A 144,179-nucleotide genomic window follows, 5' to 3' on the forward strand; every position below is an offset into this window, starting at 1 on the left:
AGTTCGTTTTTTAGCATTAAAAAGAACTTGAAAGAAGGTAAGCGATCTTGACATGTCTTTTAATTGAAAACCGCTTTTTAAAAACCAGTAACTATTACTTTTGAAAGCAGAAGAATATAAACCATCGTATTAGATTCATATTTGTTACATATTTGCCGTAACTTGTTTATAAAATGTGTTTTTCAATTAAAAGACACATCATGATTGTTTACCTTATTTCTAATGCTATAAAAACGGTACTTAAATAAAAGTAAGCAAATAATTTGTATATTTTAGGGTAGTTCTAACATTTATTGAGTAACCAACTAAATACAAAACCACCTTGATCTGTCACTGAACGACCTGACTTTAACCTACATTATTTGATGATGTAATTTTTTCATCTACCCCTAAACTGGCTTAAGAAGCCATTTGAGGGTAAATTTTGTTTACTCGTTTTTAAATACCTCAAGATACAGAGGACGGTATCGCATTCCTTGATCATACACAGGTATATTATCATGTTTACGTTGAAACACAAAATAATAAATATCTCAAACTAATAAGAAGTAAATATTTATGTACAGCTTGGCAAAAAAGAGTAGAAATTAAAAAGTGACAACACTGTAGTGTCGTCCCGTTTTCTTATATACATTGGTTTGAAAGGGACGACACTACAGTGTTGCCACTTTTTGATTTCTACTCTTTTTTGCCAAGCTGTACTTTAAAGCAACCTATAATATTATTTAAATATTTATCGTCTTGTTTCAGACCACGTTAGGAGCTTACTTTTACCTAGAAATGATCAAGTATTCCGCGATAGACTCCATTCGATGGCTGCCTCTGTTCGCTCTCATGGCGTATATATTTAGCTTCAGTTTTGGTAAGCTTTATCATCTACCTTGCGTTATCCCGGCTTTTTGCCACGGCTTATAGGAGCCTGGGGTCCGATTGGCAATTAATCCCGAAAATTGGCGTAGACACTAAGTTTTACAAAAGCGACTGCCATCTGACCTTGCGACCCAGAGGGAAAACTACACCTTGTTGGGATTAGTCCGGTTCCCTCACGATGCTTTCCTTCACCGAAAAGCGACTGGTAAATAATAAAATGATATTTCGGACATAAGGTCGGAAAAACTGGGTACAAACCAGGGTTTGAACCCGTGACCTCCAGATTGAAAGTCGCATGCTCTTACCGCTAGGCCACCAGCGCTTCTTTACGACTTCTCTGACAACATTAGGGTAACATTTGATTTCTGATCGCAGCTGCACAGCTAGTACGAATGCGTCGGTGTTATTGTCAATTTCCATAATAGCGGATGGTATGAATAAATGAATGGTAGTGTCGTTGGAAATGGACTGTCACGTTTAGACTAAGAAAAATGCACCACATTTATAGCTCATTTTGTATTTCTCAGGTATAAATTGCATACCATTCGTCGTCCTTGGCGAAACCTTCCGCCCGAACATGCGCAGTCTCGGAGCCTCTACCGCCACGACCATCGGTTGCATCGCAGGCTTCATCAGCTTGGCCAGCTTCAGCCCCATCATCAGCGCCTTCGGCAGCCATGCTGTCTTCTGGATATACGCTGGACTCTGCTGCTTTGGGTTCCTGTTCACGTTCTTCGTTGTCCCGGAGACGAGAGGCCGGAGCTTGATGGAGATCGAACGGATGCTGGGATGAATGCAGCTAAATTGAATAGGAGAAATTTTAAGGAATTTATTGAAATAAAGGTATAAGTTGAATCTAAGAACTTGTGGTCAGACGTTGTTTATTTTGCTCAAGGCAGGATAAACAGTATGAGGATTTCCTAGAAAGGTTTCTCATCTTACCCTATCTAACCATAAATACTTCATTTAGTCTAGTAATATGATTCATGTTTCTAAAGATCCTAGTAGCTCTGCGAGCTGTAGGCCTCGCGAGCATAGCTTAAAACTGAATAAATATACTTATGGGTCAAGTTAAAATGTAAATAACTTTATAAGGTTGTCACTGATATAATTTTTTTTTTACTTTATAGTCCAGCTTTACGATTATAATTTATCGATTGTAGTTACTTATTTAGATACTTAGATAATACGGTATTATCTAAGTTTCTAATTAAGTAACTACAATCGATAAATTAGGTATTATTAATACCTACTATTATTTCAGCTCAGTTCCTAGAAATGTTATAAGCACTCGACTAAAACACAGTCAAATTTTTCTCCATTTCGTTACAAATTATGAATTCTGAAGATGAGTTAAATAGAAAGAATCCTTCGCGAGTAATTATTTCAGCTCAGTCCCTAGAAATGTTACACCCTGTATTGAAGCACTGGACTAAAACACAGTCAAGTATTCCTCCACCTCATTTCAAATTATGAATTCTAAAGATGATTTAAATTAAAAAGAACCTACGAGTAATTTGCGAATGCATTAACATTTATAACACTCATGCACTCTTTGATATTAAGCCTCGCATTTTGCTAATGAAATGCATTTTGCTAATGTATTCAGTTTTTAAATAGAGGAGAGTTGTGACATCGATGATTTTTTGGAATTTATTAACTAAAAACAAGGTCGCAATAGCGCGCGTTTGTTAGTTCAAGTTAAGAGCTAACAAACGCACACTGTTGCGAGCTCGCAAACAGTCATTAGATTCCAAAAAATCGACAATGTCACAACTCTCATGTGTCAAAACTCACCTCGGTCTCCCCAAGGTACCTACTGTTAAACCTTTTTATTACCTTTTTTGTAATAAGAACATCCATGGTTTTTTGATTTGTATTTTTATATTCATATGTTTTTTATAAGTGTCATTCTTTCCAATATTCTCTTTGTGTGAACGTGTTTTCTATTTATTAAATTATTTCAATAAGTATATTCCACGGATTTTACTCCTATATTAATAGGTTATGAGTGCCCGTACTACGCTGCGAAATAAGTTTAATAAGTACGAGAAATATGGATTCTCCATCGACGTCTACACATACTCATCATATAACGTTCTCGAAGCTACACGGAAGCAAGAACTTCAATAACTGGTTATTCAGTATTCAGTGTTTGCTCACCGATCAAGGACTCTGGGAGGTCTGTACAAAAAAAGACGAATTGACAGACCCCGCAGAAAAGCAAAAAGACGCTCGTGCTCGAGCAAAGATATGCCTGTCCTGCAACGAAAACGTGTATCCGGTAATAAGGTCAGCTAAAACTGCGTATGAAACACTGCAATGCCTAAAAAAGGCTTATGCAGATAGCGGCCTGACAAGAAGACTGGCTTTGATGAGGAAGTTACTATCCAATAAATATGATGGTAACATGGAAGAATATGTGAACAAATCGTTGGCTACGCAACAGGAACTCCAAAGCATTGGCGCGTCAGTCGAGGACGAGTTTCTGGCTATCGTGATGCTCGCCGGCCTGCCAGAAGAGTTTAAGCCATTAGTGATGACCCTGGAACACGCTAACATCGCTAAGATAACATCGGAACACGTCGTGACGGCTCTACTAAAGGAAGATTCTCGTGCCGTCAGCGCTGCATCCGGCAGTACCCAGCCTGCACCTGTCAAACAAGGACCAGCAAACGTGCTGCAAGCCCGCTCGTCGAAGACGAAATCTAAATTATTTTGTAAATATTGCAAAAAGTTAGGGCATGTAGTTTCTGAGTGTAGGAAGAATAAGAACAAGAATGATTCGACGACCAAATCATTTAATACATCTGAATTCACGCTTTCATCTTGTTTCCCTCTCATTCCCCCTACAGCCACAGGTTCTCAGGACTGGTATATTGATTCTGGAGCGACTTCCCACATGAGCAACCGGAGAGATTGGTTCTCCGCCATGTCACCCCACATGATGCCCATCACCGTCGCAAACAATGACCAGATTTCAAGCCATGGAAAAGGTACTGTAAATATGTATATATCTGACAATGTAAATAGTATTAGTGACGTGTTGTACATCCCTGGCCTAGCCACTAATCTTCTATCGGTTTACAAATTAACCGATAAAGGTTACGAAGTTTTGTTTACATCAAAAGGCGCGAGTATCATTCCCGAGAATGGCTGTCAAGTGACGAAACCTGTCATTGCCACAGGCTCTATACATAAAGGTATGTTTAGACTTGATGTCAGTTCAAATAATACTCCTCACGCACTTTGCACTGGCACCAAGGAGTCCGCAATGCTTTGGCATAGACGCCTTTCTCATATAAATGCCAAAACTTTAAACATTCTCAAAAATAAGCACGTTGGCGTTGACTTTCAAAAAGGTTTTCATGAACCATGTGTTCCGTGCCTACAAGGCAAACTTTCTAAGAAACCTTTTTACAAGTCTACGAGTAGGTCAAATTGCGTATTGGAACTCATTCATTCCGACCTATGCGGTCCAATGAGTACGCAATCATTTGGCGGAGCTCTATACTTACTAACCTTTACGGATGACTTTAGTCGAAAAACCTTCGGCTATCTTTTGAAAAGAAAAGATGAGGTCTTCGGTAAGTTCGTAGAGTTTAAGCATCTAGTAGAGAACCAAACGGGGCAGAAGATCAAGGTCCTGAGATCAGACAATGGAGGCGAGTATGTCAACCATGATCTGTCTACGTTCCTGAAGGAGAACGGGATTGTCCATCAGACCACAGTTCCGTACAACCCTGAGATGAACGGGATCTCGGAACGCGCAAATCGCACGATCATTGAAAAGGCGAGATGCATGCTCCAGGACTCGCAGCTGCCGAAAGCATATTGGGGAGAAGCGGTAAACACGGCGATTTACATCAAAAATCACGTGCCAACGCAAGCCCTGAAGAACCGTATTCCGGAGGAGATTTGGTCCGGTAAAAAGGTAAACCTGTCACACCTCAAAGTCTTTGGCTGTGAAGCTCATGTTCTTGTACCAAAAGAAAAACGTACAAAGCTTGACGCCAAGACTCAGAAATGCATCTTCGTAGGCTACGCGACGGAAAGCAAAGCTTACCGTCTCGTCAATCCCCAAAACCCCCGAACGATTATAACGACCAAATCATTTAATACATCTGAATTCACGCTTTCATCTTGTTTCCCTCTCATTCCCCCTACAGCCACAGGTTCTCAGGACTGGTATATTGATTCTGGAGCGACTTCCCACATGAGCAACCGGAGAGATTGGTTCTCCGCCATGTCACCCCACATGATGCCCATCACCGTCGCAAACAATGACCAGATTTCAAGCCATGGAAAAGGTACTGTAAATATGTATATATCTGACAATGTAAATAGTATTAGTGACGTGTTGTACATCCCTGGCCTAGCCACTAATCTTCTATCGGTTTACAAATTAACCGATAAAGGTTACGAAGTTTTGTTTACATCAAAAGGCGCGAGTATCATTCCCGAGAATGGCTGTCAAGTGACGAAACCTGTCATTGCCACAGGCTCTATACATAAAGGTATGTTTAGACTTGATGTCAGTTCAAATAATACTCCTCACGCACTTTGCACTGGCACCAAGGAGTCCGCAATGCTTTGGCATAGACGCCTTTCTCATATAAATGCCAAAACTTTAAACATTCTCAAAAATAAGCACGTTGGCGTTGACTTTCAAAAAGGTTTTCATGAACCATGTGTTCCGTGCCTACAAGGCAAACTTTCTAAGAAACCTTTTTACAAGTCTACGAGTAGGTCAAATTGCGTATTGGAACTCATTCATTCCGACCTATGCGGTCCAATGAGTACGCAATCATTTGGCGGAGCTCTATACTTACTAACCTTTACGGATGACTTTAGTCGAAAAACCTTCGGCTATCTTTTGAAAAGAAAAGATGAGGTCTTCGGTAAGTTCGTAGAGTTTAAGCATCTAGTAGAGAACCAAACGGGGCAGAAGATCAAGGTCCTGAGATCAGACAATGGAGGCGAGTATGTCAACCATGATCTGTCTACGTTCCTGAAGGAGAACGGGATTGTCCATCAGACCACAGTTCCGTACAACCCTGAGATGAACGGGATCTCGGAACGCGCAAATCGCACGATCATTGAAAAGGCGAGATGCATGCTCCAGGACTCGCAGCTGCCGAAAGCATATTGGGGAGAAGCGGTAAACACGGCGATTTACATCAAAAATCACGTGCCAACGCAAGCCCTGAAGAACCGTATTCCGGAGGAGATTTGGTCCGGTAAAAAGGTAAACCTGTCACACCTCAAAGTCTTTGGCTGTGAAGCTCATGTTCTTGTACCAAAAGAAAAACGTACAAAGCTTGACGCCAAGACTCAGAAATGCATCTTCGTAGGCTACGCGACGGAAAGCAAAGCTTACCGTCTCGTCAATCCCCAAAACCCCCGAACGATTATTATCGCTAGAGACGTAGTCTTCATAGAAGACAAGCTCAAGGCAGATCCCACCCCAAATCCCATCACCACCGAGTTGGAACCTCCGTCTCAACCAACACAACAAGTCCTAGTCCCAATTTCTGATTCTGATCCAACATCACAGTACCCTATACAGCTTGATGTCCAGCCTGAATCTTTAGTTTCAGACCAACTTGAACCTGCGCTCGCCGAACCTGAGATGGAATGTCGTGAGAACCCTGAACCAGCAGAAGCAGTACCCGTTCCCGAAGAAGAACCGGAGCGCAGATACCCTGCTAGGGACAGACGACCTCCTGAGCGATACATACAGGTTTGCGCAGTCAACATGACGTCTGATCTGGAACCTGAGACATTTAAGGAAGTTTCAGACCATCCGCAAAAGCAAGAATGGCTTGAAGCGATGAAAGCTGAGTATGAGTCTCTCCAAAAACATAGAACTTGGATTATTGTTGATAGACCCAAGGATCGAAAGACGACAAAGTGCAAGTGGGTCTTTAAACTAAAAAAGGACACAAGTGGACAGGTTGTAAAGTATAAAGCCAGACTTGTAGCCAAAGGGTTTACCCAGGTTGCAGGAGTAGACTACGGAGAAACTTTTTCGCCCGTAGCAAGGTTATCATCTGTACGGCTACTAATGGCATATGCGGCGGAACTTAACTGTCAAGTTGACCACCTCGACGTAGAAACTGCTTTTTTGAATGGTGATTTGGAAGAGGAAATTTATATGGAACAGCCTGAAGGTTTCTCTTTCGATTCGAAGAATAAAGTCTGTTTATTGAAGAAGTCTCTTTATGGCTTGAAGCAAGCTCCACGTCAGTGGAATAAGAAAGTGTGCGAAGCTATGGCCACCTTATCGCTTACACAAGCATCAACGGAACACTGCATGTACTACACGAGACATGACAACGATTTTCTAGTTGTAGCAGTATTCGTCGACGACTTTTTCATTCTGTCAAACAGCGAAACATTGAAAACCAACTTTAAAAACGACCTCAAGAAATTGTTTACGGTCAAGGATCTGGGACCTGTCAAAGACTGCCTCGGAATGAGGGTTTCCCAGAACAAAGGTCGTATAACCCTTGATCAGTCACACTATATTGACAAACTTTTAGAAAAATATAATATGACGGATGCCATCACCGTCACTACACCGATGGAACCTGGCATAAAGCTAACCCTTCCCACGCAGGAAGAAGAAATTGACGTTCCCTACAGGGAACTTATCGGCTCGCTAATGTATATAGCAATTGGAACTCGGCCCGATATTGCACATACAGTCTCGTACCTATCCCAATTCAATACACATTACGGGGGGGTACACTGGAAAGCCGCAAAAAGGGTTCTCAGATACCTCAAAGGTACAAAGGACATGAGGTTAACTTACACGCGAAATGGTCATAACAACGTCGTGGGATATTCGGATGCCGACTTTGGAAACAGCATCATTGACCGAAGGTCCTATACTGGATATGTCTTTCTGGTGAGTGGAGGGCCAATCTCTTGGGAAGCTCGCAAGCAACGTACAGTCGCCCTTTCAACAACAGAGGCTGAGTATATGGCGTTAGCTGAAGCCTGCAAGGAGGCCATTTACCTAAAAACGCTCATCCAGGAAGTATTTAATATCGCTCATCCCATGATCATTCATTCAGACAATCAGAGTTCCATCAAACTTGCACATAATAGCACTTATCACGCCCGCACCAAGCACATCGACATCAAACATCACTTCATTCGTGACGCACTATCACACCATAATCTACATCTAAGGTTCATTCCCACTAATGATATGGTCGCCGACATTTTAACCAAACCTTTGGCTAAAATAAAACATTTTAAGTGTACAAATGCTTTAGGTTTAGGTTAGGTTTAGGTGTACATAGTAGGTATTAGTGTGTGTATAGTCAGTGATAGTTAGATTGTATATACAGGGTGATTTTTTTGTGCTCTATTTTATTATGTGTACAGTTTACTTTGATATGTCTATATACACTTATGTTCAATATGAATATATACAGGGTGTTCATATTACGGGGGGGTGTTAAACCTTTTTATTACCTTTTTTGTAATAAGAACATCCATGGTTTTTTGATTTGTATTTTTATATTCATATGTTTTTTATAAGTGTCATTCTTTCCAATATTCTCTTTGTGTGAACGTGTTTTCTATTTATTAAATTATTTCAATAAGTATATTCCACGGATTTTACTCCTATATTAATACCTACGAAATAGAGTGAAGTCATAGGAAATTCAAATTATCAGGCCTATTTGATTTGCAATGTTTCTATTGGAAATGGATTTGACAACAGCTTTCATTTCCTGTGCCTTAGTCGATATTTCTCTATGGTCGGCGTTCTACTTCTAATCTCAACAACATAAGACTTTCCGGTCGGTGCCACATCTATTGTCACTTGACAGTACTACTGCTACTAAGCAGTGCTGATAATTCCGCTACTCGATGCTATAGTTCGTTTTTTTTAGTATTAGAAATTAAAACAATCTTGATGTGTCTTTTAAATGAAAAACACATTTTAAACATAAGTTACCGCAAATATGTAACAATTATCAATCTAATACAATCATTTATATTCTTCTGCTTTCATAAGTAATAGTTATCGATTCACTAAAAGCGTTTTTTAATTAAGACATGTTAAGATCGCTTACCTTATTTCAAGTTCTTTCTAATGAATGAATGAAAACAATGAAAACATTTATTTTCAGGCAACTATTGGCCCATAGAAAAACTAAGAAAAACGATCTATAGATGTCGACTATGAAAATACTAATATTTTTAGTATCAAAAGTGATCTATGGAGTGAGCACTCTTGTCTTACGTATATTTCTCTTTGACGATATGAAATACGGCGTTTCGTGAACCAAACACTTTCTGTGACAGGATTGGTCTTAAGTACCAAGGATTGGTTTAAGGAGCCACCAAGATTTTAGATGTAATTTTTTGAGGGGCTCTCAATTTCATCTTGATGTCTACAGTCACTGCAATAATATGTGACACGCTCTTATGGTTCCACAAGTGTGTAACATATTATTGCAGGTGACTGTACCATAAAATAACCCGGAATTATAGTTCAGTTCCTACTGCAAATATAGTCCACAACTTAAACTAATAACACATAGACTGATAGTCTCCATACGGCTAACCTGCCAAAAGTGAAGCCGAAACACGATCGATGTGTGCGTGGAACGCTCGTGTTTTACGCTCAGCAAACACACACATACCTATATACAAAATATGTTGCCAGTATTCATTTACTTCTCTCAAAGTAGGGGAATTTTAACAACATCACACTTGGTTATTAATAATTTGGAAGTGTGTAGATTAGATTTTGTAGCAAAAGCTTTTTGTTTATTTTGGGATTTTTTGCATTTCTGTACTTTGTGAAATAAGGATTAAATAAATAGCTGATAAGTTTTTACTATTTTTATTTATTTAACAAATGTGTATAAAATAATAAGAATTAATTTAAATAGGACAGAGCATATTCGACTGTGTTTAGTCCGTTTCCAATGTTTCCATATTGCGTCATTCCGATTTAGTCTATTTTTTTCCTTCCATCTCGCAGACAGAAGTAGATCAGTCAGAAAACTGAAACGAACATGACACAAAATAAAACTAAGAAAAAAGTAAATACTTACATAAATAATTAACTTAATTATGATTTTCTATAATTATACAATGAAATTTAATTGAGCGTATTTATTTTAGAATGTAGACGTCATGTCCCATTTGGGGAAAAAATATTCACTACACTGGCAACATTTAGAAGAAATGGCGGCTGACGAAAATTTGGATTTTTGTATTTACGATTATGTAAAAATATCACATTAAACTCGATACTTACGCGTGAAATGTAATATCAAGCGGTTTGTTTTTATTATATGATGTGTTGTGACATCCATTCACTGTACAAACAACCATCTTTCCTGTAGTTTTTGATTTTTAAACGGGAGGTGTACACAAACCGATTTGACTTTGAATAATGCGAGGGCCGTTCGAATACGATGATGCGAGTGTGACGTGACGTCGCACTTGAAATGGCTTCACTGGGGGTGTACGAACTAGGAATCTATGCTTTATAAATCTATGGTCCACAAGTCCAGTACCTGAGCTGAGTACCTGTTCATTATAAGTACCTGATTCAAATGTCCAAGCAGTTACCTATTGATGATTTTGTTATGAAATAACACCTTGCAAAGGTCGAGGTACGAGTATAAATATTAGAGACTAGCTGTGCCCGCGGCTCCGCTCGCGTGGAATTCGGTCTGTGTCAGTAAGCGGCTAATTTCTAATCCTAATTTCTCTCCCTCTCCCCTGGAGGCAGAACTTGAAGTAAAGTTGACAGATGGATATGCTAGAGGACTGTAGTCCAGATAAAATATTTTACAGTTAGGTACTACTAAATAAAACTACACTCCAAAATCAATAATTTTTTTTCGCCCTTATTAAAATTTTACACGTGATTTTAACGACAGAGTGTATATCGGACGATTCAGTAAGGTATACGCGCGCGAGCGAAAGCGAAGCGGCCTGCCGCTCACCGTGGTCTTCTTCAGACTCCTGAGGAAGACCGCGTGCCGTTTGTAACCTAAATGCGTTGCGAGACTTTTGCGAATGATTCGATTTTTTTCGGGAAGGCATGGAAATGCGTATAAAATGCGAGTCCCAAATCGTTTGACTCCGCAAACTACCAGTGCCGGATCAAGATATTTTGATGCCCTAAGCATTTCTAGACCATGGTGCCCCCTCTCCCTAGGGTCATCAAGATTACATTGAATTTTTTTGGTAAATTGAGTGACGTTCATTGCCGCATTACAGCTGGAAATAGAAATCATTTTATCACGAAAATTGACAGTGCCGCAGCAGTAAAGTAACGTTGCAACAGAGTACCTAATGCTGCTGCAGTCGCCATATCTTAGAATGGTATGTAATTGAAAACGCGAGCGAAGCGAGCGCGAAAATTTTTCGATAAAAAAAAACGCAATTTGATAGGCAGTTGTACACTTTTACTTTTAGTATGGAATTCAGTCACATAATTTTATCACAAAAATTGACAGTGCTGCAGCAGTAACGTAGCAACAGAGTAAAGCTGCTGCAGTCGCAACCCGAATGTCACCTTTGTCATATCTTAGAAAGTAATTGAAAACGCGAGCGAAGCGAGCGCGAAAATGTATAGATGTAAAAAACGCAATTTGATAGACAGTTTTACATTTTTACTTTTAGTATGGAAATCAAACACATCATTCGAAAATTGACAGTGCTGCAGTAGTAACGTTGCAACAGAATAATGCTGCTGCAGTCGCCACCCGAATGTCACCTTTGTCATATCTTAGAAAAAAATTGTAAACGCGAGCGAAGCGAGCGCGAAAATTTTTCGATAAAAAAACGCAATTTGATAGACAGTTGTACATTTTTAGTATGGAAATCAGTTACTTACATCATTTTTAGTGTTCCGTACAAAACTTTGTTTACGGAACACTTATGGGATCACTTCGGTCTTGCAAATCAGTTAAATACGTTTTTCTCAGAGACCGTTTGACATAGATACCTAAAATTTGGAACAGTTATAGCAATTACCACCACTCATATTGTAAATAAGTCAAAACTGCTTATTTCTTATTAAAGGGGGAAATTTAGGGGGTTGAGAGGGGTAGGCTGAAACTTTTTTCATTTGTAAGAATCGTGTGGGGTACCATTAGAAAGCTTGCAAAAAATTGAGTCGATGGACTGATTTTGACTTCATTTTAGACTGCAATAGTTTCGTCAAAAAATGCATTTAAAGTTGCAAGTTTTCATACAAAAATTTTCACCTCTGTCCTGGCGATTTTCGCGAAAACTATAGCTAACAGGCAGCTGACCAGTCAATACCCAACTTAAAGAAGCATGGAGACGGCGGGAAAATTATCAGCTTAACTTTATCTTTATTAGTTTTTCAACTGCAGCTTGACCTTTGGTTGCTTAGGGCTAGCTAACTGATGCTTACACTGGTCAATTCATATTTAGCGAGAAACATCCTTAGTTAAAACTTTGGCATTGAAATTTATGACTTATGTCTTTGACACAAAGTTTAATTCTGCTTGCTTATTTTTGTGGGATATTTAATTTTATCTCAATAGCCTACTATACGTATGAGAGGGATCTACAAAATACGACCTTATTATATTGCAAATAAGTTTAAATTTCGAACGAGCTTTCCAACCAATGGACTAGGCATCTCAAAAATCTGAAAAATTCAAATTAAGAATTCCGTTCTTGACTGTCGTTGTGTTTTTTTTTCCACAATAGGACACATCGAGTTAGTAAGGCATATAGAGATGATAAAGTCATTTAATATTTATGAACAGCTTTGGCCTCATGTATAGATTTTATTGAGAGTATCTGATTCGTCGAAACAATATACACAATATTCCTTTTCATTAAGTACCATTACATTTCTGTATTAATTGTATAATTATAATATCTATTAATTATATTCAGTACTTATGTATAGTCTGTACGGAAAGAGAAGAGTCGTCAATGTATGGGGCGCAATACATTCCACGACTCTTCTCTTTCCGAACAAACTCTATATTTTTGAACGGATCGGTGAGCAACAAGATTCAGGGCTATAACCGCGAAAATAGAAGTTCGCAAATTGCGAGCAATTTTCTCTGTCACTCTAATTACGCCTTCATTGGAGTAAAAGAGAAAGATCCCCGCAAATTGCAAATTTCAGTTTTCGCGGTAGCCGGGCCTCAGTCCTGTTACGAGAAAATAATTTTGGAAGACATTAATAGTATATGACAGTAAAATATCACAGTTTTTAGAAACAAAGGTAAAATTGACGAAATATTTAAAGTAAGCCGATCTTGTTTTTTAGCAGTTCTAAATAATATTAAAGTCTATATATATGGCATAGAACTAGAAACAAAAACAAATAAAAACAAATAATGAGTTCTAAATTCAAATTGAAGGAGTATACATTTAAGGTATTATAGGCCAAACGCGCACCACGATTTTAATTTTTGCGACATTTAGAATGAATCGCGCTGTAATATATCGCAGAAAATTCACTGCGCGCACTGCGATGAAAAAGTCGACGATTTGTTCATTCTCAACATGAATTTCGTACCAGTCGCTTGTCATGAAACGTGTCTTTAATATGCGATTGCTGTATGACTTTGAGCATTTATAACATAAAGGTGATCCCCGTCTATTTCCATGTCGAAACAGGAGCTGAGCGAAATGCCGACTGAGGTCCGGCCGGGGTGCGATTTTATTATCATAGTGCGCGCGGGGCCATACAACTCCGCATGCTGCAATTCACTTTGCGACAATCGCGTCGCGAACAATCGCGGAAAAATGTGACAAATCACAATTTTAAAATCGCTGCGATTTTTTTGTCGCATATGCGCGCACTAACATATAAACACATACGTTGCATTTCTGCGACAAAATTATCGCAGGACAAAAAATCGTGGTGCGCGCTTGGCCTTACTCTAAATTATTATAATACATCAAGCTATCATCAAGCATTCGCGAGATGCTCGACTTCGGTATTCAAACAAACACAAAGCAATAGTACAAGAATCTAACTAAATGCAAAGGCCGAAGGAGCGATTCGAAGATCCGAAGCGTCCGACAGACGCGCGCCTCCCGTAACTTTTCCAAGTATTTTTAAGTACAAGTGTCTAAGTCGCAAGATCGAAAGGCTGAAGTCGCATTGGGCAGAAAGCCCGAAGCATCCAGGAGGTCAGTTCTAAACACAGGTAATTAATACAAGTGTCTAAATGCGAAGGCCGGAGGCCGAGCTCCGCGTAGGGCCGAAGGCCCGAAGCCTGCAAGATGTCAGTGGTTAAACACAGAACTGACAGCCTGGACGCTTCGGGCCTTCGGCCCTACGCGGAGCTCGGCCTTGGGCCTTCGCATTTAGATACTTATACTTATACGTTACTAACATCCTGGACGCTTCGGGCCTTCGGCCCTACCGGAGCTCGGCCTTCGGCTTTCGCGTTTAGACACTTGTACTATTGTTCTGTGTTAAAGCACTGACATCCTGGACGCTTCGGGCCTTCGGGCTACGCGGAGGTCGGCCTTTGGCCTTCACATTTAGACACTACTACTACTACTACTACTGCTTTGTACTATTGCTTTGTGCTAAAGCGATGACATTTTGCTAAAGCTCGGCATTCGGCCTTCGCACTTAGACACTTTGTACTATTGTTCTGTGTGTGTAGTTGAATACGGTATCCTATTAAAAACAGGCAAATAACCTCTGTAAAATGTAACGATGCGAGCGGTACGGCTACCATCAGTTTGGCATTGACATAAACGCTACCGTGGGCGTGAACGTAATTTACTTTCTATGCATCTCGCTCGTACTGACATATTAGTGCGAAAGAGATATACCTATAGGAAGTAAATTACGTTCTCGATATCGTTTATGTCAATGCCAAACTGATGGTAGCCGTACGGTACGGAACACTAAATGCCTCGAGCTATCTCGGGCTTGGCCAAATTATTTTTTTAGTATGGAAATCAGTTACATCATTTTATCACGAAAATTGACAGTGCTGCAGCAGTAACGTTGCAACAGAGTAATGCTGCTGCAGTCGCCACCCGAATGTCACCTTTGTCATATCTTAGAAAATAATTGAAAACGCGAGCGAAGTGAGCGCGAAAATTTTTCGATAAAAAAAAACGCAATTTGATAGACAGTTGTACATTTTTAGTATGGAAATCAGTTACATCATTTTTTTAGTATGGATATCAGTTACATCATTTTATCACGAAAATTAACAGTGCTGCAGCAGTAACGTTGCAACAGAGTAATGCTGCTGCAGTCCCCACTTGAATGTCACCTTTATCATATCTTAGAAAGTGATTGAAAACGCGAGCGAAGAGAGCGCGAAAATTTTTCGATAAAAGAAAAGCAATTTGATAGACAGTTGTACATTTTTACTTTTAGTATGTAAATCAGTTACATAATTTTATCACGAAAATTGACAGTGCTGCAGCAGTAACGTTGCAACAGAGTAATGCTACTGCAGTCGCCACCCGAATGTTACCTTTATAAGACCTTATAAAGTTATTAAAACGCGAGCGAAGCGAGCGCGAAAATTTTTCGATATACAAAACACAATTTGATAGACAGTTGTACATTTTTACTTTTAGTCTCAACCAGGCGCGAATCCAGGATTTCATACAGAGAAGGGATGGGACAGTTTTTTATAAGCCTTGCTTCGCATAGGGCTCGATATTTAAGGGTCTCAGGGAGGTTGTTTGATGCAAGAGAGGTGAAAAGATGCAAGAAAGCAGAGCTTGGAATTGACCAAGTGAATTGAATTGGCGAAGTGTGTGCAAGGCAGAAGGCCCAGCTGCGAAAGAGGAAAGCTTGGATTTGGATCCACGCCCAAGTGTAATTAAAGTAGAAGATCAACTTTGCCGTAAGGTAGAAGGCCTCGCATAAGACCTAACGCCGAACTGCAAAAGAGTGGCTTGAAATCGAATCTGTGCATGTAATCACATCTCTTCTACTGCTCGCTCTTTGGCTTCACTCGAAAGCGCTACTTGATAGGATGCTTTTAGTTTTCGGCTTTCATGGGGTCCCTTATAATACTTTGACAGTTAGGTCTCAGGATCGCGGCTAAGGAGCAACTCGGCTTGGCCGACAAATCTGGCATGCAAGAGAGCAAAATTTGCTATAAAATCGGTACCCTATGTCGAAAAAATCGGCTAGCCGCAAGCCCGAAAGCAAGATTTTGTTCCATGACTTTGAGGGCCTCCGCGTAAGGTCAAATCGAAAGTCTACGTTGGAGATGTTCTTACGTACCCTCACTCTCTTACTTGATCCCTACGACCCTTCGTTATTAGATGGGTAGGTAGAAGGGTAGGTACACGTATAAAATTTTCATGTAGGTACCAACTCCACGACGACTGCAATGCTGATGGAACCTGCGCGTTTTTTTGCCTACGGTTTTGGTGCTCCTAGACGTGGTGCAAGTGCTTATTTTGCTTAAAATGCAAATGACAGAGGTCAATGCTTTTTTTTTAAAGTACCCACCTTCGTGGCCATTATCAAAAAGAATAGATAGTATAGAGGGGTCCTGTCATTGTCAATTTTGTAGTCACGGTACATTTACTGCCATCTATCGACACACGATTAAAACTTAAAATAAAATTTAAAATGTATAAAATATTCAAAATATGTTTACGGATAAATGATTCTTAATTTTTATTGTTCCATACTGACCCATGTTCTTTCACTGATATGTGTTAAAATTGATAATACCAAACGGTGTCGTTACCGCCATCTAGCCGAGAATAGGCCAAAGGTAGTGGCGCCATCTATTCGAGAATGACTTTTCCTTGGCCGTCCGAGGCACGTTTTTTTCTTAGACTTTATTTATCTTATACGAATTTATATATATCTCTGCCATTATTGAGTGCGAGGCGATACCTCCGTATGAATATGGATTTGATATGGGTGCGATATAATTAAGATTAGGTATATTTCATGATGGAGAAAATTTATAATTTTAAATAATTATGCAATTATACGCGTGTATATATGTGTGTTTATTTTACCACTACGTAACTATGTACTTAAACTCATTTTTAGTTTTCTTGATTACTTAATGTTTACGCTGTTCCCCAAAAGATGGCACTGTGCAATGAGGGGCAATTAATTTACTGTCTTTTAATTTTGTTGTATTATTAATTTATTAAATCAACATAATTATTATTCAATTATTTTTGTTGGTATCCTTAACCCCTCTTCTAAACTTAGAGTTAATTTGGCAAAATCTTTCCTTGGTGGCTTATTCATGTCACAACGTATTAAATTCAGCGCCATCTGTTAGTTTACCAGGGTACTCAATAGTGGTAGCACATATTTGAAAAAAGTTTGCCCCTCCTTCCTAAGTAGCGCCATAAGATTCAGGGGCAAACTTAAGTCAATCGAGTGTTGTGGCTACCCCCCCTTTTAGGGGTTGAATTTTTATAGCCTAAAACCTGGCCGGGGATTTTCTCGACAGATTGGTAAAGTTTTCATCAAAATCTGTTCAGCCGTTTTCACGTGATGCGCGTTCAAATAAACAGACAAACAGATAAACAGACAAAAATTCTAAAAACTTTTGGAACGTGTTCTGTTATCGATTCTAAGTATCTCCTGCCAACTTTTTTTCAAATACCTTCCATGTACAGACTTTCGACCGTCTTCAGCTTTATTATATGTATAGATAGATAGATAGATAGATAGATGTATAGATGCACCGGATATTCGGATACTATCCGGTATCCGGCATATCCGGCCACTATTTGAATATTCGGCCGGATACCGGATAACGATCTACTATCCGGCCGGATACCGGATAGTAACATTGCTTGATTACAGAGTTAAGGCGTGCTTTTTCCGTAGGAGCTAAGCGAACCAGTTTTTTGAATCCATTGGAAATATAAGAAACAATGTTTTAAAATTGTGAAAAAAATATATCTTATACTTAAGGTTCTGGCAGATACGTTTTGGATCTCAAAAACATGATTAGATAAACTTTGCCCGATAGAAAAAAAATCCAAAGTTACGCTTTTTTTTAACAATAAATCAAAACCAGAGCTACAATACAAACTTTTTTGACTTGTTTTTTACATAAATGTATAGGTAATAAGATAATCTAGATGTTTTGGATCACTTTGTCTCGGTAACATCATTAAAATAATTTCTATGTTTCAATACCTACTAAATCCGCAAGCGCCATCACTCGCGAACGCACTTACGCCCTCTTCAGTCGCGCGGCAGCGCTTGTAGAGGACGGACCTGCATCAGTGTGTTCCGCGCGGTCACGTGATTTTACCATTTACAAACAATGGGAAACAAAGCATATGAAACGTAAGAAAAAGTCACTAAGTGCTATAAAAACACACTTTCTGATAACAGAAGCATCTAATACTTTACGAGGTGCTTGAAAGCGCCTAGCTTTACTACATCAACAGTTAAAATATTTCAGTATTTTCACTAGGTCAGCAACCAATTTCAATGTAGGTAAATAATATTATATTCCTAGATAATATAATTGTGAGTATGTAAGTATGATATATTTACAGTATTTCACCTTTACTGATATACCTACGTCAGATCTGCAAAATGATTATATTCCTTCGTGCTCTTTGACTCCTTTGAAAATCAGAAATTATTTATTTGGATTGACACAGTATGGGGATGTATAGTGTTACGCTTTTAGTATGAGGGTGCCGAAGGCGCCCGGCTTTGGATCGCATGCAACGTGCCAGGCCCGTCAAGCGTGCAAATTCATCATCATAATCATAAATTTATATAAATATAAAATGTCAAATTGAAATAATTGAAAAAATTACCATAATAGGCATATCGCAATACAATTATTTAAGAACTAAATACATATCACTAATTTTAATATTTGACCACGGTCGACATGAATTAAATATAATATAATTGAGAGTTCAAGGTGCCTACAGGCAGTTCATCTTGCGCTTGGTTGTATTAGTCTTGTTCGAGAAACTGAACACGGTGAAAAATAGAGATTAGAGAAAGATAGAAAAAAATTCCAAAGTTACGCCTTTTTTTAACAATAAATCAAAACCAGAGCTACAATACAAACTTAAAGTGATTGTTAAATAATTAGACTGTTTCTGTACTTTGTGTTTTCTTTTGTAGGTTTCTATACCCACGGGTGCCAAACGTTACAAATATGTTATAAATACTAAGCCTATAGAGTTAGACCAAATCAAAATCGTTGCAGACTTATCTTTGTCTAGCGCTGCCAATCAATTAAATTCCATCATCCGCTCCTCCATCTGACCTTTAACTGAGTTTTCCCTAAACCCGATAAAAAAAAATTTTAATATTTTTTTCGTGAGTACCTCTTATAATGAAGGATATTTTTGCTGAGTATCAACATCCTACTAGTAACAGTTTTTGACTTATGATTTTAATATTATTTTTCTTTAATGTATTGTTTTTCGGGATGTATTCAAGCGATTTGCTGAAATTTATTGAATAGTGTTCTTTATTTAGGTATGCCTCGATACTCAAAAACCGAATACCATTTGTCATATAAAAAAAATTACTCTCTACTCAACCGGTGTTTTACAATGTAGTATACAAACTCTTCGATTATGTTTGCGTTTTCTTATCAGGTTGTCGTATTTAAGAGTAAAATGCTTATCTCTCACCCCGATTGATTAAGGTTCTACCTACCTACCTACCTACCTTACCTACCTACCTACCTACCTACCTTACCTACCTTACCTACCTACCTACCCTACCTACCTACCTTACCTACCTACCTACCTACCTACCTTACCTACCTACCTACCTACCTACCTTACCTACCTACCTACCTATACCTTACCTTACCTACCTACCTTACCTACCTACCTACCTACCTACCTTACCTACCTACCTACCTACCTTACCTACCTACCTACCTACCTTACCTACCTACCTACCTACCTTACCTACCTTACCTACCTACCTACCTACCTACCTTACCTACCTACCTACCTACCTACCTACCTTACCTACCTACCTACCTACCTACCTTACCTACCTACCTACCTTACCTACCTACCTACCTTACCTACCTACCTACCTACCTATACCTTACCTTTATATGAACAATACCTTACCTTAATTGACCGTCACCTTAAAAATGTTTATTTCCTTTCGGTACTTTAATTCTACAACGCTGCCATTAAATTAAAACGTTGTTACCGATCACTAAATAATAAGTGCACATGGCTCTGTAAAAATAATAATTCTAAATATAATGAGTTTCTTGGAGCCGCCATTAACAGGCATTCCCCTCTGTCGAAAATAGGCGGCCAATGGTCAACCATATGTATGGACTGACGTTTATCTGACATGACGTACCTATACATTTGATGTGCCCCTCCCCCGCAAAAAACGGCAGACTATTTTGTACCGAAAATTTTTGACATGGCGTCTCCGTTGTTAATTACTCCGAGTCAGAAACACGTAATGAAAAAAATACATACATATACAATAAAAACTATAAAAACGTGACCCTTGCACGGTATGGTTAAAATACTGCCATCATAAGATCCTTATACTGTGACCCGTTTGCTATCGCCGCCGCGCACAGCGCGCGCTCACGAGTTCGTCGAGCGGGTCGGGACGCGCGGGCGGGGCTTCACGGTTTGCCGCGCACCTCACCCCCTCAGATTCGTTGATGAGTCGAATCATATCGCCTTAAACGAATTGGATCTAAGAAGAAACGGTCACGGTCACGATCGTACCCGCTTAATATTTTAAAACAATTTAAACATTCCACTCACTTGCACGCGCACTCATTTCGAACACAGAAATGAGTCCGCGCGAACGTTAACTATGAAACAGATCAAAACCTGCACAATACGCACCTCTCTCTCTTTTCCGAGCTATGTATCCCACATGGTGATGGGGTCAGCTTTCCGTGTTAGTTGCTTCCACTTCGCCCGATCCTCGACGTCGTTTTCGGACACTGCACTCAGTCATATCTTTTAGCACTACGTCCTTCCATCTTGTTTTCGGTTTACCTCTGCCTCTTTTACCGGGATGGAAAGTCGTAGTGCTAAATTTCCGACGTAGTCTGGTGGTCTCCTTCTAACGTGGCCATACCATCGCAGCCTACTCTCCTGCATTTTGTCGGCGATGTCACGCACGCCCAGGCTGCCTCGCACGTACTCGTTGCGGATTTTGTCAAGCCTGGTAACGCCGCACATCCACCTCAGCATCTTCATTTCGGCAACTTGAATGGTGCGCACGTTCTTTTGCACAATACGCACCTGAAGAACCGAAATGTAGGTATAGTATCCCGGCCGAATATTCGGCGGCTGGATACCGAATATTCGGCCGATGGTCAGACCGAATAATATATCCGGTATCCGGTATCCGGCCAAACAACTATCCGTTGCATCTCTAATAAAATATTAAAATCATTTTTACGGCGGTCGAAGCATATCGATGACTTTAATTAAAAATTTTACGGTTCACCGAAGTAAAATTGAGGTTCGAAATATATTTCGCAACTCGCATATTTTATATTTCGATTGAAAATATGAAGTTTTTATGGGCCGTCATAAAATGTTAGCAGACAAACGATTAGAAAATATTAGTTTGAAAAATATCAGACAAAAAGTTTCTGTATTGGCAATTTATAACCATAAAACGATAAATTTTACTGTAAAAATTTGTACATTAATGGGATGACATTTTCAAACTATTTGACAACACAACTATGGGAGCAAATCAAATTATTTTTTATCAAATATTTTGATTTGTGTTTTGAAGTAGTCACACGACTATATATAAATTATTAACTGAAATAGATGTCATATATTGAAGAAAAATTGGTAGCAGGCAAGTACGTAGTTTAACACTAGGAAATAATGTAAACCGGTTTTTTAATTATGGAAAAACCGGTTAATAGTTATTAACCGTAATTTCATAGGTACAAATAAACACAGGTCTACATTCGCTATGTAACACTCAATAATATTGGGAATTACATTACACATAAGACCTAGAATCGCATAATATTCTCTAGCCACGACTTCGGTTACTACGGCCCTGGAATATTTTTGTATTAGGTCAAACTTAAGAAATATACGAGCGATTCAAATATCTTTTTTCTTCCTATTATTTATAAAGGACTAACCCTCATTTTCGTTTATTTGAATTTGAACCTTGATAGAAAAATCCTAAGGTTGAATTTGGCTTTAGCTGTCACAAAATATATTTCGAAGATTCTTAGATTCTTCGCGGAAACTCAAAGATCCGTGTCGCTTCTTTTGTGACAAATCCTTTGTACTTCGGCAAACCCGATAAAGTGTTGCTGAAATCCGTGGCTCAAAAGGTTCTTTGTGATACCTACCTGAGGTTTACGCTATATGAGTATGAGTATTATCAACGGACACAGAAGTTCTTGTGGCATAAACCAGTGTTTGAGAAAATGAAACATCGATAAATCTCAGTGGCGGCGCGTCAGACATATCCATAGGCAAGCCGTAATTTGGCTTAGGTACATATTTCCTATACAACTCTGCTCAAACGTCCAAAAACAGGCAAGCCGGTGGGAATCGGCTTTTATGGACGCGCCGCCACTGATAAATCTGTTATCTATATTATATAATTTTTATCTGAAATTACGAGTATTATGCAGGAAAATAAATGTTATAATTTTTTTTATAAAAAAATACAGCGTAATATATTTAATAATTTACTATTTTTTATATATTTAGCCGCTTTAACTGACACACAGACCGATTACCACGCGGGCGGAGCTACGGGCACAGCTAGTAGATTAATATTTTAAAAATGTGACTTCTACTTACTGTAGGTGAGTTACCGAGAAATTTCAATAATGCAAATCAGTTACAAAGCGCTACATAATTTTCTTCATTGCATATTTAGTAGCTTAAACATTGAAACGTAAAGTGTAGGATACAGTGCGAAAAGAAAGCTACCAATATATCAAAAAGAGAAAAAGATATCGAACGTGTTGTGTATTTTGTAACGGTGCGTGTAACGAAGCGTTACACTATCGACCTTCATACTATTTCTGGCACCATACAAATTCCAAATTCCTTTTTGAAATTCAAATCCTATTCCAAATTCCATTCAATGATTTTTATTTTCAGTTCGATCACATACTTTGATCGATAAACATCATTTTATCTAACAGACTGTACTTCCCAAGTTTCTAAACACGACCGTTTAAGTGTGATTTTTATTAGTAAACGTAATAATTCATAAGTGCGTGCAGTTCAGTATAGTGCTCGTTTTGTGGCCCTGCACTCCTTCCAGATATATATCTACATCATCACCAAGGCACATATTGTAAGTTATTTGATTTCTAACCTTCTGAATTACGAAAGTATTTTTATACATACCTATCTGTTAACACGTAACCTGTATTGTTACAGGTGCCTTTTTATTTAAATAATAAATACCCCTCATCGCTCTGGATCCTGCCTTTTCATTCCCATCATCCCTGTGAGGCTCCTCTACCTGCCCCCTCACACTGGCGCCATCAACGTGCTCAAACCCGGACCTGACAAGACACCCACCCGCCCTACGACGCTGAGCAGCCCGTTCCAGTACCTCCGTGCCAGCACCTGCTCCTACCCAACAACCGCAACCAGCTGTTCCAGTCCTACATTTTTCCTTTTCCTAACAATTTTTTTTTTATATTGTTTGTAATTGCTAGCTTTAAGATCTTTTCAAAATTCTAAAAGGTTATAGTCGACCCAACTCAAATTTTCGCAATATCTCTCGGCCTAACATCATTTTATTTAATTTTCTATTTTACAACCAACCTTTTATCTAATCCTCAACCGTTTAACCAAAATTCCCCCCTTAAATAACCAATTACATATACATCTATCATCATTCATCATCTTATACCAATTTATCTATATCTATTTTCTAATCCCTATTATGCCAGCGTCCTACGCTTTTTGTCGCGCCACGTAACAAAACTCTTAACATAGTGATTACACAAAACATCTATCACATACAATTACACAATCCAAGATTTCCACTGAAATCTCACAAATTGGTTTCAATCCTAAGTGTTTTTAAAACTCCTTGGAGTCACTGAAGTGCGAACCAATCCTGACTTACGGCAGTACTGTTGGAGATAATCCGATAGCTTATCCTTCACCCGATTAAATAAATATACACAACTAAGCCTAATATCACAATAAACTTCTCCTTTCGATTCAATAAAAAATAAAATTTAATAACTACATATTTTATTTATATTGATAACATCAATTATTCTCTTCGTGATAGGTATCCACTTTAATAAACAATGAATCCAGCACTATTAAATAAACCTGAACTCATCTATGAGCTCAAACTCAGGAACATTCAGTTCCCAGCCACCGCGCAGGCTGATGATTTAAGACAGCTCCTCACTCCAAATTTATTCGCGGACCCGTGTTCGAATCTCTCCAGCCCATATGATCTTGAACAGGATATCACCGAAATTAGCAGATGCCTCACAATAGTTTCTTCTCAGCTACAGCTTGCGACCACCAACCAAGCGAAGCACGATAGAATAGCGGTTTTCTTATTTCATTTATATAACAGAATAGAACGTCTCCATATTACCACTGAATTATCTCCAGAAATTATTGACAACTATTCGAAAATATGCGAATTTTTGTCAAAATGTCAAACAAAATTTAACATGTCACAACCGTCAACAACAACGTCAACTTACGCGTCAGCAACCTCTTTGATAGATGATTCCACAAATTTAGACCTACTTGCTCGAAAATTAACCAACCTCTCTGAAGCAAAACCAAGCGATTTTAAAAAATTCAACTATAAAGGCGATAGTTGCCCTTATGATTTTATTCGAAACATCGAAGAGTTTGCAATTGCGCGTAACATTGACGACAAACGCTTACACAAATATATATACGATTTTTTATCAGGCACTCCTTTAGATTGGTATAGGTCAAAGAAAACAACCCTTACAGATTGGAAATCATTTAAAACCCACTTCTTAAAAGATTTCGAATTGCATGACCATGACCACAACTTACTACAAAATATACATTCCCGTAAACAAAAACAACATGAACGAATAATAATGTATTTTTCAGCCATGGAAGCCCTCTTTTCCAAATTACATGAACCCCTTTCTGAAAAACAAAAAATAGATATCCTCCGTAGAAACATGAGCCCTTATTACAGTTCCAGATTAGTTCCTACAGATGTTACGTCTATAGACACATTATTCCAATCGTGCAAATGGTACGAAAGCTGTAATACTACCTCTACTTATAGCTCTAGCAACTATACCAACATTCAACAAGATTCTAACCATACCCCCCCTTCCCAACCGTACATACCACCATTCCCATTTAATAAACCGGTCCATACTGTAACAGCACCACCTTCTACGTTACGTTACTCCTGTCCGCGTTGCAGAACAAACGATCATTCTTTAGATATTTGTACAAGTAAAAATATAGTATGCTTCCGCTGTGGCAAACAAAATGTCACTTTTGCAAAATGTACAGTTTGCCATAAATTTCCAAAAAACGCATAAAGGAGAAAAGTAACTTAAATAAAACTACTGCTACAGAATGGAACCAATGGTTAGATACCATTAAATTATTTATGTCATCATACAATACTACATCAGCACTTTTCACTCAAGATCCATACGATGAACGACCTTATGTCAACATCCAGACAAATAATTTAACTTTATGTGGCCTCTTAGACAGTGGCAGTGCTTTAACTATTTTCGGAAATAATTCCCATAAAATTCTCTTATCCCACAATTTTACCATAAATTACGACCATAAAGTCGTAGGCTCTGTAGCCGACGGCTACCCTATATACTCTATTGGTACAATTCAACTACCAATTTCGTACAAAAATATTGTGGCTATTATTACCGCTCATGTTATCCCTACTGTAAAGCAACCCTTGATTCTAGGCACAAATTTTTGGAGAAAATTCAATATAGCTCCCCACATATTACCTGACATAACGTCATATTCTGATAAACATATAGATACCCTAGTTATTTCCACCTGCGACCAACACATCACTAATTATGACAACCTTTCTGAAACTCAACAGTTAATTTCAGATACTATTATTGAAAAATTTAAAAATATTTCAACAGAAACCAAACCCTTAGGACGAACCCACCTCATTGAACATCACATAGATACCGGTGACCATCCACCAATCAAACAGCGATGCTATAGGCTTTCTCCAGAGAAACAAAAAGCTTTATGCAAAGAAGTTGATGAAATGCTAAAGCTTAATGTTATCGAACCCTGCGAAAGCCCATGGCTAAACCCTGTCATAATAACTCCTAAAAAAGATGGAACGTGGCGTTTTTGCATCGACAGCCGTAAACTAAATTCGATTACGCGCAAAGATGCCTACAAACTCCCACTCATTTCTGACATTCTAGATAATCTAAAAAATGCTAAATATCTATCATCGATAGACATAGCAAAAGCATTTTGGGAAATACCCCTACGCCCTTCTGATAGACCTAAAACTAGTTTCCATGTACCCTCAAAAGGCATGTACATGTTTCGCGTAATGCCTTTTGGATTGACTAATGCCCCTGCTACCCAACAACGCTTTATGGATGCGTTATTCCCTTCTGAAAACCTTGATAACTCAGTATTTACCTACTTAGATGATATTATCATCATAAGTAATACTTTCGATGAACACATCACTTTACTTAATAAAGTTTACCAAAGGCTAGTACAAGCCAACATTACTATAAACTTCCCCAAGTGTTCATTTTTCAAAAAAGAACTTAAATATCTTGGTTACATAGTTAATGAACACGGCTTTCAAACAGATCCTGACAAGGTTAAGGCAATACTTAACATCCCACCTCCCACAACTCCTCGAGAAGTTAAAAAGTTCCTAGGTACAGCAAGTTGGTATAGACGCTTTATCCCCGATTTCAGCACAAAGGTTGCACCACTAACTAAACTTACCTCCACTTCCAAAAAAGCACCACCATTTAAATGGACATCACTAGAAGACAATGCCTTTAAATCCATTAAAGAAGCTCTAGTCTCTACCCCTGTTCTTGCTTGCCCAGACTTCTCAAAACCCTTCGCAGTCCACTGTGATGCATCCAGCTTCGGCATCGGTGCCATGCTGACCCAAGAATTTGATGGCGTTGAGAAACCCATTGCTTATATGAGCAAATCCCTAACTGGTCCCCAAAGAAATTACTCAATTACAGAAAGAGAACTCTTAAGTGTCTTACTAGCCCTAGAACATTGGCGTTGCTATCTTGACAACGGCTTAAAGTTCACAATCTACACAGACCATTCCGCATTACAATGGTTTCTCCATCTAGATAATCCAACCGGACGTCTAGCCCGCTGGAGTATTCGTCTATCTACATTTAACTTCGAAATTAAACATAAACGTGGTAAAGATCATCTAATCCCTGACGCTTTATCACGCTTACCTTCAGTAGACGTTATTAACTACAATAGTTCTAATACCAATGACGACTGGTATAATAATATCTACGCTAAATGCAGTTCTAACCCCAACACCACTCCAGATTACATAATACATAATAATAAATTATACCGATACTCAAAAACCCCTTCGTTACTCCAATCTGAGTATAATTGGAAAGAAGTTATCCCACTAGAGTACAGAATACCCATTATCACAGAAAATCATTCCACCCCAACTTGCGCTCATTTCGGAACATTTAAAACATACAATAAAGTTAAATTGAAATATTTTTGGCCAGGAATGTACAAAGATATTTCAAATTTTATTGCCAAATGCGAGACTTGCTTAGCTTGCAAACACCAAACCCAACTAAAACTTGGCCTAATGGGTAAACCTAAGCAATGCTCTCGACCCTTTCAATGCATTTCAATAGATTTGATCGGCCCCTTGCCTACTACACTAAAACACAACAGATTCATCTTTGTCGTTACTTGCTGTTTTTCAAAATACTGCCTCCTCTTTGCGATTAAACGTGCTACGTCATCAGTAATCGTTCATATTCTAGAAAACCTAGTTTTCCTAGTGTACGGAATCCCACAGACCATAATTCTTGACCATGGTCCTCAATTCGTTAGTCAAGAGACAACGGATTTATTCCACTCCTATCAGATCCCAAAAATACACTATTGCGCAATTAAATGCGCCCAACCAAATCCCGTGGAGAGATATAATAAAGTTGTTACCACAGCAATATCCTCATTCATACAGGATGACCACAGGAATTGGGATATCAACCTACATAAGATACAATTTGCTATTAATACTTCCATAAATGAAACAACAAATTATACTCCTTCTTTCCTTGTATTTGGTCGCGAATTAGTCACATGTGGATCAGCATACGATAAATCTGATCTCACAGATGATATTATATTCGCGCCCAGAGACGAATACGCTGATAATCTTGGTCTTCTCCAGCCTGTCTTCTCCGAAGTACAAGCCCGTCTTTGGAGAGCGCACCAAACCAATTCTTCATCGTATAATAAACATCACCAACATTTCGAATTCAACGAAAATGACATCGTCTGGAAACGAAATTACGCAATTAGTAATTCTCCTAAACACTATTCTGCTAAACTTGCACCCAAGTTTATTAAATGTTCTATCCTAAAAAAAATATCACCCTTAGTATATGTCCTACAAGACATGTCCGGCAAAATGCTCGGACGATGGCATATTAGAGACCTTAAACCTCTCCCCAAAATTCTAAAATAAATAATATACTGTTTTTCCTTAATTAGATTCTTATTTGGCTCAAACTTAGCTACTTTTCTCCTAAGCTCCTAACTTGTAAAATATTGTATATAATGTTATACATTTATAATTATATCTCATCCCCATTATACATTTCGGACTCATTACATTTCGTACATACCTACTTAGTACGAATTTATACGTTCATTTATACTATTTAATTTATATAACGTTATATTACATTCATATAACGTTATTCAAAGCTAACTCTACCAGAGTTAGAACAATACTTATTTATATATTTCTTCCCTTGACATAACGTTCATATTTACGTACTTAGGTACATACGTACCGTACAGTACATTTATTAATTCCATTAAGGAATTATCTTATGATATTTTGTAGTAATCCTACATTCCATACGGCATTATTTTGTTGAATAAATTTCAACAATCGTACTCTTTGTAGGTACACATTATTGTAGATATTATATTTAGATTCATTAATATTCAGCGGGTGGTTACTGATTAATAAGCCTTAATACTAATGGAGAGCGATTTAATGAGTACGTTCTCTACTTAAAGGAGTACTCTATTGAAACTTATTTTGGTTAAACAATTAACCAAAATTTTATAAGATGATGTATGAATGACCTTTGGTATGCATGTTAAATCGCCTCTCTTGTATGATAAACATTGTATATAACATCCCCACCTTCTAAATTTATCACTCATACCCATATTCATTACATTATATTTACATTACGGAAAAATCCTTTGGCCATAAGCCCCAGGATTTTCCCTTCCAGGGCGACCCCGGTAGTGTAACGGTGCGTGTAACGAAGCGTTACACTATCGACCTTCATACTATTTCTGGCACCATACAAATTCCAAATTCCTTTTTGAAATTCAAATCCTATTCCAAATTCCATTCAATGATTTTTATTTTCAGTTCGATCACATACTTTGATCGATAAACATCATTTTATCTAACAGACTGTACTTCCCAAGTTTCTAAACACGACCGTTTAAGTGTGATTTTTATTAGTAAACGTAATAATTCATAAGTGCGTGCAGTTCAGTATAGTGCTCGTTTTGTGGCCCTGCACTCCTTCCAGATATATATCTACATCATCACCAAGGCACATATTGTAAGTTATTTGATTTCTAACCTTCTGAATTACGAAAGTATTTTTATACATACCTATCTGTTAACACGTAACCTGTATTGTTACAGGTGCCTTTTTATTTAAATAATAAATACCCCTCATCGCTCTGGATCCTGCCTTTTCATTCCCATCATCCCTGTGAGGCTCCACTACCTGCCCCCTCACATATTTCGCGGTAGCTATCTTCGTATAAAATGTAATAAATATCTAAGTAGGTATGTTAAGGTAACATCGATAACAGACATGTCGACGTCGGCGGCCGATCGTAAGATTAGGCAGATCGTAATGTTCCTGTGTAATGTTTTGACGATAGTCACATTAAACCAATATATAGGTAGGATAGGTTCGTTAGGTTGCTTCATATGCCCGAAGGGCAAGCTGCCCAGAAATAGGAGCCCCGCGTAGCGGGGCTCCGTCGACTCAGAGAATGAGTCAAAGATTTTCACGTTTTAAGATATGCCTAAGAATTTCACGATCTTACGATCGGCCGCCGACATCGATATTTCATTTTGCCAATCACTTTATTTTGCCACAAAAACTTCTGTGTTTGATACTCGTAATCAGGTAGGTACATACACAGAAGGAGATGAAATTATTAATGTCTAGGACTTAAGTCGATGTCTTGTCTAGGTAACACTTAAATAAACTTTGTTTAGACATACACGTGTAAAGAAAAATTTCGAAATTTTGCAAAAAAACCGGTTACGATCTGGGGGCCGATTTTTGAAATTCGACCGCTCGATTTCGTCACTCGATAATTACCGCACGAGAGTAAAGGGGCCCACTGATAAACAGTCCGCCGTCCGCCAGAGGGTACTTATCGGCCTGTCAGTTATTCGGAACTGTCAAAATTTTGTTTTAACTGATAGGCCGATACCGTCCGGCGGACTGTTAATCAGTGAGCCCCTTAAAGTAACACCACATGTACTGTAAAAAAATAAAGGCAGTTTTTCTGACAACGGAACTTTGAGAAAGTTTGCATCGAATCTCGCCCTACTTTGCCTTAAACGAGCTATAAATATTCCTACAATTACTGTTGTGAAGTAAAAGTCACGTAATATGCTTCCTGTTTATAACCAACTTTTCGTTTTCCGGAAATTGCGGACGCTCGTTATTTTCCCTAACTTTCTGAATTGAATGCAGTGTTTATACAGGCTGTTACTGACCATCGGGATTTAAATCCAGGGCTCGATTCTACTCGCTAAACTGAGCTACTTTTATTATGGCACCAACCCCGAAATCCCGAAATTTTTTTTTACTTTTTCATACATTTTGTCTGATCACATGACGACGTTTTCTATGGAAAAACCAAAAATTTTTCCCCGATTTTAGGGTTGGTCCCATAGTAAAAGTAGCTCAGTTTAGCTAGTAAAATCAGGCCCTGGAATTAAAGCCCCATGGTCGGACACATACTGTATTTTTTCATCAACTGGTAAAGGCTCTCTTGATTGTTCAACTGATAGCAAAGTTGCATTTTATTCACAGTGTATGTGAGGCAAAGTAATCCAATGCAAATTTTGAGTTAAATGATGGTTTTGAATGATAAATATTTAATTAAATAATTTAGATTTTATTTGGTTTGTTTCTGCTTGACACAGTATCTGATACCTATCGTTTCTAGGTCTATTAATTGACGTATCTTAAAGTTCGAAGCGGGCAGCCATACTCCGTATCTTTAGGTATTTAAATAAAAGTAAACAAATAATTTGCACATTACTAGTTTTACCCAAATATTTTTTTGCACAAGTAGTTAAAACTAGTTTAGGTGCGAAAACTAGTTTTGACTGAAAATTTCCACTTGAAACTAGTTTTCACCGAGAAGAAAAAATACCGTAAATATTTATAATATTATATTTTTATTTGTTTATCACAAAATTCGCAGTCCTAATTGACTACAATAATTAGTATACGTACATTTCATATCCTTATTTAAGTTTTAATACAAAACAATTTCGAATTTTCTTATATTTTTAGTAATTATTTATACGTAATATACTTACTTATTCTTATATGTGACGTCCCACAGAAAAAGGTACCTTATGGCGGTTGGCGCTTACGCAATTAATAACGCCGCTCCAATATTATTGCGGCGTTATGTGACGTAAGCGCCGGCCGCCATAAGGTACCTTTTTCCGTCGAACGTCACATATTATTAAGTACAACATATTTTATCGGCTTTAAAAACTAGGATTTAATAGATGTATAAAAAAGATTATGTTTACATTCTAAACTGATTTTATCGATAAATTAGTTTTATAATATGTAATTATGTACCTATTGATATAGGTATTTATTAAAGAAAAACATGAGCAATTGTTAAATAAGTCTTAGAATTCGTTCAATGTAATGAAAATATTTTTTTTCTACAAAATAATACAATTAAGTTCTAACAATTAAAAATCTATTAATCTTGGTGGCAATGAAATAGACAACGATAAATAAAAATACACACACCAATTCAATTCGTAACGCTTTTAACAAAAACAATTAACGGCCGTATTCGAACATGCGTATAAGATGTCACAGTGATGCGATACCGATCTATTAATATTAGCGTTGAAAATTTCCGGAAAAAATCCCGTTTCTTTCCAAACGGCTCGTTTTTTTCGGATTTTTACGGAATAAAACCATGAGATTTACCGCTTCAATTTTTCCGAAAAAAACGATTTAAACAGGTGTCAGTCGGTTATTTTTCTTTATACTGGTGACATTTGACATCGGATCGGTGTCAGTGTCAGTTCAGTTCAGTTGTCACAGTTGTGTCATTACGCTTATCAGTCGGTTGCTTTTTTCTTTAAAATCCGAAAGAAACTGAAAAAAAAAACGAAAATATCATAAATTTCCGAAAAAATCATTTGATTTTTTCCAAAATTTTCAACGCTAATTAGTATCAAAAGACAAGTTTTTGGTTGAAGTAATGTCACTTTTGACACTGGGAGATTGGTAATTATTAATATGGTAAGTATAATATTGCTGTAACATCTTAAACTCATTGTTCGAAAAAGGCTGTACAGTCAACTTTAAAAATATGGGTGCACCAATCATCTCAAAAATATGTCCCATAGCTCTTATGTCTAGAGAAAAAAAAAGCTCTTATATCAGCGAATTAAGAACTATGGATAATGAACATATTTTTGAATAAGTTGGCTACACAGATATTTTTACGGTTGACTGTACCTATAACGGATTATAGATATTCATTTAGTTCGTCGAAACTGAATGGAATAAGTACAGAATACCTATCTTTAGGGCCGATTTTTATTATATTGTAAAATTTTTGTTTTTTGGTAGATTTTAATAAACTTTTGGCTGTTTTTTTAGAATTCATTATTATTTATTTATTTATATAAACTAGGTAGGTATATTGCACAAATTTACACAATAAGAATACAAATGGAGGACTTAACGTCTTGATGCATTCTCTACCAGTCAACTATTGGGCTAAACAGAAAGAAAAAAAATATTTGTAATTTTCCGTGGAGTGACGAGAAAATCATACATTTTGGTGATTCGGTGAAGATTGTTTAGGACATTCGGTAAAATAGCACTTATATTGAACACAATAGGGAACTCTGTCTATCTACCTAATTTTTTCCAAAATGTGACGTAAAAAAAATCGACAAGAAAATAAAACTCCGGCCATAAAACTTTTGTAAGGGTTAGTGTAAGCAATCTCATTTAGGCAAAGATTTAAAGATTCTGTCTAAAGTCTGAGACATTTTAAATGGATCTGTCAGCGTGATAAATTGATAATTTAGTGGACCGCGAGCCACGAACAGATTTCCATGACAAATCGCCTCCCGGGCGATAACTCTTATATTGGTTAACAGCTATGTATGATGATCCCTCATGGACGTCAGCTGCCACTCCGTTGGTGGGTTGAGGAATGGCAGCCATTGAAGCATCTAAAAACTATCATCTGGCAAACTAATTATCAATCGGTCGGCGATGACTGAAAAAAATTTTTTTTTACATGTTCATGTGATCAACTGACGGTCTTTCCACCGCGATACAACTGGCAGACTTTTTTTTTAGTTCACGATAGCATCTAAGCTATCATCTGACAAAGTACCAAGCGGGAGGCGATGACTGACGATACCTATTTGCTCCTGGCCAGCGGTGTTTCCACTATAATTTATTATGTTCAAACTTGGATGTACTAAATAAAGTAATTTGGGTAATATGTTATCGGTGCGCACTGAATGTTATTATTCAAGTAGATAACTTTGCAAAGATGTGATTGCTTAATCCTTTCACAGAAACTTATTAAGGTAAATACAATCGTACTGGTGCTCAACGCAGTCCCAGTACATGTCATCTTGAAACTTAAGGTGGTTCGCCTAGGTTACTCAAAACTTAACTCTCGCTAGATGGCACCACTTTTGCAAAATTTCAGATTTTATTTTTTTGTGAAATGGTCTTGGTATTTGTATACTTAAAAGTATGTTTCGCGCACTCTTTAAGTAAATATTGAACTATTAAAATAAACATTGAATACTTCATTTTGCAAAAACCACCTTTTTAATTCGACGGAGTGTTGCTGTCACGCTTTTTCCTACTATTACTCACACATGCAAACAGTGTTTCCGTGATCCTTGTAGTAGACAATTTCACACAACGTAAGTATGTTGCAATAGCGTAACGGTATGTTCGTGGAAATACGTGCAAGAGGATTGGTGTTCAAGACTGGTGCGAGTAGGTAATTTCTTTTTGTTTCTCCTTTGTGTTATCTTACCTTTAAACGAGCAATTATTAGATATATAATTATTTATTTATATATTTGGATGGTATCAGAAACGGCTCTAACGATTTCGATGAAATTTGCTATAAGGGGTTTGATCTCTTAGCTAGGTCTATGAGAAAACGCGCATTTTTGAGTTTTGTAAGCTTTGGTCGGTCTCCCAGATATTCAATCTCCGCTTGGCAACTAATCCCAGAATTGGCATGCGCACTAGTTTTTACGAAAGCGACTGCCCTGACCTTCCAACCCAGAGAGTAAACTTATTTGGATTAGTCCGGTTTCCTCACATTGTTTTCTTTCACCGAAAAATAGGTATCGGTGTATAAATAGGTAGGTATCAAATGCTATTTCGTACAAAAGTTGGAAAAATCATTGGTACGAGCCGGGGTTAGAACCCGCGACCTCCGAATTGCTTTCCGCTAGGCCAGCAGCGCTTCCCCCACATACTCAGTGTTATCAGGTTTTTTAAAAATCAAAAACGATTACTTATGAAAGCAGAAGAATATAAATGATCGTATTAGATTTATAATTGTTACATATTTGCCGTAACTTATTTTTAAAATGTGTTTTTCAATTAAAAGACACGTCAAGATTGTTTACCTTATTTCTAATGCTAAAAAAAACAAACTATAGTAATAATTGTGTTTTTCATTCATAGACAAAATCCATTATTTTTAACCACAGGAAATTTTATACACTTCTTTTTAGGGTTCCGTACCCAAAGGGTAAAACGGGACCCTATTACTAAGACTTCGCTGTCCGTCCGTCCGTCCGTCCGTCCGTCCGTCCGTCCGTCCGTCTGTCACCAGGTTGTATCTCACGAACCGATGATATATTTCTGTTGCCGCTATAACAACAAATACTAAAAACAGAATAAAATAAAGATTTGAATGGGGCTCCCATACAACAAGCGTGATTTTTGACCAAAGTTAAGCAACGTCGGGAGTGGTCAGTACTTGGATGGGTGACCGTTTTTTTGCTTTTTTTTGTTTTTTTTTTTGCATTATGGCACGGAACCCTTCGTGCGCGAGTCCGACTCGCACTTGCCCAGTTTTTATTGCAGTGAGGATGTCCTGATTGTAAAAATCAGAGAGATTAGGTAGAGTATAATTTCTAATTATCTTTGTAAAAATAAAAGAATACGTGTAGCCCATACTTAATAATCGATTTATGATAATAAGAAAAACTAAATAAAAATAATAAAACAATACGAAATTTAGGTGTAACAAAAATACAAAAAGTTATGTTCCAGCATACAATGACTGGGGATCGAACCGGGAATCTTCCGTTTGCAAGCAAAAAAGCGACTGTATGCATAACACGCCATGATAGTTCTTAGCTAAGCTGACGAACTTCTCGCTTAGGTCAATTAACTACCTGTCAAATATCACTGTCAACAAAATTGCACTAAACATGACGGCACTCCAAATTCGAGCCGTGGTCAGCCCGGCAACGTCGGAAATGGTATGGCAACGTCGCAAATGTATCTGTACACGACATTTGTGACACACACATACGTAAAATTGATGAAAAGTTAACTATGATTTTTGCATGATTTCTGTATGAAACATTGTTTTCCTGTTAATTTCGCGCAAACGAATATTCGAAAGAAGATAAATGCGGAAATATTTGTGTACTAATAGTGTGTAGTTACTTAATGAGCTTTGATTGAATTTTGTATGAAAAGCGAACCACCTTAAGTCATTGTCAATAGAGGTGACAGCAAGGTGTCATCATCTATTGGGCATTATCATGTCGAGCACTAGTACGTTTACCTTATAACGAAAGCTTTAAATGTACATTATGGCACTCTTTTCTTAAATTTAAATAATTTTAATAAGGAAAATGTTTATTCTTCTACAGTTATCAAAGATTTATATCTTATGCCTATCTATAGATTTATAACTTAGACATCGTTGTACTAAAAACAGATAAAAGTCTTTGTACACATATTACATAGAAATTTTTCTGTTCTCCGTGCTGAAAGCGTCAACTTTCGACACGTTGCGCTTTAAAGTAAGTTGCCGCTTCCCGGCTCCGACGAGGAGAAAATATTAGGTATACAGTATACACACCTCGGCCAGTAAATAAGAAAGTCTCAGACCACATGTATTTAATTGTCGGCCGAGACGAAGCTGAGAATTTCTTACTTTACGGCCTAGGTATGTAATATATGTACCTCATTTCTTCACATTTAAAATCCAAAGTCTGGCTTTGCCATACTGAACAAATTAGCGTTTATTCCTCGTACATTTTCTGATGGTCAGCCGCCAGAAAGCTAACCTAAAATCGGGGGAATAGAACGCGTAAATAAATGGGTTGATGGCGGAATTAAACCATCCAAGCCACGTCAAAATGTACATTAACACTGGATTAACATAATTGGAAGGGATAAATGGTGTCAGCAGATAGTAGAGGAAAAATGGCAGCCAGCAAGCGACGAAACCACCAACGACTAGACTTAATGTTTGAGCAGTTTTCGTTTCTCTCCTCAAAGACGATACGCGGTTATTTTCCGAATGTTCTCGAATGGAATGCGTTCGATGTCGGGTCGTATTCTTATATTTGAAGTTCGCTTTGAACGTGACCTCGTTATAGAATTTTGACTCTTTCTCCTTCCTGACTTTAGGTCGTTTTTTGTCTGCGTGGAAGCAGCAGGGGCACTTGTCGGTTTGCGATGAGCAGTCGCTTTGTTGGGTGGACTTTGATGTTTGTTTTGAGGCACTCTGCCGTAGGGAGAGCTTATCCGATCCGGAATCGGATTCGGTTCGGATGCAGGAGAGCTTGCCTTTCTGGAACAAACAAACATACTTGGATAAGCGGGTTTAAACACACACATACACACACACATGAGGGTCTTTACGAGATTAGATTAGGCATAGGCATCCTAAAGGCTGATGTAGACGGCGCGCGAACTCGCATGCGATTTTAGTTACATAGCGGACTGTTGGTTACGTCCAATTCAACCGACCGATCAAAAACTGCAATGTAATGAAACTTGTATGAGAGTTATTGCATCGTCTAAATGAGCCCTAACTCTGGTAAAGTATGATGACTTAGGGCCCGATTCGGATTTTGAAATAGACATCTATTAGACATCTTTTAGACATTACCAAGATACGATAACGACATGTTTAAGATCTAACCTGTCAAATTTGACATTTGCGCGATTCTAGGGATTCTCTTGAACGATTTCCACAGGATATGACTTAGAGATCCAATTCACATCTAATAGATATCTTATTCTATCTAACGTAAACGTGACATTGGTTGCCCGAATTGCGCTGCAAAAGAGAACTAGTTGATATCTAAACTATAACGTATCTAGAATGGATCTAGTACGTGTCGTCTCTTGTAAATATCTTGAAGTTCGAATACGGCAAATAGTATTTTGGTTTGAACTGTTTCTGGTCATTTAAATAATTAAAATTTATTACAGTACGAAACTGATGGGAAAGTCGTATCATCATCATCTTCCTGCGTTGTCCCGGCATTTTGCCACGGCTCATGGGAGCCTGGGGTCCGCTTGGCAACTAATCCTAAGAATTGTCGTAAGCACAAGTTTTTACGAAAGCAATTGCCATCTGACCTTCCAACCCAGAGGGAAAACTAGGCCTTATTGGGATTAGTCCGGTTTCTTCACGATGTTTTCCTTCACCGTAAAGCGACTGGTAAATACATATCAAATGATATTTCGTACATAAGTACTAAAAAACTCATTGGTATGAGCCGGGGTTTGAACCCGCGACCTCTGGATTGCAAGTCGCACGTTACCGCTAAGCCAGATACGCCCTTTTGCTTGTCTGGCAACTTTTATCATATAAAGGTACGAAACCCTCCATCGTCCTTGACGGATAATGTTGGAAAATATTTTCACACCATTTAATTTACGTTTACACTATCTATACCGGGTGTGGCCTCTAACATGGGCAAATAATGAAAAGATAGATTGGACTCCTCAAACGGTGACACTTTTGTTCAACAACTTTAAAAAATTATGAAGTATTTGGACTCCCTATTTTTCATACAAAATAAATATTATTTTCAATGGACGCCATCGCCACGACATATCATTTTGATTGACGTTGCTTGTCACGCCTTAAACATAACAAAATTCGCAATACATTGCGTCTTGGAATGGGATACACTTTAAAGTGTATAAAAAAATCAAACCACAAGTTATTTTTAAAAGTCGCTGTACGTACGTACGTACGCAAGTACAGCCTACAGACGACTCATATTACAGGCCACACCCGGTATATACGTATTTCTTTGATTTCTGTTCATATTCTAATTATTATGATAATTAAGAGGAGCCAAGTCTGAGGAAATTATCTAATTAAAGTGTCAAGTTCAGAGGCATTCAATTAAATTTGGAAAATTCCAAAACACAAGGAAATTCGTTTGTTCGAAGTTCTTTTGAAATTATTTGTTAATAAATTATGTGGGGACTCTAAACGCTGCTAAGCGCAACTTGCACCATCCCATTAACTCGGGGTTAACCCGTTAAACCATTAACCCAGTGTCAAATTGTGGTAGCCATGGTAACTCCAGGTTTAACGGGTTAACCCCGTATTAGTGGAATGGTGCTTAGAAAGGGACTCGGAAACGCTGCTTTGGACGGTATTTAGGTTTAACAGTTTGAGGTTTTAAATCTGGAACACGATGCAGATGTTAACAACAGGAACTTTTTGAACTTTAAAATCGGAATATGGCTGCTAAAAACTATCCGACCGACAATTGAACCTTTTGCGATTTATCTGACCACTTAGCATGACTTGCGTGTAATTAACACTACACTACACTACACTTTGATTGACTCTAACTACATACATTTATTCTGTTCAACATAAAAATATAACTTAGCAAACATTGGTGCTTTGTTGGTTTACATAATAATTTTCATAGAACAGTTTTCATAATAATTGTGACTCAAAATGTTCGCATGTCATGCCGAATATTCGGTCGCCGAATATTCGGTATTCGGCTGAGAGAGGGGCCAAAATCATTCGGCCAAATTCACTATTCGGGGCATCTCTAGTGTTAACGCGCGACATATAATGGTGACGATAACCACGCGGCAACCCAAGTTATGCTAAGCGATCCGGTTTAAGGATGACTCAAGCTACAGCGGTCCGGGCCCGGGCCGGGGCGCTTTATAAAGTTAGGACTTGCAGAGTAAAAGTCTTGGTACCTACTACGGGATCTGACAACTTTTTAGTGTAAAAGCTTTATGTGCCTAGTCTTGCCAACACTTAAAATGAAATGTTTTTGGTAGGTTGAAATATATATTAGCAATTTTGATAGTCCACGCAGTGCAAGTGTTATTTATACGTCATAGTTTCATAGATGTTTGACGTTTAAAATAACACTTGCACTGCGTGGGTCTGAGCTATCAAAATCGCTGCAGACTTTTCTTGGTCTAACTGTAGAAACGAAGCTCTCAAGTACAAAAATTTATTAATTCCAAAATTTGAATATTACCCGATACCTACACAATTTCCCGCTAATAAAAAACTGAAATTGGATAATAAAAGTTTTGATTGCCTAAAATACGGATAAAATTCTATGTTAAATCCCTTGCGGCATTACAATATTTTTTGACGTTTTCAACATGCGCGCTGTACAAACACAGAATAAATAATACATAGTACTAGGTATAGTTCGTAGTTTTGTAACAGAGCCCGGCGGCTAATCCTATTGTTTATTGTTAAGTAAAACCGCACGTGCTACTTACCTGCAAAAAATGGTCATACTTATTCTATTTGACACCTGAACGCGGGCTAGTCCAACGCTCAAAAAACCAGTGTAGGTGCGCTCTCCGATAACGCGCCTTTGTTACGCATCTCGATGACACATTTTAGACTGGTTCTTTAGTGTTCGACTCGCCAGCACTCAGTAACCGAAGTACGCAGGTTTTTATGCAGGTGGTTGTGGCACGTGGCACGAGCGGTTTTACTTAACAATAGACAATAGGATTAGCTCGGGCTGTGTTACAAAACTACGAACTATACAGAAGACTCGCTCTTTAACAAAACGCGTCTGTTACGATCAGGAGAGATATGGCCGCTAGGTGGCGACAGCGCCATGCGCGGCTTATAGCTAGCCACTAGAATTGGTGTGGAACGGAGGTATATTCAGCTACCTGTAGCAAAGCGACGAAATCGCGGAGTGACGCTACGTCTTACGTAGGCGAACAACGCGCGAACGCGGCGCGGCGCGGCGCGGCGAAAGCGGCCGCCGCCGCGCCGCGCCGCGCCGCGCCGCCTGACATTCGCGTGCAAATCGCGCCGCACCGCGTTCGCAACGAGATCGCTTACGTAGGACACTTCTATGGGCATCAAAGGATTGATTTCGCCGCGCCGCGCCGCGCCGCGTTCGCGCGTTGTTCGCCTACGTAAGACGTAGCGTGAGCCACGCCTGGTACAAATTGTACAATTTACTGCCGTATTCGAACTTCAAGATATTCACAAGAGACGACACGTACTAGATCCATTCTAGATACGTTATAGATTAGATTTCAACTAGTTCTGTTTTGCAGCTCAATTCGGGCAACCAGTGTCACTTTTACGTCAGATAGTGTTAGATATCTGTGAATTGGATCTCTAAGTCATATCTTGTGGAAATCGTTCAAGAGTATTCCCAGAATCCCGCAAATGTCAAATTTGACAGGTTAGATCTTAAACATATCGTTATCGTATCTTGGTGACGTCTAAAAGATATCTAGTAGATGTCTGTTTCAAAATCCGAATCGGGTCCAGAGCCCCAATGTACAAGTATCATAACGCTTTTGTCCTTTAGATTATTTGACAGACGAGTGTAGTTTCTCTACTGTTTTGACATTTTTAGGGTTCCGTACCCAAAGGGTATTACTAAGACTTCGCTGTCCGTCCGTTCGTCCGTCCGTCCGTCCGTCCGTTCGTCCGTCCGTCCGTCCATCCGTTCGTCCGTCCGTCCGTCCGTTCGTCCGTCTGTCACCAGGCTGTATCTCACGAACCGTGATAGCTAGACAGTTGAAATTTTCACAGATGGTGTATTTCTGTTGCCGCTATAACAACAAATACTAAAAACAGAATAAAATAAAGATTTAAATGGGGCTCCCATACAACGAAAAGACAATAAAATGTTCTTAATCAACATTTCTTTCATTGTACGAACGAATTGAAAGTCACCAAACTCATTCTTTATATAAAGTGTCATTACGAGTAGGTACTTGTGATACTTTTTATACGATTTTCTTATTTTCAAGCGAAAAGTTAATCTTTGGTTCAGCAGTCGGATCATTAAGGTGCCGTTTGGATTCAGACTACAACAACATTATAGTTCGTTTTTCTAGCATTAGAATGAAGGTAAGCGATCTTGACATATATTTTAATTGAAAAAACGCTTTTTAAAAATAAGTACCTAACTATTATTATGAAAGCAGAAGAATATACATGATCGTATTAGATCCATAATTGTTTCATATTTGCTGTGACTTATTTTTAAAACGTGTTTTCTACTTAAAAGACAACATCAAGATTGTTTACTTTTTTTATAATGCTAAAAAAAAGAACTATAGGTGCTGCTGCAGTAAGTATTGGAGCTTGACATTGCTGCCGTCTGCACTTTGACATTTGCGGCAGCAATAAATACCTAAATAAATAAAGAAATAATAATAATATCGCATTGCAATACTTGTAGATACTACAAATATTCGGCAACTATTCGGTATTCAACAATTTTGCCGAATATTCGGTATTCAGCCTAAAGTTGCCTACTTAGGCCGAATACCGAATATCTGTTACACCAACCTAACAAGAAAAATTACTCAATAGAAATAAACGAAAACCACTATATTTAATTTGAACATGTTTTTTTTTCGAAAGTTGTTAAAATAAATACTAAGACCGTATTTTTGAGTATTTTTTTAGGGTTCCGTACCTCAAAAGGAGAAAACGGAACCCTTATAGGATCACTCGTGCGTCTGTCTGTCTGTCTGTCTGTCCGTCTGTCACAGCCGATTTTCTCCGGAACTACTGGACCAATCAAGTTGAAATTTGGTACACATATGTAAGTTTGTGACCCAAATACGGACATGTAACGTAAACAAATGAATTTTAAACATGGGGGCCACTTTTAGGGATAAATGAAAAAATTTAAAAATGAAATTTTTCAAATTATATCATGTTACATATCAAACGAAAGAACTAATTGTAAGGATCTCAAATATATTTTTTTATAATTTTCTAATAAACAGTTTAGAAGTTATTTAACAAAATAGGCAAAAAATTACCATTCCCCCCTTTATCTCCGAAACTGTTGTGTTGTTGTTGTTGTTGTCTGTCCTAGGGCACCCCGGAGGTGCATAGGGCCTCCACAAGATCCTTCCACGCCTTCCTGTCTTGAGCAACCGTCTTGGCCTCGTTCCAGCTCAGTCCTACGGCTGTCAGCTCGTTCTCTACGCTGCGCCTCCAGGTGTGCACAGGGCGTTTGCGGGCTCGCTTCCCGCCCTGAGGCCGCCACTCGAACGCGATACTGGCGTTGTTCGTATCTCCTCTTCGCAGGGTATGACCGATCCATCTCCACTTCCGCAGCGCTACTTCTTGGGCGATCGGAGGTTGTCGGCACATACTCCACAAATCCTCATTTCTTATAGTCTTCGGCCAGAATATGCGGAGGATCGACCGGAGGGACTTATTGACAAACACCTGTAGCTTGTGTGTCAGCCCTTTTGTCACTCTCCACGTCTCACAGCCGAAGAGCAGCACGGACTTGACGATGGATTCGAAGAGGGAAATTTTTACGCGGCGAGTGAGAACGTTTGAGTCCCAGACAGGCTTGAGTTGAGCAAATGCAGCTTTTGCCTTCTTGATTCTGCTCTCGACGTCTTCGTCAGCACCTCCCCGACATGTTAGTGTACTGCCGAGATATACAAACTTGGAGACTGATTCAAGGCGATCGTTTTTGAGCAATAAAGGATCCGTACAATCTGATTTTACTCGCATGTTGACAGTCTTCCGTCGGTTGATTCGCAGGCCCATGGCTTCAGCTTCCTCTTGAAGGCTCTCAAGTTTCGCTTTAAGATGGGCTAACGATGGCGAAATCAGCACGATGTCATCGGCGTAATCAAGATCATCCAGTTCCTTAGTACCCCAGTTAATGCCTCTTGGTGTTTCGATCACTTTCCTCATCACGTCGTCGAGAAGAATTATGAATAAAAGCGGTGACAGGAGGCATCCTTGCTTCACACCGGCAGTTACACTTATAGGCGCTCCCATTTCCTTTTCATGTATCACCCTGCATGAGCTCCCTACGTACAAGGAGCGGATTATGCGGATGATACACTCGGGTATACCCCTGCGACGAAGGCTGGACCACAGCGCGCTCCACTTCACGGTGTCGAAGGCTTTCTCAAAGTCCACAAAGGCTAGGAACAGCTCCGACTGCCATTCGACACATTGTTCAATAAGGATGCGTAGGGTATTGGTGTGGTCTGTGCAGGAGCGACCAGGGCGGAAACCTGCTTGCTCGTCTCTCAGCGTCTCTGCCACTCTTGGAGCAATGCGATTTAGCAGAATCTTAGCTAGTACTTTAGTATCTCCGAAACTACTGGGTCAAAAATTTTGAAAAAAATACATAAAATAGGTCTATACCTATAGATGACAGGAAAACCTATTAGAAATGTACAGTCAAGCGTGAGTCGGACTTAATTACAGTTTTTGATCCGACCCCTACGGATTTTTTAAAAAGATTTCACTCACGTTTCACATAAAAAATACATTGTTAAAAATTGTGTAATATACGGAACCCTTGGAATGCGAGTCCGACTCGCACTTGGCCGGTTTTGATTACAAATAATTTTATTTTTATCATGGGTCTGATTTAATAGACTCTAACTACATTCACTCGTTCTGAGCAACAAAAGTTAAACTTTAGCAAACGACTACGAAATAACGCGCGTTTTGGCAGCCGTGGCTCACTCCGCGATTTCGTCGCTTTGCTACAGGTAGCTAAAAGTACATCCGTTCCGCCCCAATTTTGGGGAAAGCCATAAGCCGCGCGTGGCGCTGTCGCCACCTAGCGGCCATATCTGTGCTGATCGTAACAGACGCGTTTTGTTAGAGAGTGAGTCTTCTGTACTTAGTAAGTACTATTATTTATTCTGTGGTTTTGGTAAGAAAACTGACATATGGAGTTACCACTAATTCTTCACTTATATTACTTACTCTATGGCAGTGGTCGGCAACCTTTTAGCAGCCAAGGGCACATAGCAGGTAACGAAGTGGACGCGGGCCGCACTTTGTGGAGACTGGTCTGTTTAAGCTAACACGAGCTATTATACTTAGTAACTTAATTTTTATTAATTAATTACAGTGAGACGCCTCATTCTGTTCTCGTATGTTTCCTTTCTCATAATGAATGTATTAATTATACAGGATATTGACTCTTGGAGACCCTATACATCTCTAAGGATAACTTGATAAACTATATAATCTTATAGTTCTGACACCTAGAGACATTTACACCTCTAAATATTATAGATTTTTTTTCGTGTGTTTTTTTATCTGTATTTTGTATGTAATTCGACATTAAGACACCATATACATCTCTTAGTAATTGTAATACGTTAGATTGAATTGTTAGTTTTATTTTATAAAATTGTTGATGTTATTATTTTTGCTTTTATGTAAATTCAATGTTGACGTGTAAAAGTGCCCTTGTGGCCTATTTGCTGAATAAATGTTGATGTTTGATGTTTGATGTTAATATTTATGACTTTATCAGACATTGTCATTTGTTAATATTACATACAAAATAGCCGAGGTCGCTGGTTGCCGACCGCTGCTGGCAATAATGTCGCAGCAGTATTGCAGCTGCAGTCGCCTTTTGAATGACACCTTTATTAAATCCCCGGCATATTCTGAGTTACGACACGAAGTGTTGAAACTTTGATTGTGCCGGCCCACTTTGCAAAGAAAATATAATTTAAGGAACGCAATACTTAAAAACCGGCCAAGTGTGAGTCGGATTACGCAAAACCGACAAATAAATCACGTTTGTTTTTTTAGAGTTCCGTACCCAAAGGGCACGGAACCCTAAAAAACGGGACCCTATTACTAAGACTTCGCTGTCCGTCCGTCCGTCCGTCCGTCCGTCCGTCCGTCACCAGGCTGTATCTCACGAACCGTGATAGCTAGACAGTTGAAATTTTCACAGATGATGTATTTCTGTTGCCGCTATAACAACAAATACTAAAAACAGAATAAAATAAAGATTTAAATGGGGCTCCCATACAACAAACGTGATTTTTGACCAAAGTTAAGCAACGTCGGGAGTGGTCAGTACTTGGATGGGTGACCGTTTTTTTTTTTGCTTTTTTTTGTTTTTTTTTGCATTATGGTACGGAACCCTTCGTGCGCGAGTCCGACTCGCACTTGGCCGGTTTTTTGTACTGGTTGTTATATCGGCAACAGAAATATGTCTATTTCAAAATACGAATCGGGCCCCCAATCTCGCAAAAGGGGCGCGGGGGGTTAATTCAGTTTTATTTCCTGAAGAAAAGCTGTATTTATTTTATAACAATATCAAAATTAAAGTTAAAACTAGAAATAAAATAAACATACAAACTATAAAATATACTTACCGACAGAAGCAAAACCAGTTAATTCAAAATGTACTCGTATGTCCCATTTATAAGTCCTCGTAAGTGCAAGGTCATGCACTTTCTATCTCTAATGTATGAACTCGTATTCGACATTAAGCAAATGTAAATTCTCTCCTACTACCTCAGACTGCATTATAATAAAACCTTTTATTACAGTGCCATCTTGAACTTAAACTCGGATGTTAGATCCATAGACTAGGAATCCTCTAGACCGAGTTTAGAGCAATTATTTTATGCAACCGATGATGCCAAAAATGCGGGGGTGCGCGGGACGAGGTGAGCGAAGTCCCGTGCCGTGATTAGTCCGTTCAAAGACACGGACGTCACACAAAGACACTTTCGACTCGAACATGGAGTAAAATTACCGTGGCAGAGGGGGTAGCGCGACTATGCTCAGCCTGGAGGATGTTTTGTCTGTGGTTAGATCCAACATTTTGAAATTACACGTCTACATAAAATGACATGTCATTTGTGGTGTGGCTGCGAACTTATTATTACAGTCAAAAAAGCCAGCTTTTACTAAATTTTCCTTGTCTACTTCTCTTGTTGAACGGCAAAGCTAACTTTGTAAATTACGCTCAGAGGTTACAAAGCTAAAATTGCCTACTAAACGTGGTTTTGATATCACTGGTAGCAGTTTTCGTGTGTGTTTGGTCACAGCGTGGTATTAACGCTTATTATGGCAGCGAAATTAGGATTATGTCAACGCAATATTAGTTTTCGGGGCAATCTCAGGGCTTAAACGACATAGGTTCACGTTAAGGACACTAGTTGCTTGTTATTATTTCGGTTGCTAGCTTAATATTGTTTGTGAACTAGGGGCCCGATTCGGATTTTGAAATAGACGTCTATTAGACATCTTTTAGACATCACCAAGATACGATAACGATATGTTTAAGTTATTCTAACCTATCAAATTTGACATTCTGGAACGATTTCCACAGGATATGACTTAGAGTTCCAATTCACATCTAATAGATATCTTACTCTATCTAACGTAAAAGTGACATTGGTTGCCCGAATTGCGCTGCCAAAGAGAACTATAGTTGATATCTAAACTATAACGTAGAACGGATCTAGTACACGTGTCGTCTCTTGTGTATATCTTGAAGTTCGAATACGGCAGTAGATTATAGTAGTTTGTTTCGTTCAGGCTATTATAGAGTCTTAGGGGTCATCCATTAATTACGTCACTCGAATTTCTAGGTTTTTTGACCCCATCCCCCCTCCTTGTCACAATTGGTCACATTTGGCAAACCCCTCCCCCCTAGTGTGATGTCACATTGTTTCTACGAAATCGCCAAATCGAATTAAGTGTGACGTTCCACGGGAAAAGGTACCTTATGAGGGTTTCTAGTTTCGGAAATATGAAATGTTTTGTAAAGAGGTGAAAAAATGCTCAATTTTTTTTTATTGTGTGATCTGAAACCTTAATGCATAACGTTTGTTTACCTGTTTTTATTTTTGTTATAAGTTAGTTATAAGCCTAGTAATGTCGTCTCAGAGTTTAGTCGAAAAGGTACCTTATGGAAAAAAGATTGAAAATTCCCAAAAAAACTAGTCAATACGGGAAAAGAAGTTTGGTAGAGAACTGTATTATCATTCTGCAAAACTAATTTGATAATTTCAGTTCTGGTTGGGGCGCCTAGCAAATATTATAACCGTACATCGACCGACATTACAAATCCAAGTAGCCTGCTATTATACCAAAGTTACTCTCGTCAAGTCTTTCTTAACTAGTATAATCTTCATTTGCTTTGGTCGCATGCAATAATTCAGCCATTGGTTTGCTGAAAAATGCCAATACCCGACGCATTACCTTATGGAATATCTGAGGTCATTGAACCTCAATGCCGCTTGTCTTCAATGGCAACCAAAATATATTATTGATAAAAAATAGACTATTTATACCATCTTTACCCCAAAATATTATTAGTTTATCCTAACTGTTCCATCATCATCATGCCTCATCATGTAACTTAACCACAAGGTACCTTTTCATTACATACAAATTATTGGTCTTTTTTAAGATTATTATGACGAAGAACTAATTAAATTTGTGGCAGTTTAATGTAAATTAATATTTTCTATTCATAAAAGATAAACTTCAATGTGATTGATGTTTTGTAGTGATGTATTATTAGATTTATTTCCATAAGGTACCTTTTCGTAAATGTATGGAGCAAATACTGTAATTGTTATGTAAGTTTAAAGTGGCATAAGGGGTTAAATATAGTATTTAGTTGGGGTTTTAGGATTTATTTCATTTGAATGACAGAATTTCTTTCATATGTGCTCAGAAAAATTGATTGTGTGTTACATTAAAAGTAAATATATTCAATTTTCTGATTTTATACGAAAAAGTCAGAAAATACATTTTCACCTCTAAATCGGTATTGTTTTTTGCTTAAACTGTCTCTCAGTGTCGTTTTCTAATAGATACAATTTAAATCTTGAGAGCTCATTGCAATCAATCGTGAAAATGAAATAAAACTTTATTTTCAAGAGATTGGTTAGTATACACATAAATCAGTCGATATCAAAGGTTTCTATTTGCATTACAGAACAAGTCGCAACATTTTTTAAATCTCAGATATATAAGGTATTATTATTTGTAGTCAACTATGTAACTTACTTCAGGAACATAGTTTTTTAGGCGGCTAAACTTAAAACTTCTCTATCGTAAAGTTGCTCATTTCACAACATTATTTTCAAAAAATCATATCTCTGTAACTACGCAACTTAGAAGGTTGATCTTTTGTGTTATCGATAGCTTATTTATTGTAGATTACTGGGGTATGCATAACTCCATACCCGCCATAAGGTACCTTTGCCCGTGGGACGTCACAAGTAAGTAAGTACCTAAGTATTATTAATATTTTATCAAAATATTTTTGACGATATAAAAATTAGTAATTTTATAACCCGAAACTGCTTAGGAAAGAAAATTAAACGAATAAAAACGATTATCGTTTTAAAAACCTGTTATTTAAATGTACAGCGAATAAAATAATTTAACCTGTAAGTAATTATAATTAATTAATTAATTATTATTTTTAATTAATTATTATAATTTAATCTGTAGCTACATGTGTGATCCTGTAATTGGCTTTCCTTCTCTTATTAATGTGGCATACTCTGTATAGATAGCTGTTGGATCTCCATAACATAAATAAATAAATTTCCGATTACTGATGAAGTTAAAGTGACGTAACAAAGTTCCCCCCTCCCCCATGTCACAATATGTCACATTTTCTTGACCCCCTCCCTCCCCCTAAACGTGTGATGTAATTAATGGATGACCCCTTAACAGAAACCAATTTAGAGAGTATTATGCGTTATTAATTTCAGAAAGTCGTAATATAAAGGACAATATCTGGGAGACCGAGCATTGCTCATAAATGATCGTTTTCCCAGAGTTAAGATCTAGCTAGATCAATTTTTCGACCCCGAAAATCCCTGTATAGCAAATTTCATTGAAATGGTTAGAGCAGTTTCCGATATTCCCGAAATATATTTATATACCGGGTGTGGCCAGTAACACGAGCAAATAATTAAAACATAGATTGTACTCCTCAAACGGTTGTCACCGTTTGAGGAGTACAATCTATGTTTGCTTAAAGCAAACATCATTAACAGTGGCACAACTCAAAATGAAATGCTATTGCATTTAATATTCTATCTTTTACTGGTAAGATTTAAAATCGAATGGTATTTCATTTTGTTTTGTGTCACTATTCATGATAAGCAAAGTTTTGTTCAACAACTTTTAAAAATTATGAAGTATTTAGACTCCTTATTTTTCATACTAAATAAATATTATCCTCAATGGACGCCATCGCCACGCTATATCATTGTGATTGAGGTTGCTTTTCACGCCTTAAACATAACAAAATTCGCAATACATTGCGTCTTAGAAGAAACTTTAAAGTGTATTAAAAATCAAACCACAAGTTATTTTTAAAAGTCGCTGAACAAATGTTGGTCAGTATGAGAAATACAGCTGTAAGTATATTTTAATTTAATACTTTACAATATCATTAAAACTAACTATAAATTAAAGATTTAAAAACTAAACTAAAATTAAAATATAACTACTTAAAAATTAAACTAATACTTATAATATTATATAAAAACTAAAATATAATAATAAAATATATGAAAATAAAAAGAAGTTATAAAGAGAATACACCTTCTAAAATCTCTGCCTGCGGCCTGTAAGTTAAATTTTTTGCTCATATTACAGGCCACACCCGGTATATTATTATGTATACAAGAATTGCTCGTTTAAAGGTACATATTAGATAAGATAGACATTTTCCAAGATGGTTCCTCGAGGTCCTCAAATGTCAAATAAACAAGAAGAGGGACTTGTAAATTAATATATGTACATACCAAATTTCAAGACTGTTCCAGAGATTTCGAGGTTGGTCCTACTAAATGTAAATAACCATAATTATGTAAATAAATAGACTCAGCGAAGTAGGGATTACACTACACTGACAGAATTAACAGCCAACAGGAGTGGTCATTTCTCCATACAAACGTACTCGACTGTTTCCTCCGTGGGTTTTGATGCTATAGTCCGTTTTTTTTAGCATTAGAAAGAACTTCGCAGAAGTAAGCTTGTGGTTCCAAATCCGGCACTTTTAGCGGTAATAATTTGAAGTAAATTATGTGTATTGACCATGCTACATTAGATAATTCAATAATTATTAACAATTAAAGAGCCTGATAAAAACTGCACGCTTGCTTCTCTGGAGTTCTTTCTAATGCTAAAAAAAACGAACTATAGAGCAATGATTTTTTCAACACAGATTAATATTGTCAATATCTGTGTCGGACCGTTTTGCTTTTTTTGATATTTTTGTTTGTTAAAGCGGTAGAGCCCTTCAAAAATGGCCAAAATGGCCTCATTGACTATGCCGCAATGAGAGGCGTAGTATTCAAAACTGATATCAATTAGCCAAAAAAGCAAAACGGTCCGACACGGATAATTTCATAATCATTTAGATTTCCAAATTTGGTTAAGTTTTGGAGGAGGAAACAGTCGAGTACGAAACCTCGATTTTTGAGATTTTTACGCAGGATTTTTCGCCTTGTCCTTATCGCACTAGTTTTATGAGCCGCTTCCGTTAGCGAGACGGGTATATTTACCTAAAATATTTAAAACTCAGCTCCTGTTTCGTCTTAACGACGTGTTTATAACTAATGTGTACTTTGTATTCAAAGGCTGTCCGTATAATTGTATCACACTTTGAAGTTGCGCGTTTGTGGCGTCAAATGTTAACTAGGAGGCTTATTCTGATTGTAATCACAGGTTATGATTTTTTTAAATTCATTTGAAATCCATCAGCTGTGACCTTCTTCTTCTTCCTCGCGTTATCCCGGCATTTCGCCGCGGCTCGTGAGAGCCTGGGGTCCGCTTGACAACTAATCCCATGATTTGACGTAGGCACTAGTTTTTACGAAAGCGACTGCCATCTGACCTTCCAACAGCTGCGACATTAACATAAAAATTATACTAAATACAAGGTGCCAATATATACGAACTTATATACGAAATATCATTTGATATTTACCAGTCGCTTTACGGTGAAGGAAAACATCGTGAGGAAACCGGACTAATCCCAATAAGGCCTAGTTTACCCTCTGGGTTGGAAGGTCAGATGGCAGTCGCTTTCGTAAAACTAGTGCCTACGTCAAATCATGGGATTAGTTGTCAAGCGGACCCCAGGCTCTCATGAGCCGTGGCGAAATGCCGGAATAACGCGAGGAAGAAGAAGACAAGGTGCCAATTTTATTATGTTACTTGCTGCTACGGAACCCTTCATGGGCGAGTCCGACTCGCACTTGATCGCTTTTATAATGAATGAGTTTCGATCCCCGGGAGCCAATTATAGGAACTCACAGGTAGAAATTTAATCTGGATTTGTTGATACGATCAGTCAGTGCCAAAAAAGATATCTAGACACGCGGCAGCGTGTCAAGCCAAGTTCAAGCAAAGGAACTGGCTAGCCAGCGCCAAGTGTAATATTACACGAACCACTTGGTGCCACTTTTGACCCTTCTATAACTCAAAACATCTTTAACGTAAACACATAAAACTACGTGTGTTTAATTATATCCATAAGGACATCTAGAAGCCCAAATTTCATGAAGCTAGCTCAAACGGTTATAAAGATATGAAGGTCAAAAAGTCGTAAATTTTAAGACTGACTGACATACCTATAGTACCTAAACCTAACCTACTTCCAGATGACCTAGAAGGATGAAATTTGGAATCCAGCTCAGTTATTGTGTGAAAGCGTAGGAAAAAATCTCAAAATAAAAAAAAGTTATAAAATAGGGGAGGTCCCCATACAAAAAAACCATTTTTTATTGTGACTGACATATAAGTACCTAAACCTAACCTACTTCCAGATGACCTAGAAGGATGAAATTTGGAATCCAGCTCAGTTATTGTGTGAAAGCGTAGGAAAAAATCTAATAATAAAAAAAAGTTATAAAATAGGGGGGGGGTCCCCATACAAAAAAAACATTTTTTATTGGGACTGACATATCGCCGTGTGCCTGCTACACTGCCACATCTCAAAAAACGGTTTTTTCGAGAAATCGCGTCTCAAAGTTGTGAGAGTATAGTTCAGGGTGTTTAATAGGATCTTACTCCTTTAGTTTTAGGTCTATGAATTTAAAATTTAGCTTTTTTTACTCGGAATGATATAACCCTCCTTATGACCACGCCACTTTTTAAAAGAAATGTATATTTTTTAAGACACAAGGCCCGAAAGACAGGTATTTAGAGTTGTGGCCGTATTGCAGAAACGTTTTTTAAAGATTTTGAGATGCGGCCAAATTTAAACACAAGATTATTGGATAAAGGTTACCATGCAAATATAAATAAAAACACCAAAATAGTTAAAATCCCTTTATTTTTACCCGACTACGGCAACGCAAAAGGAGGGTTATGATTTTGACCGGTATGTATGTGGGTATGTATGTATGTATGTATGTATGTTCATTTGTTCCCTCATAACTTCTAAAGTACACATTATAATTTGACAAACGATATGTCGTTCGAATTATCTTAATCGTCCGCTGGTTATAGGCTATGTGAAGTTGATGTGAAGTCACAAAAAAATGAAAAAGGCGTCCTCTAGAGGTCATAAAGTCACGAAAGAAAAAAATAAAAATAAGTAATGATTACGTGATGTATATCATTTGAAAGAGCTCAGTTAGCACCTTTCAAATATATAAATATTGTTAGCTTTTGCACCCGGCTTTGCCTGCATGCACCCGATGAAACATTAATTTATCGGGTAGGTAATTCGAACTACGAATCTACAAGCGCTCTGGATTCTATCCGCGTATTACCCGACTACGGCGATACAAGAAGGTATTTGCAAAATAAATTTGTTTGGCCGCTATAAACATAGTGTTTTTTTTAATGACCTGCAATATTTTATAACGTGAATAGGTATAGAAGTCCAGATCAGCCAAAATGTATGAAACAGCCGTACAAGAGACGTAGGAAGCTCGCTGTACGCGTTCCAAAGCCGGGCGCCTTCGGCGCCCTCATACTAGAGGAGTCGGGCGTAGCCTGACGTACGTGGCGCGCTGCAAGCAGTCCAAAGCCAGGCGACTTCGACTTTCGCATACTAAAAGTGTCGACATACGTGACACGCTGGACGCTTACTAAATCCGGGCAAATGCATGAAACAGCCCTACAAAAGACGTACGGGCACGCTGTACGTGTTCCAAAGCCGGGCGCCTTCGGCGCCCTCATACTCAACGCGTCGGGCGTAGCCCGTCGTCGTACGAGGCGCACTGTATGCGTTCAAAGCCGGGCGCCTTGGGCGCTCTTATACTAAAAGAGTCGGGCGTAGCCCGACGTACGAAGCTCGCTGTACGCGTTCCAAAGCCGGGCGCCGAAGGCGCCCTCATACTAAAAGAGTCGGGCGTAGCTCGACGTACGAAGCTCGCTCTACGCGTTCCAAAGCCGGGCGCCTTTGGCGCCCTTATAGTAATAGAGTCGGGTAGGTAATTCGAACTACGAATCTACAAGCGCTCTGGATTCTATCCGCGTATTACCCGACTACGGCGATACAAGAAGGTATTTGCAAAATAAATTTGTTTGGCCGCTATAAACATAGTGTTTTTTTTAATGACCTGCAATATTTTATAACGTGAATAGGTATAGAAGTCCAGATCAGCCAAAATGTATGAAACAGCCGTACAAGAGACGTAGGAAGCTCGCTGTACGCGTTCCAAAGCCGGGCGCCTTCGGCGCCCTCATACTAGAGGAGTCGGGCGTAGCCTGACGTACGTGGCGCGCTGCAAGCAGTCCAAAGCCAGGCGACTTCGACTTTCTCATACTAAAAGTGTCGACATACGTGACACGCTGGACGCTTACTAAATCCGGGCAAATGCATGAAACAGCCGTACAAAAGACGTACGGGCACGCTGTACGTGTTCCAAAGCCGGGCGCCTTCGGCGCCCTCATACTCAACGCGTCGGGCGTAGCCCGTCGTCGTACGAGGCGCACTGTATGCGTTCAAAGCCGGGCGCCTTGGGCGCTCTTATACTAAAAGAGTCGGGCGTAGCCCGACGTACGAAGCTCGCTGTACGCGTTCCAAAGCCGGGCGCCGAAGGCGCCCTCATACTAAAAGAGTCGGGCGTAGCCCGACGTACGAAGCTCGCTCTACGCGTTCCAAAGCCGGGCGCCTTTGGCGCCCTTATAGTAATAGAGTCGGGCGTAGCCCGACGTAGGAGGCGCACTGTACACGTTCCAAAGCTGGGCGCCGAAAGCGCCTCCATGCCAAAGGATAGCGCAGCCCGATATATGTGGCGCTCTGCGTGTAACATTTCTGTACTGGGGATGCCCTCGAAAAAGTAATATAAAGTGACTTCGAATAGTTAGTAACGAAGTCATGACCCCAAAATTAGTTAAATAAAAAATAAGTTCAAAAACTAAAACCCGACTACTCGCGCAAATCGCGCTCTAAAAGTATGAAACAAGATAGAATTCTTATCTGAAGTTATCAAACAGGAAATATTATAAATGTTATAATTTTTTTAATAAAAAAATACAACGTAATATGTATAATTTACTACATTATTTATATTTTTACAGAGATTCAGAGGATAGCTGTGGTCGTATGCCACTTTACCTTAAAGTTTATAATCGTGGCATACGACCATGCACGGCGATCCTTTGAATATCTCTGTAAATATATCAAAAATGTAATACATTTTATTACGTTGTAATTTTATTAAAAAAATTATAACATTTATAATATTTCCTGTTTGATAACTTCAGATAAGACTTCTATCACAAAACAGATAAGTACAGAAATCAATCACATGTATGTAATTTACTTTTCATACCTACGCTCGGCGGTCGCTCTAGGGTTGCGATTGTTGCGAACTATGACTTATGCACAAAAAATTATCGTGGTAGTGGCACTCGTATCCATCGTATCGTATCTCGTATCTAGTTGTTTGATTTATTGTTGAGGATGAAACGGGAAGAATGGAAATATAAATTAATAATAACATTAATAACTCAAATAGGTATTTTCATTTTAATGTCATTGTTATATTACAAATTTGCCACAGAAAATATCTTGCGATGATTTCGAGATTGGCGAAATGCACGATTATTATATTTTAAACTGTAATAAATTCGCATTATCATGTACAATGTAATAAATTCGCATACGCATTCTCTCTGTAACCACTGGTAGCTTAAAAAACAATTCACCGGTTAATGTTGAATTTAAACAACCGTCCACTGTACAGTTATAATAACTTTTTGTTTTGTTTCTCCATTATTGCACAAAAAAGTTCACAGACGCGTGTCTTAAGCGGATGGTACTCGCGCTTGCACTGGTCCCAACTGGTCCGAGATATCGTGTCCGTGAGCGGTGTCTATGTGTGCGTTGTTCGAGCGCGCTTTGTATGTTGATTGATTTCTGTACCTATCTCTTTTGTGCTTCTATCTTGTTTCATACTTTTTAGAGCGCGATTTGCAGTAGTCGGGTTTTAGTTTTTGAACTTATATCAACTTTGATAGGAACAAGATCACTGTACGCGATAATAATAATATGTGTAACTCAGCTAATTATTATTTTCTAGGACGCAACTCAAAAGATTCATTTAAAACGTGTGCTATATAGCCACAACTCAAAAGTGGCTGTATTGCAGGGAATTGTCTGACAATTTATGGTCAAATGCATAAGGCCACTTGTGAGAAAAAGGCTCTTAAAGACCTTTTTTGCTATGGCTCTCGAAATAAGGTCGTAAATTGAACAATTTTGAATACGAATCTGCAATAATCCAGAAAATCAAAATTTTTTAATTGTGGCCGTATAGCAGGCACACGGCGATATAAGTACCTGAACCTAACCTACTTCCAGATGACCTAGAAGGATGAAATTTGGAATCCAGCTCGGTTATTGTGTGTAAGCGTAGGAAAAAATCTAAAAACAAAAAAAAGTCAATAAATAGGGGGGGTCCCCATACAAATTTCTTTTTTATTGTGACTGACATATAGTACCTAAACCTAACCTACTTCCAGATGACCTAGAAGGATGAAATTTGGAATCCAGCTCGGTAATTGTGTGTAAGCGTAGGAAAAAATCTAAAAATAAAAAAGTTAAAAAATAGGGGGGTCCCCATACAAAAAACCTGTAATACGCGCTAAACAACCGGCCAACGGTGTGTCGTTGGCGGCGCGCGGCACCACATAATTAATACAAAGAACAGAAGTAAAAAGCATGCAGCGGAAACACAAGAAAAAACATTAAATCTCAATACCTACCTGCCTAGTTTTCTGTACAAAAAGTATTGATATCCCATCAAAAACATAAATGTAAAAAAGGAGAGCCAAGTTCAATACAAAAATTATGCTTGGCTGTGGGGTTCGCCGCAAAAAGAATGGAGATCTAAATGAGTGCCAAGTTCTATGCAAAATCCAAATATGTATTTATAGGAACAAAATAACATTATAAACAAGTATTAAACTCTATTTCTTTGCTTTATTGGATACCTATAACAATTGCTGTTTATTTAAAAAAAATGTGAGATCTTAAAGTAGGTTAGATTTGGCTTGGCCAGTTTTTATCAGAATTACAAAATATATATGTTGAATAACTTTATAAAATGACTGATGTAATGAAAACTGGCCAAGTCAAATCTAACCTGCTTTAAGATCTCGCATTTTTTTTAAATAACAGCAATTGTTATAGGTATCCAATAAAGCAAAGAAATAGAGTTTAATACTTGTTTATAATGTTATTTTGTTCCTATAAATACATATTTGGATTTTGCATAGAACTTGGCACTCATTTAGATCTCCATTCTTTTTGCGGCGAACCCCACAGCCAAGCATAATTTTTGTATTGAACTTGGCTCTCCTTTTTTACATTTATGTTTTTGATGGGATTTCTTTAACCCGAAACGTCAAAATAAACGAGAAAGTTTGGACACTGACAGTTCTTATCCGTAACAAACCCAGATCAAGCTCGCTGGTGAAATGAACTGTCACCCGCGGTATTTCCGGATCGTTACATCCTTCAAACTTTAGTTAAAAGAGCCCATACTTTCAAGGCCGGCAACGTATTTGCAAATACCCTTCTGGTATAGCAGGGTTCCATGGGCCATGGTAATAGCAAAGAGAATACAGTGTATAGTTCGTAGTTTTTTAACAGAGCCCGGCGGCTAATCCTATTGTCTATTGTTAAGTAAAACCGCACGTGCTACTTACCTGCAAAAAAGGGTCATACTCATTCTATTTGGCACCTGAGCGCGGGCTAGTCCAACGCTCAAAAAACCAGTGTAGGTGCGCTCTCCGATAACGCGCCTTTGTTACGCATCTCGATGACACATTTTAGACTGGTTCTGTAGTGTTCGACTCGCCAGCACTCAGTAACCGAATTACGCAGGTTTTTATGCAGGTGGTTGTGGCACGAGGCACGAGCAGTTTTACTTAACAATAGACAATAGGATTAGCTCGGACTCAGTTACAAAACTACGAACTATATAGAGACTGATTGTCAAAGTAAATTATGTAGCCACTGTTACTGCCATCTTTCGACAGAACATAAAACTGTTAGAACGCCATTTGACCTTGATCCTTATTCTTTCACTGATAAGTGTTAACTTATTAAATATTAATATTATATATTTTCGAACGACGGCGCCATAAACTTCAGCCTACTCTCGAGTAGATGGCGTTAATATTAATATTTAATTAACAAGTTAACACACATCAGTGAAAGACTAAAGATCAAAGTCAAATGGCGTTCTAACAGTTTTAATCATCTGTCGAAAGATGGCAGTAAATGTACTGTAGCTACATAATTTACCATGACAGTAGCTCTCTATTTCAAATTATCTTTGGTAATATCTTACCAGCAGGCTATTCGTCTGTTCGTCTACCATATCATAAAAAAGTGTCTTACCTTACTACATTTAGTGGTAGTAGACAGCTGGTGGTGCCTTCTGGCTACTACGCAGGATATCCTGGCGTACACGTAGACCATCACAGCCATGGGCAGGAAGAAGGAACCCATAGCGGAGAACACCACGTAGCCGGGGTTCTGGTTGTAACGGCACACTCCACCTTGGTTGTGGTCTGGTTCGTACCTGTAAAAAATATGCGACTTTAAGTCATGGTTGGCTTGGTCACCTGGAGAGGATGGGGGAGGATCGTGATGTGAGAAGAGTGTATGTGGGGCACCCGGGCGGGAAACGTCCGTCCGGGCGTCCCAGATACCGCTGGAGTGACGAAGCCGGAAAAGACCTGTTGACACATTTTGGACTAGTCATTGAGTTTTTACTTCTATCGGCACTCCCGGAGTGCAACCCGTTGTTTTTGAAGTGAAAACTTCTTTAGCGGCGCTGGGCCCTTTTTTTAGTTTTTATGTAATATGCACTGGGCGCGTAGCCAACGTGCCAAGCGTTAACGCTCCCTAGCATATCGTAGTCATCTCTCTCTATCACTCTTCCCCACTATAATGCGACAGTGGCAGTTGCCTCACGTTGGCTACGCACCCAGAGGTAACTTCAAAAGCGGGGTTATTTTGAAAATGGCAACCATCTACTAAACTAGAACCACATTATACTGTGGCAACAGTAAACGAGATACCATGGTAACTGTTGCAGTAGCTTAAGTGTTGCTAAAGCATGAATTGCTTCTATTCCCAAAATGACGACTATTCTCATGATGGTAAAATTTCAAAAAAATTACATATTTTTGTAAGGATCGCATATGAGAGAACCATTTTGGACGCCGTACCGAGTGGTCGTGCCCAGAGCGAACAAATAAGCCTCATAAACGGCCAGCGAAACAATAGCACCCTTCGCCAGATGGTCGACCGATGGCCGCGTTAACACCTAAGAGCCGTCCCGCGCTAACCATAGCTTTCGCGACGCTTGCTTACTCAATTCCAGCATTCCGTAAAAGTGTTTATAGTTTCGTTTATCAGTGCATCCCAATTATATAATAATTAAGTGAAGTGCGTTACTCTGTGTGCGGTCCGTGCCTACGCAAGCCAACCACGAAGATCGTACGATCGCTGCTGCATCAGCGGTCCAACGTCGCGACGCGGTGACTGTCGTCACCACGCCTACACCACGGCCAAATTTGGTGAGATCGCTCCAAATCTGTTTGCTCAAAGGCTAGATATGCCCAAGTACTAAGCCTTAATTCCTACCCTAAGTAGCTGGACCTATAATACCACACTGATCTAGAGGTACATAAAAATTAGACATATTTTGACTTGACGGCTCATGGACAATCGCCTGTTAATTTTAATACTTTTAAATAAGCGAATAAATAACACAGGAAGACCCACGTAGGTGTCACCTCCAACCGATTACCAGTAGTTAGTACTCCATAAATAGTATATTATAGATCAGGTATTGCACAAATGCACATAGGCAAATATCTTGCAATCGCACCTAGGAAAATACAGTTTTTAGAATATAAAATTCACTAGTTCATTACTGAATGAATTTATTTCAGTTAAATACCTAGTTTCATCTAATCTAGTAGCGACGATTTTGCTAGCTTTAATTTACACCAACACGTACTGGGCTTGGCTTCTGCCGCAATCAATATCATTTTAGGTAAGAAACGCAGATCACTTACCTACTATATATTTAGTTTATTTCAGTTTTATACCTTAGTTCATCTAATATTATACTTACGCCTTATTTTTCTAACTCTAGTTTACCTACATTTCTAATCCAAGTAGCCCACCACCTACACCTACGTACTAGTTTATTTCAGTTACATACCTATAGTCTCATCTAATCTAGCATTAGTGACGCCTTAGTTTTTTAGCCTTTATTTCAGTACCTCTAGCTACCACCGTCGAGTCAGCTTTGACTCAAAGCACTCTTATATTGTACTAGCAGAAAAGCAGGTCTCATAGCCAATTTTGTCAGTTTTTATTTACTTACTTACTTTTGTCCTATTGCTCTGCATTATAAAATAACAAATTACTCTACCTTATCAAGGCATCAATTATGTACTACACAGAATAATATATAGGTATGCGGTCAGCATAAAACGCAAGATTACACCGCAACATTGTATTCCAGAGAACCAATTGTGATATTTCATAAGATTTCAAGAATAAATTGTAATTATTTTGCGTGAGTTATGTTAAACTTATGGCATTCAGTGGGTAGTGATTAAAAGTGTGATTTGTGTTTACCCGAATATTTGTTAATTAATCTGTGGGTAGTCGCGAAAATGACCCTTCTCTCCTACCCGCCAATTCTAATGAGGGAAAAGTATAAAATGTAACTTACCATGGGATGGGGGGATCATTCTCGCTTGGCGCTTGAACCAGTAACATGTAGCACGAAGGTTACGGCTTGTTAACTAAATATTGTCAAAGAGTGTTGAAGTAAGAAGTTGGAGTAAAATAAAAGTAATTGATTGTACGAAGGACTTTGATTCATCACAAGTCAGAAGCGGTGATCAACGGCGCCCATAAAAGGACTAGAACGTGTGAGTACCTAGTATACATATACATATTTTATATACTCAGACGTTATGGTAGTAAGTTTTAAGTTGCAATTCTTGTAACCTCAAAACCTGATTAAGAATACATGTAGATTCGCGATCATGGTCAAGTTGAAGTAACGAATGCAGACTTATTACATAATTTAGAATTCTGCTGGTAATCAAAATCGGTACAGGTATTGAGCGAGTTAACCTTTTTTTTTTACAAGAGCCATGTTTAAGATAAGACCGTGGTTACAAGTTGTCTTAGAATTTGAATACTTACTTACGATTAGTGTGTACAGTGTAGTAGTATGTTTTTTTTTTGTGTAATATCGATGTTTAGCCGAGCATAGGCATATACGATACGTGATCGCGATTATAGTGAAATTGGATACGATTTGGATAAATATTTAATGAATCCGTTAGCAATTAAGATACAAACATGTATAATTGTACGTGTACGGTTATAGGCAAGTAGGTAAGTTTATTGTCATTAAAGGAACAATTTCATTTACCAGAGTGGTTTTAAATTTAAATAGCCCATATTGTGAAGAAACATACAGTGTGAAGTGCTCTGTTGTATGCAGATTTTGTTTAAATACTTGCTGTCGTTAAAATGAAAGTATTTACATCATGCATATTAAATATATACGTGAGTTTCGAATACTGATCTTAATCTATTCTAATAGTATGAGCTAAATGATCTAATAAGTAAAGTCATAATTGATAACGCCTTTGATTGGTTTCTGAAATGAATAAAGGGCTCCATTAGGTTAATGACACGTTGTCATTAACCCTTATCTTGGCATCGTAACACCCGTGATACATGGAACTTCAAAAAATCTAGCAGGTTCACTTTATTACCTAACACAATAATTCTGCCATCAATATGTCGAGCTACCCTCCTTACTTATAGAAAAAAATAATTGACACGAGTGTCATTGTAAATTAATTAGGAATAATCAACATGGCGCCACGGAAACAATAGATTTCGGTTCGTACTGGAAGTTTTGCATTTATTTCTTATGTTAGTATATATTTTTCCATAATCTACATTTTGATATCTTTACTGTCTCATAGTGCATACATATTTACAATGCCTTCGAATTTAAAAACATTTAATACACAGAATCTTACATGAAACTGTTATGTATTATATTTGATACACTGCCAAGAACTCAGAAATGTACATATCGAAAGGATTGTATTACATTTAATACATTACCAAGTTATCGTCAAAATATTTTACATGACTTTTTATTTTTTTTATTTTTGTGGGGTTACAAAACATGCTTAAATTTTTTAATATTAGTTGTCGTATTATTTAGTTATTAAACTTTGATTTTTTTAAGTACGATGTTATTTAACTATATATTCGTACGCTGTAGCATTATTGCTACGCCGTAGCCCGTAGCACTGAAAAATATATGTATGGCAATAAATGGTCCCAAAGTAAAAAAAAAATGTTTTTTTTTTACTTTTAATTATTTGTTTACTTTTCATATTTTACTCAACTTTTTGCTGACGACTTTTTTGAAACTTTACGGGATCTAATTTTCCGCCCACGTGATCAGGTATTCGTAGATATAATTTATTTTTACAGGTTTAATAGTCATATGATGCTTTAGATTGCGTTTAATTAGCAGTAAATGCTAATTTCTGTTGCATTACATGTTTTATTTTTATTAAAATCTTCATTTTTCTTCTAAAAAGTAGGTAACTATTTTGTCGAGTTATTGGCATTGTATCAAATATGATACATATGATTTTCCGAAACTGGAAAATCCTGGATTTTTTTTCTTATTTTTTAATAGTTTAGTATGATCAATAGGTGACAAAAAACTAAAAAAAAAATTATATTTAAGATATTTTGAGCCTTGCCAAGATAAGGGTTAACAGTGTAGTCACCATGTAGGTGGTGTACCATCATAGTCAGACGGGTCAGACCCTAATGTCTTTGTTATACAGATTTTTATTGGTAAATTTTTAATGTAATTCGATTTTTACAAATAAAATTATTATTAACTATAATAAGTGAAAATGTTATAGTAGGTAAATAAGTAATTAATAATGGGAGGTAACTGTTAGGACTTAGAACCCTATTCAATACGATGTGTTGGAATCAATGATCGTTTTGCATAGATAATATAGATTCGTCAATTGAGTAATACGCGTGTTCTAGAAGTAATGATTTCAGTTTTTGTTGAATGTTGTGTCACTTTTTGATTCCTTTATGTCAGTCTGCACTGAATTACAAAGTGTTAGTCCATGATCTTGAAGAAAGGCTTCGTCAGCAAACATAACGCAGGTTGTGTCTGTGTTAAGTATCTTTGGCAGGTCAAGAAATAGTAGGCATCCACAAACGCTTCCCTGAAATATTGACATAATGGAATAAACAATATGACGCGATTTTGATGTCACGGTCTTTAGTTCCTCACGGTCCTTATCTAAGTGTTCTACTTGTACGCATTGTTTACGGTCTCAGAGGTACGATTTGATTTGAACCAAATATACAGAGTGCCGCGTATTCCCATCCCGTACAATTTACAGAGTAAGATTTCGTGTGATACTTTTTTATACGCTTTTGTCATGTCCACCAAAAATCCTAAACTATGTGTTCTGTTGTCTTTATGACCTAAGATGTTCTGTATGTATTAATAAAATGTAAATGATAAAATACTGTACTTTACGAAAAAGTTGTCTTAGACTCCATTTATTAAGATAAAATCGGGTAAGAGTGCGATACGTCGATATTGGTTTGGATGGATTACGTCACCGTTTGTAAATATGGGTTTAATAATGGATATTTCATGGATATTAAGTAAGTCCGGGAATATTCCTTGATTAAATGACTGGTTAATCAGTCAGTGGCTGTGCTAACTTTACAAGAACGGGCTGGATTTCATCGACTCCAAGACTATGTTTATTTTATTTTTTGAGTTGTTTTATAATTTTTATTGTTTCGGTCACCGGCTGAATGAATATCGAGTTGATGGCGGGGTATGCACACGGCGCGCGCGGTTCGTTATCGCTCCTGCTTTATTAAATATGAGAACTCTTGCGCTGATTGATAAATTGTTGAACTATGGGGAAGCTATATATCGTAACATATCATATAGGCGGTACCCTATAACCAGTTTTAATGGTTAGTTACCTATGTAGGTTGTTATGGTGTAGTTAGTTAACTTGTAAGTGCTATGTTGCTCGTGGACCCGATGTTCCATTACCTGAGTACGGGAAGAACGATCTAGTTGCCACGTTATTACCTACATATATTTAATATTATACTACGTACAAAAGAGCTTGATCCTATGATTAGTGGTTTGAATATATATGTTTTTGATAGTATCATTGGGTACAGGACAAACAAACCACATGAGATCTGTTATTGAGTTCACTGCAAATGGATATTAAGACTACTATATTACGGGTACCATTTAGGTTTGTTTGGAGGTGGTACGTTATAGCTAGACCCAACGTCTAATGAGCCAGTTATGTGTGATCGCTTTGATTATTTAGTTGAATTATTTTGAGCCATGTAGGCGAGCTGTTTAGGAGTGCATCTGTTTTATGAGTGCAGCCATCTATTAGGTGTGCTACCAGAAAGTCCACAGCCATGTAGATGTGCTGTTTATGAGTGCGGTTATGTAGTGCGCAGCTAGAAAGTCGATAGTCATGTAGATGTGCTGTTCATGGGCGAGGCCATGTAGGTGTGCTGCTGGAGTCTACAGCCATGTAGATGTGTTGTTTATGAGTGCGGCCATGTAGTGTGCTGCTGGAGTCTACAGCCAAGTAGATGTGTTGTTTATGAGTGCGGCCATGTAGTGTGCTGCTGGAGTCTACAGCCAAGTAGATGTGCTGTTTATGAGTGCGGCCATGTAGTGTGCTGCTAGAGTCTACGGCCATGTAGATGTGTTGTTTATGAGTGCGGCTATGTAGTGTGCTGCTAGAGTCTACAGCCATGTAGCTGTGTTGTTTATGAGTGTGGCCATGTAGTGTGCTGCCAGAGAGTCCATAGATGTGGTCGAAAGACAGAGTTAGGTTCTGAAGAGTTAAAGAGTTAAAGAGTTAAAGTTGAATTAAATTAAAGAGTTGAATTGAGTTAAAGAATTGAATTGAGTTAGAGAGTTGAATTGAGTTAGAGAGTTGAATCGAGTTAGAGAGTTGAATCGAGTTAGAGAGTTGAATCGAGTTAGAGAGTTGAATCGAGTTAGAGAGTTGAATCGAGTTAGAGAGTTGAATCGAGTTAGAGAGTTGAATCGAGTTAGAGAGCTGAATCGAGTTAGAGAGCTGAATCGAGTTAGAGAGCTGAATCGAGTTAGAGAGCTGAATCGAGTTAGAGAGCTGAATCGAGTTAGAGAGCTGAATCGAGTTAGAGAGCTGAATCGAGTTAGAGAGCTGAATCGAGTTAGAGAGCTGAATCGAGTTAGAGAGCTGAATCGAGTTAGAGAGCTGAATCGAGTTAGAGAGCTGAATCGAGTTAGAGAGCTGAATCGAGTTAAGAGAGCTGAATCGAGTTAAAGTTGGATAGAGTTAAAGAGTTGGATCGAGTTAAATGTTGGATCGAGTTAAAGAGTTGGATCGAGTTAAAGAGTTGGATCGAGTTAAAGAGTTGGATCGAGTTAAAGAGTTGGATCGAGTTAAAGAGTTGGATCGAGTTAAAGAGTTGGATCGAGTTAAAGAGTTGGATCGCGTTAAAGAGTTCGTTTTGAGTTAAAGAGTTCGTTTTGAGTTAAAGAGTTCGTTTTGAGTTAAAGAGTTCGTTTTGAGTTAAAGAGTTCGTTTTGGGTTAGAGAGTTCGTTTTGAGTTAGAAAGTTCGTTTTGCGTTAGAGAGTTCGTTTTGAGCTAGAGAGTTTGTTTTGAGTTAAGGAGTTTGTTTTGAGTTAAACTGTTTGTTTTGAGTTAAACAGTTTATTTTGAGTTAAACTGTTTATTTGAGTTAAACTGTTTGTTTTGAGTTAAACTGTTTGTTTTGAGTTAAACTGTTGGTTTTGAGTTAAACTGTTTGTTTTGAGTTAAACTGTTTGTTTTGAGTTAAACTGTTTGTTTTGAGTTAAACTGTGTGTTTTGAGTTAAACGGTTTGTTTTGAGTTAAACTGTTTGTTTTGAGTTAAACTGTGTGTTTTGAGTTAAACGGTTTGTTTTGAGTTCAAAATCAAATCAAAATCAAAATAAACGGTTTGTTTTGAGTTAAACAGTATAAAGAGTTTTATTTTGAGTTAAACAGTTTAAAGAGTTTTATTTTGAGTTAAACAGTTTAAAGAGTTTTATTTTGAGTTAAACAGTTTAAAGAGTTTTATTTTGAGTTAAACAGTTTAAAGAGTTTTATTTTTAGTTAAATAGTTTAAAGAGTTTTATTTTGAGTTAAACAGTTTAAAGAGTTTTATTTTGAGTTAAACAGTTTGTTTTGAGTTTAAAGAGTTTAACAACTCGCTGGCGTAGGGTGATAACAAAGTTTAACAACCAATCATGCAGCGCACTGAAATTTAATTACAGGGTAAAATGGATTCCGATATTGACACCCCGAGATCACCTAGACTGTCGTCACGAGCACGACGGATGCAGAGTCGCGAGCGGCAGACGCTGAAAGTCAGCGACGGTGAATCTACCACAGAGGACGCTGTGGACTGCGACAGCCGAGCGCGAGGGGCCTGAAGACAGATGTCGTCACCACAGTAGGCGCTGACGACGGGGGCCTCTCTCAGATGACCAGTACGAAGAAGGCGACGCTCAAGAGGGACTTACAGTGGAGGACGTCATCAAGTTTGTAACTAAAGTATTGTAATTTGAAAAAAAAATCTGATTTCAGAGAAAAAAATCATTAGATAATTGCATCTGTTAATTACAAACCTGATTAAGCCGTTAATGTAATCACGTAGCTTCCCCAAAATATTATTTCCATAAACAGTTCCTACATTTACTATGGAAAGTCTAAAAATTCGATTATTAATGTCAATTATTATCGCTCATGCTGTGGAAGTTGTTTCTTTCTTCTTATATCAGGCAAAATTTTATTGCTCATGTTTGTTATAAGTAGAACTTAATTGAAAATAAGTATGTTACAGTACTAAAATCAATGCAATGAAATTTGGGCTTAAATTCTATAAGCACGTGCCGATAATAATGTGTCTATAACCCTGCGTGTAATTAGGTAAAATATCTTATCGTATGGGGATGTAAATTTTAGTAAAAGTAAAGGGTTTGACAGTGTGGACGATGTATTTCGTGAACCTTTACATGATTAGTAGTATAAGTAGGTATTTAAATATCCCTTTTTATGTAACAATAATACTAGTCTGGAGAATAAATACCGTTTACTTTCTGCAATACCTGCTACCATGAGTAAATTAAATAATTTGAAGTTTACCTCTACTTAAGTTGCTGTAATTCTTTGTATTATTTTATTGTATTCTGGTGTACAATGAAGAGTATTGGTATTGTATAAACAGACTACTTTTAACTAAAATAGGATTGAAAAGGCAATAGTCAACACGGCCGAGTGTGATATTATTGTTGATCGTGCACCGGAGGTAGCACGCAGTCGGATGGCCGAGTGTGATATTTCATAAGATTTCAAGAATAAATTGTAATTATTTTGCGTGAGTTATGTTAAACTTATGGCATTCAGTGGGTAGTGATTAAAAGTGTGATTTGTGTTTACCCGAATATTTGTTAATTAATCTGTGGGTAGTCGCGAAAATGACCCTTCTCTCCTACCCGCCAATTCTAATGAGGGAAAAGTATAAAATGTAACTTACCATGGGATGGGGGGATCATTCTCGCTTGGCGCTTGAACCAGTAACATGTAGCACGAAGGTTACGGCTTGTTAACTAAATATTGTCAAAGAGTGTTGAAGTAAGAAGTTGGAGTAAAATAAAAGTAATTGATTGTACGAAGGACTTTGATTCATCACACAATGATCATAAAATACATTATAAACTGAAATAAATACTTTAATTTGTTCAAATACTTCTAGTAAAATACATTATATTATTTATATTATATTATAACTGACACACAACAATAACGATCTTTGGTAGGTAACTACCTACTTTACCAAGTCACAACCCGAAGGCATATCGCTCCCTGGAAATACCCGAAATATCCGCATCCGCCTCTCAATAAAAGGGGCTTTCGTCTTTGAAACTATCTCCCCAGTACCTTACCAAGATAAATTATTTTAAAGAATACCAACGCAATTTAGTTGTAAAAAAGTACACATCTGGCACCATTCATAGTATTTCTACACAATACGGTCATTAACAGCGGTACAGCGAGCAAGACCATAGGACGCAAGGGTTGTTTGCCTGCCATTGTCTTCATCTGTAGGACGCCAGCGCGAACATAATAAAACAGATGGTCACTAAATATCGGATACGGTTAGTAAATGCCAGGAACAACGCCGCGACCCGATAAGGTTCGCAATATATTGAACGGCAAAATAATATCCAAAAGGATTAAATGCACTTGGAAAAACTCACTGACACAGGACAGAGTATTACACCAGGCATCCCTCTAAATGGATCAACATGGCAGACGACCATTACAAATAAAGCGAACTCATCAAAGCAACAAGAGAAATATATCAACTGGACGAAACCGACAGCGAATCAGACGAAGAAGAACCAACACCTCGAATCGACGAGCAAACGGCAACTCAAGACGGCATCGACCCTGCTTGATACAAGATATCTCGAAGACCGAAGCGGAAACGACGAGGAGCATGTCACCAACGCTCTCCTTCGACGACATAACCTACCCCTCCTAACTTCCAATATTGGCTTGAGGCTGCATAGCCGGCTGATTCTATCCCTCTCCCATCCCAGAGCGTGTCACTCCCCACAAATTTCGTCCCCTGGTATGCCGGTTTGACCGGAGCGGGCATGTCCCCGGCTGGGTGTGGCGCATTCTTGTCTTCTTCTTGTCTTGTCTTGTCTATTTTTGTAAGGATCGCATATTTCCACTTCCAAAATGAAAGTTTCCTTCAACTCTGTCAAAATTTTTTGAAAATTCATAGAACTTTACCGTCTTTTAGAAAACTGATATAAGGCCCAATTCGAACTTTAAGATACGTCAGTTAATAGATCTAGAAAAGATATGGATTGGATATGTCAGTGTCAAAAGTGACGTTTTTGTTTGAAGAAATGTCACATTTGACACTGACATATCTATTATCTAATCCATATCTTTTCTAGATCTATTAACTGACGTATCTTAAAGTTCGAATTGGGCTGATACATTAATATTTGTTGACTAACTTACCATCCAAACATAGGCGGGCAAGTAACAGCCATAGCCGAGATCCAGACGAAGAAGATCATCGTCAGCGCCAACTTCTTGGACCTCCTTCTTCTAGAATACGACAGCGGCCTCGTGACAGCCAAGTAGCGGTCCACGCTGATGGCGCAGAGGGAGAGGATGGATGCGGTGCAGAGGAGGATGTCCAAGCTTATCCAGATGTCGCAGAGGATCCAGCCGAGTTCCCATTTGCCTGTAACAAGGTGAGTTGTTTAGAGTCCATGTTTAGTTGTGTAGACTTTATAAAATATAAATAAATAACCACGGTATGGATGCCGTAAAGCAGGCCACTGACGAGCCTTCCAAATGGGTGCGGTCACATTCAGACGGCATCCTAATGTTAAACATTGTACTATTTTGACATTCACGGACCGATTTTGGATTGCAGCCACGCTATTTGGACTGTTGGAAGGCTCGTCAGTGGCCACCTATAGACGGGCGAAGATCTGGTAGGCCCAGACGGAGATATCGGAATGGCCTGGATAATATCTTAACGAATGGCCGAAAATTGGTCAAAACCGAGACAAATGGAGAGGGGGGAGTCCTTTGCTCAGTAGTGGGACACCGCATAGGTTTATACATAATATAAATATAATATACCTACCTAATATAAATAGTAGGGAACATATTTATTTACATTTAGGTACACAGATCAACCTAGCCCCAAACTAAGCAAAGCTTGTACTATGGGTGCTAATAGGCAACGGTATACGTATACTTATATACATAGAAACACTCAGGAACAAATATTTGTGTTCTTACCGGGATTCGAACCCAGGACCATCGACTTTACAGGCAGGGTCAGGGTAATATCCTAGATGGTATTTTATTCCATTTTCACTCGATGTCACTTTAATTTAAATAAATACAATTAATTTCCGCTACCTAAAGGTTGTCTGGAAGAGATCGCTTTTTAGCGATAAGACCGCCTGTTGTTTAACCTCTTCTTTCTGTATTATTTGTATTGTTTTCTGTAATGAGGTGTGCAATAAAGAGTATTTGTATTGTATTGTATTGTACAATAGTATATTATGATATTTAAAAATTTTACATTTTGAACACATATTAACTCACATTTATAGACGGGTCTATCGCTAATCTATTTTATTATCTTTATTTACCGACATTTAGACACAGGTTTCAGGAACATAAATTCGCGATAGACCCGTCTATAAATGTGAGTTCGTAGTATATTAGATCATAAGTATATCATTCACCGTGTATCTTCGAGTATTTATATAATAAATAAGTTTGGTAGTTATAAATAACTACTAATTGTTTTTTTTACCTTTTTTTAAAGTTATAAATAACTTTTATTGGTTAACTAACCAAATACAAAAGCTGGATCTGCTAGTTTTTATGAAAGCGACCGCCATCTGACCTTCCAACCCAGAGGGGAAACGAGGCCTTATTGGGATTACTCCGGTTTCCTCACAATGTTTTCCTTCACCGAAAAGCAAATATACATAAGTTCCTAAAAAGTCATTGGTACGAGCCGGGGTTTGAACCCGCGACCTCCGGATTGAAAGTCGCAAGCTCTTACCCCTAGGCCACCAGCGCTCTGTACTCTGTACAGTCACCTGCAATAATATGTTACACAACAAAGGCCGCAAAAATATCTGACACAATCTTATTTGTAGAACCATAAGAGCGTGTCACATATTTTTGCGGCCTTTGAAGAGTAACATATTATTGCAGGTGACTGTACACTAGAGCAGGCGTGGCTCACTCCACGATTTCGTCGCTTTGCAACAAGTACATCCGTCTCACACCAATTTTGGTGGCTAGCCATAAGCCGCGCGTGGCGCTGTCGCCATCTAGCGGTCATATCTGTCCTAATCGTAACAGACGCGTTTTGTTAGAGTGAATATTTCTGTACCTAGTACAGTCAAGGAATTTAAATTCCGACCCATTTCGTACTTTGTCACAGTGACAATCAATATGAAAGCCGCTAGAGACTAGAGACCTCATACGGTTGTCACTGTGACAAAGTACGAAATGGGGCGGAATTTAAATTCCTTGACTGTACTCTTCGAGCAACACCGGCTTCCGACACGTCGGAAGGGAGGGGCCCAAGCGATATCTCACCGTACAAATCATTCTGCCATTTTTCGCGGGGGGAAGGTGCACACAGTCGCACTTCTCACACACTTACATACAAAATCCAATCAAAGGCCCTACCGCGAACCACGTTCGACGTGTTGCCTCTCTATGGCACTTGTAAATTCATACGTAAGTGTGACAGGGAGGCAACACGTCGAACGTGGTTCGCGGTAGGCCCTCTGTAATGACGACACAAATACATAGAAAATGACACACGTCAAAGACAAATCTTGCAAACCTCGATCTCTTTTTGTGTACGGACGAGTGACTAGTGTCACAACACGCACACTAACATTTTCGTTGAAGTATGTCATTGTATTCTGAGAGATGAGAAGTCGGATTTGTCGCTAGACCGATCCGCAATTTGTACTGAGCGAGCAAAATCGATAAATCCAACAATTACTTGAGACTAAAATGTAATAATTGTATTTAAATGTAATTAAACGTATGATATGTAAAAAAAAATATTACATGTGAAATGTAACACTTTCCTTTGGAAATTTGATGTCCCCGACCTCTTTTGATAACAAAAAACCGAGCAAACAGGCATTTTTGTGCAGCAGTGTTCACGCGCGCGTCTGGACTCGGTCTAGTGAAAAATCCAAGTGCAAGTAGTTTTATCACCCGCGCTAGATTAAATTGACGTGCTAATCTTGTACCTCGGCAGAGGGGAAATAGTGGGAATGCCGCCTCCCTTCCGTGTTGCTCGAAGACTGTACTATTATTTATTCTGTGACTAGGGGTACAGGGGTACAGTAATCAAAGGCCTTGACCGTAGTATCCGTCTGATTAGCAAGACCCTTTGTATTTCAGTTATCACGGCCGACAAACTTAGCTTGTTCGTTGTTCTGATTTGATTGCGCTGTTAACTAGATGCTTCTTGTTTGTTCTAAATCGTATAGATAGTATCCTAGAGATTGGGTAAGTTTAGTTCGTAATTACTAATTAGTTTAACTTTACTAAGTCACGTTTTCCGGTTTATTTCGTTTTGTGCCTAGATTTTAGCTACGTCTACGTAATTTACCTACTTATTTCTATATATCTCGCTCGCACTAATATGCGAGTACAAGCGAGAAAGTATGATGTTATGGCTCCTCTACACGATGGGCCAACGCCGGCCACTCTAAGGGACGCATTTATGCGTTAGAGGGAGCAAGTGATATTGCTATCTTATTCTACCGCATGGCTGCGTCCCTTGGAGTGGCCGGCGCTGGCCCATCGTGTAGAGGAGCCATTACGTGACTCGGACTAGGAAAACGTGACTTAGTAAAGTTAAGTGTGGCTTCCACCAGTTTGGCTCTGACATAAACGCTATCGAAAACGTTATGGCTCCTCTACACGATGGGCCAGCGCCGGCCACTCCAAGGGACGCAGTCATGCGGTAGAATGAGATAGCAATATCACTTGCTCCCTCTAACGCATAAATGCGTCCCTTGGAGTGGCCGGCGTTGGCCCATCGTGTAGAGGAGCCATAACATCATACTTTCTCGCTTGTACTCGCATATTAGTGCGAGCGAAATATATAGAAATAAGTAGGTAAATTACGTAGACGTAGCTAAAATCTAGGCACAAAACGAAATAAACCAGACACGTGCGTGTCGGCCTCGCCTACCGAGGTTTCCGTACTTATTGGCATGTTTTGTTATAACGGCAACAGAAATAAACCATCTGTGAAAATTTTAACTTCACAATTTCAATCACGTTTCACACGATATAGCCTGTAGACCAGCGGTGGAACAAAAATGGGTTTTGATAACATTAAAGTTTTTTCTTTTTTGATATGTTATTGTAAGCATGTTAAATAACATTCATGTAAAAAGTTAGAAAATTTTAGGTGGAGCGTTCGGCCATATTTAAATTTTAAATTTTTGCTAAATAACTATGTAAATATAAAATTAAAGTTACAAAAAACTTTAACATATTCAATAACACTTTAATTTAGTCACAATATTCGGTTTTTAGAAATCTGGAACAGCTGCTTTCTGGTGAACGTAAAAACAGGAATTATTATGTAAATACAGAATTAGAGTAGCTGATATTGCAAAATTACGATATTATCTATCAACTTAGTATACACGTAAAAAGTTAGAAATGTAGACAATGTGCTTGTCTAGATATTGATTTCTCGTTAAGCAGTATAGCCAATATTGAATTAAAGTTTGTAGAGTTAATATTACACGGTCATAATAAAGATCTTACTTCTCACACAAAAGATTAGAAATATAAAATCACGGCGACACTAAATACTGATACGTAAGTATGCATTCCGAGCTTATATTAAGTTACATTTCAAACGCGCGGCGTTTGCGCGCGCCGCGCTGTGCGCCGTGGCAGGAGGCAGCGATCGACGGTCGCGGGCTAGCAGTTAGCGCGGTGCCCTTAAAAATACGCAAAGCGTTTATAAAATTATTATCAATGGTAAATAGTTATTTTACACAGTACACTAATGGAAACTTACCTTCCCTTATTTATTTCTATATGTACTAGGGATTGCCCGCGGTTTCGTTTACGTAGAATTCGTTATCGTGTTAAGTATAGAAATAGAAGATACATTTGAAAATTATTTTAGGTGCATTGTCATACAGATAACTACCCTTGTTAAAATATTCTTCAAACTCAATACACAGGTGTCATTTCAATATAATTTTGCGTAATTTGGCGCTTTTAGGTTATAAATTACTAGCGACATATATTTTTTAAGAGCGATCATCTCCGATAATATTTACTTTATCATAAAATCAATTTCAAACTAACGTTATTCAATATTTATCATTTTAAAGTCAATATTACCAACCAACTGATCCAATTTACCTACGGTAACAACTCAAAATTTGCATCAAATTAAATGCCACTTTTCTTATCCGTTTCGAACAATCAAGAGGGCCTCTACGAGCTGATGTGGTGAAAATTTTATTTAACCTTCGTCCCTTGAAACCTTCACTACGCTCAAGGTTCAACTTTACGAACCACTCGCTACGCTCGTGGTTCAATTTTAGAATGTTTGAATTTGTGAATGTGCTTCCTGCCTCGCACAGCCAAACTGTGGAATGAACTGTCCGATACGACCTTCAAACCTTCAAAGACCCCCATCTTAAAGGTCGGCAACGCGCTTGCAACATTTCTGGTGTTGCGGGTGTCCATGGGCGGCGGTAATCGCTAACCACCAGGTGATCCGTCTGCTCGTTTGCCTCCTATTTAATAAAAAAAATATTTCGCTTGTTTGGGTATCAATATTAGCACGAGCGGTTAATCAACAACTTTTCGCCTTGTAAAACAAATAAATAAGGTAGGTGAGGTGCAGGCATATGAGGCCCGGCGGGTAACAAGGCCCAGCATTCAAAAATAGCAGTTGCTCCCTATTATTCCCAATTATTCTGAATTTGTACTTGTTGCTAAGAAGGCCCACTGTCAGTGCAGGTAAAAAGGTCTAGTCCCGGGCCTTATTGAACGTATGAGATTAAATATTAGATTAAAATATTTTAAGATAATTTTCAATATTTTTAATCTCTTATTAATAAGGTCGATTTGAAGAAACTTCTATGAAATTATGACTTATAAATAACACTTGCACTGCGTGAGCTGTCAAAATTGCTGCAGACTTTTCTTGGTCTAACTCTAATAATTTTTCACTTGCTTTATTGACCTAAAGACGTTTTAAAGAATCAAAAAGTCTAATAACATTGAGGCACTTATACTTTTTAAAGGCAGTAACTAATTACAAGTGACTTTTTTTTGTTAATACATAGGTAGGTATTTACGATCATCATCATATATTTAAGAGTATGACTCTTGTCGGTGGAGCAATTTCCATGTTTGGCGGTCCTCCGCCTTCTCTTTGACAGCCCGATACGACACGACGTTGATCTTTTCCTTTATTTGATCCATGTACGCTCTCCTTGGTCTTCCCCTCTTCCTGTTTGCTTCAACTTTCCCTTCTATGATATTTTTGATAAATTCGTCGTGTCGTATCTAGTGCCCAAGCATCCTTCCTCTTCTATTGTCTATAGTTCTTAACAAACTCCTCCTCTCTCCTACTACATACATATATGCGTAAAACCTCTTCGTTAGTTTTCTTTTCTTTTACGATAGAATTGCGAAAAATAGATATTTTGCAACGAGTGACGAATTTTAAAACACGGTCAAAGGGAGTGTTTTAACGTGCTTATTATAGTACCGGTGTCGTAATGTAGCACCAGGCCCCTGTTTCACCAACGTGACAGGTGCGACGAATTGTAAAATCACTGTTGCTGACGTCACAGCCGTCACAGGCATCTATGGGCTACAGTTACCGCTTACCATCGGGCGGGCCGTATTCCTGTTTGCCACCATCATTGTATTATTTAAAAAAAAACTTTATGATATCGGAAAAAAACAGATATTTCTCTAGCTAAGTTTATGACAATAATTGTCACAAGAAACACTACAATTGTCGCGAAATTCCGACATATAACTCATTACCTGTCAAGAATTACCTACAATTCTTCTAAATCTTTGACAATTGTCAGAAACTTCGCAGGAGAAATATCTGTTTTTTTCCGATATAATATTTTTTTTTTAATAATACAATGATGGTGGCAAACAGGAATACGGCCCGCCCGATGGTAAGTGGTAATCGTAGCCCATGGATGCCTGTGACGTCAGCAACAGTGATTTTACAATTCGTCGCACCTGTCACCGATGTGAAATTGGGGCCAGATGTACTGTAAAAATTATGTTAAAAGATAATACTTACTGTTACGAATAAATATTTATACTGTAAAAAAATATCCCACCAAACACATTTTCATGTAAATTTTGTTGCTAAGACGAAACCATAAGACTCGCACTGTCAAAAAGTTGTCAGATCTCTTGTCGAGCCAAGCTTCAAACTCTACAAGCCCTAACTTCACTAACTCTACACCTTAGTCAAAATATGTGGCTTGGCTGTTTCGCTACCGCCACGTGGGCATAAGGTGAAAAATTTATTAAATTCATTATTTTTAGGGTTCCGTACCTCAAAAGGAAAAATACTGAACCCTTATAGGATCACTCGTGTGTCTGGCTGTCCGTCTGTCACAGCCTATAATTCATTTTAAATTCATTTTAAAGTAAAGTAAATAATAGAAATTCAAATAAAGGGGTCACTTTTGAGATGAATGATAAATAGAAGAAAAAAAAAACTATATCTTGTTACAATTAATATAAGAGAATTAGAATAAGAATTAATATAAGAGAATTTTGTTAGAATTTTAATTAGTATAAGATAGATATGTATATTGTCATGTTATTTTCTCGAACTCCCCATCGGCATACAAACCTCCTCAAGGTTTTGCCCACGATGGGTCTTGTAATAATAATGTACTTTATTTAGCTTATTGTTCAATAAATTAAAATATATATATATATATATAGAAAATAGTAAATAATAGAAATTCAAAAAAATATATATATATATCAAATGAAGGGGCTCATTGTAAGAATCTCAGATATATTTTTTCATAATTTTAAAATAAATAGTTTAGAAACTAAGAAAATACGCAAAAACTGACCATTCCCCCCCCCCCCTTATCTCCGAAACTACTGGGTCTAAAATTATGAACAAAATACACATATTAGCTCTTTTCCTATAGATGACAGGAAAACCTATTAGAAATGTGCAGTCAAGCGTGAGTCGGACTTAAGTACCTAGTTTTCCGATCCCTACGGGTTTTTTAAAGACATTTTACTCAATTTTCTCTAAAAAAAAAAAATTGTTAAAAATTGTGTAATGTACAGAACCCTTGGAACGCGAGTGCGACTCGCATTTGGGCGGTTTTTGTATTATAATTACATACAATAGTTCTTGTAGAAACGAAACGGCCAAGCCACACACTTTTGGTGTAGAGCTAGTAAAGTTAGAGGGCTTGTAGAGTTAGAAGCTTGGCAAGAGATCTGATAACTTTTTGACAGTGCGAGCCTTATGGTTTCGTTTGGGCAACATTTTACATCAAAATGTTTTTGATGGGATTTCACTTCTTTTCGTAAGTTGTTTATGACAATCTTCCATCCCCTAATTTAAAGGGTTGGGGGTGATTTACTATTAAAAATCCTGAAATAAGTATCTGTCACAATGTACTTCTTACTGATTCCCCATATAAACCCTTCACCCCGTAAGGGTAAACTTTGGGGTTGAAATCTGCCTTCACCCCGTAATCTATTCTATATCCTTCCCCATAACAATACCTACTACATACCAAATTTCAACTAAATCGGTGCAGCGATTGTTGATTTCCCATACAAAATTAAACCCCATCTTCATCCCCTTAGGGATAATTTTTTTTTGAATTTATTTGTTGTTTGTGTACTAAACCTATCTTACATACCAAATTTCAGCTTCTTAGAGGACTTCAGGAAGTACCCGGTATTGATGATCATCAAGTGAGTGAGTCAGTGACGAAATCGAAGTTTCTATAAAATCTAAAGTATAAGAGCTATGCAATTGATATGCTTAATAAGTCCGAGAACTTTGTTTATCTGGTATAATCCAACCCCAAGTTATGAGGGTTCCAAAAAACGACGAAGCGCTTCGAGAAAAGGTAGATAGTGCCCTTGCGCTTTTCTCGTCTTGGCGAGGGCACTGCCGTGCCCCCAGATGTTAAAAGATGAGACTACTGTAACTAATAAAGATTTATGTTTAGTTACCTACTATTTTGGCGTAAACTAGACAATTTTTATATCTTTAGTTATTAAGACCCAATATAATTATTTTCACTTATTATAAATAAAATCCTCCTGTTATGAAGTATCAAATATTGTTATTTGTATATGTATAACTCTTAAGTTAAAAACAATAAAATCTGTTATTACCTCCTGTCAAAATGATTATTTTTTGCGGGATTAAGTAATACACTGGTAGTGTTCAATAAGGCCCATAATAGGACTTTTATAAAAGGTATATTTTCCAAGAGTATCGTAATATTTTTATAACTATTTAGGTATAATGAAGAAACTTAAATAAATGAGAAACCTATTTGAGTGAGTTTTTCATACTTCATATCCTGTTTATTAAAAAAAACCCATTTTAATTTAAGGTGGGCTGTATATAGGCATATACGGCCCACACGGAATATACAATAAGGTAAGTGAGGCCACTTACCTTATTGTATATTCAGGATGTATACCGTGTAATATTGAGCAGTTGGTTTATAATATACATATTATGATATTGACGTTGAATAGGACAGGACATGACAATAGGAACCAGAAATAGGTATAGTTGGTCAAACCAATTTGTCAGTAAATAAAAACAAAAAACTATATTCATCCTTTTCTTTTGGGTGCTAGTACTAGTGTAAGTCAAAGATAGTATGATGATTCTCCCTGTCTATGTTTGAAATGAGACAGTCCTTCGACAAACTATGTATAGTAAAAAATAGTTGTGAATATCTTGTACATTTTTATTACAATATTAGTCAAGATAATGAAATATAGCTGGTCAAGCAGATCTTGTCACTAAAAAAAGGCGCGAAATTCAATTTTTCTATGGAACGATATCCCTTCGCGCCTACATTTTTCAAATTTGCCGCCTCTTTCTACTGACAAGATCTGATTGACCAGCTGTAGGTATTTTTACTTAATAAGATATTTTAATTTCACGTAATGTCCGCATCTAATTTATATATGTGCACGGTAAACAAACAAATTAATGATAAGAAAAGACAGACAGTGTTACTGAGCGGGAGGTGGGGCGAGGGTCGAGGTATAGGTAGGCTATGATAGGCTCTCGAGCGCCGCGCCGGCGACTGACGGACCAGCGCGGCGTATGTATGAATTTCGCGCCTTTTTAACTAGATTTTACTATTACAATGCAAGCTACACACAGAAATTTCTTACTTTCCATAATATGGCTGCGTATATTATTTTATAGTAATAGACTTATTTTTACAGACTCTAATTCAATATTAGATCTTATAGGACAAAAAACGCATATTAATTCTAAAGCATATATCTTATTCTTCTAGCTTTTTAGCTTGCCGATTAACTTATAAATTTAGATATGTTGTTGTGGATTTATTAAACTTTAATTCAATATCGACAAAATAATAAGCTAATTGTAGTTTGACAAAGAAGCACGTTAAAAAAAATTCTAATAATTTTACATTATAAAGCGTCATACATATTATAAACAATGGAACTTAAACATTGCACTTTAATTCAATATTAAAAAATCATTACTAAAAATATATAAATACCTAATTTATATCTAACGCTCGTTCTAACTTTTCATCATATATAGCATATATGCTTAAAAATATGTCCTATATCAGATAAGTATCACTTTTTCAACTTTAGAATTATCAAAACTTTTAGTGCAAAAATCCGGTCCCACTATTGAGCTACTGGTGACAGACAGACGGACAGTGGAATCTTAGTAATAGGGTCCCGTTTTTACCCTTTGGGTACAGAACCCTAAAAACGAACGAATTTGGCATAAATTGTTATTACTTATATTACCGGTAACCGGAAACGGAAACAAAATCCATTTCCTTGCCGGGTGAACGAACGAAAATGGTAAAAAAAAACCGCTGTCTAAACCCGTAGACACTTATTTAATTATTTATATAATATTTAAATTTTATTACATTAAAAAACAACTTAATGCACAAAAGGCGAACTTAATGCCACCAGTCAACCTTAACTTAACCCAGTAAACTTATCAATATTTTATTAGTATTCATCATCATCATCATCTCGGCCATAAGACGTCCACTGCTGAACATAGGCCTCCCCCTTGTTATGGGGGGTGAATGCCATAATCGCCACGCTTGGCAGGCGGGTTGGCGATCGTAGTCGAGTACACCGAATTTGAGGGACGCTGCTGTTGCCCGTCCACCGGTGGTCTTGGACGTAGTTTAAGGACATACCCGGGTCATGTTAGTATTACCTATTTATTATCATGACCAAACAAAAATGGAAAAAATATCGAAAGTAAGTAAACAATAATATAACCTAATTATTAAGATAAATTACTTACAAATTCCTCGTAAGAAACTTAATAGAAATCCTTCAATTTGTGCTACTACCATCTTAATGCTTTTAAAAAAGCAGATGTAATATCTACAAATTTGAGAGGCTCCTTGGAGAGTTCCTTTGAGTGGAACCGATAATCGAATTATGATAACGTTGAGATTTTATTGGCACTCGAGCTTTTATTCGTAAAAAGCAAGGAACCATTATATTCTGATCTTCAAACCAGTAACAAATGTCTGTATTCTAAGATCAGTATTGCTGTGATTGAGTTGAATGTCTGAGCGCGAAAGCGAAGTTAATATAGGTTTTTCTGAGGCTTTTAGAGAGCTTATTTTACTAATAAATAAGGGCAGGGCCAAGTTTTTAGATTTTATTTCGCTTTCTTTACAATAACAAGAATTTACTTTCGCAAATTTTTACAGGGGAGCAGAACAGGGGAAATTTTTATAGTGGAGCAGTATACAGTAATTGCGTATGTATTGACTTATAATACTTAATTTTTTTTACTAAATACTTGAAGATACACGGTGAATGATATACTTATGATCTAATATGTAGTATATTACTATTTAAAAAAAGGTAAAAAAAGCAATTTGTAAATTTTTTGGTAGTTATTTATAACTACCAAACTTATTATGGAACGCTCATTTTGAAATTAGAACACTATGGTCTGTCAGTAAATGCCCTAAACTTTATGTCTTCTTACCTTAGCAACAGAACACAAACAGTTGTTGTAAACAAAACCCGGTCTAGCGGTACTGTAGTCCAATTAGGAGTGCCACAAGGTTCTATTTTGGGTCCATTCCTGTTCTTGGTTTATATAAATGATTTGCCATGTGTAGTAGAAAATCTTTGTGAAATTGTTCTTTTTGCTGATGACACATCATTACTTTTTAAGGTTGATCGTAAATCTACCGATTACAGTGTAATTAACAGCACACTCGTTAATGTACTAAACTGGTTTACTATGAACAATTTGCTTCTTAATGCTAAGAAAACTAAATGCATTCGATTTTCTTTGCCGAATGTTAAACCAGTCGATACTAAGATACTTTTGAATAATGAATGCTTAGATATGGTAGATAAAGCACTGTTTCTTGGTTTAACATTGGACAAAAATCTACAATGGAGTCCTCATATAAGAACACTAGCAAACAAATTAAGTTCGGCCGCTTACGCTGTGAGGAGAATTAGACAATTGACTAATGTTGAGACAGCTCGCCTTGTTAATTATAGTTATTTTCATAGTGTAATGTCATATGGTATTCTGGTTTGGGGCAAAGCAGCAGCTGACATACAGACTATATTTGTCTTACAAAAGAGAGCTATTCGTTCTATATATAATTTAAGGGTGCGTGAATCATTAAGAGAACTTTTTAAAGAAATTAATATTTTAACTGTAGCTTCCCAATACATATATGATAGTATTATTTATGTTGTTAAGAATCTAGACTCCTTCACTAAGAATTCTGATGTCCATAACTATAATACTAGAAATAAAAATAAGCTTGCTATCAGAAAGTTTCGTGTTCGTAAAGTACAGAAGTCATTCATTGGGCAATGCATTCATTTTTATAACAAGTTACCTGAGGATGCTTTAAGATTACCCTTTCCAGCTCTTAAGAATTACTTAAAAAAGTCATTGATGTTGAAGGCTTATTACAGAGTCGAGGACTACTTGACAGACAAACATGCATGGTCCAAACCAGAAACTGTAACAACGACAAGTAGCAATTAAAAATATTGTATTATGTGTAGAGTTAAAGGTGACTCAGCTCAGGTAAGAAAGCACATCAAATTGTATGAAAGCATCTCATAACAATCAGTCAGATTCATATAATATGTATTCTCATTTCTTTTATTGATTTTAATTTCTTTTCCTTTTGTAAGATTTGATATGTTTTCTGAAAGAGCTACGTATTTGTGATTTCATGTACATATATGTTTATTTTTTATATCAAATTCTATAAAGTTATGTACTCACTGAGTATAATTGCATGAATTCTATAGTAATTTAAATTGTATTTTTCTTAATTACTCGTAATGCATGTTAATTATAAGATGTAATAATGTTTAGAAAAGATGTGTCCCGCCGAGTTTGTTGCCGGTCCCAGATTGGGATACCCTCCTCCAATTGAGGGGGGATTTAAATCTTCTCGGGGCAGAGGTGTACGGTTGGAGCCGGTAAAGGTTTATTTGACGTTCATAAGCGCATTGTAATATGCCTACTTGAATAAACTATTTTTTATCTTATCTTTATCTTATCTTATTTATAAATACTTGAAGATACACGGTAAATGATATACTTATGATCTAATATACTACGAACTCACATTTATAGACGCACAGTGTTTCGTCTAGAACAAGCTAGGTGGACAAAAATATTTTTTTATGTTTTTGGGTAGTATTATGGTTAATATTATTCAATTAAATATAATTTATTAAATTTTTTAAAATACCATGAAAAAAAGTAAAAAAAATAAAATAAAATATATATTTAAATTAATTATATATTTTTTACAAATAATTGATTAACCCAATAATAAACAAAATTTTACAGTTCATTAGATACATTATTTTTTAAATTATTTACTTAAAAATATACAAAAAAATAAAAATATATATAAAAAATTAATTAAAACTTAACTTATTATTAATAATAAATTATCTTAGATCTGTTAATGATCAATAACCTAATAATCTGTTCTAACTCATGTATTATATCAGAATAATAATTGTTTTCCTTGTTTTGCGTAAGTTTTTTGAAGTTCTTCTGAAGGATATAACACGCATGTACCTATTGCATTGGGCAAATAATGATATGATGGATATTTATGATGATCAGCATTCATTGACCACTTTTTAGTCTGCTTGTAAGTTTGTATATTTCGATTTTGACTCAATATAATATGCTAATGCCTCATTAACACTTAGCTGCCTAGAATTCATTGAAGTTCCTACTGTTGTCGTAAGAACAAGACTACGTTGGCTTATGTGGATTTTCTCTAATATTTTTAACATTTTTGCCGTGTTCTATTTCCTGCCGATGACGAATCAATCGGGATTTAAGCAGCAGTTAAAACACTACGTAATTGTACCAGATCTTTAATTCAGCGTTTTTTCGTTTTGAAAGAGGAAGTTTTGAAGTTTAATTTGGGTCTTCCTGCAGGATTAACATTTTCAGACGACGTTGATGTACTTGATCTAGTTATGCACACTCGTAATTCTATATTTTGGCCATCCAGACCCCTTTTAAACTTTTCCACAAATTGCTTCTTTAATCTTAACGCACTATTCCACTTGGTATTCAGTTTTGATGAATAACTGGTTTAAATATTTTTCAACCGTCTCTCAGACTCTTTCGTGAAATCTCGTAACTCATATTTTACCAATATAAACTGATAAAGGTGGGAATTTCCGTCTTTTTTCCCGTTATTTGTCCATTCTTCAAAAACCCCTTCCTTGAAATAGAGAAAACGTGTTCTGCAAAAAAAAGAAAAAAAAATGTTGTGAAAATTTGTGAAAAATGAAATATACACCATCATAAAGAAGGATAATGGTAGTACATTATATGTAAAATCTAGACTGTTGTCAAGTGTTGTCAAGTGTTTGCCAGTCTATCAAAGTTCGAAAACTAAGAAAAAATTCAACATTTTTAAAGTACATTTTTAATGCTACATATATTGCACTATTACGAGAGATATGAATATGTTTAAATGAAAAATATAAAGTGCTTACCTTCAGCTATAAGATCTATTCCTACAACTTTCCACAATATAATGTTTTACTTGAAAGAGATGTTGTTGAACGCATCACTGAATTGCAACTGATTTAATTGTGCGATTGCACTTTCCTCGTTAGCTGACTTCGGCGCCCTATAACTCATAAAATTAGAAAGTTAGGCATGATCTATTGATGGGTTTGGGGGTTTAAGAATGTTATTTATCTAATCTAATTACCCATTAGTGGAAATTTGATAATGAATTTTGTCCACCTAGCTTGTTCTAGACGGAACACTGTGCGACGGGTCTATCGCGAATTTATGTTCCTGAAACCTGTGTCGAAATGTCGGTAAATAAAGATAATAAAATAAATTAGCGATAGACCCGTCTATAAATGTGAGTAAATATTCTCAAATGCTCGAAAGACATGCCTCCCGTCTTATCTGCCCGAGACACAGTTCGGCTAGCTTTCGTGGTAGCTTCCGGTATGCTGCCACGCGATGCTGGAATAATATTCCTCCACCAATAAGAAGCGCAGCATCACTTTATTCATTTAAAAACAAGTTAAAACATCATCTTATCACACAACAAATTTCTCTCTCCTAGTCGCCTGTGTCTCTTTATTTATCATTTAAATTTTTTAAGTTGCATACCTACATTCTACATTCCTCATTCATCTCTGTTTACATACTAACAATAAGTACTTGTTTTTCAAAGAATTCTAATTCTGTTTTTATGCCGGCCATTGTAATTTTTAAATACTCCCTGCTTCGCATTGTTCTTTATATGTTTTAGTACGTTTACGTTAGTAATGTTTTATTTCTTATTTTATAAGTTTAAGGGTCCACTGAAAATCAGCGTCGTTGCACTAAGTGCTCCGACATATGCTGAGTGGTATCCTCTTTGGGACAACCAATTGCATAACTATATCACATGCTTGTCATATACTAACTGTATTAGTGTTGTTTCAAATAAATTATTTTCATTTCATTCATTTCATTTCATTTCATTCATTTCATTTCATTTCATTTCATTCATTTCATAAAGATACAAAATATACATACAAAAAAGTTTTAAGATGTAATGTTTAATTTGTCTTTGGTTTTTATTTGTTTTTATTTTTGACGACCACTCTGGTCTAGTGGGTAGTGACCCTGCCTATGAAGCCGATGGTCCCGGGTTCGAATCCTGGTAAGGGCATTTATTTGTATGATGATCATACCCCGGCCGGCGAGAGCAAAAATGCGTTGACAGCTTAATAGTGCGAGGACACACACTTTGGTCGATGTCGATAAAAACAACACGATGTACTGGACCACCGTTATGATATGCAGAAGTATTAATTATTGTTGTAAACAAAATTAAAACCAAGTGTTTGTATTTATTCAGTATTTTATGTAATTTTCGTAATATACAATTAGCATTTTTTCTAAATTTTCTGATTTTAAACTCCTTCGCCTTGCCGATAAAATCCATTTCATCCAACTAAAGGACCGTTCTAAATCTACTGTAGTAATCGGAGCAAAACGAAATAATTCATAGTGATTATGAATTTGTTCTGTATTAGGTAGTTCCACTTCTCTGCCAGATATCAATTTATTTAAATTGTTTAAAGTTAAAATGCCAACGTTCTTCTTCAACACATTCTGATACTTATTGTGAATAACTTTATAATAATAATAATTTTATGTTGATAGAAAATTGTTTTAGGGTTATTCTTAGAAACGCGTGGAGGTATCAAGTTGAAATAAATAAAAAATACTAATGGCTCAGTTTAAAAAAATCATTGTGCTTAATTAAAAGTCGACTATTCTATCGACATCCATATGTCGATAGAATAGTCGATATTTAATTAAGACTAGGAGCAGACGCATTTTTGCTCTCGCTGGCCGGGGTATGATGATACAGATATTTGTTCCTGAGTCATGGTTGTTTTCTATGTATTTAAGTATTTATATATTATATATATCGTTGTCTGAGTACCCACAACACAAGCCTTCTTGAGCTTACCGTGGGGCTTAGTCAATTTGTGTAAAAAATGTCCTATAATATTTATTTATTTATTTATTTATTTCTTTATTCATCATTTCTCTTAGGCTAGGGTTTTTATAATATGAATATAAAAGTAAAATATAAAAACACTTACAAAACAATAAAAAATACATATAAACACATTATAAAAAACCTAACCTAGGGTGCCGCCAGCAGCGGGGCAAGGCCCAAGCTACCGGTGGTCAGGGCTGCAGAGAGAGGAACCGACGTACTATCCGCGCCGTGTCCAAGATCACCGCCTTCTGCATCTGTCCCTTGATCCAACCACCTAGCGAGAGTCTCTCGAGATGTTGGTCGAGACTCTTCGCTATTAAACCGTTCACTGAAACGACTATCGGGACAATGATCGTCGAATCAATTTATTTATTTATTATTATTTTATTTGTAGTTTTTTTGTATTGTATTTTTTTTTGTAGTTTCACAGTGCCTTGGTTTTACTGTAATGCTGTGTAACTTATTTGAGTAATAAAATAAATAAATAAATGTCAAACAAAGTCGATTATTTTAAGAACTCGATACGAACTTAGATCCAACGGCTTGCCGAATTTAAGCCATTTCTAATATCAATACGGTTTAAAATAGGCAAGTTGGTAGAAATCGAGTTCTATGGACACTCCGGGTATTGACTAAAATACTAACATCATTTGTATAGAGCAAATTAACCGCTTCCGGTTTCGAAACAATACGGAAATCGATTTCGAGAAAATGGGGTAAATAATTGGGGTTAAATAACAGAAGTGCTGCCAATTACACTGACAAGCCAACCCTATTGTAATTGATGATCGCTGGGAGCTCACAAAAGATTCGTAATCCTTTCCATTGTGCACCGTCAAGGGTGTTCGATATCGAGAATTTTCCACAAATACCTCGAGCAACAATTACTTTCCGATGGGTAGCAAACAATATTAACTGGGGGCCCGATTTGGATTTTTTAACCTCGTAAGTCCCCGCGTACTTGTACAAGTACGAATTAAATTCGAGTTTTGAACTCTTATAGAAATAAAAGACAGTTCCAAATTCAAAAGCGCAAAAATTTACTTGGGTCTTACGAGGGTATTAGACATCTATTAGATATCTTTTAGACATCACCAAGATACGATAACGATATGTTTAAGATCTAACCTGTTAAATTTGACATATGCGCGATTCTGGAGATACCATTGAACGATTTCCACAGGATATGACTTAGAGATCCAATTCGCATCTAATAGATATCTTACTCTATCTAACGTAAAAGTGACATTGGTTGCCCGAATTGCGCTGCAAAAGAGAACTACCTAGTTGATATCTAAACTATATCGTATCTAGAATGGATCCAGTACGTGTCGTCTCTTGTGTATATCTTGAAGTTCGAATACGGCAGTGGGTGTTCGAAATGATTTGAACACAACTTTACTGACTATATGTATATTAAATTTAAGCTAGTTATTAATTTAGTTTTGTAGTATCACTTTATAAATATATATTTTACCTATCCATAATTATAATATAATTAAATTGGACCGTACAGTACAGTCAGCAACAGAAGTAAGCGGGCGAGGTGTTTAAAATTACATTGACACGCTCTTATTCTCTATAAACTCGCGTCAAGATCATTTTGAACACCTGGCCTGCTTAGTAACTTCTGCTGCTGACTGTACCTATATACACGCTTCAAATCCGCTAGTCTGATTTCCTTAATTGTGGTTGTTAAAGACATCCAAGAACTAAATTGAGCAAATTTCAATGCACAACCTCGTCTAAAACTACCAACTCGCTGAACACAAATTGTTGTCCCAATTAGCGAAACAATGTAGGAAGTTTGCTCGTCTGGAACTTGGACGCTGCAACCGCAGCGGATTGTATGGAAGTTTTCTGGGTAAATAAAGGATAACTCACGCTAGACCGGGCCGTGTCTGGGCCGGAGTGTCCGACATGCCATTTTCTATGACGGCTGATCAGTGATCACTTGGTGCCATAGACAACGAAGCGCCGGCAGCTCCGATCCGGGCCCGGCCTGGTCTAGTAGCGTGACTATAGTTCTTTTTTGCATTAGAAAGATGGTAAGCAATCTTGACATGTCTTTTAATTGAAAAACGCTTTTTAAAAATCAGTAGCTATACCTATACTTATGAAAGCAGAAGAATATAAATGATCGTATTAGATTCATAATTGTTACATATCTGCCGTGACTTATTTTTAAAACGTGTTTTTCAATTAAAAGACACATCAAGTTTGTTTACCTTTTTTCTAATGCTAAAAAACGAACTATAATAGCCTGAGTCATCCTTTATACCAGCGGTCGGCAACCTGCGGCTCGTGAACCTGTCACTTGCGGCCCGAGTGCCGCCTTGGCTATTTTGTATGTAATAGTCACAAACGACAATGTCTCATAAAGTCATAAATATTAACAAAGTACGGTCCGCGTCACCTCCGTTAACTACTATGTGGCCCTTGGCTGCTAAAAGGTTGCCAACCGCTGCTTTATACGGTAGGCTACTTTATTCACATTCACATTTTACGCAAAAAAAGGAAACCACTACATTTTATTAATAGCTTGAGACTCCCATTTTATTCCAATTTAAAGTAGCTATTCAAATATTTCTTAACCTTCATAAATTACAATCATTAATAATCATTCATAGCCAGACCTATCTAAATAGATACCTAGGTAATGACTCATAAATTTCCAGCCTAGCATTAATTACGAACTAAATGGTAGCTTTTAAATGATCTTGTTCACAAACACTTTAAAAAATTGAACTTTATTTAGACTCCGCTTTTTAAAGAATTAACGAAGATCGTGAAGTTCTATTCAAATACAAGTCGTACACCCAGCTGCAAGAGAGCGTAGGGGAGACCGAGGTGAGTTGTGACGTCGTCGATTTTTTGGAATCTATTAACTAGAAACTAGGTCACAACAGTGTGCGTTTGTTAGCTCGTAACTTAACTAACAAACACGCGCTATTGCGAGCTAGTTTCTAGGTAATAGATTTCAAAAAATCGACGATGTCACAACTCTCCTCTGTCACAACTCACCTCGGTCACCCCTACCCACTTTATGAATGAATTTCAATTAAAAATAGATATCCACTTTGAGCTGAGTTGAGTTCATTTACATGCCCCGTCTAGCAAGTAAGTAATCAATGTACGATTGCTTGGATCCTAATTCCACTAACAATTAAAATGATTTGGTTTTTCTCCATTCTTAATGAAAATTCTCTGAAATGCTGAATTCATTCAATTACTCAATCAATTACATCATGATGTAATTCAATTCAAGTTTTCGTAAGAAATGAAATGGGTACCATTAAGTTGGGACATTTAGGGTCTTCGCCGGAAAAATAATTGGGATCTATATTGGTGCCACGTTCTATTACGCTTGGGATTTAATTAAAGTTCAAGCCAAGTGAGTAATATTTTCCCTAGTTGTAGGATAGTATAGGTACTGTTATGTAAAGTCGGTTTTTATTTTTGTTATAAGGTTAAGTAGGTATTTTATTGCTTAAAGGATGACTCACGTTAGACCGGGCCGTTACTTCAGTCATTATTCAAAGGTCAAAATCTATATTTTGACCTGTGAATAATTTTTCATTTTAATTAAAAAAATATCGATCCTAGAAGAAAAATTGTGATGACCAAACTTGTAGAGAATCAAATTTCCTACAATATTTGATTCAGTCTACTTTTTAATTTACACTCCCAGTGACCCCCCCCCCCCCCCCCCGACACCTACGAAAAAAAATCCAAGAACTGATTATTCACGGGCAGGGTCGGTTTTTTGGATATAATGACTGAACTACGTGGCCTGAGCTTCCGGTGCTTCGTTTTCTATGGATGATCACGTGGTGCTTACCACGAGATCACCGATCACCCGTCATAGAAAATGACATGTTGGACGCCACGGCCCGGGCACGGCCCAGTCTAGCGTGCGTCAACCTTATAAAATACCTACTTAACCTTATAACAAAAATAAACGGAGAAATGAGGATCGTCTTAGCTTCTGTTTCGTCCCATGTGGATCCACAAAAAGATACTTTTTCATTGGCATTGACTTTCCTTTGGCAAATAAACAAATCAATCAATATCAGCCATTCGCCCTTATAATATCGGCGCGATTCGGGAAATGAATTAGAGATTAACTAGAAACGATATAAGATATGTGACGTCCCACGGGTAAAGGTACCTTACGGCGGTTGGCGCTTACGCTATCATTAACGCCGCTCCAATATTATTGCGGCGCTATGCTACGTAAGCGCCGGCCGCCATAAGGTATCTTTTCACGTCACATATCTTCACTATTTCATATCTAGTAAATATCTAATTCATTTCCCGAATGGCGGCGCCAGCCGCCATAAGGTACCTTTTGCAGTTGAACGTCACGTATCTTTACTATTTCATATCTAGTGAGTCTCTAATTCATTTCCCGAATCAAGCCGTATGTTTCAATAAAAGCAAAAATACCCTCACAATATATATAATGCCATTGGGGAAACGGGGACACGGATGTTTCCTTTCGCGGAAATAATACACGTGTTTATACAGAACAGTTAATTGATTTGTTTATTATTTATATTGTTTACATAAACATAATATGTTATTAAATTTGAATAATATGTCACAGACACGTGCGAATCTTAGAGGGAAGTAAAATTAATAAATATCATTTATTTACATACAAGATATATACAGTGGTAGTTACTACTAAACGAAATTGATAACTAGCTTATTTAGCAACTTTCAAAAAAAATATTCGAGGTCACCGGGGACCGTAGGGCTGGCTCGTTCCTCGCCCAACGGATCGGCATAGCCATCCAAAGGGGGAACGCAGCCAGCCTTGTGGGAACCCTTCCACAGTGATCGCACCTGGGTGATCTAGTCTACATCACATACATATAGATCACCCACATTATGTTATATATATATTTTGTAGGTATTAGTTTTAGTTTTGTAGGTAGTTTTAATTTTAGGTTACTTTTTATTCTTAGTTTGTTATTAATTATGTTTATGGTTCTAAAAAATAAAAATGTATACTAGCTTAAATCTAAAATACGCCCTTGAGGCTAGGGCTCGGAACCGATTTTCTTTATCCCAAAGTATGCCAATATTTTTAAATATTTTATGCTCTTCACGTAAGACTGAATCATGTATTTTTAGGTAATAACTTCGTATTCGGCAAAAGAAATACATCATCTGTGAAAATTTCAACTGTCTAGCTACCACGGTTAGTGAGATACAGCCTGGTGACAGACGGACGGACGTACGGACGGACGGCAGTCTTAGTAATAGGGTCCCGTTCTACCCTTTGGGTACGGAACCCTAAAAATTGTCAAAAACCCTATTGTACAACGGGACAACGCCGTCCTCGAAACGTCGGAAGTAAACCTTAAAAGTTAAATAAATAGGTACGCAATTAATTCCCTTTGTAAAATTTAATAAAGTGAAAGCAACTTTGAAGATTAGGCTTCAGCTGATTAATCTCTATTTAATATAAACTTGTAGTGCTTTCCTCAAACGAAAGCGTTGGAGGATTTGTTCAAGGGGAAGTGAGGCTAAAATGGACCTCAGGGCCCGATTCGGATTTTGAAATAGACATCTATTACACATCTTTTAGACATCACCAAGATACGATAACGATATGTTTAAGATCTAACCTGTCAAATTTGACATTTGCGCGGTTCTGGAGATACTCTTAAACGATTTCCACAAGATACCTATGACTTACGGCTCGATTCGGAAAATGAATTAGATCTCTACTAGACCTCAACAAGTTACGATATGGATAATTTAAAGATATTTGTAAGATAACTAGATATGTCAAATTTGACGTTTAGTTTCCGCGATTCTGGAGGTCCTCTTGAACGATTTCGACATGTTATGACTTAGATATCCAAGTCACATCTAGTCGATATCTAATGTAAATCTAGTTAATCTCTATATCGTCTCTAGATCTTGTGATTATCTCGTTTACGGAATACGCGTGTTAGAGATCTAATTCACATCTAATAGATATCTTACTCTATCTAACGTAATAGTGACATTGGTTGCCCGAATTGCGCTGCAAAACAGTATCTAGAATGGATCTAGTACGTTTCGTCTCTTGTGAATATCTTGAAGTTCGAATACGGCAGTCATTATATTTTACAGCCGTAGCCGGTAAACATTTGGCGAACTTGTTTGGGTTATCAGCTGATGGTCTGAAATATCAGCAGGGGTCAAACTCCGGCTCGGATCAACATGTTATTGGGAACGTACATACGAAATCATTTTTGCTATTTCAGAGAAGGAAAACATCTTTAAGAAACCGGGTTAAGCTCAGTATTATGATAAATAACCGATGTCCTATATTTATTACCAATTGATTATTATTATCAAAGAGAATAGAATAGATAGTATAGAGGGCTATTGCCAAAGTAAATTTTGTAGTCACGGTACATTTACTGCCATCTATCGACACACGATTAAAACTTAAAATAAAATTGAAAATGTATAAATTAATCAAAATATGTTTACGGATAAATGATTTTTTAATTTTTATTGTTCCACACTGACCCATGTTCTTTCACTGATATGCGTTAAAATTGTTAAATATCAAACGGTGTCGTCAACGCCATCTAGCCGAGAATAAGCCAAAGGTGTGTGCGCCATCTATTCGAGAATGACTTTTTCTTGATTTCCGAGGCACGTTTTTTTCTTAGACTTTATTTATCTTATACGGAGTTATATATATCTCTGTTATTATATTTCGGCTACTCCAGCTATATAAACATATCTTATTTTGTATACATAAACTTTTAAGTTTTTAACTATAGTTCGTTTTTTTTAGCATTAGAAAGAACTTGAAAGAAGGTAAGCGATCTTAACATGTCTTTTAATTGAAAAACGCTTTTTAAAAACCAATAACTATTACTTATGAAAGCAGAAGACTGTAAAAGATCGTATGACATTCATACACTGAGAGAAAAGTACAACAAAAATACCTACACTTAGAATTACAAAAATAAACTTAATCCGGGGACAAGGAGAGTTAACTAATAGGAACAAATTGACTTTTGCAATTTCTATTAGTTCTTGCAATTTCTATTATCTGTTTGTTGAAATTATATTTGGGATTACTGAGCTGTTTGTAGAAATAAATAAACTTTACAGAAATAGTGAAACGTCCATAATTATTACTAAAACTTCATTTTTTCCCCCAGTACAGAACTGTTTTTAGTGTTCCGTACAAAACTTTGTTTACGGAACACTTATGGGATCACTTCGGTCTTGCAAATCAGTTAAATACGTTTTTCTCAGAGACCGTTTGACATAGATACCTAAAATTTGGAACAGTTATAGCAATTACCACCACTCATATTGTAAATAAGTCAAAACTGCTTATTTCTTATTAAAGGGGGAAATTTAGGGGGTTGAGAGGGGTAGGCTGAAACTTTTTTCATTTGTAAGAATCGTGTGGGGTACCATTAGAAAGCTTGCAAAAAATTGAGTCGATGGACTGATTTTGACTTCATTTTAGACTGCAATAGTTTCGTCAAAAAATGCATTTAAAGTTGCAAGTTTTCATACAAAAATTTTCACCTCTGTCCTGGCGATTTTCGCGAAAACTATAGCTAACAGGCAGCTGACCAGTCAATACCCAACTTAAAGAAGCGTGGAGACGGCGGGAAAATTATCAGCTTAACTTTATCTTTATTAGTTTTTCAACTGCAGCTTGACCTTTGGTTGCTTAGGGCTAGCTAACTGATGCTTACACTGGTCAATTCATATTAGGCGAGAAACATCCTTAGTTAAAACTTTGGCATTGAAATTTATGACTTATGTCTTTGACACAAAGTTTAATTCTGCTTGCTTATTTTTGTGGGATATTTAATTTTATCTCAATAGCCTACTATAAGTATGAGAGAGATCTACAAAATACGACCTTATTATATTGCGAATAAGTTTCAATTTTGAACGGGCTTTCCAACCAATGGACTAGGCATATCAAAAATCTGATAAATTCAAATTAAGAATTCCGTTCTTGACTGTCGTTGTGTTTTTTTTCCACAATAGGACACATAGAGTTAGTAAGGCGTATAGAGATAATAAATTCATTTAATATTTATGAACAGCTTTGCCCTCATGTATAGATTTTATTGAGAGTATCTGATTCGTCGAAACAATATACACAATATTTCTTTTAATTAAGTACCATTACATTTCTGTATTAATTGTATAATTATAATAGAGTCTGTGCGGAAAGAGAAGAGTCGTGGCAGAAACGGGAACTAACATTTAAAATTTTATATGGCAATCAAAACTTTGACACCTGTCTTGTAAAAAGTAAACAACCTTCTGTCATTGTATATTTTTATTAACAAAAACCGCAAGTTAAACACGATAAAACCGTACATAAAACCACAAGGAAAATTATATTTAACATTGTTCGGTTTTGTCGGCGGGATGAAAACGGCTAAAAGCCGACTATCGACTTACAAAAAGTCGCGGAACGTGTTTCCGCTATTCGCGGGTATTGATGTTGTATTTAATATTAAATAATTACCTATTTAATAAGCCCCCTAAGTAACTTGTCTCCGGTACATAATCGGTAAGTATATTCATTCAAAATATATTAATTTTCATAAATATGCAGGTCATTCATGATCTTTAAAATAACTGACAAATAGTCTTGATACTTGCTATTTTATGCATATTTATATATAATTTCTTTTTCAGGATTGTGTAAAAGTACCTACGGTATCTCGAATAAAAGACCGCTAAGTAGGTGATATGCAAGAATTCGTAATCTACGTGCCGGATTCAAGCACATCCAGTTCAGATGAAGATAGTTCTATGAGTGTCCCTGGTTATTGTTCTGAAGCTAGCTCAAACATAAGTGACATTGAATATTTTAATTCAGTCTTCGATTACAAAGAATAAAACTTTTTTTAATAAAATATTTATTTTCTTTATTTGTAGGTTCTGTTAGTTAGGAAATTATATTTCATATTTAGCAGTGACTTTTCGGCGAAGTAAAATATCGTGAGATGAGAGAACCGGACATATCCCAATAAGGCCTACCTACTTATGCACTATTTTTATTCATATTCATATTTATTATTAATAATGTACACATACATTACAAGTCAAGTTTACAATGGGTGAAATATATCCAAGATAAAATTACAGTTCTATTGCCCAATTTCTACCCGATCTACCCGGTTTTAATAACTGTTGGACTGCACAGATTAGGCAGTACATAAATGAGACTCTATCTTGTTTGGTACTAAAATTACAGTTGTATTGGGTAGATTCTTAACTAGTTTTAGCAGTTTTGTCAATCGCACTGTCACTTTTTAGTATCTGAGACATAAAAACAAGTGTGTTTTAAAAATAAAACTAGTGCCTGCGCTAAATCAGAGGATTGAGTTGACGAGCCGACACCACTACCAGGCTCCGTTTAGTAAGCCGTGGTAAAAAACCGGAACAAAAGGGATTCAAGTATCATGACCATTAGTGTCGTACTATAATCACGTGACCAGTGTTGTCAGCATAGCAAAAACCATAAAATAGCACTGGCGCGCCCTCAAATCCCATGACTCTTCTCTTTCCGCACAGACTCTATCTATTAATTATATTCAGTTCTTATGTATATTTTTGAACGGATCGGTGAGCAACAAGATTCAGGGCTATAACCGCGAAAATAGAAGTTCGCATATTGCGAGCATTTTTCTCTGTCACTCTAATTACGCCTTCATTGGAGTAAAAGAGAAAGATCCCCGCAAATTGCGAATTTCGGTTTTCGCGGTAGCCCCTCAGTCCTGTTACGAGAAAATAATTTTAATATCACAGTTTTTAGAAACAAAGGTAAAATTGACGAAATATTTAAAGTAAGCCGATCTTGTTTTTTTAGCAGTTCTAAATAATATTAAAGTCTATATATATGGCATAGAACTAGAAACAAAATCAAATAAAAAATAATAATGAGTTCTAAATTCAAATTGAAGGAGTATACATTTAAGGTATTATAGGCCAAGCGCGCACCACGATATTAATTTTTGCGACACGATTTTAGAATCGCGCTGTAATATATCGCAGAAAATTCACTGCGCGCACTGCGATGAAAAAGTCGACGATTTGTTCATTCTCAACATGGATTTCGTACCAGTCGCTTGTCATGAAACGTGTCTTTAATATGCGATTGCTGTATGACTTTGAGCATTTATAACACAAAGGTGATCCCCGTCTATTTCCATAATTAAATGGTCAACATCTAGCGTATCATTTTGAGACTCCATTGGAGATGCAGGTGCCGAGATGTTGGGGTTTGGAGAGCGAAATGCCGACTGAGGTCCGGCCGGGGTGCGATTTTATTATCATAGTGCGCGCGGGGCCATACAACTCCGCATGCTGCAATTCACTTTGCGACAATCGCGTCGCGAACAACGGCGGAAAAATGTGACAAATCACAATTTTAAAATCGCTGCGATTTTTTTGTCGCATATGCGCGCACTAACATATAAACACATACGTTGCATTTCTGCGACAAAATTATCGCAGGACAAATAATGGTGGTGCGCGCTTGGTCTTACTCTAAATTATTATAATACATCAAGCATTCGCGAGATGCTCGACTTCGGTATTCAAACACAAAGCAATAGTACAAGAATCTAACTAAATGCAAAGGCCGAAGGAGCGATTCGAAGATCCGAAGCGTCCGACAGACGCGCGCCTCCCGTAACTTTTCCAAGTATTTTCAAGTACAAGTGTCTAAGTAACAAGATCCAAAGGCTGAAGTCGCATTGGGCCGAAAGCCCGAAGCATCCAGGAGGTCAGTTCTAAACACAGGTAATTAATACAAGTGTCTAAATGCGAAGGCCGGAGGCCGAGCTCCGCGTAGGGCCGAAGGCCCGAAGCCTGCAAGATGTCAGTGGTTAAACACAGAACTGACAGCCTGGACACTTCGGGCCTTCGGCCCTACGCGGAGCTCGGCCTTCGGCCTTCGCATTTAGATACTTATACTATTGTTCTGTGTTTAAGTACTAACATCCTGGTCGCTTCGGGCCTTCGGCTTTCGCATTTAGACACTTGTACTATTGTTCTGTGTTAAAGCACTGACATCCTGGACGCTTCGGGCCTTCGGGCTACGCGGAGGTCGGCCTTTGGCCTTCACATTTAGACACTTGTACTATTGCTCTGTGCTAAAGCGATGACATTTTGCTAAAGCTCGGCCTTCGGCCTTCGCACTTAGACACTTTGTACTATTGTTCTGTGTGTGTAGTTGAATACGGTATCCTAAAAACAGGCAAACAACCTCTGTAAAATGTAACGATGCGAGCGGTACGGCTACCATCAGTTTGGCATTGACATAAACGCTACCGTGGGCGTGAACGTAATTTACTTTCTATGCATCTCGCTCGTACTGACATATTAGTGCGAAAGAGATATACCTATAGGAAGTAAATTACGTTCACGATATCGTTTATGTCAATGCCAAACTGATGGTAGCCGTACGGAACACTAAATGCCTCGAGCTATCTCGGACTTGGCCAAATTATTTAATTTCTGGTGATGATTTTTCTCTCAGTGTAATTGTTACATATTTGCCGTAACTTATTTTTAAAATGTGTTTTTCAATTAAAAGATTGAAAATTAAATTAAATTAAAAGATCAAGATTGTTTACCTTATTTCTAATACTAAAAAAACGAACTAAGTATAGTAAGACAGTGCTACGCCCTTGCCACTATTTGCCTTGGTGACCATGTACCAAACACCTCTTTGGTGTCGGAGGCCAAGATCCACTTCGAGTCGCTGCACCACAGCAATAAGTAAGTACTGTCGCTTCCCCAACTTATAGTTCGTTTTTTTTAGCATTAGAAAGAACTCCACAGAAGCAAGCGTGCAGTTTTTATCAGGCTCTTTAATTGTTAATAATTATTGAATTATCTAATGTAGCATGGTCAATACATATAATTTACTTCAAATTATTACCGCTAAAAGTGCCGGATTTGGAACCACAAGCTTACTTCTGCGATGTTCTTTCTAATACTAAAAAAACGGACTATAAGTAGTTATTAAGTACCAGTGGCGGCGCGTCCATAAAAGCCGATTCCCACCGGCTTGCCTGTTTTTGGACGTTTGAGCAGAGTTGTAAAGGAAATATGTAAGCCAGATTAACCCCGGCTTGCCTAGGGATATGTTTGAAACGCCGCCACTGTTAAGTACCCAAGTTGCCATAGGTACTAATTGTATATAAAAATGGATACTTATGGAACCGACTGTACGTGACCGATAATGAAAATTTGAATTTTCAGGTTGTGTAAAGCGAGGAAAAAACGGTAAGTAACTAGAAGGCAATAAAATAGAAAGGTTTTTAACGTTTTACCACAATTACTGTGAAAAATTATTTCGTCTGTCGTAAGAAAAGTACAGTCAGCGATAAAAGCTTGTACCAAAAATGATTTTTTTGTCAAAAACTTATATCTAATACCTTGAAACGGGCAATTCTTGTTTATTTATTTATTTATATGTATATTTATATTTCGGGGATCTCGGAAACAGCTCTAACGATTTCGATGAAATTTGCTACATGGGGGTTTTTGGGGGCGATAAATCGGTCTTATTCTGGGAAAACGCGCATTTTTAAATTTTTATATGTTTTCTGAGCAAAGCTCGGTCTCCTAGAATTATCACGAAATTATACTTACTGCTATGGTACGAGTATGCAGGGTAACGATGTTCAACTGAAACTAAATGAAATACCTATAGACTAGAGATGCCACGAATATTCGGCAACTATTCAGTATTCGGCCTATTCGGTCACTTTGCCGAATATTCGGATTTGGCCGAATGTACATATTATTCGGCCGAGTACCGAATATGTGTTGCACCTCCCTAAAAAGAAAAATTACACGAAAAGATAACCAAAAACTAGGTATATATTATATTTAAAATGTATTCATGGAAAGTAGTTAAATACGAAGGCACATTTTTGAAAACTTGTTGATTACTTACAAAATATTTTATTTTTATCATGGGTCTGATTTGATTGAGTCTAACTACATTCATTAATTCTGTTTAACATAAAAATATATCTTAGCATACGTTGTGCTTTGTTAGCGAATAGTTTTCATAATAATTGTGACTCAAAATGTTCGCATGTGCATATTCGGTATTCGGCCGAGAGAGCGGCCGAATATTCGGTATTCGGTATTCGGCCGAATTCACTATTCGGGGCAACTCTACTATAGACCGTTCAATCAATCGATCATTTTATTTCGTCATCGTAGGTGTAAATACATTGGTATCTACGTTAGGACCATTCTTGATTATATACTTACAGGTAATCCTTTATTAATTTTAAAGACGATTGAAGTCAAAAATCTACATCAGATCTATTCTCCCCGCTCTACTCTAGAAACAGTACAAACTAACTAAAACAAACTGCAGTTTATCCAAACACAAGCTATTTTAAAATTTCAAGCCGGCACAGCCAAGTCGACCATATTTCAAGTCGTCCGACATAAATCTGTGTCGAGTCCGCGGTCGACTGCAAATGACGTCGTATGTTGTCTTTGGACTTGTTTGGACATGTGTACGATATAATGTAGTAGAAAATTAAATTACCATATATTCGTTCTTGGATGGTAAACAACCACAATTAAGGAAGTCAGACAAGCGGATTTCAAGTGCGTATGTATATTTCGTTTTTTTAGCATTAGAAATAGGGTAAACAATCTTGATGTGTCTTTTAATTGAAAAACACATTTTAAAAATAAGTTACGGCAAATATGTAACAGTTATGAATCTAATACGATCTTTTATATTCTTCTGCTTTCATAAGTAATAGTTTTTGATTTTTAAAAAGCGTTTACAATTAAAAGTCATGTCAAGATCGCTCACCTTCTTGCAAGTTCTTTCTAATGCTAAAAAAACGATCTATAGGTAAGTACCTACGTAATTGAATGATATTATAATTATGGATAGGTACAAGATATATTTATACAGACGTACTAGAAAACTACATTAATAACTCGCTTAAATCTTAAATAGTCCCTAGAGGCATTGTACCAAGGATGCTGGCGGCATTTCCTCGCTGTATCGCAAGGATACGTTGTGCGAGGAAGCCGCCAGCTCTTCGGTCACCAGTTACGTCAACTAGATTTCTGCAAACAACTTGTGCGCGCTTGGACCCCATGGACCTAGCTAGTCTCAACTCCAAATTGTACAAAATGGTACTTACGGCTCGATTCGGAAAATGAATTAGATTTCTACTAGACTTCAACAAATTACGATACGGATAATTTAAAGATATTTGTAAGATAAATATGTCTAATTTGACGTGTCCGCGATTCTGAAGGTCCTCTTGAACGATTTCGACAAGTTATGACTTAGATATCCAAGTCACATCTAGTCGATATCTAATGTAGATCTAGTTGATCTCTAAATCGTCTCAAGATCTTGTGATTATCTCGAAATCCCTTGTATTGTAGTCCCAAAAAAATGCTATAACGTAAAGTTTGAAGTGTAACTGCAACTTATAATATTTTTCAAACTCAAAGGATAGGATGATACCAGTCATCTCCATAATACTCGTAAATTATCAGTTCAGTTCAGTAACTGAACTGAACTGATAATTTACATACTTATACATAACTGACAAGGGGTTGTGCACAAATCACGCGAGGTTCAATAGGGGAGGGGGGTCAAGAAAAAATCACGATAGATCACGTTGGGGAGGGGAGGAATAAGGAAACCTCACGTGTATTTTTCTACAGTGAACGAAACTAAGAAAAAAAAACCTACCACATGATTAGATACTTTTTCTCGGTTTCGTTAAACATAAATCTTCACTCTGCACTTCGAAATAACGAGTCTATTTAACGAAAAAATAAAAATAAACAAGATTTACTATATACAATACTATTTATCTTAAATACACGTGAGGTTGTGTGGGGGGAGGGGGGTAGCCAAAAACCTCACCAAATATCACCAAGGGGGAGGGGGGGTCAAAAAGTAGCCGAAAACACCTCGCGTGATTTGTGCACAACCCCTAAATGATAATTATACATAACATAAAACCGTCATATCTCGCAAAATTGTATTGAAATGACAGGTTGTAATTCCCTTCGACTTGGAAAATTTACTTGCATTTATACTCGTAAATAAGGTTGTATTTTAGGATTGCCTTGCCTGTGAGACTTAGAAGAAAAGGAGTTTGTAATTTTAATGAACATAATAACTGAAGTAAGTAAGTACATACTGTCGGCGCGATTCGGGAAATGAATTAGAGGTTAACTAGATACAATATAGTAAAGATATGTGACGTCCCACGGGTAAAGGTACCTTATGGCAGTTGGCGCTTACGCTATTATTAACGCCGCTCCAATATTATTGCGGCGCTATGCGACGTAAGCGCCAGCCGCCATAAGGTACCTTCTTCCGTAGAACGTCACATATCTTCACTATTTCATATCTAGTGAATCTACAATTCATTTCCCGAATCGCAGCGCCAGCCGCCATAAGGTACATTTTGCAGTGGAACGTCATATATCTTTACTATCTTATATCTAGTGAGTCTCTAATTCATTTCCCGAATCGAACCGTGAGTTGTTCTCCAGTATATTCAAAATGTGACATGAGTCGCTTGAGGCATAATCCGCCCGTCGCGTTTTAACAGACAGCCGCGGTTTAGCACGCGACAGTATCTCGCGAGATAAACTAACCGTCCTTCTTTAATTTGATACAGTTAGAAAAAGACGGATAGCTTATCTAGGCCTACGCTTGCCAGATTGGTGACTCATAATTTAATCTTAAGCAAATGATATAATATAACAGATTTATATTATAATTTGAAGTTACTTACTGAAGATATAACCTTGATGCTCATGGTACGAGTATAGGGGAAACAATCGCTTACAGAGTATCCAAGAGATACCTATCTTTTTAAATTATTTTAAATACTAGTTTTTTTGGTTCCAGTACTACAACTACATATATCCCCGGGCAAATAGTTAGACCGAGAAAATTGTGCAGCGATTTTGGTAGACCTAGTTAGCAGTGCAAGTGTTATTGTAAACGTCAAACTTCTATGAAATTATGACGTATAAATAACACTTGCACTACCTGGGCTATCAAAATGGCTGCAGACTTTTCTTGGTCTAACTATATCCCAATTTAAGTTATAAAACAAGACCGAAGTGATCCCATAAGTGTTCCGTGAACAAAGTTTTTTACGAGAAACTAACAAGGGAAGCGCTATATTATAAAAAAAAAACTCACCCGTAATATGCACAGCAATCGCCGGCGGCATCACAAAAATCCCCACCAACAAATCAGCGGCCGCCAAACTCGTCACAAAACAATTCGTCACAGTTCTCAACCGTTTAGTCGTCACAACGGCCGAAATGATCAACGTGTTGCCGATCACCGTCACAACTATGAGCATTAACAGTAGCACAACCACACCGTATTCGAACGTGTCGTACGCCGTTTCACAGTCAGTTAGATTACTGTTACACTTTGTGTCTGTTAGGGTTGGCTGTGTCACTTGTGTCGAGTTTTCTTCGACGTCGCCTGTATGTATGGTGAGGTTTGTGCTGTTCCATTGTACGTTGTATAGTTCGAGGTCAGAGAGGGACAGCATGAATCACTTTCGATGATGCAGCATTTTCTGAAAAGAAAAAGAAAAGAAAAATCGTCAAAAAAAAATCCTTCTTATTGGTAGTTTGTTAAATCTGCAGCTTATGTGCGAAGGATGAATAAAATGGAACTCAAAAATTTCCATACTAAATTGTAACCATGTGTATTTAATTTAAAATAATTTGGCCAAGTCCGAGATAGCTCGAGGCATTTAGTGTTCCGTACGGCTACCATAAGTTTGGCATTGACATAAACGATATCGTGAACGTAATTTACTTCCTATAGGTATATCTCTTTCGCACTAATATGTCAGTACGAGCGAGATGCATAGAAAGTAAATTACGTTCACGCCCACGGTAGCGTTTATATCAATGCCAAACTGATGGTAGCCGTACCGCTCGCATCGTTACATTTTACAGAGGTTGTTTGCCTGTTTTTAGGGTACCGTATTCAACTACACACACAGAACAATAGTACAAAGTGTCTAAGTGCGAAGGCCGAAGGCCGAGCTTTAGCAAAATGTCATCGCTTTAGCACAGAGCAATAGTACAAGTGTCTAAATGTGAAGGCGAAAGGCCGACCTCCGCGTAGCCCGAAGGCCCGAAGCGTCCAGGATGTCAGTGCTTTAACACAGAACAATAGTACAAGTGTCTAAATGCAAAAGCCGAAGGCCGAACTCCGCGTAGGGCCGAAGGCCCGAAGCGTCCAGGATGTTAGTACTTAAACACAGAACAATAGTATAAGTATCTAAATGCGAAGGCCGAAGGCCGAGCTCCGCGTAGGGCCGAAGGCCCGAAGCGTCCAGGCTGTCAGTTCTGTGTTTAACCACTGACATCTTGCAGGCGTCGGGCCTTCGGCCCTACGCGGAGCTCGGCCTCCGGCCTTTGCATTTAGACACTTGTATTAATTACCTGTGTTTAAAACTGACCTCCTGGATGCTTCGGACTTTCGGCCCAATGCGACTTCAGCCTTTGGATTTTGCGACTTAGACACTTGTACTTAAAAATACTTGGAAAAGTTACGGTAGGCGCGCGTCTGTCGGACGCTTCGGATCTTCGAATCGCTCCTTCGGCCTTTGCATTTAGTTAGATTCTTGTACTATTGCTTTGTGTTTGAATACCGAAGTCGAGCATCTCGCGAATGCTTGATGTATTATAATAATTTAGAGTAAGGCCAAGCGCGCACCACGATTTTTTGTCCTGCGATAATTTTGTCGCAGAAATGCAACGTATGTGTTTATATGTTAGTGCGCGCTATGCGACAAAAAAATCGCAGCGATTTTTAAATTGTGATTTGTCACATTTTTCCGCAATTGTTCGCGACGCGATTGTCGCAAAGTGAATTGCAGCATGCGGAGTTGTATGGTCCCGCGCGCACTATGATAATAAAATCGCACCCCGGCCGGACCTCAGTCGGCATTTCGCTCTCCAAACCCCAACATCTCGGCACCTGCACCTCCAATGGAGTCTCAAAATGAGACGCTAGATGTTGACCATTTAATTATGGAAATAGACGGGGATCACCAGTCATACAGCAATCGCATATTAAAGACACGTTTCATGACAAGCGACTGGTCGACTTTTTCATTTTCATCGCAGTGCGCGCAGTGAATTTTCTGCGATATATTACAGCGCGATTCTAAAATCGTGTCGCAAAAATTTATATCGTGGTGCGCGCTTGGCCTATAATACCTTAAAATGTAACATAACTCCTTCAATTTGAATTTAGAACTCATTATTATTTTTTATTTGATTTTGTTTCTAGTTCTATGCCATATATATATAGACTTTAATATTATTTAGAACTGCTAAAAAACAAGATCGGCTTACTTTAAATATTTCGTCAATTTTACCTTTGTTTCTAAAAAACTGTGATATTTAACTGTCATATAGGTACTATTTAATATTTATTAATGTCTTCCAAAATTATTTTCTCGTAACAGGACTGAGGGGCTACCGCGTAAACCTAAATTCGCAATTTGCGGGGATCTTTCTCTTTTACTCCAATGAAGGCGTAATTAGAGTGACAGAGAAAAATGCTCGCAATTTGCGAACTTCTATTTTCGCGGTTATAGCCCTGAATCTTGTTGCTCACCGATCCGTTCAAAAATATACATAAGTACTGAATATAATTAATAGATATTATAATTATACAATTAATACAGAAATGTAATGGTACTTAATGAAAAGGAATATTGTGTATATTGTTTCGACGAAACAGATACTCTAAATAAAATCTATACATGAGGCCAAAGCTGTTCATAAATATTAAATGACTTTATTATCTCTATACGCCTTACTAACTCTATGTGTCCTATTGTGGAAAAAAAAACACAACGACAGTCAAGAACGGAATTCTTAATTTGAATTTTTCAGATTTTTGAGATGCTAGTCCATTGCTTGGAAAGCCCGTTCGAAATTGAAACTTATTTGCAATATAATAAGGTCGTATTTTGTAGATCTCTCTCATACTTATAGTAGGCTATTAAGATAAAATTAAATATCCCACAAAAATAAGCAAGCAGAATTAAACTTTATGTCAAAGACATAAGTCATAAATTTCAATGCCAAAGTTTTAACTAAGGATGTTTCTCGCCTAATATGAATTGACCAGTGTAAGCATCAGTTAGCTAGCCCTAAGCAACCAAAGGTCAAGCTGCAGTTGAAAAACTAATAAAGATAAAGTTAAGCTGATAATTTTCCCGCCGTCTCCATGCTTCTTTAAGTTGGGTATTGACTGGTCAGCTGCCTGTTAGCTATAGTTTTCGCGAAAATCGCCAGGACAGAGGTGAAAATTTTTGTATGAAAACTTGCAACTTTAAATGCATTTTTTGACGAAACTATTGCAGTCTAAAATGAAGTCAAAATCAGTCCATCGACTCAATTTTTTGCAAGCTTTCTAATGGTACCCCACACGATTCTTACAAATGAAAAAAGTTTCAGCCTACCCCTCTCAACCCCCTAAATTTCCCCCTTTAATAAGAAATAAGCAGTTTTGACTTATTCACAATATGAGTGGTGGTAATTGCTATAACTGTTCCAAATTTTAGGTATCTATGTCAAACGGTCTCTGAGAAAAACGTATTTAACTGATTTGCAAGACCGAAGTGATCCCATAAGTGTTCCGTAAACAAAGTTTTGTACGGAACACTAAAAATTACGTCAAAAACGTGACAGTTACGTAGAAAGTGGCGCCCTCATTTAATTTCTGCTCTTAACTTAATCGTTCAATCATCATCATTAGTTTTGGCTCAAATTGATATATTTCTCAAAAGGTGCATCTTGCTCTTAATCTATTGTCACTCTATTACAAGTTTTAGCAACAAAAACTAGTAACAGACGTATAAAATATGTTATTTATAATTGTTATTCGTACTTTTATGATTGCTCATATTGTTCATCTCCAATCCAATGTTATTTTACAATGTCGTTTTGTATGTTGTATAGCGGCAGGTAGGTTTGTGTGACTCTCGATATGAATAGTAAACAAGCAAACTCATGATAATTCGTAGGTAGGTATTCATAACACTATAAATTCTCACGTTTGTACACTTATTTAACCTTTTGGACGCCAATGATCGATATATTCGCACAGTAGGTCCAACGCCAAAAACCGATTAATCCGTCACAGACCACAGAGCAACACAGACCTACGTGCATATGCATAAAGTTTAATTTCAGCTGTAACACTTCGGTGGCGTCCGAGTGACAGCTTTTGTGTTTGACATGGCGTCAAAAAGGTTAATGATCTTAACGGGTCATTGGGTCTACGGCTTTTATAACAAATGATATTAATTATAAATTAGATATTATAAAGGCGAAAGCTATTTAACATTAGATAAAACGACCTTTGACCTAGATTCTCACCTGACCTTTTACATAAACTTTGAGATATAAAAGCGTGGATGTCATTAAAAGCTTTCATTTACTAAATTTTTACACAAAGGTTAAGAATGGCGTTCAAAAGTGCATGGATAGATGTCGACCGTAATGCCTTAATATTACGGTTGAAACATTTTCATGCACTTTTGAATGCCAGTGTACCTATTTTTTGCCTATTACCTATGTTTAACTCATACCGGGTGTGGCCTGTAACATGAGCAAAAAATTAAACTGTAGGCTATACTCCTCATAATGACCAACATTTGTTCAGCGACTTTTAAAAATAACTTGTGGTTTGATTTTTAATACACTTTAAACTTTATTCTAAGACGCAATGTATTTCGAATTTTGTTATGTTTAAGGCGTGACAAGCAACGTCAACCACAATGATATTCGTGGCGATGGCGTCCATTGAAGATAATATTTATTTTGTATGAAAAATAGAGAGTTCGACTTCTTAATTTTTAAAAGTTGTTGAACAAAAGCGTCCCCGGAGTACAATCTATGTTTTAATTATTTGCTTGTTTTACAGGCTACATCCGGTATAAAGACAGACGGACAATAAAGGCATCATGAAATTGTTAGTATTAGCGTGACTTTAACAGTAAGGAACAATTATATTTTATAAAAACTTTTTACAAAAAAAAGAAAACCGACTTCAAAAAGGATGAAATAAAATATTATCCTTTTTAAGTCTATGCGTTACCAACTGATATGTTTGAAGTCGGTGCCAAGCCAACTTTTGAAGCATACCATGATTTTGGTGCGATTCGATAAGGATGTACGTTGGATTGCCTTACAATGAACGTACTTTCTGTAGGTACAGTCGACGTTAAAAATATGTTTACACTTTTCGTCTTATTACAAAGGAGTAAGGTGCAAAAGTGTATAATACATATCTTTGACGTCGACTGTACCTAAGAACACACCTCAGAACACACGAACAAACCTTCTTGGCACAGTCCGTACCATGTTTGTCGGCACGCAAGCGTGGGATTGGGCCTGAAGTTATTTCCCGTCCCTTATTCAGAGGACTACATTTCAAAATATAAAACAATTCAAGGAATTTACGTTCTTGCCTAATTTCACCTAAAGCGGTTCAGTTGTTTAGCCATAAAAAGGCGACAAAGAGGCAGACAGAATTACTTACACATTTATAATAGTTCTAATGGTACAGTTCTAATGGGATTTATAGTCATAAAGCTGATTATTTTTGACGGGTATTCTTTACTACTTGGCTTGGCACCGACTTCAAACATATCAGTTGGTAACGCATAGACTTAAAAAGGATAATATTTTATTTCATCCTTTTTGAAGTCGGTTTTCTTTTTTTTGTAAAAAGTTTTTATTTTTCCATTTTTAGTTTTAACGCATTGTTAATAGCGCGACGCGTGAATGAAAAACAACATCATGATGAACACTAAATTCGTGTATCTACTTCAATAAATATGTAATCTGGAATTTTCTCGAGTCGGTCTGGGAAATAATAATTCCTGTCTCTACACTAAATCCATCCTCCGCCCCGCCACTGACCCAATCCCTCTAACCCCCCCTCCCCTTCAACCACCATTACCCGACCCCTTTATCCCCGACCCCTTTATCCCCGACCCCTTAACACCCTAACCCCCGATCAGTAGCCTTACCAGCTTACCAAGAGTTTGACATTGATTTATTCGCTAGCGTGTGTGTAACTTACTTTCTTTGCATCTCGCTCGTACTGGCATATTAGTGCGAGCGAGATGCATAAAAAGTAAGTTACGAAGACGTTAGCGTCGCTAACTTAGCGAATATGTCAATGTCAAACTCGTGGTAAGGCTACACTTGCACTACATCAAATTGGCGGTTTTCGGAAGCAAATGCTCGAGTTACTTTAGAAAACACCGAAATCACTTTACACGTGCCTTTAAAAACTGAGGAGTTCCCTCAATTCCTCATGGATTCCATCATCAGACCAGACCCAAAAATGATACGGAAACACCTTGGAGGCAACTCCTTCCAAACAAAAAAAGAATTACTCAAATCGGATCACAGGTGCCGGAGTAATCGCTGACCATACTACATTTAATAAATCATTATCATTATCATCAAAACAATCATCATCATCAGGTCTACTTCATCAAAGTGGTGGTTTTCGGGAGAAAATGCTCGAGTTGCTTAAGGAAACACCCAAATCACGTTGCATGTGCCTTTAAAAATTGAGGAGTTCCCTCAATTCCTCATGCATCCCATCATCAGAACAGAACCAAATTAAAATGGGACCAACTCGGAGGTAGCTCCTTTCAAACAAAAAAAGAATTACTCAAATCGGACTACGGATGTCGGAGTAATCGGTGAACGTACATAGAAAAAAAAAAATAGCCACAACCGAATACAGCCGGCCTAGCCAAGGTTACAATCGCTATCGCTTCGACAACGAAAAGCATTATGTCTCTCTATCACTCTTCCATATTAGTGTGACAGTGACAGTTGCATTTCGGTCGCTACGAAGCGTAAGCGATTGGCATCTTGGCTACGCGACCTGAACCTCCTCCTTCTATGAAATGGAAGTCGGTTAAAAATGTATGTACATACATTTGCTAACTTGGACCAATAATGGTGGCGTATGCGTCATATTTTTAGATAATCATTGCGTCGAAATATCGGGAGCTCGAAAACAATGTAAAAAGGTACTTAATCATGGTCCATATCCCGGTCGATACAAGCCTAGTGAAACTAACCGTGAATCATTCAAAACTGTTATAATGAATTGCGTTCAAAAGATGCAAAAAAAAATCCAGTGTATTATATACTCAATGAACTCGGTAATCAATATTTTTATGGCAGTGGTCTTTTTTAAATGACTTCCGCAAATGCTTTAAATGCTCCAGTGAGGTTTCATTCTTCCATGCCCTAACCCTATAAAGGCAAATCACACACTGACCCCATTATCTGTCAGTAAAGATCCGTTTTGCTAGAATAGCGGCCGTCTCCATACTAAATAAGACTGCTAAATGTGGATGTCGTAGTATTTGTATGGAGACGGCCGCTGTATGACGGCACCGCTATCCTAGGAAACCAGAGCATAAACGAAACTTGTTTCACGGACGAGCTCTTGGTCATGTTACCTAAATTTTTTCACTTGCTTACAGGTAGCTGTTCCTGTGTGAGTCTTAAAGTATGTCAGGTAGTATTACGAGTAACTACATAGCATAAATCACCACACGCATGTCGAGACAGCCGTAAAACAGCGACCAAGTGAAACCCCACTTTATGGAAAATGGTCCTTACTCGTTACCGACGCCCGGTAACACAATACTTACTTTTGCGTAGGTATTCTATTTATTTATTACATATTATTATCATTCTCAAATAAGATCACACTTTTTCCATATAGACATGTTTATTTACACTCTGCCATGACAACGTCAAATTATTTGAATATAGGTAAGGCATGTAAAAAGGTAAGTAGTGTAGGTTTTGAAAAGGAGTCCGCAACATATTCCCCCGGGAATGCGCGACTAAGCGCATTCAGCATCAGTCGGAAGGCGGACAATCTTCACAGCGGGGCGCCGCAGCACTCCCCCGGCGGTGCGGACGTCGGCGACTCGAACGCGTCCATCAGCACCTGTGAACACTTTAACTATTATGCCCTTCGGCCAGATGTTGCGTGGTAATCCGGGGTCGACGATAACAACCACATCGCCTTCTTTTAGGTTCGGTCGCTCGCGGACATGCGATCTCGGTAATAATGTCGGCAGGTATTCGCGAACCCAACGATTCCAGAAGACATCGCACAGTCTTTGGGCCTTTCGCCATTGTTTTCGTGTAATCAGATCATTGTCAGTGAAAGTTCCAAAATGCGGCATGTTGTTTCGTCCTGTAAGGAGTAAATGGTTCGGTGTTATAGCTTCACGGTCATCTGGATGCACCGAAACATGTGTCAGAGGGCGGGAGTTCACTGTCCATTCCGCTTCAGTCAGCACAGTTCTCAAGACTTCTTCTGTTGGGAATTGTTCTCTAAGGGTTGTACTCAGTGCGCTCTTAACAGAACGAATTAGCCTTTCCCAACTGCCTCCCATATGGGGCGAAGCGGGTGGTATAAAGCTCCAATCAATGCCTTTATTGATGAGGAAATCCCTAATCAATCCTTGATCGATTGCCTTGATAGACCTTTTGATTTCAGTGTCCGCTCCATGGAAATTAGTGCCGTGGTCCGAGTAAATAACCATTGGCGATCCTCTGCGGGCTATCATCCTGCGCAAAGCGAGTATAACAGAGTCAGCAGATAGTGATGCAGCCACCTCGATGTGTACAGCTCTACTCGTCATACACGTAAACAGAGCACCATATCGCTTCTCGTGTCTTCTCCCTATAGTCACCATCATGGGTCCAAAATAGTCTAAGCCACAGTGGCTGAACGGTGGGTGATGGTGTGCAAGTCTTGCTGGTGGTAAATCTCCAAGCGGAAGGCGTACCGGCTGGGCTTTGCGTATTCGGCATAGTTGACAAGACTTGGCAGTGTTCCTCACTGTAGAGCGCAAGTTGAGGATCCAAAACATCTGGCGTAAGGAGTTGACAACAGTCTCATTATTTCCGTGGTTGGCTCGTTCGTGGTGATGCAAGATAAGTAATTTCACGTATGGATGTTTGCCGTCCAATATAATGGGCTGAGTGAGGTTCCGATCTACTTCGCTCACAGCGCTGGCTCTCCCCCGCAATCTCAATACCCCATGATCGTCTATGAATGACCACAAGTCACGTAGTCGACTGTTCTTGTCGCATGGTCTATTATTTCTGAGGTCTTCCAATTCTAGCGGAAAACTTTGATTTTGAGATTGCTTGATCCATGCCTCTTCCGCCTTTTCGAGATGTTGTAATCTAAGGCCAGTACGTTCCTTTTTTTGAGTACTCTCCAGAAATGTGAAAACGTATGCTGTGCTTCTGATGAGTCTGAGCCATTTGGAGAATCTGCTGATGTCAGGTAAACATGTTGTGTGTGCGTACACTGGCAGGACATTGTGAGTTGGCTTCTTAACCTCCAGTAGGTTTAGTGGCACTGGCTTGGTGTCTCCGCGCTGAGCCGGCCACGTTTCAGGTTGCTGATATAAAAAAGACGGGCCTTTGAACCATCGGTGATCGGAATTCAAATCTTCTATATCTCTGGTGGCGTCGTCTGCTACATTTTGTGACGTCGATAGCCACCTCCACTCTTCAGTGCTCGTATGTTCTGCAATTTCACCCAACCTATTTGAAACAAAGGTTTTGAAGTTTCTCGGGTCTCCCTTAATCCATGAGATTACGGCTGAAGAATCAGTCCAAAAATACCTTTTAGCTGGTTTGATTGTGTCGTGATCTTTCTCGATCGTAGAAGCAAGTCGCGTCGCGAGAACAGCAGCTTGAAGTTCAAGCCTGGGGATAGACACTGGTTTCAGTGGGGTCACGCGGGATTTACTGGTGACGAGCGCAACCCATATCTTTCCATCTTCTCGTACGAAACGCCAGTACGCCACTGATGCGTATGCTTTCTCACTGGCGTCGCAAAATATATGTAATTCGATGACGCATTTAGTAGGCTCCGGTGCGTAGTGTCGCGGAACTCTACATGCACAGGCATTAATAAGGCGAGCAATCCAACGCTTCCAAACAAGATGATCGGTTTCTTGCACATTTTGATCCCAATCTATTCCTGATCGCCATATCTGCTGAAGAAGGATCTTTCCTTGTATGACGATAGGCGTCAAAAGACCGAGTGGGTCAAACACACTCATCACAACCTTTAGCGCTTCTCGCTTCGTCGGTTTCCGTGTGTGGTCGATAATTTCTGCAGGCAATTTTGACAGGTTTAAATTAAATCCAAAAGTATCTTCGAACGGGTTCCATCTCAGCCCAAGAATTTTGACATTTACGTTGAAGTCAAGGTTTACCCCACCTGAGCCTCTTTTACTCTCTTCGATGTCTTGCATGACGTTTTCGTTGTTGGACACCCATTGTGTTAGAGTAAACCCCCCTTCCATGTTTATGTGCGCAACTTCTTTAGCGATTCTACGAGCTGTTTCTTCGGAATGGAAACTGTGCAGATAGTCATCCATGTAAAATCGGGTCTTTATCGCGTCGACAGCCTCCGGGTATTTCTCAGTAAAATCCTCTGCGTTTCTGTTTTTAACATATATTGCAGTTGCTGGTGAAGAAGTTGCTCCAAAAATAACTGATTTCATTTCGAATTCCTTCATTGGCCCTTTTCTGTCAAATTCTCTCCAAAGAAAGCGTTGGGCGGGGCGGTCCTCTGGTCTTATGCGGATCTGAAGAAACATTTCTTTTATATCTGCAGACACGGCTATTTCACCCTCTCTGAATTTGAAAATGACTGCTAACAGTGAGAGTAGCAAGTCGGGACCGGTGAGTAGTTTGTCATTCAGGGACACGCCTTGCACCTTGCTAGCAGCATCGTGGACAATTCTAAGCTTCCCCGGTTTATTGATGTTAGTTACGCCAAAATGAGGAAGATACCACTTCTTTGGGGACTGTATTGGTTCACAAGGTCCAGCATACCCACTGTTCAAAAAGTTGTCCATATTTTCTTTGTATTTTTGACCATACATTGAGTCTCTGTCCATTTTCTTTTCTATAGATTGCAATCTCTTCGAGGCGTGGGAAAAGCTCTTGGGCATTACAGGGTTATCCTCTCTCCACAAAAGACCTACTTCCCATCTTTTGCCATTTTCTACCCTTCTTGCTGTGTTTTGTAGAATTGCTATAGCTCTTTCATCCTCTTGATTCAACTTCAGCTTATTCGTGACTCCTAGAGAGTCAATTTTGAAGTAGTCTTCTATCAATCGATGCAGATCCTCGTCAGTATGTCCTACAAAGTGTACGGCGTTGGTATGCGAATGGGAAAATCCGTGCACCACCCACCCAAGTGGAGTCAGGGTGGCTAGAGGTTCGGTCCTCTTTCCTTTTCGAACCTCCTTGGTAATGGTCGCTTGCCAATTGTCTAGGCCGATCAAGAGCTCTGGGACTCCATGCTCGTAGCATAGGCCAGTCTTGGGTAGATCCTGTAGGTGCTCGTATTTGTCGATATTGGCAACAGTCTGTGGGGAAATCGGCAATCTTTCTATGGTTCGAACGTCGTATAATTTCAGTTTCACGTCGGAGGGCCCAGTAATTTCTACGTCGAGACGTTCAGATCCACGATGATCGGAGGTGGTATTCACACCAGACAGGCTCAATGGTTCGGCGATCCCTTTTAGGCCAATTTCATTCGCGAGGTCTTGCTTTAGAAGCGTGAGCGTACTTCCTCCATCCAGAAAGGCGTACGTAAATTTTGACTTGACTGGCCCATGGATTTGAACAGGTATGATCTTTAATAAAACTTGAGATCTGGTTGTTCTGCTGCAAGCCGTCGTTTCTTGAGGTGGTTTCTGGCTTTCTACCGCCGCGGTCGGTTGAGGGCTTGAGGTTGATGGATGTACGCAAGCTGATACTTCGGGTTGACGAGGAACCGGAGAATGAAGCAGTCTATTATGAGACATGCGGCATCCCTCTATGCCACACGAGCGGGCTCGGCAGCTCTCTCTATGATGTCTGGATCGTAGGCACTTAAAGCACACCTTGGCCTCTTTCGCCCAATCCCATCGATCGTCAATTGACAGGCGGAGAAAGTTTTCACAATTCTTGAGAAGGTGAGTTTTCGAATTACAATATAGGCACAATGTTTCAAGGGGACCTTTGGGCTGATTCGAAGCATAGCAGGGTTCGGGTTCAGGATCAGAATCGCTATCTTCAGACATAGCGTAATGGGTCTTGTGCTGCTGTAACGGTTTTATTGCGGTGCGAGTGGTCTCGTGCATCCAGTACTTTGACGTAGTTTGGGCTTCCTTCTTCAAGAATTCTGATAGCTTAACAAGTTCAGGTTCGTGATCGTGTTCATGTTCTGAAGCATATGAAAGCCAGCGCGTCTTGAGGTGGGGCATCTTCTGTTTTAGGGTCCGTAAAAGCTCCATATTGTGTAGGTGTTCGGGCTTTTTAAGGGCTTTGATAGTTGACACGCAATTCCGAACCTTGCAGGCAAACTTGCTGAGCTGCTCTGTGTTGTCGACAAGCTTAGGCAAGTCTCTGAGCGCCTGTAGTTCCTCTTGGAGAATCAATTCCGGCAAACCAAATCGCAGTTCTAGGGCTTCCATGATCTCGGTGACAGAGACATGCGTGTCTAAAAGCGCGGCGACAGTGACACGAGCTTCTCCCTTTAAGCAACGTCGGAGTTTGGATATAAGTTCGTTTTCGGTCGATGAGGTTTTGATGTCTGCGACGGCAGCTTTAAAAGAAAGCCATTCACTGACATTTCCGTTATAGTAGGGCAAATCTTTTGGTTCACTTGGACGACGTAGATTCGCTATCTCTCGAGCTAGAAGTTGTATGTCTGAGAGCTTGGGATCAGGACGGGCACAGACATTTTTCTCGTCTGGCGGCTCGGGACATTGCTCGCGTTCAACATGGTTCGCTAATTCCCAGCGACGGGCTGGTTCGTCTTGTTCATGGGCGTGTAATTCTGTTGTCAACCACTCTTGAACGCGGCTTCGACTAGTTCGGCTTGATTGAGATCGATGGCTTCCCTTGGCGTCTAGACGAGCTAACGTTACTTCCAGTTCTTTCTGAATGACAGTTTGTTCTAAGTTTAGCTTCAGTTCTGCTAGTCGCTTCGCGGCCGCTAGTTCAGCCTCCTTTTTTTGTATGAGTATACTACTAACATTAGATCGGAGAGTTTGGTTTCGTTCCGATTTATTGTGGCTGACAGTACTTGCCTTTGATCTTACAACATCAGGTTTTTCTTTAACAGGGGTTGACGTGGTCGGTGCCTTATTATCTCCAGACGTACCCGGTTCCGGTTCTGGTTCTGGGTTCTTAGCGCGGCTCCTCGTAACTCGCCCCGACATGGTTCTGTTCGGTTCGGTTCAATATGTAGGGGAGTCAACGGTGGCGCAGCGCTGGATCGTGCGACTCGATAGGACCACTATGTTACCGACGCCCGGTAACACAATACTTACTTTTGCGTAGGTATTCTATTTATTTATTACATATTATTATCATTCTCAAATAAGATCACACTTTTTCCATATAGACATGTTTATTTACACTCTGCCATGACAACGTCAAATTATTTGAATATAGGTAAGGCATGTAAAAAGGTAAGTAGTGTAGGTTTTGAAAAGGAGTCCGCAACATTACGCCTATTTGATTACTTTTTCTTAAGTAAAAGTGTATAAGATTAATGTTGAAAAGGGCGTAACTGCCGGCAGGATTGAGATGCTTTTTATGTGAATAAGGTCAAATTTACGGGGGGAAGTCGCACATTTGGGCAAGACAAGTCATAATAGGGACTGATTCTGTGTACAGACTGACTACACCGTATTCCATAAGCCACCGTATCCTCATAAGACCCTGCGTTCGAATTTTTTTTCATATTGCACAATCTATAGGTACATACATATTTTGAACTTTTATAGAGTACTTAACCTAAGGATTCCAAATTCAAAACCAAAACAAATGCTTCTGAGTCCTAGGAGCATAGACTAGGAATCCTCTAGACCGAGTTTAGAGCAATTATTTCATGCAACCGTTAATGGCAAAAATGCGGGGGTGCGCGGGACGAGGTGAGCGAAATCCCGTGCCGTGATTGGTCCGTTCAAAGACACGGACGTCACACAAAGACACTTACGACTCGAACATGGAGCAAAATTACCGTATGAGTGGCAGAGGGAGTAGCGCGACTATGCTCAGTCTGGAGGATGTTTTGTCTGTGTTTATAGGTAAAAAATAACATAATTGTCTGTGTAGACGTTTAACGCCTGTATATACCGTATAAATGTACCTTTTAATTTTCAAATAAATAGATTTCGAATTTGTGTTTCATACTACTTCTGTTACCTGAAGATGTTTGCTACAATTAAAAAGTAGTTTGAGAACGCAATATTTGATAGGTACTATTTTTTTTTATACAAACTAGTCACATTACGTTCTAATTGAGACCTATATCGTCGGGTAACAAGCAAAAGTCACTAAGTACTATAAAAAAATTAAAGTAACAATGCACTTTATTACACTTGTAACACGGTTTATTGTCCTATAATTTCAATGGTGTTAGTTAATGACTTTTGCTTGACACCCGACGATATACTTCATTGGCAAATGGATGTAAAACAGGAATAGAATTTTCTCAAACATGCAATGAAATATTGATGTTATGTTCCTTATAATAGGCTGCGAAGTATGACGTTTCAGGTGCGGCTAGGACAAAAGGTCGTTAATGGAATTTCATACAAGTCTTGCAGGCCTAGGCCGGCAAAGTCCTCTTTTTTAATTTTCATTTCATAGATATTTGTGACACACCATCGTGGCATTCATCCATTAAAAAAAACTAGAGGCAGTATTTGCTTTATGGTTCGTAATGACACTCTGCCACTACGCCAATAAAAAAAAACAAAAAATAATGTTTGCTATAATTTTCAGTTTTATTTGTATGAAATCAACATGAACTTAATAAATAATACATTATTAACCAAATTCTATAATTTTAAATTATAAATTTAACTACACAAATAAAAACATTTAAAATATTTTATCTAAACGTTAGCGGTAAAAAGCAGGTCTACTCAAACACGCGTAGTTATTTTTTTTTAAATTGTTATGGAGGTATAGATGAAAAATTTTAATTCTGTTTTATTGGATTTATGGTGCGTTGTTGATTTTTGTACTTTAATATGAGTTCCGACGAAATAATGAAATTAATATTAATTGTAATCGTGTGTTGGTGTTGGAATTGGCAGCGTAAGCAGAATTGATTTTAAATAACTTGCTGCCTCTGCCGCCAAGTCAAAGACGAAGTATGTATATGGTTGCTTATGGCAATTTTATTATTTGAGAAACTAAGAAAAATGGCTTACAGTTTATTAGAAACAGTTTTATGGCATATTTTAAATGAATGTAACTACAAATTCGTCAACACTGTGGAAATTATACTTATTTACTCCATGCATAAAGCAACGATGTATGTGAAACATGATATCAACATGAAAGACTATGTAAACTTATGTGACGAAAACGACAGTCAGACGGATACAAGGCGTAAAAATCAAAGATACATGAAAATATACGGGTGGTAAAAATACACGACTCATGTAAAACATACGCGTGATAATGATATAGGTACGTGTTGGTTATATTTTGGGTGTAGTTTACTTTTAGTTTTTTCTATAAATAAAACTTGGGTTTCGTGGATTTTTTATTTTATTTATTTCATTGCATGTTTGAGAAAAGCACTATACATACCTCGGCGGGAAATGGGGTTGCCCGCGCTCAGACCTATCCGGCCTCGCTTCGCTCGGCCGTCTATATGTCTTCGGCCGGCAACCCCTTTTGTCCCGGCCTCTGTAGTAATGTACTATTGTTTTGGGCAACTAGTTGCGTAACAGGATGATTACATCTTTTTAGGGTTCTGTACCCAAAGGGTAAAACGGGACCCTATTACTAAGACTTCGCTGCCCGTCCGTCCGTCCGTCCGTCCGTCTGTCACCAGGCTGTATCTCACGAACCGTGATAGCTAGTCAGTTGAAATTTTCACAGATGATGTATTTCTGTTGCCGCTATAACAACAAATACTAAAAACAGAATAAAATAAAGATTTAAGTGGGGCTCCCATACAGCAAACGTGATTTTTGACCAAAGTTAAGCAACGTCGGGCGTGGTCAGTACTTGGATGGGTGACCGTTTTCTTTTTGCATTTTTTCCGTGTTTTTTTTTGCTTTATGGTACGGAACCCTTCGTGCGCGAGTCCGACTCGCACTTGCCCGGTTTTTTTAACAACTGGTTGCGAAACTTGGTTGCCAAAACGGCCGGAAGGACATTTTGCACAACAAGAAAATCACATTTCAACTTTTTTTTAAATCTAACCGCTCCATCAACAACAAAGACGTGTAACGCAACTTGGTAAAGCATTTTAAATATTTTTTTTACCTAATAATAATTTATTCGAGCATTCTTTAATACTTCCCGGTCTTTTGCAAGGGCTTGGGGCCCGATTCGGATTTTAAAATAGACATCTATTAGATACCTTTTAGACATCACCAAGATACGATAACGATATTTAAGATCTAACCTGTCAAATTGACATTTGCGCGATTCTGGAGATACTCTTGAACGATTTCCACAGGATATGACTTAGAGATCCAATTCACATCTAATAGATATCTTACTCTATCTAACGTAAAAATGACATTGGTTGCCCGAATTGCGCTGCAAAAGAGAACTAGTTGATATCTAAACTATAACGTATCTAGAATGGATCTAGTACGTGTTGTCTCTTGTGAATATCTTGAAGTTCGAATACGGCAGTTGGATATAAAATTGTAATGTAAGATTTACCTGAGATAGAGCAGGAATTTAAGTTATGTGAAGTCGGGGCTCAAGGGTTACGTGTATCATTTGTTCCTCGTGACTTTAGTACGGAAAAAAAGAAGACGAAATTTACAACCGAATGAACAGGGTTACATAGTATACAGTGTGGAAAGATAAGTCGGGCCCTGGAGGGAAACTACCTTAAATCCTTAAGCTGGATCATTTTACTTAAAGGAGACATTCCTTTATTTTTAAAAAGAAACAAAACTGCATTCAAAGATTTTCTAAAACTCGCTTGCCTCGCCCGGGACTCGAACCGACTAAAAATTCCAAAAAATAAAAACTCGCAATTTTATTCTACTAGTCGATACAGTTAATGTTAATGATAACATTTCTCCCAGAAACATTAGGTCTTACACTCGTCTGTCGTACAAAATATCCGTAAAATCTAATATTTAGTACTCAAGAGTTTTTAAGACAAGCCAAATTGAAGAAAAAAATAAAAATTCTTTGAATGCAGTTTTGTTTCTTTTTAAAAATAAAGGAATGTCTCCTTTAAGTAAAATGAGCCAGCTTAAGGATTTAAGGTAGTTTCCCTCCAGGGCCCGACTTATCTTTCCACACTGTATACTCATGATAAAACTCGTGTCGAATTAAAACACCCTTCGGTCGTGTTTTAAAATTTGCCACTTGTTGCGAATTCCCTATTTTTCGCACGTATCGTAAATAACTAATATATAACAATACATGCACTAGAGGGTTAAAACTGCATAATTGTATAGGTACGGAACCGCCATTTTGAAAAAAATCCAAAACTAAATCAACAAAAAAAAAACTTAGTCATCGAATGTGCTCACAAAATTCAACGATAATCGGTTTAGAATTGAGACGGCCTAATACCAATAAGGCCTAGTTTCCCCACCGGGTTGGAAGTTCAGATGGCAGTCGATTCCGTAAAAACTATTGCCTATGTCAATTCTCGGAGTTGGGATTCGTGGGATTAGTTGTCAAGCGGACCCCAGGCTCATAACGCGAGGAAGAAGAAGAATCGGTTTAGATTTGAGACCTGTAAGGGAAATCATTTTTGCGCAAGCAGAAAAGAAGATCATACTTGTACAAAACAGAAAAATTGCGTACAAAACAGAATATTACGAATTATCTACATAATCTACAGCCGCATCCATTATAAAATTTAATATCCTTAAAACGAAAATGGAGGTCCCGTGCGAAGTCGCCTTTTCATACAAACGTATTCCTCATTTTCCTCTCTGGATATTACAGTATGATATATGATATATAAGAATGAAAAACAAAGAAAGAGACCCATTCATATTTAGGTCATACTGAGCAACTTTCACTATGGGACCAACCCCGATTAATGGGTCTCTTTCTTTGCCTTTCTTTCTGATACTTTGTATACTTACTGTATTAACATTATTGAAAATATTTTGACACAATTTGTTGTATATCAACTACAGCTATGCTCCTACGTTTGATGTTATAGAATTTTTAATTAGTATGAAAGTTATAAGCGTTTAAAAATTTGTATAAAAACGTTTATCGCTCCTAATTTTGACATTATCAAAAAAATTAAAAAGTCAAACGTAGCTTCATAGCTATGGTTAATTTAATATAAATCCGATTATGTAAAAATCTTTTCCATACTATCGATATCCAGAGAGGAAAATGGGGACCACGTTTGTATGAAGAAGCTGTCCCCTTTCCTCTTAAAGCGAGCACACCAAAATTACGCACAAATTAATCGTTTCAAGCCTTCATACGTCTTCCAAGATTTCCATTTGAAAAGACGTGTTGTCTCTTAATCGTTGTTTTAAAATGAGCTTTATTTTCGAAACGTTAAGGTAGGTTTTCGTGAAACAGTGAGAGACGATATAAGACGTTTTGTAATGATGTACTCTTATTATAACAACATTCTATGAGTGCTCGATGACAGATCTTGAGATGAAGATAAGTGGATCCGAAGGCAGTAACAATATAGCTGATGTGAATAATGTTTCGAAATTAAAACACTTAGGGCCCGATTCGGATTATGAAATAGACATCTATTAGACATCACCAAGATAAGATAACGATATGTTTAAGATCTAACCTGTCAAATTTGACATTTGTGCGATTCTGGAGATACTCTTGAACGATTTACTCAGGATATGACTTAGAGATCTAATTCACATCTAATAGATATCTTACTCCATCTAACATATAAGTGACATTGGTTGTCCGAATTGCGCTGCAAAAAAGAACTAGTTGATATGTAAACTATAACGTATCTAGAATGGATCTAGTACGTGTCGTCTCTTATGAATATCTTGAAGCTCGAATACGGCAGTTAAGAGTCATAATGACCCGCCGGCAAAAGCCGCTCCCATACAATCAAATTAGTGAATATTACAAATTAATTGTAGTAAACTGTATTCATGATAAACGACTCAGAAATACAAAGCAATTACTCAAAATTGCACACTTTATTTTCCTGGTTGTGCAGTCAGCAGCAGAAGTTGCTAAGCGGGCCAGGTGTTCAAAATGATCTCAACACGACTTAATTATTAAGAGAATAAGATCGTGTCAAAATATTTTTGAACACCTCGCCCGCTTAGCAACTTCTGCTGCTGACTGTACATGTGTTTTTTTAATATAACCACCAGAAAGGTTGAAGGGGTTTACAGTAAGCCTTATAAGGCCCACTTGCACCATTCCACAAACCCGGGGTTAACCGGTTAAACCTGGAGTTATCATGGTTACCGGTACAATTTGACACTGGTTTGACGGTTTAACCGCTTAACCCTAGGTTAGTGGGATGGTGCAAGTGGGCCTAAGTAAATTAACGACCCGCCCCGGCTTCCCACGGGAAAAAAGAATAGATAGTATACTCGTAGAGGGGTCCTGTCATAGTAAATGTTGTAGTCACTGTAAATACTGCCATCTATCGACACACGACTATAACTCAAAATAAACACGTATAAAATTATCAAAAAAATTAATATATATGGATAAATTATTTTATTATTTTTATATCATTTTGACCCATGTTCATTTACTGATATCTATGTGTTAAAATTGTTAAATATGAAACGGTGTCTTCACGCCATCTAGCCGAGCATAGGCTAAAGGTGTGTGCGCCATCTATCCGAGAATGACTTTATCTTGATTTCCGAGGCACGCTTTTTTCTTAGACTTTATTTATCTTATACGAAGTTACATGTCTTTGCCACGGGTTAACAAATATACACACTTAAACCTTCCTCGAGAATCACTTTATCGACAGGTGAAAAGCGTATGAAAATCCGATATTTGAGTTTATCGGGAACATAATACATACAGACGCGGCGGGCGACTTTGTTTTGTAAGGAGTACTTATAGTTGAATAAAAACCGGGCAAGTGCGAGTCGGACTCGCGCACGAAGGGTTCCGTACCACAATGCAAAAAAAAAACAAAAAAAAGCAAAAAATAAACGGTCACCCATCCAAGTACTGACCCCTCCCGACGTTGCTTAACTTTCGTCAAAAATCACGTTTGTTGTATGGGAGCCTCATTTAAATCTTTATTTTATTCTGTTTTTAGTATTTGTTGTTATAGCGGCAACAGAAATACATCATCTGTGAAAATTTCAACTGTCTAGCTATCACGGTTCGTGAGATACAGCCTGGTGACAGACGGACGGACGGACGGCCGGACGGACGGACAGCGAAGTCTTAGTAATAGGGTCCCGTTTTACCCTTTGGGTACGGAACCCTAACCGTTTTACCCTTTGGGTACGGAACCCTAAAAACTCACTTTTAAACAAGAGACTAGATTTAGACCAATGAAGTCTGCAGCGATTTTGATAGCCCACGCAGTGCGAGTGTTATTTTCGCGTTATAATTTCATAGAAGTTTGACGTTTCAAATTACACTTGCACTACGTCGGCTATCAAAATCGCTGCAGACTTTTCTCGGTCTGACTCTAAGTCAATCAAAACTTCCAACACATTTTTTTTTTCAATTAGGTAGGTAGTTAACTTTTTCCGCTTGAAGCTCGCTGCAACTTCGGAACTCGAGTAAATAGTTCCGCGATTTTGTTAAAGTAAAGTTTAGACCGAGTATCTTTGTAACGATATTATGAAAGCGTCCGCTAGTTGGCGCGGTTGCGAGAAGCGAGTGAGTAAAGGCTCCTCTTCACGTTGGGCCAACGCCAACGCCAACGAGGGACGCAGCCATGCGGTAGAATGAGATAGCAATATCACTTGCTCCCTCTAACGCATAAATGCGTGCCTCGTTGGCGTTGGCGTTGGCCCAACGTGAAGAGGAGCCTTAAGGGTATAAATATAAGGGTATAAGGGTATATATTATGAGTAATGATTGTACGTACGTGTAATAAAGTCATATATTATTATCGGTAGGCATATAAGGTAGTTAGGAGACAGACCTAAAGTTATTTTGTCACACATGAATTTTATTGTACCGCATTGAAATAAATAAATATACAAAAAAGGAACGTCGTTATACGAGAAAATTGATTAAAAAATGGCGTCGTTCGCGGCCCATTAACCTAAAATATTTACATATACCCACAGTACACAGAATGTTGGTAATAAACTAGGAATACTGAGCTACACGTATCGCGCCTGCATGTTTCCGCCACGGCGAAGACCCGTTTAGGACTAAAAGGGTCAGCTGTGATATAAATTAAATTTATTTAAGACCAACAAAGGATTAATTTCGTTAGTGACACATTTTAATAGTTTTGATATGGCGCGATTACGTGCGTGTACACTTCAGCTTTGAGCGAGTTTTTCGTTCATAAGCGCTTTTTGCTACATAAGTACAATTTTGTCATGTTATTGTGGCTACGCTTGTAGCGCGTAGCTCGCGCTGGCAGTGTATGTGTTAAGCTATATCCGTAGCGCTACTCTGTTGGCTGTAGCAGTAATCCAAACAACGTAGCAAAAACGTCCGTAGAAAAGCGCATTTCTTACTAAAGGAGCCCACAGATTATCGGCGCGATTCGGGAAATGAAATAGAGATGCACTAGATAAGATATAGTAAAGATATGTGACGTTCCACGGCAAAAGGTACCATTACCCCGACTGAATATTGGAGCTGCGTAAGCGCCAGCCGCCATAAGGTGCCTTTTTCCGTGGAACGTCACATATCTTTACTATTTCATATCTAGTGAATGTCTAACGGCGCGACATCTTAAAGTTCGAATCGCGCTGTATCAGTTCGCTGGGCGATATCAGCCTGTCAGTTGTTTGGAGCTGTCAAATTGTAACTGACAGGCTGATATCGTCCGGCGAACTGGTAATCAGCAAGGCTCGGAACCGGTTTTATCTTCATACAAAAAATACCGGTATTATAACGTTCTTTTTCGTTCTTTGGTTTATTATTTCATTTATGATGCGCCAATCTAATAATACGAAGTCGTTACTTAAATAAATGATTCAGTCCTACGGAAAGAGCATAAAATTATAAAAAATATTGGGCTATATAAAAAAAAAACCGTTTCCGAGCCCTGGTAATCAGTGGGCTTAGTAACCGTCAGCTTACTGAGTGAAAACTGGTTCCTGTGCGAAGTTGCACATGTGAAGGAAAAGACAAAACAATTTGGTTCATGTATTATTTATTTATGCGAGGGAAACCTTTGGTGATCTAACTCCAAACCAAAAGGATTTATCAGACAAGAAATCGCTGAGAAAATACGCCATATTAGTTTTGTTTTGGGTCTTTTATTGTGTTTGACATCGGTTGTGTTATGGGGCAGTCACGTCTGGACATTGTGCATTTTAGATGTTATGTTTTGCATTGCATGTTATGTTGACGTAGAAAAAAATTGTGTCACGTGACCAACTAAAACGTGTACGTGAAACTTGTTTTAACTGGAATAAATGTACAAACAGTTAAAAACTATCATGGATCAAAGCGGACCAGACGCTTATTCGCCACCATGGTTATAATTATATGAATAACGCTTTTTAGGGTTTCGTACCTCATAAAGAGAAAACGGAACATCCCCCCCTTCCGCCCGTATCTCCGAAACTACTGGGTCTAAAATTTTGAAAAAAAAAATACACAAAATAGGTCTTTATCTATAGATGACAGGAAAACCTATTAGAAATGTGTAGAGTCTGGATTATTACTTAGTTTTTGAGCCGACCCCTAAACCGGGTTTTTTAAAGACTTTTAACTCACGTTTCGCATAAAAAATACATTGTTAATATTGTGTAATGTACGGAACCCTTGAAACGCGAGTCCGTCTCGCACTTGGCTGGTTTTCATATTATGAATGACGCTTCTACTTTTGTATATTAGATAGTTAATACATATCAAGTCTGGTTACTGAATCGCTTCTTTAGGTAATCTACTAAAAATAACATAGGGCCCGATTCGGATTTTGAAATAGACATCTATTAGATACCTTTTAGACATCACCAAGATACGATAACGATATGTCTAAGATCTAACCTGTCAAATTTGACATTTGCGCGATTCTGGAGATACTCTTGAACGATTTCCACAGGATATGACTTAGAGATCCAATTCACATCAATACTCTATCTAATGTAAAAGTGACATTAGTTGCCCGAATTGCGCTGCAAAAGAGAACTAGTTGATATCTAAACTATAACGTATCTAGAATGGATCTAGTACGTGTCGTCTCTTGTGAATATCTTGAAGTTCGAATACGGCAGATAATAATATTCGTTAAATGCTCCATCAGAGAGACGATAGTAAGTGGATTGTAATTATTCAAGTGACATAAAAATATTGTTTAGCTCAAGTAAATTGTGGGCTTAATCACCTATTATTTATTTAAAACCTTTTCAGTATTTTTCATTAGGCCAGTAGGTATCTACCTAATTTGATTCTTTTGACCTTCTTACTTAGAGTGATTAGAATTTTTTATGGTTTTTTTAGGGTTCCGTACCCAAAGGGTAAAACGGGACCCTATTACTAAGACTTCGCTGTCCGTCCGTCCGTCCGTCTGTCACCAGGCTGTATCTCACGAACCGTGATAGCTAGACAGTTGAAATTTTCACAGATGATGTATTTCTGTTGCCGCTATAACAACAAATACTAAAAACACAATAAAATAACGATTTAAATGGGGCTCCCATACAACAAACGTGATTTCTGACCAAAGTTAAGCAACGTCGGGAGGGGTCAGTACTTGGATGGGTGACCGTTTTTTTTTTGCTTTTTTTGTTGTTTTTTTTTTGCTTTATGGTACGGAACCCTTCGTGCGCAAGTCAGACTCGCACTTGCCCGGTTTTTTAGATTATTGTCTACAAAGTATTGACATATTAAATATATTAAGAAGGGGTCACTCACGTAAACATAAATATTTAATATGTCTGTGTCTATCGAAATTTTTATTTTTAAAGTATTGACAGTTGAAAAACTTACTATATCTATCTAAAACCTTTAAAAATTGGCAATTCTTTTATATTTAATTATATATGTCGGCGGCCGATCGTAAGATCAGGCATATTGTGAAATTCCTAGGTATATCGTGAAACGTGAAAATCTTTGACTCGTTCCCTGAGTCGACGTGTAAATTAAGACTTTATGTTTGTGCACATAAGGTACAAATTACAACAAAATAGTTAAAAATTAGTTTTTAATTGCCTAATCGTCATAAAACAGCCTAAATTTTGTTGTAAGAGTGACATTACATTTCCAACTGCAGCTGCAATACTGTTCATTTTACTATGGAAATTGACAATGACAGGGACGCGTTTCCATAGTAAAATGAACAGTATTGCAGCTGCAGTTGGAAATAGAATGTCACTTTAATTAGTACCATAACTGCACAAACATAAAGTCTTAATTACAATTTACCCCGCGGATGCGTATGTCTGCTGATGTTCTACAATATCATGTGGGGACATGATTTTATATGAAAACCGTATAAAGTATACAGTGTGGAGAGATAAGTCGGGCCCTGGAGGGAAACTACCTGAAATCCTTAAGTTGGCTCATTTTACTTAAAGGAGACATTCTTTTATTTTTAGAAAGAAACAAAACTGCATTCAAAGATTTTCTAAAACTCGCTTGCCTCGCCCGGGACTCGAACCGACAAAAAAATTCCAAAAAATAAAAACTCGCAATTTTATTCTACTAGTCGATACAGTTAAGTTAATGATAACATTTCTCCAAGAAACATTAGGTCTTACAGTCGTCTGTCATAGAAAATGTACATAAAATCTAAAATTTAGTACTCATGATTTTTTTAGACAAGCCAAATTGAAGAAAAAAAGAAAAACACTTTGAATGCAGTTTTGTTTATTTTTAAAAATAAAGGAATGTCTCCATTAAGTAAAATGAGCCAGCTTAAGGGTAGTTTCCCTCCAGGGCCCGACTTATCTTTCCACACTGTATAGTGCCACGAATGTTACTGGCGACTTTCAGCGCTCTTTTCAAATGGGATAAAGTCAAGCACATCACACTATCCTATTACCCCCATTCCCAATCCTAAGCACACAGCACACCGGATCCGGTATCCGTTTTTAGGGTTCCGTACCTAAGAAGAAAAACGGAACCCTTAAGCAGGCCACTGACGAGCCTTCCAAATGGATGCCGTTACAATGGATTCATCCAAATGGACGGCATCCCAATATTAAACATTTTACGTTTTTGACATTCACGGACCGATTTTGCTATTTGGCCTGTTGGAAGGCTCGTCAGTGGCCACCTTTATAGGATCACTTGTGCGTCTGTCTGTCCGTCTGTCACAGCCTGTTTTCTCGGAAACTACTAGTTTTTTTTTTAATACATAGGTTCGAAGTTATTTAAAAAAATAGCCTGAAAATGACCATTCCCCTTTATCTCCGAAACTACTGGGTCTAAAATTTTGAAAAAAATACAGAAAATAGTTCTTTATCTATAGATGACAGGAAAACCTATTAGAAATGTGCAGTCAAGCGTGAGTCGGACTTATGTACGGAACCCTAGAAACGCGAGTCCGATTCGCGCTTGGCCGGTATTTTTAAGAACAAATCAACCGGTTCTGTCAACCGGAACGTGAGGAGGGTGAAATTTATACAATTCACTTTATCCGGGGCTTATCTCATATTGAACAGGTACGCGTGAAGCGTTTTTAATCCGGTATTGTGTCCGGGTTTTTTTAGAGGCTTGTAAATATACGCGGCGCGATTCGGGAAATGAATTAGACACTCACTAGATATGAAATAGTAAATATATGTGACGTCCCACGGGTAAAGGTACCGTATGGCGGCTGGCGCTTACGTCGCATAGCGCCGCAATAATATTGGAGCGACGCTAATAATATCATAAGCGCCAACCTCCAAAAGGTACATTTACCCGTGGGACGTCACATATCATTACTATTTCACTTTGTCTACATCTAGTGAATCTCTAATTCATTCCCCGAATCGCCAGCTGCCATGGTACCTTTTGCCGTGGAACGTCACATATCTTTACTATTTCATATCTAGTGAATCTCTAATTCATTTCCCGAATCGAGCCATTGTACATATACGGTGTGTATTTTGCAACGGGCTCTTGAGCGCGGTCATAGCCCTCGGGGGCCAATGACAGGCTGACAGCCCGATGTTTGGCCACCTGGGCGTCTTGCGTCACATGACCAATGAAAAGTGACGCACAGAATGTATTATTATATTGATTTGACTTTTTCGCAGAATGTATTATTAATTTTTGATTTTATTTTAGATTATTGAGTTTTTATGACATGTATGCTAGTTTTAAAGTACTTATTTATGTATGGGCCACTAGTTGCCTGAAATAAAAATTTTTTTTTTTTTCATTTCATTGAATAAATAGTGATGCACAGAATGTATTAGGTATTAATTTGACTTATTAATTTAATTTATTTTTAATTATCCGTATCTATTTTCATTGTGTAATTACTAACTATTGAGAATGTATAGACTAAAGGTGACAGTCCATTTCCAACGACAGCTGCATTACTGTTCATTTTACTATGGAAATTGACAATGACAGCGACGCGTTCAGTACCGGTAGTGCAGCTGCGGTTAGAAATGGAATGTTACCATAATATTGAAAAATAACTAGTAATGCAGCTGCAGCTGATATCCGAATGTCACCTTAACAGCCATTAAACATTTTCGGAAAACTTTAAATTTTCAACCGTATTACTCACGCAATAAAATTCAAATTCATACTGCCTTTCCAACGGCTGTTACTACTTTTACATCTGACCTCCTAATAAAAGAGATTCTTTGAAAAGGTAGAACTATTAGTAAGAATAGTACATTGTGTATTAAGGGCGGGAAATAAGAAATTACGAACGAGTGTCAATTTTAAGCCCGACGCGAAGCGAGGGCTTAAAATGTTCACGAGTTCGGAATTTCTTTACCGCCCGTGGCACACACAATGTTTTTCATCACACTTGTAAGGAAAAAAAGGAGAATTAATAAAAACAAACTTCTGTATAAAACACTTTTCCGCCCTAGGGCGAAAATTTCAATTTCCCGCCCGCAAGCCCTACGTGTAAATAAGTGTTTTTCATCACACTTGCTCGGAAAAGATTTTTTCCGCCCTAGGGCGAAAATTTCAATTTCCCGCCCGCAAGCCCTACGTGTAAATACATCTTTTCCGAGCAAGTGTGATGAAAAATAGTTTTAGCGATTAATTAGGGTTGGCAACGTGTGGGCGGAGATTTATTTAGGATAAGCCCTGTCGGTAAAGAATTAGTATTGGCTTTCGGGGTATAATCATTTGTTCGTGTGGAATGCTAAGATAATAGGTATTCAGGGTTTGTCTTAATTATTGTGTTTATCAATCACGCCGGAACAATGGTATTCCGGACATTTGGCAGGCGTGCGCGGAGCCGAAGTATCTGCAGATACAATACATTGTATTCACAGATTTACGTCATAATTGTGACGTTCCGCGGGAAAAGGTACCTTATGGCGGCTGGCGCTTACGTCACATAGCGCCGCAATAATATTGGAGCGGCGTTAATAATCGAGTAAGTGCCAACCGCCATAAGGTACCTTTAGCCGTGGGACATCATTACGTCATAATTTTTGTCATTATCTATGAATAATGTTCAGAAATAGATGCCTCAACCTCACTGTCCAAGGGCCAGATCACGCGGCCGAGGTAGGCCTAAGAATAGCAGGAGATCTAAGGTCCCGTTTTCTAAGGGGATTTTGCATTTTGGAGACAAAGCAAACCACTTAGAACAGGTGTTCCTGGGGGTGATCTGAGCTGATTAAGCCCGGTTGCCAAGAGGTTGGAAGTGCGCCGGAGGCACTTCCCCCCCCCTCCCCTGCGTACCTACTAGGGGGAACCTCTTGGCAACCGGGCTTAATCAGCTCAGATCACCCCAGGAACACCTGTTCCAAGCGGTTTGCTTTATCTTCAAAATGCAAGGAGGGGGACCTTAGATCTCCTGCTAGAAGTGCTAGCTGGACGTCGTGACAGCGGACATGGGAGAGAACAATCTCACACCTGAGAATGCCGAAGACCGGGCAAAGTTGAGAAGATTGAGCAGGAAAGCGGACCCTGGCGCTAGGCCGGGAAAACTCTAGGTTGAAACTGCTGAATATAGAGGAAAATTAACGCATCCATTCAATGGTAACCTGTTTTACTAGGATTGTCGGTGACATTTTTGTTACACTATAATTAATGATAACTAACTACAACTACGATGACGGATAACGTTAATGTTAACTTTTGTATGAATTTACTTATTATCTATTCTCAGGCTGCAGGTAAGATTTAGGGCCCGATTCGGATTTTGAAATAGACAACTATTAAACATCTTTTAGACATCACCAAGATACCATAACGATATGTTTAAGATCTAACCTGTCAAATTTGACATTTGCGCGATTCTGAAGGTACTGTTGAACGATTTCCACAGGATATGACTTAGAGATTCAATTCACATCTAAAAGATATCTTACTCTATCTAACGTAAAAGTGACATTGGTTGCCCGAATTGCGCTGCAAAAGAGAACTAGTTGATATCTAAACTATAACGTATCTAGAATGGATCTAGTACGTGTCGTCTCTTGTTAATATCTTGAAGTTCGAATACGGCGGTTATACCGCTACACCTACTTTGCTCAGACTTTGACTTTCACCAGTTTCAACCAAGACAAACTAACTTTGCGTGTTGATTTTAGCTCTATGTAAATGTTAAGTTTAAGTTTAGGTACCACATTTACATGCGTTGGCTGCTAACATAATTAAACCGCAGTATAAATTTCAAAAAAATATTCTTAAATCAGGTACTATAAAATAACATTCGAATACTCTAATAAAAATAATTTCACTAGCAGGACAGACACAAATATGAATATTTTATTTAAAAGTAAAGCTTAATGGTAACATTCCATTTCTAACCGCAGCTGCACTACCGGTACTGAACGCGTCGCTGTCATTGTCAATTTCCGTAGTAAAATGAACAGTAAATGCAGCTGTCGTTGGAAATGGACTGTCACCTTAAGGCTGCGTTTCCACCAAAGATGTGCGTGGATGCGTAGCGAGGGATGTGATTGTCATGAACCAACTAATTGTTAGAAACACTCCGTTTATGTACCGTTTATCTCTAGTGGAAACAGCTCTTGGTCACCACACGGGATTGTTATACCTTTACGGTTCTTGCTAAATTGGAAATTCTATACTATAAGTATTGAACAACCAATTTAGCTAGGACTCTAAATGGCGCAACAATCGCGGAGCGTGACGGTACACACGATTAAAACTTAAAATAAAATTGAAAATGTATAAATTAATCAAAATATGTTTACGGATAAATTATTTTTAATTTTTATTGTTCCATACTGACCCATGTTCTTTCACTGATATGTGTTAAAATTGTTAAATATCAAACGGTGTTGTCAACGCTATCTAGCCGAGAATAGGCCAAAGGTGTGTGCGCCATCTATTCGAGAATAACTTTTTCTTGATTTCCGAGGCACGTTTTTTTCTTAGACTTTATTTATCTTATACGGAGTTATATACAGGGCGTCCCACGGCGATGCCACATGGAGGGAAAGTACCTTAAATATCATAGATAGCATATTTTGCTGAAAGAAGACTTCATTTTATTTTTAAAACTTAGTAAAGTTGCATTCATACTTTTTTAATTTTTTTTTTAAAAAAATGTATGGAAAAAAATTATCGCGTCATTGGAGGACAAGTACCTTAATTATTGTAAATGAACATCTTACTGAAAGAAGACATTATTTCGATTAAAAAAAAACAAGTTGAATTGCATTTTAAATAATTTCATGGTTAAACCGGGAATCGAACCCGCTACACGAGAAAAAAAATACCTTGTAGCTTTGTCATACCGATCGATACGTTTATCGGCTTCAATGTGAGAATTATTTTTTTGCCAAATTTTTCTCGTGTAGCGGGTTGGATTCCCGGTTTAACCATGAAATTATCTTCTTTCAGTAAGATGTTCATTTACAATAATTAAGGTACTTTTCCTCCAATGACGCGATAATTTTTTTCCATACATTATTTTTCAAAAAAAATTAAAAAAGTATGAATGCAACTTTACTAAGTTTTAAAAATAAAATGAAGTCTTCTTTCAGCAAAATATGCTATCTATGATATTTAAGGTACTTTCCCTCCATGTGGCATCGCCGTGGGACGCCCTGTATATATATATATCTGGTACGCGGAATAAGCAGCGGCCAGTAGCGCGCGCGCTCCATTTCCACCTCATCTCACTCCACTCACTTATTTGAAAAGAACCCGCAACACACCCTCGCTACGCATCCTCGCACCGTTCTGCTACCTCGCCATAGACTAGGAATCCTCTAGACCGAGTTTAGAGCAATTATTTCATGCAACCGATGATGCCAAAAATGCGGGGGTGCGCGGGACGAGGTGAGCGAAATCCCGTGCCGTGATTGGTCCGTTCAAAGACACGGACGTCACACAAAGACACTTTCGACTCGAACATGGAGTAAAATTACCGTATGCGTGGCAGAGGGGGTAGCGCGACTATGCTCAGTCTGGAGGATGTTTTGTCTGTGTACCTCGCACAACAGGTACAGTTGCGTTCAAAAGTGGATGGATTGATGTCGACCGTAATGTCTTGATATTACGGTTGAAACATGTCCATGCACTTTTGATCGCCAGTACAACACGAATTCACGCACAAGTAACTCAAAACTAACCCTGGTCACGGTACCAATTTGTAACACTTACGTGACACGAGTAAGACAGAACCAATGTGAATATTTAAAAATAAGTAAAACATTAACTTAATGAATAAATAAATCAAAAATACACGCGTAAATCACCCAAAACACATTCTGATCACATCCCTTTTTATAGGCAATAAAAAGACAGAGACAATGAGAATCACAAATAAATTGATAATATGCTTATAAGGTTCCTTGTGATTTGGGATTTTTCTCGAATTCCAAGGGTCCTTGGGCTTAAGATATACTTAATATATGATAAATGAGTTTGAGCATAGGGGATGTTAGGCTGTGTCATTTTTACCGTCACAAAACGCTTAATCCGTCACATCATTTAGTCTGCGTATGTGTCACAGCCTGACACTGCGGGGTTGGGTAATGCATCGCAGCCATATTATAGTTCACAGTTTTAAGATACTACTTATATTTTAAATATGCATGATAGTTTTTATGGTGTTTATTCATGGACCACTCATTCTTCTTCCTCGCGTTATCCCGATATTTTACCACGGTTCATGGGAGCCTGGGGTCCGCTTGATAACTGATCCCAGAGGCACAAAACAGATAGGTACAGAAATCAATCTGCATACAAAGCGCGCTCGAGCAACGCACACATAGACACTGCTCACGGACACGATATCTCGGACCAGTTGGGACCAGTGCGAGCGCGAGTGCCATCCGCTTGAGACACGCGTCTGTGAACTTTTTTGTGCAATAATGGAGAAACAAAACAAAAAGTTATTATAACTGTACAGTGGACGGTTGTTTAAATTCAACATTCAACGGTGAATTGTCGTTTTTTAAGCTACCAGTGGTTTCAGAGAGAATGCGTATGCGAATTTATTACATCGTACATGAGAATGCGAATTTATTACACTTAAAATATAATAATCGTGCATTTCGCCAATCTCGAAATTATAGCAAGATTTTTTCTGTGGCAAATTTGTAATATAACAATGACATTAAAATTTATATTTATATATAATATTTATATTTCCATTCTTCCCGTTTCATCATCAACAATAAATCAAACAACTAAATACGAGATACGATACGATAGATACGAGTGCCACTACCACGATAGTTTTTTATGCATAAGTCATAGTTCGCAACAATCGCAGCCCTTGAGCGACCGCCGAGCGTAGGTATGAAAAGTAAAGTACATACATGTGATTGACTTCTGTACTTATCTATTTTGTGCCAGAGGGGCAACTAGACCTTATTGGGTTTGGTCCGGTTTCCTCACGATGTTACAATATGATGTGTGTACGTTGATGTGATCTATGTTGTGACTTATGGACCACTCATTGTCTGAAATAACATTTTTTGATTTCATTTCGTTACTTCTGTTGAATTAACAAAAGAGAATTACATTAATAGTCACATAGTAAAAGAGTCGAGGTAAATATTTGATAGCTCCTATCTTTCTACGTAAATATATGCACGTATTGAGACGAATTGCCAATATCAGTTATTCAGAGTACATTTTCCTTCCTTCCAAAAAAGAAAGAAAAAGGAATTTCTTAAAACATGAGCTGTTTTGGAACGACACGTCATTTCATTCTGGATGGTAGTCACGTATTCCTACCGCCCTCTGTTGTGGTAAATGGGTACATAGAAAGGGTTGCGAAGTTACTAATGTTAGATTGTTAAGGAGTCCATTAAGGAAGAAAAAGTTCTCTTATACGTCAATTTTGTGTGTGACTAAAGTAAGGAAAACAAGTGAATAACTATTAGGAATGTTCGTGAAATATTACGGCAATATGGCGTGAAACAAATAAGTACTTAGTGATTTGTTTTATTTTATAAAATTTAACGAACATTTAAATGAAGATTAATAAATAAATTCAAACACAACATTTGAGAAATATGAAAAAGACCTCAGTATTTAGAAACGTGAAAACTTATCTTCAAACAAATACGTCACTTTTGACACTGAAATCCTATCCATTCCGTATCGTGATCAAATTTTTGACGTCTATTGAAATTAAAATCGCCGTAACTATTGATGCTATAGTACGCGCATTTAAAAAATAAATGTACTTATGTGCAAAACAAAACAAGAATACCTAATCCCTTTTTGGGTGCCCTGAAAACCAGCGCAGTGTCTTACAGAGTCAGACACTGCTTATGCTGAGCGGCATCCTATTGGTGTATGTTTACTGTATTGTTAACTTTATGTTGTACTTACCTACATAATGTATGTTTTTTACGCCAGATAAATATTTTCTATTACTATTTCTAAGTATCAGAAGTAGTGTATCAGACTACGCGTCTAAACTATCAAAATTTTCTGAACTGTTGCAAATACGGTGAATGTGGCTAATTCCGTCATTCCGTCGGTTCCGTCCACTAGCATTTTTCTTGAATAAGTTATTGGCAAAAATTTCATTTTTGGTTCAAGCTTTTATCGCTGACTGTACTTTTCTTTCCACAGGCAATTAATACACATCGAGAAAATTCTAAAAACCCCAAACACAATTAGGTTTCGTTTTTTTAATCACAGAGTTCCTATGGCAACCTCTGGTCTCCATCATCAGATCAGCTCGATGACACCATAATATTGTATTGTCACCCAACTTACATATGTATGCAAAATTTCAGCTCAACCGGAAACCGGGAAGTGGATCAAATTTAACTTGCAAGATTTGATTACAGACAACGCTCACGTGAAACTAAATAAAAGCTTGTAAATAACGAACAAAATTGATAATTTCCTAGACAAAGCAGCGATTGCTTTTAGATTTACCTATCAAAGCAAATGGTTTTTTTGTGATGAAAATCGAAAAAATGTAATGGTCGTGGACGGAATAACCCCTATGACGGAATAAGCCACATTGACCTTACCTTTGAACCATAACTGTCCAGATAATATATTTAACTGGAAAGTAATCAAGGATGGCGGATATTTTTGGCGCGTTACTACTAAAGGTGACAGTATTTTCAACGACAGCAGTACGAATTCATTTTACAATGGAAATTGACAATAATACCGACGCGTTCGTACTAGTAGTGCAGCTGCGGTCAGAAATGGAATGTCACCATTAGTGTTAGGCCTGAGTGGACGCTCGAAGCGGAGCGTTCGGCGGGGCGTGCAGCGTGGCGTCGGGCTCACGAGTGATTTGAGCAGCGTGCACTAAGGCCGCTCCTATACGTTTGCATTTGTTTAACATGCACGCCGCACGCCCCGCCCCGCTGCACGCTCAACTCGAGCGTCCACTCAGGCCTTACACTTACTGTTTCATACGCTTAGGGTTGCCATACGTCCGGATTTGTCCGGATATGTCAGGATTTTTGACCCTTTGTCCTGATTGCGGCCGGACTTGGCAAGTGTCCGGATTTTTAGGAATGACCTTATAAAAAAAATGTTTAAGGTGATATACTGCGTAACGAATGCGATGCGGCGCGGGCGGGCGTCGTGCGCGCGCGGGGAGGGGGCTACAGGGTCGGGCAGAGGGAAAGGTAAAGGTAGACCCACGATACTGCCGCGTAGCCAAAATGCCAATCGCTTACGCTCCGTAGCGATCGAAACGCAACTGTCACTGTTTCGCTAATATGGAAGAGTGATAGAGAGACATAATGCTTTTCGTTGTCGAAGCGATAGCCATTGTAACCTTGGCTAGGTCGGCAGTAGACCGCAGAGAGTAGCGCGCCGCCGGGGCGTCGTTCAAGCTACGCCGAATCTCTGTTACAAGAAATGTCCGAATTTTTAGGGTGATGTCAGGATTTTTATCAGGACATTTAATTCTTCCATATTGCAACCCTACATACGCTACTATTGCAGCTGACTGTACCCACGAAAATGAAATAATATATACTATATCATACAAAACCGGAAATCCCTTTCCACATACTGGAAAGCGGGAATCTAGTACAAAAAGCATGTTTCGCCGTTATTTATGGGGCGCTGTCGGATGGTATTATGTACACTAGGAACGAGATAGGAAATTTCGCATTAAATTCTAAAGCACTACGCCCATTTAATACTAGTTTATGCTGTTGAATATGAGATAATAATTATGTTGGGTAACAAATATAAAAAGTAATATTATAGAAATTTACAGACTAGGTCGAACATGGTATAATAATATACTCTGTCTGGTACTCTCTTCCCGTCTTTTAGTGGTCACGTGACTGACACAAGCCTACGTCATCATGCGACACGCTATATGATAATATGCAATAGCACTGTTTAAAGTAGCAATGTTATTGTGACGTAGGCTTGTGGCACTCTGGGAAGAGAAGACCATGTTTTATTAGGGTAACATTCCATTTCCAACGACAGCTGCACTACTGTCGATTTTACTATGGAAATTGACAATGACAGCGACGCGTTCAGTACCGGTAGTGCAGCTGCGGTTAGAAATGGAATGTTACCATTAGACTATGGGTCGATAGGTACCCGGGTAAATGTGCCTAGCCCGCTGCTGGCGTTGCCTCTTTGAACAGCCAGCGAAATATGCTATACTAATATGCGCCGGACCTGCTGGGGTGGCCGCTTTTTTCTCGGAGGCGTTGGGTTAGGGTGGCCACTGACGAGCCTTCCAACAGTCCAACGAGTAATCCAAAATCGGTCCATGAATGTCAAAAACGTACAATGTTTAATATTAGGATGCCGTCCATAGGCGTACGCACGGTGGGGCAAGTGGGGCAACTTGCCCCACCCTGGTCTGTGGGGCCATCCATTAATTACATCACACGTTTAGGGGGAGGGAGGGGATCAAGAAAATGTGACATATTGTGACATGGGGGAGGGGGGAGACACAAACTTTGTGACGTCACTTTAACTTCATCAGTAACCGAAAATTTATTTAATTATTTTATTCGCTGTACATTTAAACAACAAGTTTTTAAAAAGATTATCGTTTTTTTCGTTTAATTTTCTTTCCTAAGCAGTTTTGGGTTATAAAATTACTAATATTTATATCGTCAAAAATATTTTGATGAAATATTAATAATACTTAGGTACTTAATTCGATTTGGCGATTTCGTAGAAAAAATGTGACGTCACACTAGGGGGAGGGGTTTGCCAAATGTGACCAAGTGTGACAAGGAGGGGGGGAGGGGTCAAAAAACCTAGAAATTCGTGTGACGTAATTAATGGATGACCCCTGTGGTCTGACGAGAAGATAAAAAGTTTTAGGAACAATTAAGGCACGTAACCCTATTTCTGCCCCACCCTTTAAAAAATGCTGGGTACGCCTATGATGCCGTCCATTTGGATGAATCCATCGTAACGGCATCCATTTTGAAGGCTCGTCAGTGACCTGCTTTAATTTACTCGCAGTGTTTTCTTTTGTTGTTAATGTTTATGTACCTGTTAGATCCATTTTTACGGTGTTTACTTGATGCTATACTAATATTTTATAAACGGGGTTCAAACCCTGGCTCGTATGGAGCTTTTCAGAACTTATGTACGAAATATTATTTGATATTTACCAGCCGCTTTTCGGTGAAGGAAAACATCGTGAGGAAACCGGACTAATCCGGTTGGAAGGTTCAGATGGCAGTCGCTTTCAGGAAAACTAGTGCCTACGCCAATTCTTGGGATTAGTTGCCAAGCGGACCCCAGGCTTCCATGAGCCATGGCAAAATGCCAGGACAACGCAAGGAAAATATACTAATATTTTATAATGTTTGCGCTATTTTTATCCGACTACGGCAACGCAAAAGGAGGGTTATTTTTTTTGACCGGTATGTATTATGTGGGTATGTATGTTAGAAAATCACGTAAAAACGGCTGAAGAATTATTCCAGATAGGAGTAAAATAATTGGGGTCAATATTAATAAGATTAAAAAAAAATACTTTCAGAGTTATTTGAAGTGAAACGTTACAACTTAAAACTAGTGCGAATCTTCCGTCGCAAGTTTCACACAGAGTTAAACAGCAACTTTGCCTTGTAAAACAAATACCTATTTAACACTTTCAAGGCCTTCGGGTGCGCGTACTCAAAGAGATTGACAACACCAGACTATAGTGGCCCGATTCGGATTTTGAAATAGATATCTATTAGATATCTTTTAGACATCACCAAGATACGATAACGATATGTTTAAGATCTAACCTGTCAAATTTGACATTTGGAGATACTCCTGAACGATTTCCACAGGATATGACTTAGAGATCCAATTCAAATCTAATAGATATCTTACTCTATCTAACGTAAAAGTGACATTGGTTGCCCGAATTGCGCTGCAAAAGAGAACTAGTTGATATCTAAACTGTAACGTATCTAGAATGGATCTAGTACGTGTTGTCTCTAGTGAATATCTTGAAGAAGGCAGTTTGCCTTGTAAAACAAATACCTATTTAACACTTTCAAGGCCTTCGGGTGAGCGTACTCAAAGCGATTGACAACACCAGAGTTGTAGGAGTTCGGAATCTTAATCGTATCCCTAACGGCTTTGACTTTGACGCAACTTTGTACAAACAATAAATTAGTCACGTAGTGAAACTATCACGTTCCCGTCAAGAACGTGTCACGTGTAAAATTGACGTTCAATTATTAAATAGGGTGCATTGGGATAAATGCGAAGGCGGGGTAATTCCGAAACTGGCAAATATCTACTAAACTAGAATATATCTAAGGTGTATTCGGTTAATGTCGGATAATTCCGAAATTCAGATGAAAATCACCCTTAATTCCATCATAATAAAAGTCTCTTTTCGGAATTATCCGACAGTTTTCGACATTCGGAATTACCCGAGTAAACCTTACTAATATAGATATCCCAAAAAGTCGGCCAAGTTACTGTTTATTAAATAAAACCTGAAACTGTTAGTTAATAATAAAACTAGAGATAAAAATAAAAAAGACTATAGAAATTTGTTTAAAATATGTAATATTCTTCCGGTGAGCCTTAAGCATAAATATTTAATTTTGTACAACAATCATGGCAGTCGAGAGCATACCCATTTACACCATAACGCTGTTTGTGGAACCAGGTCGGTGTCTGCGGGCAAGTTTGTTGTGCCGAGGGTTACTAATTACTACGGCGATAGATGTCTCCACAAACGCCTTCCCTACATACTCAACAGCCTGCCCTCTGACATCAGACAGGAAGCCAATAAAGTAATATTTGGTAAAAAGCTGCGTAGTTACCTCGTAAATCGCGTGTAGCAATTGATGACATTATTACTAATGATAGATGTTAACTTTTTTTCTAATATAAGAGAGTAGAGACTGCACGATCCCACAGTCAAACCGTGTAAACTGTTTTGTGGGACACTGTAATTGTATAAGATGTATATTTTTATGTTAATAAATAATAAATAAATAAAATAAATAATAAATAAATAATAAAACGCACCTATATTCTTGCTCAAATACTAAACGTTTGGTTTTTTTTAAATAAAAATGCTAAAAATGTAATATTTGACGTTTTTTAAGTACCAAATCTTGACATCCGCATTCGCATCCGCGGATGTGAGGCTTTAAATATCCGCATCCGCATCCGCATCCGCGGATGTCAAAAAATCTGCATCCGCAACATCCCTGATACAAACTCGTTTTCCAATATCACTTACCTAAGGGATGTTATTGAACTCATAGTTTCAACTGAAAATTTTAACAAGCGTCAATAAACTACCCTTACCCGTGAGGTCAATTTCATGAACCTGTTATTTTAAATTATACGCTAGCTGGTTCGTTAGTTATAAAGTAATATGTTGCATCGAAATTGACGTGAAGCGTGCGCGCGCCATGACACAATTACGATGAAAATAATCTGCCTGCATTTTTCTACTGTACCAGGCCCCAGGCATGGCTCACTCCGCGATTTCGTCGCTTTGCTACAGCTAGCTAAAAGTACATCCGTTCCACCCCAATTTTGGAGAAAGCCATAAGCCGCGCGTGGCACTGTCGCCACCTAGCGGCCATATCTGTGCTGATCGTAACAGACGCGTTTTGTTAGAGTGAGTCTTCTGTACCTAGTACTATTATTTATTCTGTGACTGTACCTATATCGCTTTCTGAAACTTCAGATTATACTTTTCTCACAATAGGATTACTGCAATGTTCTGCCGCGAGAGTGCAGCATTATCGCCTCTAGTAAACCATAGAGTAACTTCTGTTTTTAGACAAGTTTTCAAAAACAATAAAATACATTACATTGATGCATCAAGGCGGATGGCTGTAATTTTCTTTACAAAACAGTTTGCCGATTTTTGCGGGGGAGGGGCACGTCAAATGTAAGTATGGCTAATTTGTATATGATTTGTACGTAACGTACAAATAGCTATGTCAGATAAACGTCAGTCCATACAAAAGTTTGCACAATTGTGCAAGGTTTTCGGCAGAGGGGTAAGCTCTTAAAGGCGACTCCGGTTATTAAATGGTCTAAGCTCCACTCCCATTTCTAAAGCACTATTTAGTAACTTTACGTAGCTTAGATCTCTGGGTCACAAGCTCATTGGTTGTAGAAGCAAGACCAGCGTTTATTATCTACAATTTAGGTTTACTTTCGCTTGGCAACATAGGTTCAATATTAGGCTTAGGACTAACGCCAGGCTTCGGACTTAAATTAGATTTTAGAATTATAGGTTTTTGAGCTGTCACTGGTGATTCAAAATTCTTTACAATTTCTACTTTGGGTTTATTTAGGTCGTGAATATTTGAGTAATTGGCGTTATTTTTTGCCAATTTCTTTGTAAAATCAACTTCAGTTTTAATTTTAACATCTCATTTAGCAACTGCCTTAGGATCAGCAATAACAATATCTTCTTTATTAATTTTCCTATTAAAGTTTCCTGACTCCGGTTATTAAATGCTCAAAGCGTGGGGCCATTATTGTGTTCTAATCAGACTTCTATTAGTTATCCTAGTCCGTTGAGTTAAACTGATGAAATCCTGACTGTTAGACTGATGTTTTTGGTGGAATTAGTTACTCTAGTATGCTGAGTTAAACTGACAACCTTTCTAAAAGAATTAACTTCATTACTTGTTCAAAACTTACTTTTAACGGAATAAGTACTTATACATCAATTCCCTTTCTTACATAAGTAATTCATGATTCGAGAATGTTTCGAAGTCATTAGTGAAATACGTGAGTAAAGTTATCTCATAAAAGATCAGTTAATGATGCAACAAGAACAGAGTAACAAATCAAACATAAAGGTCAAGAAGTTTAGTTAACAAGTTAGATACTTAAGTTAAATTTCGTTGGGATTAATTACTCTTAAGACGAAACAGCCGAGTTATAAATAATATAGGTAAATATACTCGTCTCGAACGGAAGCGGCTCCTAAAATTAGTGCGATAAGGACAAGGCAAAAATTCCTGCGTAAAAATCTCAAAAATCGAGGTTCCGTACTCAACTGATTCCTCCTCCAAAACTTAACCAAATTTGGAAACCTGAACCTTCACCGTTTTACGTTCTTTGAGAAACGCTGGTGGTCTTAATCCGGAGGTCACGGGTTCGTACCAATGAGTTTTTCGGAACCATTCGGAACTTATGTACGAAATTTCATTTAATATCTAGCAGCATGTGTCAGAAGCCGGTGTTGCTCGAAGCTAGCAGCCGATTCGGTGAAGGAAAACTTCGTGAGGAAACCGGAGTAATCCCAAAAAGGTCTAGTTTCCCCTCTGGGTTGGAAGGTCAGATGTCAGTCGCTTGCGTAAAAACTAGTGCCTACGCCATTTTTCGGAATTAGTCGCCAAGCGGACCCCAGGCTCGCGTGGAAGATGATGATGACCGTTTTACCGTATATAAGCCTTATACTTAAGCCGACCACTGACTAACAGTCCGCCGGACGATATCGGCCTGTTAGTTAAAACAAAAATTTGACAGTTCCGAACAACTGACCGGCCGATACCGTCCGGCGGACTGTTAGTCAGTGGTCTGTTGTACCGACGGGCGCCAACAACACAATGTACCTAGATAGACCAAGAAAAATCTTCAGCGATGTTGATTGTTCAAGCAGTGCAAGTGTTATTTATACGTCATAAATTTCATAGAAGTTTGGCGTTTAAAATAACACTTGCACTACGTCGGCTATCCAGATCTCTGCAGACTTGGTCTAACTTTAGGCACCTATCAACACAGTGTAATATAGACCCTAATATTCCAATTTCAGTATACATTTCCTTTCCCCTTAAAGATGTTATCGCTAAATTGAAATAAACGAATTTACAGAGCCTTGCTTCTTATGGCTGTACTTTATTCTTAATGTACCCATGAAAAATGGCTACCGATATATTCACATCCCCCCCTTGCGGTTAATCAATCATTACCATTATAATGGTTGCTATAACCATTATGGAAGATTAGACTTTGATGATGTTAAGGCAAAAATAGACCTTATTGTGTTTGGAGTAAGATCGTGTGCGTGAAATATTCTGATAACTGTTTCTTATACACGTTAGTCCGTGTATACCGTAAAACCCTACAACATTGCCCGGTTTTTTCGATCTTTTACTTTTTGGAGCTCCGCACAAATGGGATCACTTCAATCTTGCAGATCGGTTAAATGCGTTTTTTTTACGAAAGACCGCTGATGGCCTAGAGCGGTAAGGGACTGTGATTTCAATCCGAAGGTCGCGGGTTCAAACCTCGGCTCGTACCAATGAGTTTTTCGGAACTTATGTACGAAATATCATTTGATATTTACCATTCGCTTTCCGGTGAAGGAAAACATCGCGAGGATACCGGACTAACCCCGATAAGGTCTAGTTAGTCTCTGGGTTTTTTTGTCAGGGGTGGAGGTAATCCTCATTGGATATCTGAAACGACTTCTGGAGCTATGGTAGCTAGAGTTAGCTCCAAAGCTGGGTTGGAAGGTCAGATGGCAGTCGCATTCGTAAAAGCTAGCGCTTCCGCCAATTCTTGGGATTAATTTTCAAGCG

General features: G+C 38.0%; 2 protein-coding genes across 2 annotated transcripts in view; one reads left to right on the plus strand and one right to left on the minus strand.

Moving 5' to 3' along the window:
- The window catches only part of LOC134675324 (facilitated trehalose transporter Tret1-like), a 17,251-nt gene extending 15,514 nt beyond the window's left edge, over positions 1 to 1,737 (plus strand). Inside the window, exons 6-7 of the mRNA XM_063533531.1 lie at positions 751 to 862; positions 1,398 to 1,737. Of these exons, the coding sequence (XP_063389601.1) occupies positions 751 to 862; positions 1,398 to 1,663 (378 nt within the window). The 3' untranslated portion in view covers positions 1,664 to 1,737. The remainder of the gene's footprint in view (positions 1 to 750; positions 863 to 1,397) is intronic.
- A 34,971-nt stretch (positions 1,738 to 36,708) lies between these two features.
- Positions 36,709 to 102,956, minus strand: LOC134675184 (probable G-protein coupled receptor No18). Its single transcript, XM_063533383.1, has 4 exons — positions 102,554 to 102,956; positions 69,413 to 69,641; positions 58,591 to 58,774; positions 36,709 to 37,271 (listed from the first exon to the last, which is right to left on the minus strand). The coding sequence occupies exons 1-4, from the start codon at positions 102,915 to 102,917 to the stop codon at positions 36,711 to 36,713; spliced, it is 1,338 nt and encodes a 445-aa protein (XP_063389453.1). The 5' UTR covers positions 102,918 to 102,956; the 3' UTR covers positions 36,709 to 36,710.
- Positions 102,957 to 144,179: the final 41,223 nt, after the last annotated feature.

The sequence above is a fragment of the Cydia fagiglandana genome, chromosome 21 (assembly GCF_963556715.1).
Source record: "Cydia fagiglandana chromosome 21, ilCydFagi1.1, whole genome shotgun sequence".
Lineage (NCBI taxonomy): Eukaryota > Metazoa > Arthropoda > Insecta > Lepidoptera > Tortricidae > Cydia > Cydia fagiglandana.

Coding starts and splice junctions, on each gene's coding strand:
- LOC134675184 (XM_063533383.1), bottom strand. CDS start 102,917: ATGCTGTCCCTCTCTGACCTCGAACTATACAACGTACAATGGAACAGC. Junction 69,642..102,553: donor GATTGCTGTGCATATTACGG/GTGAGTTTTTTT, acceptor ACCTTGTTACAG/GCAAATGGGAACTCGGCTGG. Junction 37,272..58,590: donor CTACCACTAAATGTAGTAAG/GTAAGACACTTT, acceptor TGTTTGTTCCAG/AAAGGCAAGCTCTCCTGCAT.